The sequence below is a fragment of the Bos mutus genome, chromosome X, assembly GCF_027580195.1.
Source record: "Bos mutus isolate GX-2022 chromosome X, NWIPB_WYAK_1.1, whole genome shotgun sequence".
NCBI classification, from domain to species: domain Eukaryota; kingdom Metazoa; phylum Chordata; class Mammalia; order Artiodactyla; family Bovidae; genus Bos; species Bos mutus.
In genome coordinates, this window is record NC_091646.1 from 54,057,625 (window position 1) to 54,201,803 (window position 144,179).

Genomic DNA, 144,179 nt, shown 5'->3' on the forward strand with positions numbered 1-144,179 from the left:
TCCAATACTCTGGCCACGTCACATGAAGAGTTGATTCATTGGAAAAGACCCTGATGCTGGGAGGGACTGGGGGCAGGAGGAGAAGGGGACGACAGAGGATGAGATGGCTGGATGGCATCACCGACTCGATGCACATGAGTTTGAGTGAACTCCGGGAGTTGGTGATGGACAGGGAGGCCTGGCGTGCTGTGATTCATGGGGTCACAAGGAGTCGGACACGACTGAGCAACGGAACTGAACTGCCACTACTACTATCAATAAAAGTCCTAAAAGAAAAAATTCTTATAGAGACTGTTGTCAGGGCAGTAGGCAATCCAATACCTGATGATAGAGAAGAAAAGGGGTAGCAAACCTCCATTGCCTCCTCATACCTTCTTTTCTGCGCCTAAGGAAATCATATCAATCTTGGAGCCAACTGCCCTGACTGATAAGGGATTCAGAATTGGGATGGGGCAGCACTAGAGGGAGGGTCACTGAAGAAATGGGAAATATGTTCTGGTCTTCTCATGTTGGAACTGGACTTTTTTTTCATTGACATGTGATACACACACTACTTTACTGCAAGCACATTATGGGTTAAATAGCCTTGGGTAAACTAGTTTGGGAATATGCCCATAATTTATAACATTGTTTATAAGGGTAAATTGTTTCTGAGTTTAAAAAAACAAACTTTTGGAACTTAACTTGGGGACTTCCTGAATTCTTTTTGGAAGTACAGTGAGTGTATCAATGGGAATCTAGACATGTATGAAAATGAAGAGTTTTAATCAGGGAGAGGGGAGTGATCATGGCTATACTTAACTGTAACATTATAGGTATTATATTATACCAATCCTGTTCTGTAGTTCTCAAATGACCCATTACTGCAACTAGTATTATATTCTATAACAAAGTAATTGAAATAAAGTTGAAAAATGCAAGTTTCCATTTTAATCTGGTCTCATAAAGTTCCTCCATCCTATAGAACCTATGTGTGTCATACACAATGCCTGAAATTTTGCTTCAGGACACAAGCAAGCCCGTAAAAGCAACGTACCCTCTCTCAAGCATTTTTACAGCAAAATGTCAGACCATGAAAATGACTCACTGACTTACAGTTTGTCATCCGGGTAAAATATCCCCTGAAATAAAACAGTCTTCTGTAGGGACACTCTGTGCATAAAAAGATGCATTTGAAAGCCAATATGACCTAAATGGTTATTTCTGTCCATTCCCCTGCCCACATCCAAATGTTTGTGATATATTACCAAGCAGTTGAAGGTTGCAAGGCAATATGCATGATTTGAGAGGAAACAGTTCATTTACTGACACTACACAGAAAAGTTGAAGAAAGAGGCTTTCTTCTTATTTAAAAAAAAAAAAAAAAAGAAGAAGCAGGAATCTAAAACTGCTTTTAAAAATCACCATTTTCCTGTTAGAAAAAACAATCATGGATATCTGTCAAATATTAATGACAGTCTGTCAATCACACCCCAAGACCGCCCCTCCCTGTTTTCAAGAACTTGTCTTCTTATTGTAAAACTAGCTTTTAACTCTTTCCAAAGCAATAGAATTATATTGCTGTTATGTGTGACTGAAATGTGTGACAGGTTGTTTGGATTGCAATTCCAAGGCCCCAGTTATGACCCTACCAGTGAACACACTTTCCTCATTCAATAGAGCCTTGTGTCTACATAATGTCAAACAAATGGTAGGGCACTAAACAAATAATGAGCTGATTCAGTAACCTGGGGAGCGTCTCAGGTCGTGCCTACACTGTAGGCAACTTGAAATTATTCTGAGAGGCACAGTCAAGCCTGCCCCAAGGCAACCCTGTGAAGTGGAGGAATTGTCTGGGCCACCCTCCCACATCTTGTCTTGATACACCATCCTGAACACGTAGAACACATTCATGCACTAAATACTTAACGAATGAACCTTAAGGAAAAATTCAGGTCGTTCTGAAATGGACTAAAGTTGCCCATGCAGTATTTTAAGTATTTCCCCGAGGGACATCTTAAGCTAAGGCAAATTAAGCAGACTGCTCTGGTTGTCTACTGACTCAGGACACAGTGGGATTGAGAGGAAGTGATATATTAAGGGTGGGGCCTATGGAGGATAGAAGATGTAGGCAATGGGCTGAAGTGTTCAGGTAAGGTGACAGAGAAGATATTGGGTCTTGGATCCTGCTTTTTAAGAGGTAAACTTCTCCTGTCTACCTTTACTTTTATGAATTCACCTTTTCATCCTTCCTGCCAATCTCATAAATCCCACTACTGGGCATATACCCCGAGAAAACCATAATTCAAAAAGACATACGCACCCCAGTGTACACTGTGGCACTATTTACAATAGCCACCACATGGAAGCAACCTGCGAAATGTCCATCGTCAGATGAATGGATAAAGAAGATGTGAGATATATATATATATATATATATATATATATATACACATATACACACACACACACACAATGGAATATTAGCCATAAAAAGGAACAAAATTGGGTCATTTATGGAAATGTGGGTGGACCTAGAGTCTGTCACACAGAGTGAAGTAAGTCGAAAGAGAAAAACACATCTTGTACATTAATGTATATATGTGGAATCTAGAAAAATGATATAGATGATCTTATTTGTTGGGCAGGAACACAGATGCAGATGGAGAGAAAGGATGTGTGGACATGAGGAGGGAAAGGGAGGGTGGGATGAATTGGGAGACTGGGATTGACATATACATACTACATTTGTAAAATAGGTAGCTAGTGGGAATTCTGTATAGCACAGGGAGCTCAGCTCGGTGCTCTGTGATGAGTTAGATGGGTGGAATGAGGGGTAGGGTGGGAGGAAGGTCCAAGAGGGAGGGCATATATGTATACAAAAAGCTGATTCACTTCGTTGTACAACAGAAACAAGCACATCATTGTAAAGCAAATATACCTCTCCCCCCAGAAAAAGATGTGCACCCAATCATTGTTCAAGCTCCATCTTCCTGCCTTTCCTGTGATCATTTCAATCACATTTGGTAAAGGCAGCTCTACTGACTATACAACCAGCACTATGGCTTGTCTGTACAACTAGATTATAATCTACCTGAAGACAGGGACCTTGACTTCTACTTCTCAGGATAGCTATAGAAAGCTGGGCATCTCTTCTCTCCCTACTCTAGTTAGATGTTTTAACTTGCTCTTCTCCACTTACTTACATGCATAGGACCTTCTAACTGGTAAAAGCAATAATAAAAACTTGATTCTGCCTTCCTTAAGCTTTTATAACCAAATTGTTTCTCTTCTTACTCGATTCTTTTCCCTAGGTGATATCATCTCTCAGGATTTCAACTATCACTTATGATGCTGGCTTCTAAGTGGTAGTATCCAGCTCTGATTTTGCCTCAGAATCCTAGGCCAACCTCTCAAAAGTGACTGATAACTCACTGCCATCTCATACTTGGCTAAGGAACAAAATCCCCTCCATCCTCCCAAACTGACTTTTTCCTCCCTGATTTTTGATAAGGGAGCACAACTCTCCAAATTCTTCTATTAAGTTCAGTTTATTTCAACAAAATAGTAATGGGATGGTTACCAGGAAGAAGACATTGAGCCCAGAAATCATGCTGGCATTTTTAAATCTTCTCTCTTATTCTGTCTTCAGTCTATCCCAAAGCTCATTAAGTTCTTCCTTTGAAATGTCAGCCATATCCAAACCTCCCTATCTAGTCTCTTTTTCAAGGATTCCAGCAGTCCCAGAACTCATGGTCTTAAGCTTGCATTTTGGGCTTCTCTGGTGGCTCAGCTGGTAAAGAATCCATCTGCAATGTGAGAGACCTGGGTTTGATCCCTGGGTTGGGAAGATCCCCTGGAGAGGGGAACAGATACCCACTCCAGTATTCTGGCCTGGAGAATTCCATGGACTGTATAGTCCATGGGGTCATGAAGAGTAGGACACAACTGAGCTACTTTCACATAATAGCCTTCTAACTGATGTCCATGCCCCTATCTCTCCTTCCTCCATTACTGTGCTCTCAAACTCTGTTGCCTATTAGGAATACCTGGTGATCTTTTTAAAATCCTAAGGCCCAGGCTACATCCCACACCATTAAATCAGAATCTTGGGGTTAGCAACAAGGACATACTATATAGGACATGGAACTCTGCTCAATGTTATGTGGCAGCCTGGATGGGAGGGGGGTTTGGGGGAGAATGGATACATGTATATGTATGGCTGAGTCCATTCGCTGTTCACCCGAAACTATCACAACATTGTTTGTTAACTGGCTATACCCCTATACAAAATAGAAAGTTTTTTAAAAAGGGTGTTAGTTAAAAAAAAACACACACACACAAAATCTTGGGGTTAGGATGGAGGCATCCAACACTGTGAACCAATGCTTATTCTATTCTACTCACTACTGCCAGGACTTCTACAAGCACTGCTCTCATTATGTAACTTTCTGGTTCAAAACCTTTAATAAGCCTCCATTGAGCAACTTTAAGGCTCCTTAAAATCTGATCAATTCTATCTCATGAAACCTAGGCCCTCTCAACCTCATGACTATATGCTGGAATGTGTTTCTTCTGTCTATCCAAATCTTTCTCATTCTTCAAAGTCCAGTTCATCTAAGAAGCATCCCCCTAAGGAATTCAGACCATAGTGATTATTTACCTTTGGGGCACCTGTAGAACTTTTGGCCTATGTAGTCATAACCCAAGCATTGGCTTGTAGTAATATTTTCTGTTTCCATGTCTCATTTTCCTACTTAGTTTAAGCCCTGGGGACCTAGTCTATGTCTACCATATATCCCCACTGTACTGAGTTCAGTGCTATAAATATTGAAGGCATTCAATAAATATGTTGATTGGTTTATGTCCCTCCCATCATCAAGTATCCTTGCCTGGAAAATCTCATGGACAGAGGAGCCTGGTGGGCTGCAGTCCATAGGGTCACAGAGAGTCGGGCATGACTGAGTGACTAACACTTACTTACTTACTTACTTACTTACTTACATCATCAAGCATGTTTCAATCAACCTGTAACTAACTATGTATGTTTGTGCTGTGTGTAATATTGAAAATTAAGCAGTGTGTTTAATCTCTACTCTTGTCAGTACACAGACTGACAGAAAACAGGACAGCATTACTTTCAGGTGGGAGTACTTGTCTTGAATACCTCCTGGGTATAGTTAAGGCATGTAGATATTATGTGTGTGTGTGTGTGTGTGTGTGTGTGTGTGTGTGTGTGTGTGTGTAATAAACCCAAGGGAGGCTATTAACAATTCAACATTTCCTGTTCGTGTGGGAATGCTAATTCCATTTATCAAACCAGGACAGAAACATTGTTCCTTTAGACTGAGCCTCCCTTTTTGGCTCCTGGGGCTCAAGGCTATAATCACTAGCAGCCAGAGAAGGGAGAAAACCCTCCCACTGACCTTCTGACCACTGGATCTGAAAGTCAGGCTGATAACAGTTAAAGATGTCTATGTTCAAAAAAGTTGAAATGGGCCATATGTAATTGGAGGTAGCTGTAGCATAGTGTAAAAAGACTTAGTTCTGGGGTCAAAGAAGCCGAATTCCCATCCCAGCTCTGTCACACAATTGTCCTGAACTTTAAGCAAATCACCAGACCTCTATTGATATTGAGAAATATTGATATTCTTCATCAGTAAAATAGGATTAGAAATAAATAGCATAGTGTTTGGGGGAAACATTAAATAATTTTTTAACTCTTTGTAGTACGTAGTAGGCACTCAATAAATATTAGCATCTTTGAATAATGTTAGTCCATCAGTCATGTCTGACTATTTGCGACTCCATGGACTGTAGCCTGCCAGGCTCCTTTGTCCATGGGATTCTCCAGGCAAGAATACTGTAGTGAGTACCATTCCCTTCTCCAGGAGATCTTCCTGACCAAGGGATCGAACCTGTGTCTCCTGCATTGCAGGCAGATTCTTTACTATTTGAGCCACCAGGGAATATGTTACTTGCTTATTTAGCATAAAATGCAAATATTTTAACAAAGGGGAGCCATCCAGTTCCCCTGTAAATGTTCTATAAATTTTAAAAATGTATTTGGAGATAATTTCAAACTTAGAAAAGTTGGCAGAATAAAATGGCACAGAGAATTCCCTGGCGGTCCAGTGGTTAGGACTCAGCACTTTCCCTGCCATGACCAAGGTCTGATCCTTGGCTAGGAAGCTAAGATCCAACAAACCGTGCAGCACAGCCAAAAAAAAAAAAAAAGAGAGAGAGAGAGAGAGAGATAAGGCACAAAGAATACCCACATACCCTTTATCCAGATGCACTTTTTGTTTGCATTTTACCCCATCTACTTATCTCTTTAACCTAAGGACATTCCTGAATCGTGTGAGAGTAAGTTGCATGCATCATGACCCTCTGCTCCCAAATGCTTTGGTGTATGTTTCTTACGTACAAGAATATTCTCTTATGCACCACAGTACAGGTAACAACTTCAGTGATATTAACATTGATACAACGTTTTATCCAATCTACCATCTGTTTTCTAGTTTTGTCAAGTGGCCCAATAATGTCCTCTCTAGCATACTGTCTCAATCCCAAATACAGGACCTAGTCTAAGATGGGATATTTAAACTAGAAGTAATGTTTTTTTAGCCTCATTTAACCTGGAGTATTTTCACTGCTGTTCTTTATTTTTTATGATGTTGGATGCTCCACTTAGAATAGCACTGAGTACATGGTAAGTGCTCAATAATGTCAGATATATCAGTATTTCTAAAATTCCAATGTCAAATCAAATGTACAAAATTTTACCGAATACTTCTTACAAGCAAGGTATTTTACTAAGGCCAAGTAACATTTACTTCACCAGTTATAGAACCACAGAATGCTGGGCTTCAAAAAGCTTTAAGCATCATTGGTTCTTAAGCTTACTCTATATCACAGATATTTGAGAATCTGGTAAGCTAAAAAAAAGGGAGAGAGGAAGAATCTGGTAAATTCTTTGGAACTGTCCCAAGAAACAACAACACTTCAGTGGGTTGATGGTGGCTCCCTAAAAGATATGTTCATGTTCTAATCTCTAGAACCTGTGAATGTGACCTTATTTTGAAAAAGTGTCTTTGTAGATACAATTAAGGATTTTGAGATGAAAAAATTGCCCTGGATTAAAGAGGTGAGCCCTAAACCCAACGACAAGTGTTCTTATAAGACAGGCACAGAGGGGACTGCCCTGGTGATCCAGCGGTTAAGAATCTGCCTGTCAACGAAGGGGACACGGGTTTGATATCTGGTCCGGGAAGATCCTATATGTCACAGAGCAACTAAGACCATGAGCTACAACTACCCAAGCCCATGCACTCAAGAGCCTGAGATCCTCAACAAGAGAAGCCACAGCAATGAGAAGTCGAAACTAGAGAAACTAGAGGAAAGCCCTCATGCAGCAGTAAAGACCCAGAACAGACAAAAATGAATAAATAATTTTTAAAAAACAGAAACCTACACAAGAGACAGAAGATGGGAAGTGATGTGAAGATGGAGGCAGAAATGTGGCCAAAAGTCAGGGAATACTGGAAATCAGCAGAAACTGAAAGAGGCAAGTCACGGAATCTTACCCAGAAACTCTGGAGGAAGCAATGCAAGAGCATAAGAGATGCTGGTTCAATACCTGGGTGGGGAAGATCCCCTGGTGGAGGGCATGGCAACTCACTCCAGTGTTCTCACCTGGAAAATCCCATGGACAGAGAAGCCTGGAGGGCTACAGTCTCTAGGGTTGCAAACAGTCAGACACAACTGAGCATGCACCCGCACACACACGCATGCACACACGTGTGGCTTTCCAGACACAGTTATTTTGGATTTCTGACCTTCAGAATTGAGAGAGAATAAACTTCTGTTGTTTTTAAGTCACCAAGTTTGCGGAAATTTGTTACATTAGCCATAGGAAACTAATAGAAACATACATCTTCACATGTTGTAGATTTCAGTTAGTCTATGAACCTTGAATTGAGAAACCCTGTTCTTATCCTATTTTCTCATTTACTGATCAGGAACCAGGGACTCAGGCAGGCCCCAAAGCTAAATATTCAAGTAGGAGGAGGGACGGCTGATTACAGAAACCCAAAGGTCACGATATGGGATACAGAATATGGGCTTCCCTGGTGGCTCAGTGGTAAAGAATCCACCTGCTAATGCAGGAGATGCGGGTTCCATCCCTGCATCTGGGCGATCCCCTGGAGGAGGGCATGGCAACCCCTTCCAGTATTCTTGCCTGGAGAATTCCATGAAGAGAGGAGCCTGGAGGGCTACAGTCCATGAGGTCACAAAAGAGTCTGACACGACTTAGTGACTAAACAACATTCTTGCTTTAAGGCAAACTTGTTTTCTGTGATGGATTAGGAAATTTCCAGGGCCCCACAGATGCCTTTCCCTACCCTGTGACCTGGCAAACATTTTTGATCTTATTTGCTCATATACAGAGAGTATGTAGGTACTCTAAAGATTAGATTTCTCCTGGCATTTCTGACATTTCCATTTATCCAACGACACATGCACATAGCTCTCTGTCCCTCTGAGGTGGCCATGGAAGGAGAGTGGGGAAGGGTAAAATGGAAGGTTCCAGGACAGCTTTACATTTGGTTTCCTGCCCATATCTTTCCCAATGAATCCATATTCCCAATGATACATCTCCTACTCGAAAATGATGAGTTCCTCACACATTTTATGAAACACTATGCAAGGACCACACTGTGGCACTGTTTCATTCCCCAAATTTAATAAAATATACAGTTCAGTTCATTTCATGTAATACTATAAACCTTCACCCCAATGGTTTATGGTGTGGCGGAGAGAAGGGTGCAAATCTAAGGCCAATTAGATGTCACCCTCAGTAACAGAGCCCAGGCCAGATCCTGCTGCCACTATGGCAAGGCTTTGTCAAATTCAAGTCGGCAGTGTTTGTGTTTATTTCAGTCCCATATTCAAAGACCCTCATTAAAAAAATATTGATTTATTTATTCTTCATTGCTGTGCAGGCTTTTCTTTAGTTGTGATGAGCAGGGGCTAATCCTTAGTTGTGGTGCATGGGCTTCTCACTGTGGTGGCTTCTCTTGTTGTGGAGCACGGCCTCTAGAATGTTCAGACTTCACTAGTTGTGGCATGCAGGTTCAGTAGTCTCAGCTTGAAGGCACTGGAGTGGAGGCTCAGTAGCTGAGGCTCACAGGCTTGGTTGCCCCATGGCACGTGGAATTTTTCCAAACCAGGGATCAAATCCATGTCTACTGCATTGGCAGGTGTATTCTGTACCACTAAGCTACCAGGGAAGCCCCCCTATTTTTGTCATGTTCCACCCTCTCCCTTCTGCCTACCCCCAGGAAGGTGCCCTTACTTGTGTCCTTATCACAGTTCATGCTTTGTCTGGCTGTGGTAATTTTGCCCATGAAGGTACTAACTGATAACAAGGTATAATGTTGAAGTATGACCCCTTCAGAGAAATATTTTGTGTTTAACCAGGTCTGTCTTGGAAATCAAAGAGCACTCAGAACCAAAAAGAATATAGCTCTAATAATGGACTGACATGTGGCGGATGAATCCTTTGGGGTAGGTCTGTAACCTCTCATATTCATGTATTCAGTTCTGGCTGACATGTATCAAACACCTGTTCTTTCCCTGATCAGACCAGGCATTTTCTTTCACTCAGCTCATTGTCTTCTTAACAACCACCTTATGAAGTAGATATTTTGTTGTTGTTGTTTAGTCACAAAGTCATGTCCAACTCTTTTGTGACCCCATGGACTGTAGCCCACCAGGCTCCTCTATCCATGGGATTTCCCAGGCAAGAATACTGGAGTGAGTTGTCAGTAGATAACAACATCTCAATTTTAAAGAAAAAGAAACTGAGGGACAGAGGATTGAAGTGACTTTCATGGTCAGATAGCAAGAATGTGTAAAAGTTAATACTTCCCAATGTCTGTCTGACTCCCAGTCCAATGCTCTTTCTGCTAATACCCCACTGCCTCATTAAACATAATTTGAAAGAATACCTCCTTAGGTTCAAGGCTCTGTCTTGAGCCTTATGGGATGACACAGAAATGAGCATGCCCATGCCCTCTAAGAACTTAAAATCTATTTCCTTCAAAGCATATTATGATGGACTTCTGCATTGGCAGGTGTCATCCCTTGAATATCTTTCCTGGATTGTCTTACACAGGTCTAAGGAACTCTCATTTCAGAGAGTCACTCAGGGGTTGGGGGAAAGGAGGAGGTAGTTGGTGATGCATTCATTCAGATGCTTTCTTGTAACTAAAAATCTGAAACTCTTCTTCCTTCTATAAGCACTATCTATTTCTGCCTCCATCAGTAGTAGTCTCCTGTTTACCTCCAGCATCCTGGTGACTGCCTACCTCCCAGGAAGTCAGCTGGCTCTGCTAACTAGGCTGCACTCTTTCTCTGTTGTCACATAAATTCCTAGATTGCCAAGGCTTGTCCTCTCCAATGATGGGCAGTTTCTATGGAACATTCAGTATGATTTTTTTCCTCTGCTCATAGCATCCCCTAATACTCCATATATCAACATTCCTCTTATATTTTCAATCATCATGATTTCCCTGCTCTGTACCTCTCAAACCTGTTCTCCAGAGGGATCAGGTATTGAACCTTTACATAGCACCATGAATACATTCAAATTCATTTGTTCATCCATTCCAGTAACAAATACTTTGAAGGGTGTACTATTCAAAGACATTACTGATAGAAAAAAAAAAAATTCATGGACATTTTCCAAGAAACTCAGTTTCTGGTGGCAAAGACAGACTACTACAATAGAGTCAAATGTCATTATTTTATATTCAAAGTAAAACCATAGTACTGCAGAGGCTGCACAGGAACATCTAACCTACACTAAGAATTGAGGGAGGGCTTCTCAAGGAGGTAAGAATTTCTGGAGAGAGAGAGATTTTTGAGGTCTTTGGTGATTCTGGCTTGGGTAATTAGACAATAAGGTAGAGGGTGGTGTATTCGTAGAGATGGTAATAAATAAAAATAAGTCACGTCAGTCGTGTCCAACTCTGTGCGATCCTATAGACGGCAGCCCACCAGGCTCCCCCGTCCCTGGGATTCTCCAGGCAAGAATAATGGAGTGGGTTGCCATTTCCTTCTCCAGTGCAGGAAAGTGAAAAGTGAAAGTGAAGTCGCTCAGTTGTGTCCAACTCTTAGCGACCCCATGGACTACAGCCTACCAGGCTCCTCCGTCCATGGGATTTTCCAGGCAAGAGTACTGGAGTGGGGTGCCATTGCCTTCGAGGCAAATGAGAATTATGGGTTAGGATGGAGGCAGATGATACATTTGGCTTTACACATGTTAACTTTGAGATGCCTATGAAACATTTGGGGGATTCCAGCATGCAGTTTGATACCTGGATCTTATAAGAAATATGACAGGTGTATTGATTTTGAAATCACTCAACATGTCCCCTTGCTGTTTTGTGAGATCATGAAGCTTTGGCTTCTGACTCGTGAATAGCAGGTGGAAGAGACATTGTTAAGGTGGGAGAAACTTCCAGGTATCTTTGAAATATCTTGGCCACTGGTCGGCCTTGTGTACCCCCCAGCCCCCAACTCAGTCCAGCTGCTCTTGACCCAGGATAGAAGGACAGGTTTGTGGACTTTAGCTGTGAAATGTGATTAGCACAGTAGTTAATGTATTCTGCAAGGGGTGCAAAATGACCCAAGAAAATAAAACGTGGTATCTGTTGGTCTTGGTCCTTCACTAAATAGCATTTATGCATCAAAGAGAATTGGACAGAATAAACAAGAGGTTGTATGCTCCTGATTTGGGGCTTTTTTGTTCTTAAGGCTTTGTAAAGTCTTCCTTACCCCTGCTTATAGACCTTCTAAACCATTCTGTACCACCACCAAATTACTCTTCATAAAACACCACTTGCATCAGTCTCCCAAACCTCCAAAAGAGCAAGGCCCAGTTGTCATTCAAGTTCCTGAAAAATCTAGTCCCATCTTACATATCTGAAGTTTTCTTAGCCTCTACCAAACTATCACTCACATGTACTGAAAACAAACCAGAGTTTTTCAGATTGTTAACTCTTGCTAATGCAAGAGTTGAAGAGTTGTTCCATGAGCTTGAAATGCCAGGTACTAACGTCTTTACCTACAGTCATTCAAGGAATCTTTATTGAACAGATACCTGAGCATTCACACACATTCAAGGAATCTTTATTGAACACATACTACGTACTTTCTTTGTCAAAGTTCGTACAGCTCTCACCCTTATCTTCCATATTATATTGCAATCATGGTTACACTAACCATATATTCAGGATAAAATGAGAATTTGATAAATATATATGTGTTATGGGACAATCAGGAGAGATTATTTTAAATTGAGGCTATTCATACTCATCTGGATTATATCAGAGAACTCCGTATAGACTTATTTAGCATTTTGTTTTTATAGCTACACTGGAGATTTTGGAGGCTCAGTCCAAGTTTAGACTTCTTTGTACCCCACATGGCACCAACTACATGCTAGGTATCTAGTAGTTATTCAGTAAGAATTTGTGTTTTGACTAACTACTAATGTTCTTTGTTTGAGTCTGGCAACATTCTTTAGGTGTGACGCACCCTCAATTACTAGGAAGGTAGTGCACAAGGAAGATCAATGAGAGGAAGATTAAATTTGGCAGAAAATACAGTTTAACAGAGATTAGCCCTTCTGCTGAGTAAGCTGAGCCTTGGTAAACTGAGCCTGTCTTCTTCCTAAGAGCAATGGAAATAAATCACCTTGTGGGTGAAACCGAGTTAGTCTCCATTTGCAGGGGGATTTTAAGTGTCTCCATGGTTTAGTCCGCTCAGAAATCTCCCCATATTTAACATCTGCTCTGTCTTCAAATTACCTTGGACATTTTTCTGAGACCCTGTGAAAATGAGCAAGGAGCTCTCACTTTCCAAAATGTCCACCAAAGCCAAAGGAATATTAATTAGAGGTAGGAGGGGAGGGTCCCATCACTTCATGGGAAATAGATGGGGAAACAGTGGAAACAGTGTCAGACTTTATTTTTGGGGGCTCCAAAATCACTGCAGATGGGGATTGCAGCCATGAAATTAAAAGACACATACTCCTTGGAAGGAAAGTTATGACCAACCTAGATAGCATTATTCAAAAGCAGAGACATTACGTTGCCAACAAAGGTCTGTCTAGTCAAGGCTATGGTTTTTCCAGTGGTCATGTATGGATGTGAGAGTTGGACGTGAAGAAAGCTGCGGGCTGAAGAATTGATGCTTTTGAACTGTGGTGTTGGAGAAGACTCTTGAAAGTCCCTTGGACTACAAGGAGATCCAACCAGTCCATCCTAAAGGAGATCAGTCCTGGGTGTTCTTTGGAAGGAATGATGCTAAAGCTGAAACTCCAGTACTTTGGCCACCTCATGTGAAGAGTTGACTCATTGGAAAAGACTCTGATGCTGGGAGGGATTGGGGGCAGGAGGAGAAGGGGACGACAGAGGATGAGGTGGCTGGATGGCATCACTGACTCGATGGACGTGAGTTTGACTGAACTCCGGGAGTTGGTGATGGACAGGGAGGCCTCAGTTCAGTTCAGTCACTCAGTCGTGTCCAACTCTTTGCGACCCTATGAATTGCAGCACGCCAGGCCTCCCTGTCCATCACCAACTCCCGGAGTTCACTCAGACCCACAGCCATCTGGCGTGCTGCAATTTATGGGGTCGCAAGGAGTCAGACATGACTGAGCGACTGAACTGAACTGAACTGAGGAGGGGAGGGAAGAGGGAGCTAGTCTCACCAAAGGAAGTTCATTTATTCCCTGGGAAAAAAATGAAATGTGAGTTCAGGAGATAGAGGAGAAACCCTTTAAACTTTGCAGGACCAGAGTAGAAGTTGAATGACAGAGAGAGATGAGATGGTAAAATGTGGCAAAAAATTAGTCAGAAATTTCCTGTAGCCTTGGAAGACAAGGTGATGGGGTCAAAACTGCTTCAAACTCTGTTTTTGGATATTGAGGAAAACTCTACCAGTCAGCAAGCCTTTTTTTAAAGAGTCAGCTAGTAAATACATTTTAGGCTCTGCAATTGTACATTCTTCTTTGTTTCTTTTAACAACTCTGTAAAGACTTTTTAAAAGAATTCTTAGTAGCAGTTTGTCTGCCCTTGCTCTGGAAGGTGGTGTGTATGTGTAAATTTCAAGTCCATTTCAACTTGAGAAACACTTAATGATGAAGGGGATTCTCAAGGAGGAAAAGACTAAACTCCAAGCTAAATAACCAGTGATTCTCAGCCTGAAAACAGGACAACACTCCCAGCACCAAGAATTAGCTGGAGGAGAGAGCCAGATTTCAGTGTCTAACAGTCTGTGCAAAAGCTACTCAAAGTGGAAAAAATTTGTGAGTATGATTTGAGCAGGACACTGAGCATCTGGCCAAATTAAAGCTGGGGAACTCTCCCAGAAGCTTTCAGAGCAGACCCAAACACAGTCTGGAAGCTGAGGTCAAGGAGAGGCAAATGCTCAGGGTGTTTTTTTGACCACAAAGGCAGGGGAAGTCCTGGGCTTTGTAATTACCAAGCAGCTGGGACTGCACTTTGGGAATAAGTAAAATCTCTGCATCTGGTCCCATCACTTCAAGGAAATAGATGGGGAAATAGTGGAAACAGTGTCAGACTTTATTTTTGGGGGCTCCAAAATCACTGCAGATGGGGATTGCAGCCATGAAATTAAAAGACACATACTCCTTGGAAGGAAAGTTATGACCAACCTAGATAGCATATTCAAAAGCAGAAACATTACTTTGCCAACAAAGGTTCGTCTAGTCAAGGCTATGGTTTTTCCAGTGGTCATGTATGGATGTGAGAGTTGGACTGTGAAGAAGGCTGAGGGCCGAAGAATTGATGCTTTTGAACTGTGGTGTTGGAGAAGACTCTTGAGAGTCCCTTGGACTACAAGGAGATCCAACCAGTCCATCCTAAAGGAGATCAGTCCTGGGTGTTCTTTGGAAGGAATGATGCTAAAGCTGAAACTCCAGTACTTTGGCCACCTCATGTGAAGAGTTGACTCATTGGAAAAGACTCTGATGCTGGGAGGGATTGGGGGTAGGAGGAGAAGGGGACGACAGAGGATGAGGTGGCTGGATGGCATCACTGACTCGATGGACGTGAGTTTGACTGAACTCTGGGAGTTGGTGATGGACAGGAAGGCCTGGCATGCTGCAATTCATGGGGTCACAAAGAGTCAGACACTATTGAGTGACTGAACTGAACTGAAAATCTCTGCAAAATGTAACTTACCTGCCTGGGATCAGTCTAAAATACCTTATAGGGTAGACCGTGATGAATGTAAAGAAATTAGGCCTGAAAAATTGCAGTCTGGGGACCCTGGGAGTTCAGGTGCAGGAGAGGGGGAGGTTAGAAATATTCCCTCCCCCTTCCCCTACTGGAACCACTTTTCACTAGGGAGGACAAAGGGGGCCTAAAGGTAGAAAGTACTTAGTCTCTAAAGAACACCTGACAAACAGCTTTTGAGAAACCAAGGGAGGGGCTCCCCCCCAGATGTTGACTAAAAAGACCTGAGGGCAACAAGTCTTAAGCTGAGATCAACTTGTCAAGAAGATAGGAAGAACAATGCTTCCCCCACCCAAATGTAGCCTGGGGCCGGAGCATTTAAGACTAAATAAATGCTTGGTGCCTAATTGGGAGGAGGAAGGGTTAGTGTGGATTGGTGTGGGTTAGTGTGGGTGGTAACCACACTAACCACAGATGTCCTGAAAATAACCATATATTTCAGCCTCCAAGGTGTTTTCACCACCCTTGTTTGATCTGAAGCTCACAACAAGCCAGTGTGGTCCTAAAACATGACAGAGATTATTCTCCCAATTTTTATAGATGAGGAAATTGAAGCTCAAAAGGGTTGAGCTACTTGCCCAAGTTCTCACAGCTTGTAAATAGCAGTTACACACTCAAATCTCTCAAGAGTTCATACCTAAAGCTACTTTTACACTACTGCTGGTGTTCTTAGTGACAAAACACCAAGGTGGGAAATGGTTGGCAAAGAAGTACATCCATGGGGAGAGGTGACCCACTGGGGAGCTGGACAGGTGAAAACAGAAATGAAAAATGAGAAATGAGGATGGTAAAGCTGTGGGAAAAAGTTCAGGCTAGGAATCGAAAAAAACTTTTACATTAAAATAGTTGGGAATCCAGAGTCTTTGTTCCAAGGAAATGGGGAGGTGAGTTTTGAAAGTATTGAGAGCATCCCGGGAAAGCCACCAAGATGGGGTTGGAATGGCTTCAGGGGGGTTTTACCGAGGGCAGAGGGGTACACTGGAGAAATGACTTTGCCTGCTCAGTTGTCACAGGTGCTGAGAAAAATAGTTTTGATTTTGGTTTTAAACACAAAGTAAGATGGGGAATTGTTATGAAATATGTTTCCTTCACCCAACAAGTATTTCATAGGTACCCACTATGGGCCAGATACAGCACGTGCTAGGTTTTGGGGATATAGCACTGAATAAGAGATTGTCCGTCACCACGGGTGAACCTAAAGTCTAGCTGGGCATCCAGAGTATAAATAGCTACATGACAATGTGAAAAGTAATCTAATAAAGAGAGGAACTAGGAAAAGACCCGGAGCCTAGAGAAAGAGGGAGGGATCTAGGGCGGAGGTGTTGCTCACCCACAGCATACCCTGACTGGATGCCTGCCCCACTCCCAAGGAGAGTGTTATTGAAATGCTGGAAGTGGGATAGTACATGAAACATGACACCATGTGAAATGAACTACATATATTGTAAACATAAGTTGCAGTTCTGTTGTTCTGTAATGAGGCAAAAAATGCAATTTCTTCTTTTCAAGCTAGAAACCATGAACCATGAAAAACTATGAACAGCCTTCCCTTCTTTCCCACTCTGACACTATGCTTCTAGAAAGGATACTATGGGATGAGAGGGATGAGACATCGATCTCTGTTAAAAAGTTCAGTTGGTTAACGTCACCTGAGGAGGAGCATGACCAGAGTGGTTGGAGGGGAATGTTATCATCCCAGATTTATGCTCTTTGATCTCCTGGAGATAATGAAAGTTTATCCAAATGGAGGTTAAACCTATGGCTTCGGGACACCCTGGGTGAAAATTTGCCACAGAGGGAACTGCTACTGAATAGTTCAGTCGCTAAGTCGTGTCTGACTCTTTGCAACCCCATGGACTGCAGCATGCCAGGCTTCCCTGTCCTTCATCATCTCCCAGAGTTTGCTCAAACTCATGTAGGAAACTCAAATAGGAAGAAAATATTGCCACTTAGCATAAACTCATACAAGTCTCCTTTTACTACAAATTGCATGGATCTTAAGTACTTTGTTCAAGCCATCTATAATCTCTTACGTAGAAATTACCTGACTTCACTTGAGTTTTCTTCTTTCTTTTTAACAACGCTTTGTACAGACATTTGAATTTGTATAGAAACTACCTGCCTTCACAGGTGTTGATTGCTTTGCTAAAAATATAATAATAACAATAATATAATAACTACTACTTACTATTATTATTTACTGATACTATCATGTTTCAGGACTATGCGGACAACATCATGAATTTTCACAGATCTTTAAATATCTACTTACCATTTCCACATCCCTCCAAAATGTAAGCTCCGTAAGGGCAAGGATGTTGCCTGTTTTTTTCACCAAATCATCCCAAGTGGTTAGAACAGTGCTGAACACATAGTCGATACTCAATACATATCTGTCCAACCAACAAGTTATAATTCAGACTTGTGAGTTTAAGTGATTTTTCCAAAGTCACATAACTACTTGAATGTAGAAATCTTAACCTAGTTGGGACTGAATGAAAAACTGCTTTGTTTCCTGCACTATACTAGGCTGCCTTTGGGTGAAACTCTTCCTGGTTTATAGTTCTCATGGGAATACAGGAAGCAACACCATTCATAAGCCCATCAGGAACCATCTTCTTGCCATCAAAAGCCTTCAGCCAGTCAGTCACACTCTAATGAATTGACTTCCTATCTCTCATACCTATACTGTCTTCCCTCTGATCTCATAGCACTTATTTACTAGCCACCAAATAAATAAACCACCTTGTGCTTAAACAGTTCACACCCACATTTCCTTGCCATACTTCAGAACTCCCCGTTATACACCAAGATCAAGAAACTGGGAGGCAGGAGGATATGGATGACACTTCTGACATAGCTTCCCATGCCAGCATTAGGCAAACTTGTCAGCATCTGACAACCATCAGCAGTCAAGAGTTGCAAGGAACCCTAAAGATCATCTAGTTCAATGCATCTGCCTAGCACAGGAAGCATTCTAAAACAATGACTAACTCAGGTCAGTCCATGGGTATTCCTAAGGAAGTAAGCAAAAGGGTTCCAGGCCATACACAAAGCTATCTGATAAGCTTGAAGCTTCTTCCTGAATCAATGATTTTCTAGATTGGAAGACAAAATTAAATAATTTACCTATGAAATAATTTAAATATTATTTGTATACTAAAACCACTCGTGATATAGTTTATCACATAGAATATGCAATTCTCATGAATGTGTAAAGAAAAACAGGAGACTAGGGTAGAGGTTACTACTGTTTAGGGAATTTTTCCATGAAGAAGTGACATTTAAGTTGAGGCCTGAGAAATAAGACTGAGTCCACAAGGTGAAGACTGGAGCGAAGGGAGGTGTGTGTTTGTGTTCTTGGCAGAAAGAGTAGTATGGGCAAGAAATCTAAGGCAGGGACATGTGGGATTCAAAGAGCTGGGGGCCTTAGTGTTCTCAGCTCACACTCCACAACGAGAATATTCTATTATCTCAGGATCTCCTGAAATACCTCCTAGGAATTCTTCCTCTTTTGCTCATATCCTGTGAAAACACTGTGAAAATCTTTGTGGGGGTGCAGGGGTGGGGAGAAGTTCCAGTTGCCTTGAACTGAGATATTTGCAGCTACTCCAAAAGCACCCAAATTCCTTAGCCAAAACCCAGAAGCCAGAACACACCACTGTCATTTCTTAAGGATTTTCAACACTCTTGCTAAAACTAGTTAGGAAATGCTGGGTATAAAAGTAAACTCTAATCAGCCCATGGCATAGAATATTGCAAATAACCATCTCAGCTGTTGTAATATCTGCATATGGCTGACATTTCATCCTCATCATCCTCCCCCTCTCCCAATGAAATAGGTGTTATTATTATTATTAGTTATTTATTAGTGAAGGACAGGGAAGCCTGGCGTGCTGCAGTTAATGAGGTCGCAAGGAGTCGGACATGACTTAACAACTGAACAACAATTGCTCTTTCTAAAAATGAGGAAGATCAGATCACATCAGTCACTCAGTCGTGTCGGACTCGTTGCAACCCCATGAATCCCAGCATGCCAGGCCTCCCTGTCCATCACCAACTCCCGGAGATCACTCAGACTCATGTCCATCGAGTCGGTGATCCCATCCAGCCATCTCATCCTCTGTCGTCCCCTTCTACTCCTGCCCCCAGTCCCTTCCAGCATCAGAGTCTTTTCCAATGAGTCAACTCTTCGCATGAGGTGGCCAAAGTACTGGAGTTTCAGCTTTAGCATCATTCCTTCCAAAGAAATCCCAGAGCTGATCTACTTCAGAATGGACTGGTTGCATCTCCTTGCAGTCCAAGGGACTGTCAAGAGTCTTCACCAGCACCACAGTTCAAAAGCATCAATTCTTGGGTGCTCAGCCTTCTTCACAGTCAAACTCTCACATCCATACATGACCACAGGAAAAACCATAGCCTTGACTAGACGAACCTTTGTTGGCAAAGTAATGTCTCTGCTTTTGAATATGCTATCTAGGTTGGTCATAATTTTCATTCCAAGGAGTAAGCGTTTTGTAATTTCATGGCTGCAATCACCATCTGTAGTGATTTTGGAGCCCAGAAAAAAAAAAGTCTGACACTGTTTCCACTGTTTCCCCATCAATTTCCCATGAAGTGGTGGGACCAGATGCCATGATCTTCGTTTTCTGAATGTTGAGCTTTAAGCCAACTTTTTCACTCTCCACTTTCACTTTCATCAAGAGGCTTTTTAGTTCCTCTTCACTTTCTGCCATAAGGGTGGTGTCATCTGCATATCTGAGGTTATTGATATTTCTCCCGGCAATCTTGATTCCAGCTTGTGCTTCTTCCAGCCCAGCTTTTCTCATGATGTACTCTGCATATAAGTTAAATAGACAGGGTGGCAATATACAGCCTTGATGAACTCCTTTTCCTATTTGGAACCAGTCTGTTGTTCCATGTCCACTTCTAACTGTTGCTTCCTGACCTGCATACAAATTTCTCAAGAGGCAGATCAGGTGGTCTGGTATTCCCATCTCTTTCAGAATTTTCCACAGTTTATTGTGATCCACAGAGTCAAAGGCTTTGGCATAGTCAATAAAGCAGAAATAGATGTTTTTCTGGAACTCTCTTGCTTTTTCTATGATCCAGCGGATGTTGGCAATTTGATCTCTGGTTCCTCTGCCTTTTCTAAAACTAGATTGAACATCAGGAAGTTCACGGTTCACATATTGCTGAAGCCTGGCTTGGAGAATTTTGAGCATTACTTTACTAGCATTTGAGATGAGTGCAATTGTACGGTAGTTTGAGCATTCCTTGGCATTGCCTTTCTTTGGGATTGGAATGAAAACTGACCTTTTCAAGTCCTGTGGCCACTGCTGAGTTTTCCAAATGTGCTGGCATATTGAGTGCAACACTTTCACAGCATCATCTTTCAGGATTTGAAATAGCTCAACTGGAATTCCATCACCTCCCCTAGCTTTGTTTGTAGTGATGCTTTCTAAGGCCCACTTGACTTCACATTCCAGGATGTCTGGCTCTAGGTCAGTGATCACACCATCGTGATTATCTGGGTCGTGAAGATCTTTTTTGTCTAGTTCTTCTGTGTATTCTTGCCACCTCTTCTTAATATCTTCTGCTTCTGTTAGGTCCATGCCATTTCTGTCCTTTATCGAGCCCATCTTTGCATGAAATGTTCCTTTGGTATCTCTGATTTTCTTGAAGAGATCCCTAGTTTTTCCCATTCTGTTGTTTTCCTCTATTTCTTTGCATTGATCGCTGAAGAAGGGTTTCTTATCTCTTCTTGCTATTCTTTGGAACTCTGCATTCAGATGCATATATCTTTCCTTTTCTCCTTTGCTTTTCGCTTCTCTTCTTTTCACAGCTATTTGTAAGGCCTTCCCAGACAGCCATTTTGCTTTTTTGCATTTCTTTTCCATGGGGATGATCTTGATCCCTGTCTCCTGTACAATGTCACGAACCTCATTCCATAGTTCATCAGGCACTCTATCTATCAGATCTAGGCCCTTAAATCTATTTCTCATTTCCACTGTATAATCATAAGGGATTTGATTTAGGTCATACCTGAACGGTCTAGTGGTTTTCCCTACTTTCTTCAATTTAAGTCTGAATTTGGCAATAAAGAGTTCATGATCTGAGGCACAGTCAGCTCCTGGTCTTGTTTTTGCTGACTGTATAGAGCTTCTCCATCTTTGGCTGCAAAGAATATAATCAATCTGATTTCGGTGTTGACCATCTGGTGATGTCCATGTATAGAGTCTTCTCTTGTGTTGTTGAAAGAGGGTATTTGTTATGACCTGTGCATTTTCTTGGCAAAACTCTATTAGTCTTTGCCCTGCTTCATTCCGTATTCCAAGGCCAAATTTGCCTGTTACTCCAGGTGTTTCTTGACTTCCTACTTTTGCATTCCAGTCCCCTATGATGAAAAGGACATCTTTTTTGGGTGTTAGTTCTAAAAGGTCTTGTAGGTCTTCATAGAACCATTCAACTTCAGCTTCTTCAGCGTTACTGGTTGGGACATAGACTTGGATCACTGTGATATTGAAGGGTTTGCCTTGGAAACGAACAGAGATCATTCTGTCATTTTTGAGATTGCATCCAAGTACTGCATTTTGGACTCTTTTGTTGACCATGATGGCCACTCCATTTCTTCTGAGGCATTCCTGCCTGCAGTAGTAGATATCATGGTCATCTGAGTTAAATTCACGCATTCCAGTCCATTTTAGTTTGTTGATTCCTAGAATGTCGACATTCACTCTTGCCATCTCTTGTTTGACCACTTCCAATTTGCCTTGATTCATGGACCTGACATTCCAGGTTCCTATGCAATATTGCTCTTTACAGCATCAGACCTTGCTTCTATCACCAGTCACATCCACAGCTGGGTATTGTTTTTGCTTTGGCTCCATCACTTCATTCTTTCTGGAGTTATTTCTCCACTGATCTCCAGTAGCATATTGGGCACCTACTGACCTGGGGAGTTTCTCTTTCAGTATCCTATCATTTTGCCTTTTCATACTGTTCATGGGGTTCTCAAGGCAAGAATACTGAAGTGGTTTGCCATTCCCTTCTCCAGTGGACCACATTCTGTCAAATCTCTCCACCATGACCCGCCTGTCTTGGGTTGCCCCAAGGGCATGGCTTAGTTTCATTGAGTTACACAAGGCTGTGGTCCTAGTGTGATTAGATTGACTAGTTTTCTGTGAGTATGGTTTCAGTGTTTGCCGTCTGATGCCCTCTTGCAACACCTACCATCTTACTTGGGTTTCTCTTACCTTGGGCGTGGGGTATCTCTTCACGGCTGCTCCAGCAAACTGCAGCCATTGCTCCTTACCTTGGACGAGGGGTATCTCCTCACTGCCACCCTTCCTGACCTTCAATGAGGGAAAAATGAGGAAAACAGGCTCCAAATGGGCCCAAAGTCACATAGCTAGTGAGTGACAGAACAAAGACTCTGATACTCGGTCCTTGGTGCTGAAGCCCATATGCTTAGTACCACACTGCCTGGCTGAGCAGGGTTAGGACGAAAGAGTGATAACTAGAGTCTTAATCCTAGCAGGCCCCTAAGCAAACCCATTGTGCTAACCCCTGGAATTCCCTAAGAACATTGAACAGAGAGGCATAAAGAAAGAAACAGTGTTAAGTGACTACTAAAAGCCAGGCATGATGACAAGCCCTCTTAATGAGTTATTTCATGGAATACTAACAGTAACCCCCTCATGGTGGAGAAATTATTACCATCCCCCTGCCTTTACAGATGAGGGAGCTGTGGCCCAGCATTGTTAAATAATTACCTCATTGGTAAGTATTTGAGCTGGGACCGAAATCTGGGCTTGAGTGACTCCAAAAGTCTACACCCTTTCCATCACAGTACACCAAAGATGGCTTAATGTTTAACCCTTCACAGGTTACATATTTGCACTTTAACAAGGGTCTTTCTTGTGTGAATCTCACAGGACCATGGCGAACGTGAAGAGAAGGCTAATTGGGGGCTGCAAGGTGAGCGTGCCTTAAATCACACTGGAATGGCATTGACCTGCCCTCTCCCTGTAGTTCCTGAGGTGGGGCAGCATGCCAACAAAGATAAATCTCTATTCCAGTCACAGCCTTCTTCTCCAACTGGGATAACAACTCTAAGAAACTCTAGCAACTACAGAAACAGAGAAAGCTCTGAATCAATCAAGAGTTTATTTGTAAAGTGTAATGTCAGAGGATGAACTTCCTTTAAATCCTGCTAACTTCATACAGTTCAACAGCTCACTGGCTCAGGAATGTTATTTCTCTCTGACTTGCTTTCAGCGATTTGTTCTTTATCATTGACTAAATCGTCTTCTTCCTCTCATCCCACCACCTTTCAGAAGTGCAGACTTTGATGTGTGCCTCTTGGTCTCCCTACCTCCCTCTTGCACCATCTAACACAGGACTTTGCAAACAAACCCTACTGAGAAGTATGGACAGTCTGGGCCTTTCCAGAAACTCAAGCTGCTGAGGGAGATATGATATTTAGTTAAGCTAAAGTGAAGCCCTGCATAAATCATAAAGAGGTGAACCCAGGTTACTCAAACAGGACCCTAGGAGGTACTTGGGGAATAGACTTGCAGTCAGCTTTATTTTTCTACAGTCGTTTGACTTCCAAAATGCTGGGGCCCACAAGTACCCCAGGAGTAACTTGGCTCCCAAATGCTAGAGCAGGTCTTGGCCTTGGAGCACAGTTCTTGTGTTGTTTCCTGAATTCCCACATAGCTGTTTTCCACGCATAGATCAGGCTTCAAACTTCCTGTGTCTGGACCGTGTGTGTGTGGTGTGTGTGTGCACGCATGCACGCTCATGTGTTTGTGTGTGTGTGTGTGTTTATATGCTTGGGAAGGGTGGATAGGGAGAAAGAGGGGAACCTAAAAGGAAGAGAATTTAGCTCAATGCTTGTATGGCATATATATTCCTTTGATCCTTTCCTGTTCAGATAAAGCAGCTATTATCTATTCAGCTGGCTTCTGTATATGCAAGGGATAGTATCCTTGGGAATAAATGAGAGACTGACTTTAAGAGATGTCCTGGGGAAGGCTGCTTCTCAGTGTTTGTCAAATATATCTGAAGAGTGTGTGTGTGTGTGTGTTTTTTCCTGGAGTTGGGGCAGGAGCGAGAGTCATGTGGAGCCATAAATCCTTAGGATTTATTTTCCCTGGTGTATGTGCTTGCCTCTACTTTTGTTTCTAAATACCTTTAAATGATTGAGTTGTTCACCAGGCAATTAGAGGAAGATGTGCTCATTTCACACTCCCAGTTGACTTGATGGGTGGGGAGAATGTCATTTAATACAAGACACTATGGTTTTGTGGTCTTTCCTTCTGGAAGAAGCTAGCAAGGGATTGAGGAATACACTATAAACCACTATAAACCATATTCTCCTTCCTACTTTTCCCATACATTGGGGAAAATATTGTGTGCAAAGGGCAGATTTTTTTTTTATTAAAATATTTGGTAGTTGCCAAAATTAAAAACCAGGAGGCTTTACACTTAAACCTTTGACTTCTACTTTCTCTTGAAAAATCAGAAGTCCTGGCCAAATTGGGCCTGCTTTTCCCCTGGTGATGACCTAGCTGCCCCCTTTAGAGGTGTCCTGCCTTCTTCTTGCAGAGAAGGCAATGGCACCCCACTCCAGTACTCTTGCCTGGAAAATCCCATGGGTGGAGGAGCCTGGTAGGCTGCAGTCCATGGGGTCGCACAGAGTCAGACACGACTGAAGCAACTTAGCAGCAGGCAGCCTCCATCATTGGCTTTGTCTCCTGACACTGAGCCTGAGGGTTGGTATCTTAATTGTTTTTATCTTGGTAAAATATATACAACATAAAATTTACCATGTTAACTATTTTTTAAGTAAGTAACGGGAAAAGGCAATGGCATCCCACTCCAGTACTGTTGCCAGGAAAATCCCATGGATGGAGGAGCCTGGTAGGCTGCAGTCCATGGGGTCGCTAAGAGTCAGACACGACTGAGCAACTTCACTTTCATTTTCCACTTTCATGCATTGGAGAAGGAAATGGCAACCCACTCCAGTGTTCTTGCCTGGAGAATCCCATGGATGGCGAATCCTGGTAGGCTGCAGTCCATGGGGTCGCACAGAGTCGGACACCACTGAAGCAACTTAGCAGCAGCAGCAGCAAGTAAGTAGCATTAAATACATGCACAATGTTGTACAACCATCACCACTATCTTGTTCCAGAATTTTTTTTATCAGTCCAAAGATAAACTGTGCTCATTAAGCAATAACTCTCCATTTCTTCCTCCCCTCAGTCCCTGATAGCCACTCTGCTATTTTCTGTGTCTGTGAACAGTGCCTATCCTAGGTACCTCAGAAGAGCAGAATCACACAATATTTGTCCTTTTGTATCTGGCTTCTTTGGCTTAGCGTAATATTTTAAAGGGAGACCTTGATTTTTTAATTGCTTTTTTCTTGCACATGTGGCTGTTGCTCAGTTGCCAAGTCATGTCTCGCTCTTTGCAACCCCATGGACTGCAGCATGCCAGGCTTCCCTGTCCTTCACTATCTCCCGGAGTTTGCTCAAAACTCATGTCCATTGAGTCAGTGATGCTATCTAACCATCTCATCCTCTGCTGCCCTCTTCTCCTTTTGCCTTCAATCTTTCCCAGGATCAGGGTCTTTTCTAATGAGTTGTCTCTTCACATCAGGTGGCCAAAGTAGCACGTTGACATTGATTTTTACTGTGTTTGGAGGGGGCACTGCACCCCATGTCTTCCAGGATCTTAGTTCCATGACCAGGGATTGAACCCAGGCCACGGTGAGTCATAATCTCTAGACCACCAGTAAACTCCTGATTTTTATTGCATTTTAAAGTAAGATTTGCATTTTATTGAAAAAAAAAGTGTCAAATAGGACAGGTAGTTTGGGATGGAGATTCTTGACTTCTAAGCTTCAAATGTTCGTTACATCTATTATCAATATGTGGAGATTGTTCATGTACTCAGGCAAGCCCGTGTCTTTACACAGGTGTTCTACAGTTAGTGGTTAATTCTTGTGGTATCCCCCAGAGGCTTCTCTATATAGTCAGGATATGAAGACACAGGGATGCTCCAGGGATTAGTTAAACGTGTGTGGCAAACTTGGCTGTATAAACTCGCTCTCTGGAACTAGTATTCACTCCCTGCTCTCAACTTCTACAGTTTTTACTGTCAATCCCACTCATTTAGCACTTATCATATGCTTGTTAGTTGTCTTTTTCTGTATATACCCTTGAAGGCAGGAGCCAATTCTTATCCCTCTTTGTTTTTTCAGTCTTGTCCATAATAGCGGCTCCATCAATGTTTGTTGATGTTTGCCCCCCTCCCCGCTTCCTTTTAAGTAGAGCAGGCAAAGCATAGCTTTACACTGAAACTCAGTTTAAACAAACTGAAGGGTTTTCAGGGTAAAAACAGAAGGAAGTCTTGCATGGCAGGACAGAAGAACACCTAAGATGCTTAGAAGACTTGGGCGAAGAGGAGGTAGTAAAAAACCTGTTATTAGCCACAGGCTAAGAAAGTGACTCACACAGGGCCTGATCCACCATGAGATTCAGAGCTGTGCTCTGTTTTACCACATCAAAATTCAAAATCAGAGGAGATCAGTAATGCCCAAGGTAGGATTTGAGATGGGGAGTGTTAAAGGAAATAAGTGTTTGAGGAGTTTCCACTGTATGAAGGCCCCAGTAGCTGTGAGGAAGGCAGGTTTGAAAAAATCTTTGAAGGACAACTTCAAGCCTGGGGTCAGGCATTCTGCAAACAGTCACCAGGCCTTTGCTACCAGGGTTTGTTTTCCAGTATTTTCCATAACGGCCTAAACCACCTCTCAAGAGAGGCATGAGTAAAAGAATTTTGGCACATCTATGCAATGGAACACTGAACAGTCATTAAAAAGAATGAGGTAAAGGAAGTTACCTTGATATGGAAGGATATTTAAGAGACATTACTGAGTAAAGAAATGTAAAATGTGTGTGTGTGCAAATAATATATTTTGAAGATTATACCTAGGTATGGAGAGAAAGAGACTAATGAGAACAGAGCTAGAGAGGAACCCTTTATGGTCCTGCTTTCAGCACTGTTTTCATTTTACCATGTGCATATTTTACTTTTCCCACTTTAACAGCATTGTTAATTTTAGCAAGTATCCCATTACCATTATGATCAGCAGTCATCTGCAGCATATACCCACCCTATCCAGCTCTGTTGTCCACCCCTCCAAGCAAGGCTGGAATAATCTTCCTTTGCTTCACAAACTAGGTGTCTCCACGTCTTGAACACTCAAAATCTCACCTTTCCCAGGAAAAAATCACCTAAATAACTTCACCACACACATAAACTGAATCACACCAAGAAACAATTGTTGCCCCTGGCTTGCTTCTGAATCTTTCAGCAGCTCTAGCAGAACTCTCTGCACATTGAGGATACCTCCCTACTTTTTCTGCAGCTGGTTACAGCCTGGGACCCTGTTCATGGTGAGATGGTATTTCCTTGGAGCACACTTTCTCTTGTATGTTGGTCCATGGCACCTCAGAAGGTTCCCATTAGGCAGGCTTGCATTGGGTGTCATTTTCTCATTGGCATGAGTTCTTTGTAATAGCTCTGCATTGTCAAGGCCTTACATTTAGACCAACTCCCTCCTTGTAGTATTTTCTAGGAAATATGGATCTGTAGAGAATGGTGGTTTCCATGGTAAATGTTCCCCCACATTTGTTTTCTTAAGTGCTCTTCAGAGATACACAGTATGATTTCCTCTTTTAGTACCAGCACCACAATAGACTTTAGGTCGTGGCGCCACTGCAGAACTGTTTAAAAAAGAAATCTCACCTACCCTGGTTAGATTAAGTAGTAGTTTGTTATGCTAACTGCAGGGAGTCACTTTCATATCCACCCTGAAAACTGTAGGAAAAGAGCTGACTTTCAAAAAAAATAAAGCCACAGGGAGGTGATATATGTATACTTATGGCTGATCTGCATTGTTGTATGGCAGAAACCAACAAAACATTGTAAAGCAATTTTACCATTAAAAATAAATTTAAAGGAAGAAAAAGAAAAAAAAATAAAGCCACAAAACCTACACACCTTGGCTATAAATGCTTAAAGCATTATGAGCTGAATATTTGATTCCCAAACACATGTGGAGAATCTCCACGTGTGACAGAAACAAGTAGGAACATATACACGTGTGGAGTGCCTTGTGATTTACAGTTTTCACACACAATTCGTTTTATATTTCATATACCAGTGCCATTAGGTTAACAGGACATGTCTCATAGCCTTTATTTACAGATAGGAAAATAAAGGCTCAGAGAAATTAAGGAATTTAACCGAAGTCGTCGCACAACTAGCTAATGAGTGCTTGAGTCTGAAGGAGTTCTTCCTTTAGTTCCGAATTCCATCTTTCCTGCTATTTCTTTGTGCTTTCGTTTCCCGGCTTAAAATGGTTGATTTTCAGTGTCCCAGGAAGCTGTTCTCAACCAGGCTGTATTTTTCAAGCAATACCAATTTTTTCGCAGCCGGGAAATGTGACCACCACATTGACACTTCTCATACTTTTTTTCCCCCTTTGGGCCTAATGAATTAAGGGGGAAGAAAAGTTACCTATTCCCGGAGGGCCGGGAAGGTGTACCGGATCCAGCCGACACCCTGTCGTACTCTCTTAGGAGACGGAAAAACCAAGCGTCTCATCTTTCTTTTCTCGGCAGTAGCTGTGAGAGAACCGAGAGCAGGACAATAGCCTCTTGTTTAGTTTTATTAATTTTGAGGGCGGGTGGGACCAAAGAATCCGAGCGACGACGCACGTGACCAATCATAAGAGAACCTTGGGCCAGGATTCGCCAACCGGTAGCCGTCAAAGACTCGTGGGCGGAATTTACTCCTCTAGGCCGGCCCCGCCCAGACCCGCCCTCTCAGCCCGCCCAAGAGGCGGAGACTCGGAAGAGCCCCGCCCACGCCACCCCTGTTGCCAGCGCGGCCTGCCGCCGGGAGAGGGGCGGGAACGCAGGGTGGCGCGGAGGAGGAAAGGGGTGGCTAGGGGGAGTGGAGGAAGAAAGGAGGGTGTCTCGCGGAGCTGTGACCTGGGTGGGGGCCTCCTGGTCATAGGAAGCAAGAGGGGAAGGAAAACTAAGGATCGCTGCTCCTTCCTGAATTATTTTAAGCAAGCTTCTCGAGAAGCTGCTTTTCAGCATTTCTGTTATTTGTTTTTCTTCCCCCCGCTATGGGGCGGGGAGTGGCACTAGCTCTCCCACGCGACTCCGCTCCGCTGTTGCCGCACACTATTTTTGGAGTCTTTGCACAAGTCTTTCCTTCCTCCCAGCCAGTCCTTGCGTAGACTCGGGGCTACTATAACCGAACCGTGCCACGTTCGTGGGCTTCCAGAGTGAGCGTCCCCGCTTTCGTCGGAGCTATCGGACCCGGGCCTTCAATTGTTTGAACTTCCCCGCCCCTAGCCCCGCCCCTAGCCCCGCCCCTCTTCCGCCCCCCGCCCCTCTTCCGCCCCCCTCCTCCCCCGCCCGGGGTCCTGGCCGACTCCCCCACTTCTTTCCCCGCCCTCTTCTCCGCCCCACTGCCTAGTCCACCCCGCTCCCCGCCCCACCCCCCGGCTCCTGGGCGGTCCTAGCCGCTCACCGCAAGAAGAAAAGCCACCCGTTCGTCCCCCTCCCTTAGCTCCCAGCTCCTTTGCCTAGGAGCTGCCTTCATCGCAGTCACGCCCCTTCCTTCCGAGGAGCTTTCTAGCTGCCTAAGCTGGTAGACCCCCTGATTTATTCCTCCATCTCCGCTCCCTTTCGCCTCATCTTCTCTTAGTTTTCAGCGCCCCCTCCACCCCCACCTCCAGTCTGTCTCGCCTCCGACCATCCGCTGCTCCACCCTCCGGCCCGGTATCCTGCCTGTCCACTGCCACCAAGGAGAGACCGGACGGAGCGGTGAGGAGGGGAGCAGCCGGGAGCTGGGGCTTCCCTCCTGCCTACCCCTGGCCTCTGGCCCGGGACCGAAGCCACTTGCGCCAGCAGAGTCGTCACCTTGTCTTCGTTTCCTTCAGGGGTAGGAGACGCGTGGTTACTTTTCGCGGGGAATTGGGGCAGGAATCCATGGTGGCATGAACTTGATCATAACCTCAGCGTGAGTGAGTCGATCTAGATTTGCGTGGGGATGCCTGTGTTCTACTTTCTTTGCAGCTGGCCACAAGTTTTCCGGGATGTGCAGTAAGTTAAATAGGTTAAAGAGTGTGCGCTCTTTTCCCCGTCCTACGGAGATGCGAATGGGTACCACTATTTGATGGCACTTTTACTTTCTTGCCTCCTGGGGTCCTTGTAGGTCTCTAGGTAATTAAGCACAAAAGGAACTAAAGAGCAGAGGGAACTTGAAGTCTACGTTTAGATCATCTGGAATGTCTGGGTTTATCTCAGATTGCTAGATACATTTTTCCTAAATGCTTGGGGTTGAGGTGGGAGCTCACACTCCTCTTCCCCGGGGCTGTAAATTCTTGAAATCTTAGCCTGGAGGAGTAATCTACAGTGCTATACTCTTTTAGGTATAGGTTCTTTTAGGTATAGGTGTGTGTGTGGTCATGAAGAAAGGGTTGCCCCTTATTTGCGTTATGGATGTTAGTAATTAGTTTTGCCTGATCATGCAGGTGTCTTGAGGGTCCCAAGGCTGGGTCGCTGTACACAGATGCTTCAGCAGCAGAATGGCTTTATCAGGGTAAGCCAATGAAGAGAAGAAAATTGAGAGACAAAGTGACAGTGTTTGTAGACTGAGCAATCCCTGGTTAATTGCTGCTAGTAATAATATAATAGTAATTTGCAGCAAAGGACTAAATACGATTAAATGAGAGAGGAAAGGACAGTTTGTGAGAAATGGCATTTCCAATCTCTGACATGTATTTTAGAAGGGATTTTCTGACACCTTGGAGTATCTGATTTAGTTTTACTTCCTCTTCCTTGTCCTCCCCCACCCCCATGAAGAGTGGAAGTTGGGAGGCAGATTAAAGCTTTAAAAAATATAACCCTCTTCTCCCATTCAGAGAGGAAGATAATTAGTCACCATAATCTTCCATAATGTGGGGCTAAGGGTATTTAAGTCTCCTTGAACTAGGCTTTGTGAAAAGTCCTTTCTCAGAACAGCCTTTGTGAAGCTTTCTGAGTTAGACCTTTCAGCACCCTCATTTAGTAGCTAAGAATAGTTTGAAATACCATTTTGGATGCTAGATAAATCTTCACCCATCTCCCACCTAACCTCCAATCTAGCAAGCATGGCAAACTTATAAGAATGGTGGTGTTCAAAGACCAATTACCAAGATGTCTGCAACATATTGCTTATTGGGGAACAAATTATTTTCTTATATTTTTACCTGATTTCATTAGTTGATTTCAGTGGGGGAAAAGAAAGCAGGAAGGAGAGAAGGAATGCTACAGGGTGACAATTTTAAAGGCTATCATATTTCAGATCAACTGAGAAGGAAAAGTTGGCCTGACGAAACTACATTTTATAACTGGCCTGGGACATTTTAATAGCCAGGTGGTTGTAGAGTAGTTGCATCTATTTACAGATGATAACTCAGGTTCCAGCTATTCTGTATGGGTTTATCCAGTGTCATTTACAGACACTTTCTGGCACTACATCATACTTCATTTTAAGATACTTCTTTCTTTGGAAAAGTCTGTGGCTCTGTAAAATTGAAAGCACTTTTTCTTACTTCATAGTCTAGATATGAAGTAAATCTCTAACCATGCTTATATGTAAAGTAACTTTTGCTTGAAAGTTGCGGATCTGTTTACCTATGTAAAAGATTTTAGGGAATTTAAAAATTCACATTCAATACTGTTTTGGATTTGGAAATTGAAATCTCATTTCTGGTTTATGAAGTAGGATTTATTAGACTAATGTATTACCAAGGCGTTTTGTGGAGTTGCTTTTTATGAAGTTTTGTAAAGACCGAATCAGTCTCTTTCTAGAATGCCTTAGGAACAGTCTATTCAGAAAGCAGAGGGATGGATGCTATGACCTTGAGGTTCCATTGAGTGCCAGAATTCTAAGTGGGTACATCTGCTTCTGTGCCTCTCCTAAGAGCCCTCTCCCAGGGCCTGTGCCTTCTTTAAAAGGGTGTCTTTGTAATTAAGCAGCCCTTCTCCCCCATCCCCCTTTTCTTCCTTTGATCAGCTTTTTTAAGGCCTTTTTTCCATTTTGGAGACAAGAGTTGTTTCTCACACTCTCCTACTCCCTTCTTAAGGTTTCTTTTCCTTTCTCCCCACCAAAGTGCCCCAAAGTTCTCAGGATGGCTAGAAATTGTTTTGTTTTGTTGGGCTGGGGGTGTTACCAATGAGGAGGTATTGACGATATAGTCCCTCTTGAGAAATGTTTGTGACCAGGTAGCCTCTTCCATGGAGACTGAGCATTTGGAATGCATGAGAACAGTTTATTCTTAGGGGCTGTCTGGAAGAAATTGTCCTTTGCACCCATTAAGCCCAGCTTAAACCCACTGAAAGGAGTGGAGAGAGGTGTGTGTGGTCGTAGCTGAGCCTTTTAGGATGGTAAATGGGTAAATGTTCCCAAATCTCCTATTACATCACCTCTTTCCCCCATGGATTCAGGGGGTTTGGAGATCTGCTTGACAAGTTAATTAGCTTGGGACTAAACCAATTTGTTTAGAATTGTGCTCCATTGATTTCCTGTCCCCAGGAATTTTTGTTGCTGGTTTGCTATGACGTGTTGTCTTTAGTCTTGCTTACTTCTTCGTTCTTTGCTTCCTTTTGTGGACTTTGGTCCAAAATCTAGGGTCCCACCCCTAAGTCAAAGGTTAGAATTTGGTCCCAGGAACTAAGGGGGGCATTAAACAAGCTGCCCATATGGCATTACTCTTCTCCATGGTGGGTTTCTGACCCCTTTTAAAACAGAGAAAGGAGTGCTGTCTTCCCTTCCATACACGAAATCTGAACTAGGAAAGAAAAAAGGATAAAGAAGGAAAATAGGAGGTCATTTGTTTTGTAAAAGAATCCACTACAGTTTTCTTTGAAAGAACTAGCTTTCCTAGTTAGTGCCTTTGAACTATGACTTGATATGTAAAAATTCACTCTAACTGAGACTGCTCAAAAACACATTTATTGTATAAAGGTTTTAGAATTTTGTTGTAATGATTATTGCTTGAATAAGTGAGGCCATTATTTGGTCTTGGAAATCTTTTTGTTACATGGGATGGAGTTAATTGTCTAAATCATCCTGGCTTGTAATAATGCTGGCCACGTTCAGCCTCACCGTACATCCACTCATAGAAGAAAGCTAGTATGACTTTCTGAAACAATATCAGATTTCATGGATTTTGAGAAGTCTAAATGGGCCTCTATTCCATATAGGTAGAAGATTTAAATTCCAGTTGTTGTATTTTCTGGTAGTCTGTTCATGTATCTAGTAAGGCTGACAAAAATAATAGCAACTGATGCCATCTTAAATAAAAAAATGCACAATAAGTTTTCCTTGTGAGCCTGTTGGTGAGTGGGGCTTGGTTCTGAGCCCAACTCTTAAGTTTGCCACCCTTAGCAAGTTTCCTTCTCTGTAAATTGTGGGGGATCAGACAGGATGATTTTGAGAACCAGTTATCAAAAGTTTAGGGTTCTCTACTTACGCCTCGATTTCTGATGTGAATGTGAATGATTCCTACTAAATGAGGTGCAGCAGTTGTTAGAAATACAATCATGTAGTCACATGGATATATTAAGAAAAACACTCTAAGGATATATCAATAATCAATATATTGATATAAATGCATTGTGTTTTGTATATTAGCAACATATCAAATTAAAAAGCTAAGACCCTACCCAAAACTTCATCAAGAATCCCATCATTCTAACAGATCACCTGCTTTAATTTTTTGTAGTTTCTTTCAAGTCCTTGTTTCTGTACTAATAGAGTTTTACAGAATGAGAGTCCTAGAAATGTACACTGTTGCTTTTAAATTTTGAAAAAGAGCCCACCTAAGACTTAGCTTCAGAGAAGGTGATGGCACCCCACTCCAGTACTCTTGCCTGGAAAATCCCATGGATGGAGGAGCCTAGTAGGCTGAAGTCCATGGGGTCCCTCAGAGTCAGACAGGACTGAGCGACTTCACTTTCACTTTTCACCTTCATGCATTGGAGAAGGAAATGGCAACCCACTCCAGTATTCTTGCCTGGAGAATCCCAGGGACAGGGGAGCCTGGTGGGCTGCTGCCTATGGGGTCGCACAGAGTCGGACACGACTGAAGCGACTTAGCAGCAGCAGCAGCAGCAAGACTTAGCTTTGTAAACCCATGTGGAGGAATGAAGTCAGAATCTGAGTATATGTGAGGAATCAAATGCCAGGAGAAACTAACAGATTTAATAAGTAATCCCTAATCCATTTCTGTAATTTAGGGTGTTCTTGTATCTAGTAAGGCTTTTAAGTGTACTCCCTTGACCTCCTAGTACCCTTCTCCCATTCTTTTTAAGCAAAAGGAAAACTAGAATTCACTGTTTACTTTGTCTAAATCATTAGCAATGATTCTTAAATCACTGTATCATGATATACCTTCAGGAGAGTACAAATATGGGTATACTATGAAATCTCCCAAACAAGAAAGAAAAAGCAAGAGAACACAAATTTTTTAATAGCTTTGAAAACAATATTAAACTAGAATAAATAATAGTAAGGAAACTAAGGGCTTTAGATAATTAAATAAAAGACATAGGTAGTAAGCAGAATGACCCACACATAAGAGGTTCTTCGTTTGAGGCTTTACTATACAGTGACAGTTCAGTTACATGGTCCTTCAATTTTCCTTTGATAGGCTCTTCATAAATTAGATTAAATTTCATTTAACCAGAATAGGAAAGTGAAGTATGGGTTTTTAGTACTCAGAAAGTACCAAGTCAAATATAGGAACTTTTTTAATGATATGTGTTCATGGGGAAAATGCAGATGGATATATCTGCTAACATCTCCTAAGGTGATTTTTGAAGATCTGCTTAAAAAAACAACTCTGTAGGCTGCCCTTGACATTTGTTAATTCACTTTCACTATTGCCCCAACTCATGAAATATCATTAGACTGCATGACTTGAAGCCAGGCTCTGGGTTTCTCTGCCCAACCCTTTGACTTGCCATGTGACCAAGGGTAAATGAATTAGCTGGTCTGAGCTTCAGTTACCCTTCTGGGAAGCAAGGATATTAATATTTCACAGAGGTGTTTAGGCATGCTTCATATTGGGCACATGCTTTGAGGTCATTGGATGAAAGGTGTCTGCATGATGGCCGAGCAGGCTTATTATAGGGTCCTGAGCAGGTGTTCACTTTTAATGAGCTTTTTCTCTTTCATAACATCCAGAGCCCTTTGGTGCCTCAATTGCCATACTGACTATAATTGATTGTCCCAACATTTGTATTATTGGTCCTCTTTTATAAAAAAAATTACAACACTGTCATTTATATGATAAGTTGATGTTCTAATCAGAGGACTCCAGCATCCGCCGGGGTGGTGAAAAATAGCTTCAAAAAGAGACATTAGTTGGAATGTGCCATGGAGATCATTGAGTTCTTCAAAGTTCTTACAAAAAATTAAAAAGAGTAAAGAAAATTTCTGCATGTATCTCTGTGTGTGGATGTGTGTGTGTGTGTTTTAAGGGAGAAAGTTTTGAGTAATATTTGCTTGTGACACATACTGATGATAGCCAGTAACTGAAACCCAGCCATTGTAGTGTTTTATACACAGCTGGTTTTTATTAATGATGGAATATTTATGCTTGCTGCACAATTCGTGGCTCATTTCCATGTGTATGTCAGAACTTAAATACCCCCCAAAGCAACATTAAGATAACATTAAATATAAATGTGGCCAAGTTAGAAAGGGTGGATTGGGGGAGTCCTCTTTATCCTTATTGATGTTGCTTCAGATCACAATAACTGCCTCCCAACCTTAGGCATTGATGCTGATCTTTATTTTTTCCCTTTATATATCCTGTAGCATGCTTCAAATTTTGATCCTTTTGATATGGACAAATGACTGCTCCCCCCCATAATGCAGATGAAACTGATGTATGTGTTTTTTAAGAGCATATTTTCCCTGCACATGCTTCTCATTATCCGAGAGGCCTGGACTCAATCAGTAAAGGAGCAGAGAAACCACATAATTGAAAGGAGAATGACGGTGGTGCATACTTGGAATATTTGTGGGAAGGAGATTGCTGACATCAGAAAATGTAGTGGCCTGAGTGTTAACAGCATTGAAGAGAAATAAGCTTTCTGTGTTTCTGTGCATTGAGAATTATTTTTAAGGGGATAAAAATATGGGCCAGGTTTGACATCCTTTTATGAAGTTGCCCTGGAAACTTTGATGAAGGTTGTTATAGAATGGTTCAATTAAAACCTTCCCCATTAGGAAGCTAATTAGTACATCACTTACTCATTTCGGTTGTTTTCAAGGGGCATGGATTTGCATTGAATTAATGACATTCTTTTCCATGTGATAGCAAAGTAAGATAAAAATCACAGATGGGGAAAATTATTTAGATTGCCTATTTTGAAGAAATCGAATTTCCTCTTTATTACATTTAGGTTTTCAGTTCAGATTTTTCTTTCACTCTGTTTATATACAGTGATCACATTTTAGTTTAGTAGCCAGTTTTACTTTGTGGATCATGGGCTGTAAACCAAAGCTTATTAGTTTGAGTTTCCCATATGAATTGGAGAAATACGACAAATGACAATAAACCATTTTATTAAGGTAACATTTGTGTTCTTTTCTCCTACAATTAGTTTCTCTTTGCCGTGTGTGTGTGTGTGTGTGTGTGTGTGTGTGTGTGTGTGTGTGTGTTTGGTGGAGGCAAATTGCTTTCTTAGGAAAAAAAAATGATGGAGCTAAGAAAATTTGATGACCGCCCCCCTTACTCCCTAGAACATTTTGTCTGCCTCAGGCTCTCAGCTTGGCTTCCATTAGGACACTGTGATGATTTTTCCGACCTAGTACTTTTTGTGAGTATGCTAACTGGTTCTCCCATGGCAGCCTGAAGTAGAGCGGTTATGATGGGAATTGGAGCGCAGAATTTCTAGTATGTTCTTTCTACTGTACTCCATCTTATTTAGGGAAATGAATCCTTGCTTCTGAGGGTTGAAGGCCATTTGCAATAGAATAAGTGTCCTGTAGTTAAATAAATATGTAATATGGATCTGCTGTGGTCCTCCTTTCCTTCGTAACTAGTAGGGGACAGTCATTCTGTACATATATTCCCTGATGCTGTATGCCTGTGACCTGTGCCTGCACCAGTTTCGGAGAGTAAGTGGGGACATTGGCTGGGTTATCTGATTTGTAGTTTAATTGATTCCACCTTAGCCCTTCCTGAGAAATCAGGGTCTAGATTTTGTTTTTCAGTAGCAACTCGGTGAAGACAGGTTCCTGGGGCTTGTAAATCAGAGGGAGAAGCGGCTGCCTTTGGGGAGTGACTCGGGCCCTTTGGTATGAAGATACGAAATGCTGGCTTCTGTCCATGCACCTGCTGGATGCCACACCTGTAGTCAGCACCTGAGCCCCACTCAGACAGAAAAAACAGACTGAAGGCAAATGGAGCTCCCTTCAAAAGGGGTTCAACAGAACGGAGAGCTCCTGATTATGTTAGCAGAGCACCACTGTGAATGATTGCATTGAGCCATTGCAGTGTTGGTATGGGGAAACGTCTTAGATATTTTCTTATAGGTGCAGTGCACTGGCTTGCTCAAGAGACTGTTGAAGTCCCAGAGGAATTTGCTTTCCTGATGAATTTTTCCTGGGAACTGTTGTCTTAATCAGAGAGTCAGTTCTGTAGAAGTTTGTGTCTAGTCACACAGCACGGGGCAGGAAGTCACAAGACCTGGGTTCTGATCCTGGCCCCACGAGTAAGTCAGAGTGGAACCTTGGTCAAATTAATTATCAAAAATTATCTGTCCTGGACTTAAGCTTCTCCTGTTAATAAAATGGAATTAATTACATCAGGCTTTATTTCCTCACAGAGCTGCAGAGAAGGACGAATAAGATAACAGAAGTGAAAGCTTCTGTCTCCTTAGAAGAAAGGCTGAGAAACTTAAGGTAAGAGTATTATTGTTATTGCTATTCTGTGTCTTTCATTCATTTTCTTCTCTTTCTGTTGCCTCTAGCAGAGTGTTTGGAAAGTTATTTACTCAATAGGCAGTTATTAAGCACCTAATGTTTTAGGTGTTGGGATGGGAAGTATACAGAGGAAATCATGCACTCAGCCCATGCCCTCTAAGATCACAATTTCCATTTCTGGCTTAGCCTATCATAATGATTTCTATTGGGGCTTCCCTGATGGCTCAGGTGATAAAGAATCTGCAGTGCAAGTGAACCGGGTTCCATCTCTGGGTTGGGAAGATCCGTGGAGTAGGGAATACCCACTCTAGTATTCTTGGCTGGAGAATTCCATGGACAGAGGAGCCTGGTGGGATACAGTCCATGGGGTCGCAAAGAGTCAGACATGACTGAGGGTAACATTTTCACTTCACTTCAACCTGGATACTTAGAAACATAAAAGAATAAAAATGAACTTTCTTCTCTCTGCATTGCAAGTGGGGACTTCTGACCCTGGAGCAGTGTACTACAAGGTCTCGATTAAAGGTATGTGGGGGAAAAGCCATTCAGTACATAAGGGAATTTCTCTCTCACTCCCACATTTGCAAAGCACCTGACTCTTTAATGATCACTTTTTTGAGGAGTCTATCGTTAGCTTCATCCTTGTTCTGTTCTGCTTCTATTCTGTATGATCCAGCCCACTCTTTGACCTTAGATTTTACCATATGCTAATGACTCTGAAAGATATATCTCAACCTATCTTTGACTCCTCCCTTTTCAACTTCCCCAACATTGGTTATCAGATTCCACCTCTCCTACTCAGCTCATGGGATTTTTCCCTGTAGGAAGTTTTGCTCAGGTGGCCCAGAGTTTTTATTTTTGCAGCATCCTCTGCATTGCCTGAGCTATTTGCTCATATCTCTGGTTTCCCGTTGAATTGAGCCCCCTCTGCTTGTCTGGGAACTCCTTGAGGACTAGACTCTGTATTACTTTTTTTTTTTTTTTTTTTTTTAATCCATTCTAGGGCCTGTTCTGGAGAAGGCAATGGCAACTCACTCCAGTACTCTTGCCTGGGAAATCCCATGGACGGAGGAGCCTTGTAGGCTGCAGTCCGTGGAGTCACAAAGAGTCGGACACAACTGAGCAACTTCACTTACACTTTTCACTTTCATGTACTGGAGAAGGAAATGGCAACCCACTCCATTATTCTTGCCTGGAGAATCCCAGGGACGGGAGCCTGGTGGGCTGCCTTCTATGGGGTTGCACAGAGTTGGAAACGACTGACGTGACTTAGCAGCAGCAGGGCCTATTCAGTGCCTGGCTATAGTAAAGTGAAAGAAAGTGAAGTTGCTCAGTCGTGTCCCACTCTTTGCGACTCCATGGACTATACAGTCCATGGAATTCCCCAGGCCGTAATACTGGAGTGGGTAACTCTTCCCTTCTCCAAGGGATCTTCCCAACCCAGGGATCAAACCCAGGTCTCCCGCATTGCAGGTAGATTCTTTACCAGCTGAGCCAGGAGGGAAACTGGCTATAGTAAGTGCTTAATAAATGTTTGTGGAAAATATGGTGCGATAAGTATTGTAATAGAGATGTGTCCAAAGTCCAGTGGGGAGACTGAGAAGAGAGAATTAATTTTCCGCATTTAGCAGAATTGGGGGGCAAGGGGAAGATGGAGATGGATTGGGAAAATTCTTCAAGGAGAAGATGGAAAGAGCAACTGCCATCTTCTGAAAGCTCTGACTGAGCAGCCCAGAAAGAAATGCTTGTTGTGTCTGCTTTTGCTAAGCCAGGGGCATCTCTGCCCTGCTGCCTCCTCTGTCTTAAGACTGGATGACTTTTATGGTTGAATCTGCAAATAAACCTCTGTCTATAACACATTGACCATGTAAGACAGGTGCCACTTAGTCATATAATATTAAACAAGACTGACCTTAAATGTGCCTCTTTAACTGTGGTTGAAAATAGAGGTACACACAGGCTCATTTGGTCATGTGCACTTATTTCTATATAGCAAAATAGCCTTTAAAATATATTGAAGATTGGTTCTGAAAATTACCAGATTTATTTCTCAGAATGTACCATGTTGGGTCACTGGAACTGAATGTTTTTGAGCTGTCAGATCTTTCCAAGGGCAAAAATGAAACATGATATAAGCCATTACAGGCCATGAACCTGTTCTCACCCACCTGATGCTTTTACTAATTAGCTTCTTGGCTGAGTGGCAATTTGGGGCAAGTGCGTGCAAGCTGGATTCACAGGGGAACCTACATTCCACTCTGCCATTTCGCAAGCCACTAGGATACTACACTGGCTTCTTTCCCTCCCAGGAGTCCTGCTCTGCCCTGGTGGAAAAATGGGAGCAGAAGAACTTTTCATTAAATAAAGGAGAGATTTCATGGGGCTTTGGTGTTTTGTTAGTTTTATTTATTTTTTTTAGTGAGTTGTCTGAAAACATTCATGTTCCTTGACCCATTAATTTTACTTCTGGGACTCTATTATTAGGGAACAATCCAAAATATTGAAAAAAGGCTAAATCACAAAGATGATCTTGTCACATTATTTAGATTAGCAGAAAGTGAAAAAGCAATTTAAATCTTTTAATAATTGGAGAATAGATTAGGGAATCTTGATGCATTCATTTAATGGACATAGAATTGTTTGTTAAGAAGTCTACGTCACAACATAGAAAAAGTGCTTATGATTAAGTGAAATGGAGGAGCCAAAATGATATGTATGTTAATATTTCATTGCTTTGTGAAAAATACAAAACCACATAGAAATAAACTACAGATAATATTTTATAATGCTAACAATGCTTGGGCTGAGGTGTTGGGATTATGAGTGGTTTTTTTTTTCTCTTTGTTATCAGTATTTGCATATTGTACTTACATTATTATACTTGTAAAATAAAAATGGGTAGTATGCCACTGAAAACAGAAGATTGGTAAAGCTGGCAAGTTTCAGGTATATTCTTAACCTTTTCTCAGTTTATGCTCAATCTGATTCCATGGACTGCTTATACTTTTTCTGAGGCAAGAAGAAATGGGATGTGATGGTGTGATCTATTCCTCCCTTGGAATGAGTGTTTGTGGAGGGGAGTGGAGGATGGTAGCATCAGGATTCTCCTTGTTAGTGTTTCACTGCTCATGTACTCTTTAGGGTTAATCACCTTTGTTGACTATTACCTTATTCAAGTTGATTGTTTTAGAATCCAGAAGAGTAAAACTGCTACCAAATTGACCATGCCTTGCGTTACCATTTGAGAAACAGATAACTGACACTGATCCTAAGATTTGGAAATGCCAAGGACCTGCTGTGATTCTTAAAATAATTTTCCAACCTAATCTAGATAGAAGTAGAGATAGGAGCAAAGAGGTGGGACCAACTCATAACCTGTTCTTAAACTAGTGCTAGACTTGAACCATAGTAAGTGCCAAGTTGGTATGATGTTGACAAGATCTGGAACAGAGGCCTGGAAATATTGATCAGTGGAGGTTCCTATTACTCTCCAACCTACCTGCATATCATGGCCTAAAGAGGAGAGGTTTTGCCGGGTCCTTCTGCCATACCTCTGGCTAAACATATCCCTCTTATGTCTTTGAATTTTCCCTCCTCCCATTAACATTTTACTTCCAGTGGAATTGGAAAATTGATGGTAGCATTAAGCCAGATTTATAATCTCTTAAAATCAGAGTCAATTCAATTTAATGAATATTTGTTAAGCATCTTCAATGTACAAGCTAATATACTACATAATATATTGTAGTGCGAATGTGCATGCTAAGTCGCTTCAGTCATGTCCAACTCTTTGTGACCCTATGGACTATAGCCCACCAGGCTCCTCTGTCCAAGGGATTCTCTGGGCAAGAATCCTGGAGTGGGTTGCCATTTCCTTCTCCAGGGGATCTTCCTGACCCAGGGATCAAACCTCTCTTATGTCTCCTACATTGGCAGGCGGGTTCTTTACCACTAGTGCCGCCTGGGAAGCCCATATATTGTAGTGGAAGTGCTGTTACCCTAGGAATAATAAAACCTGCATTCTGGCCCTGGCTCTGATCACTTTTAAGCTCTGACATCTTCATCTTTAGAAAGAGAGGGTTAGACTACCAGATGGTCTTCCAAGAGTCTTTCTAGTTCTGGCCTTCACTTATTTAAGGATGGGGGCATAGAAGATTTGAGTTGCAAATAAAAGGTTTAAAAAAAAAAACTTTCTTCATAAAATAACTGTACTATGCTAGAAAAAGACCACTTTGAAATAGTAGTAGTAATAGCTAACTTTTATTGAGCCTTTACAATGTACTGGGCTCTGAGCTTAGCACTTTACATAGACTACTTCCCTTAATCTTTATAACAACCATATGAGGTATGAACACCGTTAGCCCTATTTTGCAGATGATGAAATTGAGACTTGGGGAGACTGAGAGACATGGGTGAGGTCAGTTAGTAAACCATAGATCCAGGATTTGGATTTGGGCAGTGTGATTCTGGACCCAGGCTTGTAATCATGATATTTATACTGCCTGCCCATTACCCACTGAAAGTTTTAGGGATAACCTGCAAAGGGACCATTGTTTCTTACCTCCCAAAGGAAGCAAATTAGTAGCTTGCATTTCAAGACTCTTGGGAAAGGCGTTCTCTAGGACACTTCAGGCCACAATATGGACCAACGTGAGAGGACATGAGAGAATTCAATGGCCTGTTTGGCATCTTTATGTGGGAAGTTGTGTGTCTGTGCGTGTGTTATGCACAAATACATGCACACAGATATAGGGAAAACTTTGAACTGGCTTCCTTCCATTTAGCTGGAAGTAAAATGGTATGAAACAAGTTGACCAAGATTTAGCAGAGAAACAGGTTCCCTAGACTCAGATTCTTCATCCTGGTTGGTAGAGTGAGGGGTGAGGGCAGAATCGGAGGAGGAGGTAGAAGGGATAGAAAGAAGATCTTATAGGCAGATTTCAAAATTTACGTGAAGGGTTGGAATTTGGTGTGTCCCGGCCATGTTGATTCTCTGGGACTTAGCTTGGGAAACACCTTGGTTGTTTCATTTTGGCTCACCCTCTCAGGTACACTGGGAGTGGCCGATGACTGCAAATGCAGTGAGAACTTAGCTTGGCCTTGCTGCCCTGTTGTTGTCACAAAAGAGTTGAATATATAGATTCAAATTGCATTTTTAAAGAGAGAACCACAGAAATCCTTTCCTCCCCTATCAAATATCCTCAGGGACAGTCTGTTTGTACAGGAGAAACAGGTTATTTTATTGATTGAAGATGATGTCAGACCCCTGGAAGTGGCATGATTAAAGCTGTGGCCAGATAAAAGTTTGCAGAGTTCACACTATTTTAGTTCTTGTGCATGAGACAAGACTTGCATTTTATTTTTCTCTAATAAAAAAATGGAGTAGTGTTTTCCTTCTTATGTGACTCTGAACATGTAGATGAACGTAAGTATTGTAGGAGAAAAAAATCGGTAAACTGGAAAGGAATCAGTAAAGCTTTTTTCTTAGACTGATTTCTTTTCCTCTTTTAAACAGAAACAAAAAGGCCAGGGGGCGGTGTCCTGGGAAGGGACAGTCAGTCTGGTTGACACAAAGTGATTTGGGTTTTGAAAAGGATATGGAGGAGAGGGGACAAAATTGAAGGAAGAGAGCAAGATGTTGGATAAGTTTTCTTGGTGAGGAACTGGGTATTAGGAGCAAGCCAGTCAAAATCAGCATGAAGAATCTAAGTAGTCCTGGAAAAGAGTCATGGTGGTTTCTCACCAGGGGCTCAAGTTTAAAACCCTGTTTTCTGTGTGTTTCATTTTAAAAAAAAAGACAACCATTTTGTTCAAAATTGGGCAATAGAAACACAGCAGTTATTTACCATAGCTCTGTTAGCAGCCCAGCTTTGATTCCAATTAGAAGTTGTTCCTCTGCTTTTGAAATTAGGGGAGACAGCCTAAAACAATTATCTTGCATACTGGAGATGATTTTGCTTTTTGATTGTCATTGTATATTGGACCGAGACAAGATGGAAAGACAAATATCCGTGTTTGTTCACTCTGTATCTGTTCACTTTATTTTTGGCAACATTGCAAGGAAATAATGTTAAATTAATCACCGTGCAGTTTTGTAGATTTTTTTTGTAACTTGGATGTTTTGGACAAGCTCCCAAAGCACGGGGACGCGGGTGTGCTTCCTTTGCATTGCTTTGCTCCTCAAATGGCGTCCCTGGTGCAGATTAAAGGCTTTCCTTTAAGTGATATGAGTGAGTCATGGCTAGTCCAGGGCAGAAAATAGGAATGTAGATCATGTGCCTCTCACCTCAACCCCTCAGTTTCATAACCATTTTGGTTGGAACTGCAGGGCTTTTTGCTGAGGGTCAAAGGAGTCATTCAAAGTGAGGACTATCTCAAATCCATATCTGGTGGGCATTTGCATCTAGTCTCTATAATGTGAGTCTAGTAGTTTCCTTGCGTGGAGATACTGGGGCAGTGGAAGCACTGAGAAAACAAGTGGAGCCATCTTCTCAGAGAAGAGTTGCTGCTGTGTGGAGAAGGGCCATCACTTTTGCTACTCTAGTAAGAATGGATGGACTGTTGATCAGATTGTAAGCTCTGTGAGGGCAGGAACTATATATTGTGTGTCATTTCTATCCCTCATTGTGTCTAGCGTGAGGCTGGCAAATATCTGGAATAGCCAGGATGCAATAAATACTTAATGGCTTGGTTGACAAGAAGTTGGGATTTTCTTCTGGCCCTCTGAGGCTGTAGCCGTTAATCAGGAGCTTCACCAAGCGTTCTTTTTTTTTTACTAAAATCTACCTTCTGATGACTGCTTTCCCTTCTGGGATGTGGGCCAGTGAGCCTCACTCACTTACCCTGCTATTGATAGCAGTTTAAAGGTTGCACTCTCAAGGTGATGGTAGTTACAGCTTTTGTCATCACCTACCATTCCAACTCTGTGGTAGCTCAGCTGGTAAAGAATCTGCCTGCAATACAGGAGACCTGGGTTGGGAAGATCCCCTGGAGAAGGAAATGGCAACCCACTCCAGTATTCTTGCCTGGAAAATCTTATGGATAGAGAAGCCTGATGGGCTACAGTCCATGGTGTCGCAAGAGTCAGACATGACTTAGTGATTAAACTACCATTCCAACTCAGAATGGGAGCAACAGCTCCTGAGGGCTGTGAGGCTATGACAGAGCCATCTTGCACATTTCTATCTCCAGGAGACTGGCTGGCCTCCTGAATACAGCCACCAGAGTGAGATTGCCTTTTGTCCTTGTGGAAACGGACTCTGCCATTCACAAAAAAAAAAAAAAAAAAAAAACGGGAGGAGAAGTCATCCCCTTGGAAGAACTGGTTTGGTTAACTGTTGGCCATTGGTGGCAAAATAGAAACGACATTTTTGTTTCTCCCCCTCCCCCTCCTGACCATTTCAGAGTGACCAGTGGTTGGACTCTTGGCGACGCTTACCCTGAACCTGAGTGTTAGGGCAGAGGGAATCTACTGTTGCGGTTTCTGGAGCTGCTCATAAGCAAGAATTCCCTATCCTGAGCAAGGCTTTAAGCCTAAAAGAAAGCAGAAATAGGTATGGACCATCACTGTGCATGGGTGCCGGTGTGTGTGTGTGAACCTGTGTGTGTCCGGGGTCGGGTGGCTGTGGGGTGGGAGAGGGTGGTGTGCTCTTTAGAGTCTGGGGCAGCTCACTGTCTGGATCTCCCTGCCTTGCATTAGGGGTTTCTGAGTGGTGGTGTTTTAACCATACACACTCCCATTTCTATTTTTCTTTTGACAGAGGAGAAGTAATTTGGTAATCATCTTTCCAGTTTAAGGCACCAAGAGAGATTTGTTATACTTGTCAGCCTAATAGAAAATCTCAGTCTGACAGTTGAAATACAGGAATCCCTGAGGGTCATTGGCAGGGAGGGAAAGGGGACTTAAGGGCAGGTTTCTCAGCCCCTTGGTATATGCTTCCCCAAGAATCTGATGAATGGGATTTAAAGGGGGCCTCTGGAAGGTTAACTGTGGAGTCAAACTGCTCAATAGAACAATTAGAAACCAGGTAGCAGTAATCAGAAAAGTAGAAAAGGAAGGGTGACGACCTTTCTCCAGCTACCACACACATCTTCTGGGTCAGTCCCTGTAAGACTGAAGGCAAAGGGGATCATGTTTCCAGAGACACTGGAAACTATTTCATATCATAGAAATCAGGACCTGGAAGCCAGGAGTCCAAAGTTCTCCTCTAGGAACCTGAGGCTGATTGGGTTGACCTAACTGTGACTTGGTGTGACATCATGTCCATTCTCCAACACTACTTAAGATCCTTGAGGTGAAAATTTTCACTACTGAAGCTTAGTATCAAATTGCAGGACTTAACATGACAGACAGATTCTGTCCAAAGATTTAATGAGTTTCTAATGAATTTGTGGATACTATACTACTATCAGAGGCACACTTCAAATGAAAGAGGGCTTCCCCTTTAAACTCCTCGTACCCAACAACAACAACAAATGCTCAATGACTATTCCTGGATGGCTGAAAGAGAAACTTTGTCAATAACAGTTATCCCAAGCTCTTCTCTTATTAAGCCAAGGAGCATCCAAAATGGACAATACAAAAAGGATTAAAAAAAAAAAAAAAGATATGTTTCAGAGTTTTATGAGGTCAGAGAAAAAGATTTGCATCAAGCAGAGATCATTTCTATCTGGTACAACCAAGCTCTCTCATCACTTTTTATTTATCTTAGTTATCATTTGACATTTTGTAGCTCTCCCCACATGCTGAACTGTTTTACAGATCCTGCCTATGGGGTAATTTCCTGCCCCCACTGCCACAACCTTAAGAGTTGAATTTTTCATTTTGATAGAATACAGAGAGATGAACTTGATAAGTGCCTAGGAAAATTGCACTCTCTGACAACCTCACTTGACTGCTTCAGGTTTCCCCAGTCCTTTTAGGAGTTAAGAGTGAATACTTAACCCAGGCTAAAAGTAAAAGAGAAAACGGAGGGCTAGTATGCCTCCAAGTTCCTCCTCATGTCAATGCTAGAGCCAGAAGTGGTCAACAATTAACTGATTAAGTCTAGATTCAGTTCTCTACTTGATCTCTGCAGAGAAATCCTCACCCCGCCCCCAATACTCATTTTCTCCCCCTTTAGAGGACTGATTTATCCATCAACTGGGTGTTAAGCTTCCTGTTTCCCCTTCCCAGGTCAAGGGCAGCCCAGGTGCCCAATTTCTCTCTCTCTTCACAAGGCACCACCAGCAATAGAGATGAGAAATTCTGATGAACAGCCAAGTGGAGGAACCACGGTGTTGCAGCGTCTGCTACAAGAGCAGCTTCGCTATGGCAATCCCAATGAGAATCGCAACCTGCTTGCCATACACCAGCAAGCCACAGGGAACGGCCCTCCTTTCCCCAGTGGCAGTGGGAACCCAGGCCCTCAGAATGATGTGTTGAGTCCTCAAGACCACCACCAACAGCTTGTGGCTCATGCTGCCCGACAGGAACCTCAGGGGCAGGAAATCCAGTCAGAAAACATCATCATGGAGAAACAGCTGTCTCCTCGGATGCAGAATAATGAAGAACTCCCGACCTATGAGGAAGCCAAGGTCCAGTCCCAGTATTTTCGGGGCCAACAGCATGCCAGTGTCGGAGCTGCCTTCTATGTCACTGGCGTGACCAACCAGAAGATGAGGACTGAGGGACGCCCATCAGTTCAACGGCTCAATCCTGGAAAGATGCACCAGGATGAAGGACTCAGAGATCTTAAGCAAGGACATGTTCGCTCCCTGAGTGAACGACTCATGCAGATGTCACTGGCTACCAGCGGAGTTAAGGCCCATCCACCTGTTACCAGCGCTCCTCTCTCCCCACCACAACCCAGTGACCTGTACAAGAATCCCACAAGTTCCAGTGATTTCTACAAGGCCCAAGGGCCACCTCCCAGCCAGCATAGCCTGAAGGGCATGGAACATCGAGGCCCCCCACCAGAGTATCCCTTCAAGGGCATGCCACCCCAATCCGTAGTGTGCAAGCCCCAAGAGCCAGGGCACTACTATAGTGAGCATCGTCTGAACCAGCCAGGGAGAACAGAGGGGCAACTGATGAGGTATCAGCATCCCCCTGAGTATGGAGCAGCCAGGTAAGACAGTTCCCTTTCTGTCATTCCCTGACCTCATCCCCAACCAGCTTCTGCTGTGTGTCGGGAACCTTAAGGGAAGTAATGGGCAGGCATTTGGTGTAACAAACTCTGCAATGCATGGCTGGCCCTCGGCTTAGTAAATGTCCTGCCAACCTGAACTTGTACCCTTCTTCAGACATCATTAGTCCTGTAATTAACATATCCTTGACTTTATAGGTTGAGCATGGCCTCAACTGCTTAGTGGCTGAACGGGAGCACAAGTCTTGATTTCAGTAGCATTTCACTGTCCAGTCTCCTGGGAGATTGAAGGAAGAGTCAGTGTTCCTTTTCTTGTGTGTTATTAAGCCTTCCTTTGAGGGCAAGTAAATTATCTTGCACTTGAGTCTGGAATATCCTATCACTTTCATTTATTCTCTTCCAAAAAATTCTTTTCACTAATTTCTGCAAACAAATCTTTCTGCAGAATTACCATGATTCGCTCAGACACTAAACAAACATCTGGATATTATTGTTGGGAGAACTCTATATGTGCAGGTTCAGCATGTGACTAGCCTTGTACTTGCTTGCAGTTCACGAAGTCTGGGCTGCTTAATCTTTCTTATGTAGTGAGTTTAGTAGTTGCCCGTGACGTTTTTAAACATCTAAGTTAAATTCACCTCATATTGTATAGAAGTTTTGGTCAAATGCTAAAATGCAGAAGAAAAAAATATTCCCATGGCTTCTGTACAACTTGCCATTAGTTTAGGAGGACTGTTTTGAATATTCATTAATCCCTAAATATAGTTCTGAATTATTCAGAGGCCTGTTGACTTATTGCTGTATCAACTAGACCTTATGATTCCTTGATTCTGTTCATTGTTCCTATTGGGGCTATGTCTCCAGTCAGGAGTATTTCAGCGTATGGGACAGAGGGAAGGTTTCAGGGTTGGACAAAAACGATGAAAGTTATATGTGGTATTCCTGCCTGATTACCATGGGTAATTATGGGTGGCTTTTTTCCATAGGCAGCCCCCAGACCAGGCCTATGATCTCTTTTTTTGTCTAACTTTTTGTCTCCTGTCCCCTCTTACTCATTTGGGAAAGAGTCTCTTGGCTTGAAGTATAGTGGGTGACTCAGGAGAGAAAGAAGGCAGTCAAGGGGTGGAGTAGGGTGAAGGTAGGAGAATGCACCTGGCATTTCCTGGTATTTTACTTTTTTCACCTTCAGGTCCTGTTTTTTAGCCAGAGGCAATTCACTTTGGGCTCCACTCCTAACTTTGCTAGTTTAGGATTTTTTTTCCTTAACTCAGGTTGATTTCCTAACCCTTTTCAACCTCTGCTGTGCAGCTTTCAAAGGGCAGGAGCCTAACTTCTGATAAGTGGCTTGGAACAGGAAATGGGGTAAGGGACAGGGCCCTTCCGGTTTAAATGAGCAAGAATCCGATTCCCATCTGCCCAGTAAAAGACCCGGGGAGGGGTTGGTCCATTGGACTGCTTAGCTTAGTGCAGACCCATGCAAGCCAGCAACATGTCAGTGAAGCTGGGGGGGTTTGTTTTTCTCTTCTCATCAGCATGGAAGAGTCTGGGGGGACTCCCTCCTGTATGTGGATGGGATGTGTGTGTATTGCCTTGTGGGAGGGGAATGTGTTGGCTGGGGTGTGGAGCAGAATCCAAGCCCCGCTTAGCACATGGCCCGCCTTCCCAGGAAAGCTATTTTCAGAACTCATTCAGGAGTATTGTTTGCGATCTGAAATGACTCCCACAGTGTTTGAAGCTAGATGGAAAAGCCCTTTGATCTGCCTAAATAAATACTAAGGAGCCCAAAGAGGTTTTTTGTTTTTTTTTCTTTCCATACTGATTAAACCACCAGAGAAACTTAGTTGCATATATTTAACCATAAGAGATTTGAATTTTCTCCTCCCTCCTATGTTATCTATGGGTCTCTTGCTCTGCTTCCCAAAGCAGTAGAGCCCACACTGATTATCGTCTCTTGAGCAGTATTTTAACACACAGGTTTGTGGAAATAGCTTTGTTTTTTTTCTCTATGGGAGAGAAATGATGTTTTTTTTTCCCCCCTCTATGGGAGAGAAATAGGGTGCTTGATATGCTCAATGAATGTGCCTGCATGCTCAGTTGTGTCGAGCTCTTTGCAGTCCCATGGACTGTAGCCCGCCAGGCTCCTCTGTCCATGGAATTCTCCAGCCAAGAATACTGGGGGGTTGTCATTTCCTTCTCCAGAGGATCTCCCTTACCCAGGAATCGAACCTGTACCTCCTGCATTGCAGGCAGATTCCTTACCACTGAGCTACCTGGAAAGCCCATGCTCAATGAAAAGCCAAGCCTAAAACAATCCTAATCAGAAGATGCTCTTTGTGAGTTTTGGGTCTGCAGCAGACAAACTGGCAATAAAATTTTTGCAGAGCCTGGGGTGAGGGTGTGGCACATGTTGATGAATGCCTGCCAAAGGGAGGACCTTGAATGGCTTTCCATAAGTGTACCATTTTAGGTGGAGGCACGTTTTTCCTCCTTTATTTCTTTTAAACCAACTAGCTAGACAGTTTGTGAGTACCTTTCCAAGTAACTGCTGCTAGTACCAAACAATTAGAAGACAAAATACTTAGTTCTTAATCCACAAATTACAGATCAAGATTCAGAGCAAGCTCTTTGAGCAAATTGTTGTCCAAAAAAACCTTTGTTGACCTTCAGAAGTGAAGTGAAGACGTTCAGTTGTGTCCGACTCTTTGTGACCCCATGGACTGTAGCCCACCAGGCTCCTCCATCCATGGGATTTTTCCAGGCAAGAGTACTGGAGTGGGGTGCCATTTTCTTCTTCAGAGGTGCTGTGAAATGCTAGAGATTTGCTGTTAAGATGAACACAGTGTTATAAACAGTCTTTTTTATTACTTTATTTTCCCTATCCCCTCCTCCCCACTTAAAAAATAAATATCCTGAATGCCCTGAACTCCAGATGGGAAACAAGGCCAAGCCATCTGAAGAATTAAAAGTTTGTTGAATCTTTGTCTAAGTGCTGAGCCTTTTCTGCAGCCGGGGTTTATGCATTTATCAACTGCTTTTAAAAATCAAATCCTTTCTGTTTGTAAAGCAGCCACCTCCTTTCAGTTGTTGATATCGTGCCCAGATCTGAGGTTTCTTGAAATCCTTGTTTAGTGGAATCTAAGGGTGACCTAACTCTGTAGCTCAGAGCAGAGTTGGTTGTGCAAGAGAAACAATCAGGAATTTGCAGCCCTCTCCAGGCTTCAGAGAGTGACCATCACAGAGCCTGAGAAAGGCAGTTTCTGTGGGGAGAATAAATTGGGTTCCAGGCTGTTGGCACCTGATCTGGTGAGAGGGTGTATGGGGGAGCTTGCGTACGTGTAGGCTAGGACTGTCTTGCGTGCATTGGGGGGCTGGGATGGGGGGTTGGGGTGACATGTGTCTGGGAAGAGTGGGGGCTCTGGTCAGCGAGGGGGCAGGGTATAAGTTGCAGTGTCAGCTTGATTGCTTTCCATTTGTGTCCTCACAAGCTGTCTCTGAGTGGGGATCTTCCCTGGCTTCAGGGAGATGCTGATTTTGGTCCCTGGCCTCTGTCCCATGTGTCTGTCAGGTCTCCTTTTCCAAGAGAACCGGAGGCCCAGGTTGTCTTAGGAAGGAGAAGGACAAAGGGAGGGAAGGGGCAGGGAGGCAGGTCAGGGCTTCCATGGGATCATGTGATTCTGTTGTTTGCATGCGCCTTGTTGTTCTGGTTAATATGTCAGTGGAAGGAGCTGGGGAGAGTGTCACTCATCCAGCTGACACCCTTATTACCATTATTACAGTTACTCTATCTTGAGTGTAGGTTTGCTTCCTCTGACATTCCCCCAGCTCTCTCCCACACCCGTCATTCCTCAGTCCCCTTCTCTCAGGGGGAAATTCACACAAGCATTAGTACTGTCCTGCTTTTTCATGGTGGGCGGATGCTGAGATCCAGATGGAGTTCGTTGGCTGGAGGGCTTTCTCTTCTTTTACAACTGCCCAAACCTTGCTTCGTGTTTGCAAACCTGCCAGGGTCGGACTGCCTCAGTTTTCCCAACAGCACGGTGCATAGAAATCTGCTTCCTTTTCCAGTCTGGGAAATGTGAAAGGCAGCTGCCTCTTCTCCATTTATCTCTGGCAGAACCCACAGTCGTGCCCATGGTCACTGCCATCCTGGGCTTATCCAACTCTGGAGCCTCCTTCCAAGCACCTTGTGGTCACCCCTTCCATGAGGCCCCTGGGAGGCCATGTTCTGTCCAGGGCATGGGGAGGCCTTTTGGTCTACAGGTGGGAGAGAGGTCAGTGGCTATTCTGTTTGAGAGAGAGGTCTAGGTTGCTGGTAGGACCCAGGGAGCTGAGGGGAGGAAGCCCACTTCACAGCTGGGCGTTCAGTCTTTAAAAGAGAACACCTACCAGGCCTTGGGTTTACACATCCTGGCAATGAGGATGAACGTTAGTATGGTCATTTTCTCCTTAAAATTTGAGGACTGGATTAGAGAACATGAAATTTCAACCCCTCTTTTCTGCCTGAGACATAAGCCCTAACAGACCCCAGGCTGCCATATTTTAACTCGGGTTGGCCAAAAAGTTCATTCAGGCTTTTCTGTAAGATGTTTTGAAAAACTCAAATGAACTTTTTGGTCAACCCAATTTATAATAGCTCTTACTCAAAGTGGAAGGAGAGTACATAGACCATTTAACCTTTGAGGAAACTAAAGATCCACAGTATGAAAAATGGAGACAGACTCCCCCCACATAAGTTTATAAACAGCTCCCATGCTTCTGATTGCATGAGTGCTTTGAACTCTCAGACATAAGGGTTATGTAGGGTAGCAACTTTCCAGTTGTCATCATGAAAACCATGTAAATTATTCTGTCCACAAGTAGTAGTTTGCCCACTTTAGTATTCAGTAATTATTTATACTGACAGATATGTGAAATTGGAAGAATGTGGGTATACCAGAAGCACTGATGGGGCTGAGCAACAACCTTCAACTTGAATAGGTTTGAGGGCTCTGGTGAACATCTGGGTTATTGGGTATGTGTGAGCAAGTGTTTGGAATGGTTTTGTAGCGGTAAAAATCCGTCATAGTAAGGATCTCTTATAGCGACAGATAAATTAACAGTAATGATAATTGGAGTATGTGTGGGAGGGAATGTGCTTTAGCATCAGGAATGCCAGTTAAAAGTTAATTGCTCCTGGTGATTTGTCCCAGTTTCACCACAAATTTTATGCAATTTAGTGCAAAGATTAAGTGGATATCCCATAAGTAAAATCACTAACAGGGTCAACCATTCTCATTGGGAGGTAGATATGAGACTGTTTGTAATTCAACACTGAGAAGAGCCCAGTATTTTAGTAATTCATTTGTGACCTCGGAAACAAAATAGGCTCATGCAGATGAAGTAACTTGAGCAAGGTTACACAGCTAGTAAGCAGTAGGAAAGGTCTCCAAACTCTGTTGGGATCCAAATCCTGTGCTCTTAGCCATCTGTCTTCCCTGGATTGAGAAATACCAACTGTAGGACAGGCATCCAGTGGATGTGGGAGTATATTAGGTTAACTGGGTAGGGGCAGGGAGGTGAACATTATTTGTGTGTGTTTGGTGTATACTGACGGATATTCTTCCTGGTTGTGGCAATGGTGGAAATGATCCATTTGCATACACTGTTTCCATTAATGGCTCATAGTCCAGTATTAGGTACCAAAATGGAAAAGTCACATTAAACCATGTGCCAAAGTTCTCTATCTGGAACTTTCTGTAAGTAATAGGTTGGGAATCTGAACATCACTACAAATCAGTGCATTTTATTTAATAGTAGTAGAAAGAACCTGAAAATGGCTCTTAGGTTCTACCCTGGCACTGCTTCTAACTCACTCTGTAATATTTGGCAGAATACTTCCCCTCTCTGGACCTCAGTTTCCCCCTCTGTCCACTGACAGAGTTGGACTAAATGATTTATTTAAGGCCTTTCCAGTCCTTACATTTTGTGATTCAGTACATCACAAATTGTATGATAGTGTTACTTGTAATCCCTTCCAACTCTTGGAATTATTGCTGCTAAAAAGCATCATTCAGTTATTAACAACTGTCATCAACAATAATTATTTGGTGTCTCTAATGTAGTAAGTACCTGTATATCCTCAGGTAGTTTTTTCTGACTATATGAATTATCCAAGAGAGTTGCAGATAACAAGATGAGGGGCAGATTTGATGATGGTTTGCTCTTTCCTTCTGGGCAAGTGGAACAAACTTTCTGTGACCCTTTCTGTGTGCAGGGCCACATACAGTATGCCAGAAAAAGCTTAGTTTAAAATCATGAGGTGACAATTACGTTGTCAAAGACGCATTTGAAATGCTTAGACTTGAGAAACAAGTGTATAAGGATGCATTACTTTGATTTTCACAAAGCAACCTTTGAGATCATCTGATCTGTCCTCCATAGGATCACACCTCTGTGGGTCAGGTATTGAGAGGAGGCCAGGCGTGGAAGGGACTGGAGAGGTCTCAGCAGAGACCTTGTAGTCCAACCCTGCCTGCTCCTCATTTTGCACCTGTGTGGGGGAGCCTGGGAGACTCCACATCTCCCTTTCTTGTGCCTTCAAGTGGGAGCTTAACCTGAGTACACCCTCCATGTTTTCCAGGCCAACACAGGACATCTCATTGCCTTTGTCAGCCCGGAACTCTCAGCCTCACAGCCCTACTTCTTCCCTCACATCTGGGGGTTCCTTGCCCTTGCTGCAGTCTCCACCATCTACTAGATTGTCTCCTGCCCAACACCCCTTGGTCCCCAACCAAGGAGACCACTCGGCTCACCTGCCTAGGCCACAGCAGCATTTCCTTCCTAACCAGGCTCACCAGGGGGATCATTACCGTCTCCCCCAGCCTGGCCTGAGTCAACAGCAGCCACAGCAGCCACAGCCACACCATCACCACCATCACCAGCAGCAGCAGCAGCCAGGAGAAGGCTATTCCGCTATGCCACGAGCTCAGCAGTCGTCTGCTTCATATCAGCCAATGCCAGCCGACCCTTTTGCCATTGTTTCCAGAGCCCAGCAGATGGTTGAGATTCTCTCAGATGAGAACCGGAACTTGCGGCAGGAGTTGGAAGGATGCTATGAGAAGGTGGCGAGACTGCAGAAGGTGAGATCTCCGTATGGGGCTATTTGAGTCTTTTTGAAATCTTATTTGTTTAATATTGATATAAAAGTGTCCACTTGTGCGTCCCTGTATGACTTATGGGCGAGTCTTCAGGATTCTTATATCTGAAGGTTAGATGGAGCAAACTTTAAAAAAACCTTCTGCCTCTCTATCTAGAAGTAACATTTCACAGAAACCGTAGCCCCCAAGAAAGCTTAACTGAGTGTTTGAGAATTACGAAAGGCAGGGAAACTGCTTCAGAAGGTCAAGAACACTGGAGAGGGCTGTGTAGGAGAAGTACCTGCCAGCATAAAGACTTTTCCTTTTGATTATATTTTACCAAATACAAAATACTGAATTTGAATCTTAACTATAAATCCATAGTTCCCAGAAAAATCTCATCATTGAAGTTAGATCCTGACCTGCCTTGTTCTGGAAAGGGCCTAGAGTTTTCCAAGTGGTAGTTTTCATTGTAACTCTTTTTCAATCCCCTTTCCTTTCCCCCCTTCTTGCGTTGGTCCTTCCTTGCAGCTCAAATGAAACATCTGCTCTCCTCTGGTGTGTGTGGGGGGCAGGAGGGGTTTAGCACACCACAGATGGGTGACAGGTGACAGCCCGAGGCTAAGGAAGTAGCAAAAGGAGTGTATGTCCCAAGTTCACATTCTTCCCTGGGCCCCTCCTGAGTCTTTTGCAGCTGGGACTTTAGGTCTTGAATGCCCTAAGCTAGGAACCTTAGCTCTTGGCTTCCTGTGGCTGGTGGTGAATAGGGTTCTGCCTTTGACAGCCTCTTTGCAACTTCTGTCATTGTGGAGCTCCTTTGGTTTGATCTCCCAGACAATGCAGACTGCTCAGGGATGTGAGGATGAAGGTGGAGGAGGGAAGGGAGGTTGCCTGATATTGTTCAGTAACTCTATCCTCAGGAGACACCCAACAGTGGAAATTTCAGGGGCCTGAATTAAGCTGCTGCTGCTGCTAAGTCGCTTCAGTCGTGTCCGACTCTGTACGACCCCATAGACGGCAGCCCACCAGGCTCTCCCATCTGGGATTCTCCAGGCAAGAACACTGGAGTGGGTTGCCATTTCCTTCTCCAATGCATGAAAGTGAAAAGTAAAAGTGAAGTCGCTCAGTCATGTCCGACTCTTAGCGACACCGTGGACTGCAACCTAACAGGCTCCTCCGTCCATGGGATTTTCCAGGCAAGAGTACTGGAGGGGTGCCATTGCCTATGTAAACACCAGATCTGAGTCCTAAAGGAGAGGAGGGCTTATTATCAGCTAAGTATTTTTACGGAACAAAAAAATGCCTTTACTGCACCTAATGTTTCCAAGTCTGGATGGATGCGGGTTGTTGAGTGAGAAATGTTTCTTCCTGGCTTTGCCCCCAATTTAAAATTTTCCCTCTTCTCTCATACCTGCCCCTGTTCCATCCCATTGGTACTCACACACTATAAGCAGACGGGTCCAGTTTGGCTGATTAGGTTTAACAGTAGATACTGCTCCCTAAACTCTTATTTGTGGTGGCCCTGGCCCCATCTTTGATGTAGTAAATGAAGGGTGAACCCAGATCTTCTACAGACTCTCTTTTCTAGAGGATAGTGAATTTTTTTTTTTTTTGAGGGGGAAGATGGGTGGCAGGGAAGTGCAGCAGAACAGAGTCTGGGTTGTTGTTTTGTTCTCCATTATGGGGAAAGATGCCTCAACCAAGTGCAATTGGGACAGCTTGAGTGCTGGGAGAAGTGAAACCTGACCCGATGCTGCAGTGGGTTAGAGGCACAGGTGGGTTAGAAGAGGACAAATGAGGGGAATAAGGTAGATGTCAGCTTGTGCTGGAAAAAATAAGAAGGCCTGAGGCTCATGAGGGGAATAAGTAGATAGAATCAACCTGGAAACCCACTACCATCCTCTCTCTCCCCTCACCTCCCACCACAGACCAAACGGATGGATATGCCCTTCTGACTCCTTTTCCTGTTGACAGATGTACAACTTGCCCTTTTATTGGGGGCAGTATCTACAAACGGTATAGGGAAAGGATTGGTACAATGTCTTGAAATAGTACTCTGAACAACTTGAGTAAAGGGACTGCCTTCCATGAGGATGCGGAATAAAAGGAACCCTTATACACTGCCAGTAGGAAGGTAAATTGATGTAGCCACTATGGAAAAGAGTATGGAGGTTTCCCAAAAAACTAAAAATAGAACTATCATATGACTCAGCAGTTCCACTGCTGGATGTACATCTGAAAAAAACAAACAAACAAACAAACAAACACTAATTCAAGAAGATGCATGCACCCCAGTGTTCATAGCAGCATTGTGTACGATAGCCAAGATATGGAAGCAACCTAAGTGTCCATCAACAGATGAATGAATAAAGAATAATGAATAATGAATAATGAATATATACACACACACACACACAATGGAATACTGCTCAGGCATAAAGAGAATGAAATTCTGCCATTTGCAACAACATGGATGGACCTGGAGGGTATTATGATAAGTGAAATAAGTCAGAAAAAAAATACTGTATGATATCACTTATATGAAGAGTCTAAAAAATACATCAAACTAGTGAATATAACAAAAAAGAAGCAGACTCAGAGATACAGAGAACAAACTAGTGATACCCAGTGGGGAGAGGGAAGGAGGGAGGAGCAACATAAGGGGAGGGGAATAAGAGGCACAAACTATTAGGTATAAAATAGGCTACAAGAATATATTACACAACGCCAGCTTCCCTGGTAGCTCACCTGGTAAATAATCCACCTGCAATGCAGGAGACCCTTGGGTTCAATTCCTGGGTTGGGAAGATCCACTGGAGAAGGGTTAGGCTACCCACTCTAGTATTCTTGGGCTTCCCTGATGGCTCAGATGGTTAATAATCCACCTTCAATGTGGGAGATCTGGGTTCGATCCCTGGGTTGGGAAGATTCCCTGGAGGAGGGAATGTCTACCCACTCCGGTATTCTGGCCTGGAGAATTCCATGGACTGTATAGTCCAGGGGGTCGCAAAGAATCAGACACGACTGAGCAACTTTCACTGCATGAGTAATATAGCCCAAATTTTATATAACTATAAATAGAGTACAACCTTTAAAAATAGGGACTCACTATATTGTACACCTATAACTTCTACAATATTGTACGTCAAATATACTTCCATAAAAACATAAACAAAGGGGACTGCCTTCCAGGTGTGGCATTCTATGGGGCACTAGAAAACCTTGTACTCTGAAGACAGCCCAGAACAGACCAGCACCAAGCCTGCTCTTTCAAATAGAAATGTTTATTTTCTCTACCAAGCACTTGAATTTCATGCAAAAGCTTTATTGGGCTCAGGCCTTGCAGATCTTGTCTCTAAATGCCATTCACCAGTTTTCACCTTCTGTGCTGCTATCTTGGTACCATCTGCAAGGAAAAAAACACTCTCAAGTCTGCTCTTTTCTGTGGTGTAAGCTTCATTTGTTTGCAGGCAGTCCCGCCTCAGGCATCATGCTGGAGCTGGGGCAGGTGCAGTCAGAGTTGTTTGGTAACCCCACCTTTCCCTGAGTCTCCCATGGGGTGGGGGTGGTGCTAATATTTCTCCCCCTAAAGTAGCCTGAGCTTTGTTAAGGAGGATAGTGAAAAGCTGAGAAGGAATGCAGAATGGTTGCAGGAGTCAGATTTAACTTGAAAATTACTTAATAGGCAATGGGGTTTACTTGTCTTATACAAATCATATGCAAATATCTCTGTGGTTGTGATATGTACAGTGAAGCTCTACTGGTTCCAGAGAGACTCTGGAGTCAGATTTCTTATTTTCTTCCCAATTCGGGCTGATTCAGGGCGGGATCCTTTCTCTTTGAGGTTGTGTGTGTGTTTACCTTTTACAAGATTTGCTGGAGTGTCATAAAACACAATTCTAATCATGAATTTCTGTTAAAAAATCTGTTACGGTGTCCCACTAACTATGGGATAAAGTCCAAATGCCTGGCATTAAAGCCCTTTTATGATCTGACTCCAATCTATCTTTGCAGCCAGATCTTACCAGCTTCTCCCTGTGTACCCCACAGTGTCCAGCCAAATGAGACTACTGGTCATTCTGGGAATGCATTCGCTCACTTAGAATAGAATACCCTTCCCCTCACCTCTGATCGTTGAAATTTAACCCAGCTTTCAGGATCTGACTGTAAATGCCACCTCCTCCCTGAAATTCTCCTCTCCCTTCACCCCCAAACAGGAACAACCTCTTTCTCCCCTACAATTTATAACACTACTCCAGCCTTTCTTAATAACATATCTTTCCCGGTATTCTTTTACTTGATTAGATTGAAAGCTTCTTGAGGGCAGTTGTAATGTCCTTATTCATATTTACACACCCCACAGTGCTTTAAAGAGTTCCTCTAATATTTGGCCCCTGGTAAATGTTTGTTAAATTGAACTGAACTAACTAATGAGGCTGAGTCTTAGGGTTTTTAGTTTTGATCTCTGCCTCTGCCTTCTAGTAAAAGGCCATCTCAGTCTTCTCTTTCCTAAAATGGGGGAGAGGTACTCTTGTGTAGGCCAATATCAGCCCAGATCAAAATAAACATATAAAAACCCTTTAAATGCTTTGCAGTAACTATATACATTATTATTATTTTCTAAATTAAGAAAGGAAAGGAAAATCATTTGTAACTATACTTATGAAATTTATCCTCTCCTACAACCTTCTCTGAAGACAGATAAACATATTTGTTTTTAACCTAAGGAAATCTTGGGGACTGGTAAGTTAATTACTGAGCTTGAGGTTGAACTTAGAAATTTATCCTGAAAACTTTTCTTTTTTTTTTTATTTTATTTTTAAACTTTACAATATTTTATTAGTTTTGCCAAATATCGAAATGAATCCGCCACAGGTATACCTGTGTTCCCCATCCTGAACCCTCCTCCCTGCTCCCTCTGACTGTGTTATGATTGCCTCCTGGCTATCCATGAATCCCTGGGAGAAGTTATCATTAAGGATTTGCATATATGTTTTCAGATCTTCTTCCCCCATCCACTTCCTACCATCATCACTGTCTTTCATTTTTGTTGTTGTTCAGGTGGAGACAGAAATCCAGCGAGTCTCAGAGGCATATGAGAACCTTGTCAAGTCATCCTCCAAAAGAGAGGCCCTGGAGAAAGCAATGAGAAACAAGCTTGAGGGCGAGATTCGGAGAATGCATGACTTCAACAGGGATCTGAGAGGTGAGAGAATCACTGAAAGGCATCAGTCAAGACATTAAAGGGAACGAGGTCCTACTGTAAACAACAAGGTCCTACTGTAAACAACAAGGTCCTACTGTATAGCACAGAGAACTATATTCAATATTCTATGATAGAAAGGGAGGTCAGAGCCTACCAGTACCTCTAGCAGTCAATAAAAAAAAAAAATCCCTTTGATAAACTTCAGTGAAAAGAATATAAAAAAGAATGTGTATATAGATATATCTCAGAATCACTTTGCTGTATAGCAGAAATTAACACAATTAAATCAACTATACTTCAATTTTAAAAAAGGGTGGTAAAGGGAAGGGCTAAGCTAAGGAACACATGGTAAGGCTTCTAGGTCTTGTCCAGCGCACTGGGATAGTCAGCAAATTGCAGAGCATAGACGGGCTAGGTTTTTGTGACTATAGTCATGTCTATTCCTAAGCTTTCTTAATCAAAGGGGGATGAACTGATGTGTAAATCAGACGGTATTCCTCTCAGGTCTCTTGGACTCAGTTGGCCTGCCCCCATAGTCTATGCTACTTGTCTTCCTTTCCAGCTTTAAAGATTTTATAAACATTTAAATTTAAACATTTTATAGTAACTCTGGTGCTCTTTTTTCCCAGTGAATGAAAAATATCATATATTCAGGGACAGATTTCTTGGATGGAATCTAGGAATTTGGACTTAGGTTTTGTCAGTGAGGAGTGAAAGTGTTAAAGTACTTGCCTCCTACTTTCCCTTCATGGTCTAGTGTTGTTTTGGGATCCACGTTTGCAAACCTTTGTCTCTGTCACCCCTTCTTGTGTAATAAGAAGAGACAGGCTTGTTTTGCTCAAGATCAGTATTTAGAGGGCAAATAGCTTGTGCTTGGAAGTTTGTCCTCAGGGCCCTGTTGATTGTCTCCAAATTCCACAGAGCGTCTGGAGACGGCCAACAAGCAGCTTGCAGAGAAGGAATATGAGGGGTCAGAAGATACCAGAAAAACCATCTCTCAGCTCTTTGCAAAAAGTAAGTCTGAAAGCTTCAGCAGCAGGTATTCATGTACGAGTGGGAGTGAGGTGTATGAAAAGGTTATGCAGTTCTATATAGCCCCCTAAAACAGCCAGGGAAGAGTGAATGTCATTTAAGGATTCTTTTTCCTGTTCAGGCATCAAGTTGGGAGATTGTGTTTTTTTCCTTCTGGTCACGAAGGCTGCTTGCCACAACATCAAGTCACATCAACATAACTCCTTCTGTATTAAAACAGAGAAGCCCCTTGGAATTCTGGCTTTTTGTCATAGCTAGCTGAAAAGGACTTCGGTAAACTTGGGATCCCTTCATATTGAAGGCACTTATCATTGAAGGCTGCATCTGCTGGTTCTGGAAGACATGAGATTACCACGTAGGACTGAGACTAGTGCTTAGAATACCTAACCTGTACCTGGGGCTCCAGTCAACACCCTTTTTATATCATATGATTCCATATTGGAGGATTGCAAGGGGAACTAGAGGGAGACCACGGCTAAGGCCTCAACTAGTGACTCTAGTGTGGAGTTGGAGGTTGTGCGGGAGGGCAGAGCTATGTCTTCCTCCTAATAGTGTTTCCTTTGTCTGGAAATACTCCTAGGACCAGGACAATGAATTAATCTTTTTCTTTATCGGGTCCCTAATGGACTCCACCCAGCTAGACAATGCTTCATTCTTTCCAACTGCCGCAGTAAAAGCAGCAGTAAAAAACTACACAGTGGATTGAGTCCATAGGGAGAGACAAGTCCGGAGGAAATAGATTATCTCCTCTGACTTCTGCAGATGCCCAAGGCCTGGTGGCTGCTACCCTCGGCCTCCACCAGTGTGGTTCTCAGCTGGAGAAGTACTTCGTGGGGATCCATCAGGCCGCATCTTTGTTGGGCCTCCACGTGACCCTTTCAAGTCATTCCATGCAGCTTCCAGTCAGCTTTTACAAGTTTGTTTGATCTTCACTTACAATATCCCCCTCCCTTCCTGGGTTGCTCTCTTGTGCTTTGGCTTCAGAACTGGGGCTTTTTTTTTTTTTCCTTCCTCATTTCCCTGAGCTTCCTGTTCTTTTGTCAGTTTGCCTTAGAGGAAGGAATGTTGCTTTTCTGGTGTCATCAGTGCTTAGTGTAAGTTGTTGTGAAGTTGCTTTTGTGGTGTCCTTTGGAAGCTACTTTGCTGGTGGAGATGGTGGTGGCTTCCCAGTTTAAAACACAGAGAATGTATGGGTTCTTGGCCCTGGATCTCTGACTTCACACTTCTCCCTGTGTGGAGATGGTATTTCAGGTGTCCTGAGAGTTCTGCTGCTGGTTTCTCATGTGGTCATTTAGTAGATCAAACTGTATTAGCAGCAGGGTCCAAGACTGTCAAATGGTCCTGGAAGGAGCCTAGTAGGTAGGGAAGAGGGCATGACTTGTGTGCCTCTGTCATTTCTTTTGCCTTTGGGCATCCGCAGGGTGCTACATGGTTGAAAGTGTGGCAGGAGCCAAGAAAACACTCTTGAAAAGCCCCCCTAGACAGGCCAGACCAACCTAATCCTAGGAGAAGGCAGTCTGGTACAGTACAAAGAGCTCAGAACAACTTGGCCTTAAGGGTGTGGGACATGGTACAAATTACTCAAGCTCTCAGAGATTCTGTTTTCTCATATGCACAATGGAGAAGAGAATAATACAACACCTGCTGTGTATGGTTGTTCTGAGGATTAAGTTAGTACAATACTTGGTATGCAATAAGTATTCAACAAATATTTATTTCTTCCCAAGGTACATCTGAATAGGTATGTAAAGTCAAGATGAGAAGGAAGGTAGGTTGCCCAGTTAAAGTCTCTCCTACAGGGACTTTCCTGGCAGTCCAGTGGTTAAGACTCTGAGCTTCCAAGGCAGGGAACGCAGGTTTGATCCCTGGTCAGGGAACTAAGAGCCCACATGCCATGCCTGTGGTGTAGCCAAATAAAGTCTCTCCTAAAGACTTAAGTATCCATGTCTTGAGAGGAAGGGCACTCTTCCTGCCACTGAGAATCAAAACTGCTCATTTGAGTTTTTGTGTGAGGTCTGTCAGAGTTAAAAGCGGAGGGACCTAGAAAGGCATGGGACATAACTCCGTGTGTCATGGTCATGTGTACCTACAGTGTGATCTCAGATTGACCTCAGTTTGAAAATTATGTTAGTGAATAAAGGGTGACATTGCCAGTTTTATGCATTTTTATGAAATACCATTTTTTCTGATCGATTTAATATCGATTTTTAAATTGATTTAATAGACTATCTATTGAGGAAATGATGGGGAAAATTTGTGGAGGCTCAATGGCTCATTGGCCAATACAAGACTGTTTGAAAAAATAAAATGGAGGAGACAAGCCTACCTGTTCTTCTGATATATGTGTGTCTGTATGTGTTTTTGTGTTCACCTTTGTATAATATTTTTCACAATACTTTTGACATCTGTTTCCTCATTGCTTCTGCACAAACCACCACCATTGTTAAGTGACTTCTAAATTGACACAGCAATTTAGTGGTAGAACCAGTGGTAAGAGTCCAGATCTCCGTGTCCTGCTTCTTGTCGCTGGGTGTTAGAACACTAAAATGTCCAGGAATGGGTGTGACTATCAGTTTTGCTCAGGTAAGGTTTTGAGCCAGCTCTGGAATGGCAGTATTAATATTTCATGTCCTGATAGATAAGGAGAGCCAGCGTGAGAAGGAGAAACTGGAAGCGGAGCTGGCCACTGCCCGTTCTACCAATGAGGACCAAAGGCGACACATCGAAATCCGAGACCAGGCCCTGAGCAATGCCCAAGCCAAGGTGGTAAAGCTGGAAGAAGAGGTATGTGTAGTTTCCTCAGGTGGCATGTGAGCCTGAGGGTAGAAGAGCTAGAAACTGATGGCACTGGGTTGGGGGGGTCTTCCATTTTGGCAAAGTGGCAGCTGCATCATCCCCTGACAGGAAGGTGCTGTCTGCTACTTCTAGTTACAACTGATGTGACTGGACTTGGAGTTTTTGTCTCTTCTCTTCAAGTTCCTTCCTTTTGCTTCAGAATTGAAAGTTACCAAGGTCAAGGAGTGATTTTCATTTGCTCATTTATATAATAAGCTAACTACCCTCCCTCTCCAAATTCTATGTATTGATAGCTAATCTTGCCTTAAATTAAGCTAATGACAGATTTTGTGTATATATTTGTATCTATAGATATAGATAGATATACATATATATCTATATGTGTGTGTATATGTTTACATATTTGTATTTTGTGTATATATACACACACATATATGTGTATGTGTGTGTATATATACACAAAATACATACACAAATATATGTATGTATATATATATATATCTCACTGATTGTCTATTCTGAAATTGGAATTAGTAGGAAAAAAATAGCCTCCGTTATAAGAAGTTGGGATCTTTACAAACTTGAGATTAAAAAAGAAAGTGTTCAGTTACAAAGCCTTACCCATTCTGGCTATTATAGGTGAGATGCCTCTCCTACTTTCATTCATTGACTGCTTCCTCTCCCTCAGTAAGAATGTTCTAGTTCTTAAAGATCTTCTGACTTATAAATACCCTTTGAATTCTTTTATGGGTATTAACATGCTTGTTCGAGCTGCATTGTGGGCTCGTAACTTTTCTAATAGATGGTGCCATCTAACCTATGATGTCCTTTAACCTGAATTGTTTAATCGTTAAACTTCAAGTTGCATCAAGTCAGGCTAATATTCTGCTTCATCAGTTGTCTAGATCAGAAATACTGCCAAGTTTCTTTATTGAAAATGAAGGATACTTGTACGTGCCTGGTGTCCAGGTCTTAGGAGCTTAGCACTCCCTCTAGCTAGCCCTTCACCACACTCATATATTCCCTTCCATTCCCTTTTTGCAAGGAGATCACAGAGTAAATTACAGGACAGGGTTAAGACTGTGTTCTTTTAGAGAAGGGAAAACTGAGAGACCCACTGAGAAGTAGCTTGCTGGTAGTCACATGGCAACTCTTAACAGAGCCAGGAATAAAACTGGAATCTCATGACTCTTCATTCCCTAGACCCTGCTGCCTGTCTCCCCATCTGAATCATCCCTTGGTTCCACTCCCAAAAAGAAAATGTGGGCGCTTGTTCAGATTTAGTAAACCTCTGCATCTTTTAATTAAAAAAAATAATTGCTTTACTCATTGGGCCACTCTTTTTCAACAGACTATGGGAAGCTTGTCCAGACTGCTTTGAGATTAGGGTATATATACAGCCCACTGCCTCTCCAGGAAGGATGCCCATCTAGTTGGAGATAAACTGGTGATAAAGACTCTGCAGCCATCTTGGTTTTCAGTGTCTGAGGGCTCAGTGGTAACTGGCTTTTAATCATGGAAATAACATACATGTATGGAGACGATGTTAATCTGTAGTTCCCACTGGGAAGCCCTCACTGAAACAGTTGCCTGAAATATATTTCTGGCTTCAGACTTCTGAGGCTTTTCTGGGCATTTGTTCCAGAGATTTTTTGTCATTTTCCAGGGCCCCACTCCAAAATATGTGGATTTACAATTTAAAGAAGAAGCTCTGAATATTGGGCTAGAATTGAATGATGGCATCTAGTAGTCAGAGATATCTCACATAAGCTCATCAATTATAGTTAATTTTTTAGTCTTCATCCAACTGGTTGTCTCACACACAGTCTAGTTATTGGGAAATTCTGAGTTGCTGTGGCTAAAGGAGGCAGGACGTGTGACAGCAAGCATAACCTGGGAGCCTTGTACCTGGCAGAATTGCAGAGGTAGAGGCCATGTAATGTCTTCCAGAATCTCAGGCTAGATCACCTCTAGCACATGTCAGGGCTTAAAACCACATCTCAGGGAAAAAAATCCATGGATTCCTGTTTACCTTTTCATTTAAGTACCCCATAAGGGCTAAGTTTGCTCCTGGGTGATGTTTGACGTATCTCCTCCACTGTATTCAAAGGAAAACATTCCTTTTCCTTATCTTCAAAGACAGGAATTGATAACTGAAGTTTCGCTTGTTTTTGCTGTGACTCAGCCCCCACGAGGTCTCATTTTTCCTGGGGTAAAAATTTTAAGTAGAACATTAGGGAGGTATTTAAGATGTAAGTAGCCTTGGAACTAATCTAGTAAGGGTTCTTGATTGTGATTCTTCACAAAAATAGTGGACATTTCTAAATGAAGAAGAGTATTCCCAAACAGAAAATATATATCTATCTGTTGGAGGTGGCTGAAGTCAGGTCATGTTGTAAGGCAGAGGGATATGGCAGATGCCTGTCTATGGCTCATAGAAACAGATAATTTAGTCATGGCTTAAAAATGGCACCATGAATTTTCCTTAGAAGTTCTTTCAGAGAAAACCTCTCTAGTCTACTTTGTAAATGAGAATTAGGGAAATTTTCCCAAATTAAGCTTTTTTTTTTTTTTTCCCTAGGGAATATTTTCTTAGCCTACTAAGTGCAAGTTCACTCAAGTTTACCTATTCAGCATTGCATCAAGATGGTCAGGTTGACACATATTATATATTGAATCATAATGTTGTACACCTGAAATACATGTAATGTTACAAATCAATTATATCTCAATGGTATCACCTGCTTTACAGATGTGAAAATAGAAGTGTAGATAAGTTAAGTGACAGGAAGCCCTGTGAGCCCACTGACAGATGGCTCAGTGGTAAAGAACCCGCCTGCCAGTACAGGAGACATGGGTTTGATCCATGTTCCAGGAAGACCCCGTGGAGAAGGAAATGGCAACCCACTCCAGTATTCTTGCCTGGAGAACCCCAAGGCGAGAGGAGCCTGGCAGGGTCGCAAAGAATCGGACATGACTTATCACCTCAACAACAACAAATAAAAATAAAGATGGTTAGGGAACAATGATGACTACTTTGATGGTCTGAAGACCCTTGCATCTATTTATGTCTTTCTCTTTTACAACATCCTCATTTAGGTATTTTCCCTGAAATCCTTTCCATCTTTCTAATCCTATTAAGTCTCTTGCCCATGACACTCAGCATTCACTGTGCTCTAAGCTCTATACAGAAAGGGTGCCTTGGCCTTACAGGGAACTTTCTTGTGCAATCACAGTCTCCTTCCTCTTCCAAGTTCAGCACAGATTTTCTCACGAACCCTGCTCTGCTGACATCGAGGGATATGGTATCTTGCTAGGAAGGGGATATCATTCTAAAGAGCAGACCTGTTTTTTGGTGATTGACTATAATCCTGCTTGCTTACGCAGCATGCAGCTGGCTGAGGTAAATGGGGTCTTTCCATCCCTGCCCTTATCTTTCACGACACATAGGTCCTATTGAAGTGGAGTCTTATTAAGCTCCAAGTCAAAAGAACTCTGTGTCCTACAGCAACCATGGTATTCTCACATTCAAAGAGACTTCCCTCTGCCCACCACTAATTTGACCTCACTGGAGAGTCGACAGATGCTTGGCATATCCACTCACAAGGCTCAAGGCAGCCCAGGCTTCTGGCTGGCTACTGTCTTATGATGATCCACAGCGGAGCTACTGCTTGGGTAATTGTTTCAGGGATGGTGGGGAAAAGGCCCTGGCAAGATCAAAGAGGGAAGATGCTGCGGGTGGGCTGCTTACTGAGCAGAATGCACAGGAAGGGATAGAGTAGAATGTGGGAGGGCTGGCAGAAAGAGCCAGTGAGCCTTGTTCTTTGGCTTTAGGCTAGATTGACAGCCACAGAGATTCAGGGGCAAAAAGGGCCCAAGTGTTAACCTTTTCTCAGCTGCAATGTCTGGTACAGATATTTAGACACTGCAGTGAAAACCCTTAGCGGTGGTGTATTTTCCAGAGTCCTTGTGCCACTCCTCTCAGTTCTCCAGCACTAAATCCATATTGTTTCATTTCATTTCCACCACCATTCTTCGTGGCTCATATTTTCTCATTTCTCGATCCCCTGCCACTTATTTGACTTGTCTTTGACTTTAGAGAGACATAATTTTCGCTATCACACATATCCACAGGGCATCTTAATTGTCTCCTTCTTGCCCAATATTAGAGGAAGATGTCCTAGGGATAGACATTTATATGTCTCATCCAAAATAATCCTCAAACAATAGGATTTTGCTGTGATAGGTAAAATTCATACGGTGGTTATAATGGATTATAAATCTGAGGTGTGCATTGAGAGTATAGATAGGAATTCAGATAAAATATGTATATAGCAAGAAATCTTCTTGAGTGCTCTGCTGATGAATTGTTGACTCATTTGAAGGGTGTTTCATTTAAAGAGGACTTTTTTCCATATTTATGGGCAGCATGTTTTCTTTAAAGTAGGTATAGCTGCACTCAATATGAGAAATTATGTCCCTGCTCCCAACATAGGTAAAGTTACTTCTCAGAGTTTGATATTCTGTTTTTCTCCTGATTTTGGCATTTGAAATTCCCAAACTAATAGCCTTGTGTATTTTTCTTTAGTCTCCTTAACAGAATGAACTCCATTCCCTTGGTAGCAAGTTTCTAGACGTGGTTTTATTTTTTACTCCGCAGTTCTTTTAATATCTACCAGTGGACCACAGCTTCTTGGCAATGGACACAGGCAACTTGCTAATACCAGGGTAATGTTACCAAATTGCTTCAGAGGGAACTCTTACTTGGAGCCATGTGCTCCTGTGTAAGACTAAATCAGATCAAATCACTGGAGGCTCATGGAGCAACATGCAACATATAACTTAGTTGTATGAAGGAGAGGAACAAAGAAAGTACATTTCAGTTGTGACATTTGTGGTACTGTGAGTGTTCGGAGTTCTGGGAGGTAGAAGGGAAGATGAAAATCAAGACATAACGAAGGATGACCTCTGTGACACTGGACTTAGTGCTGTATTATTATGTCTGAATGTTCTTTAGTCATTGGGTGTGTGTATATGTTGGTGTTCATCTAGCTCATAATAGTCTACCCCCTCTACTTATCCATATTATATATTTTTTATTATTTATTAAGACTTTACTTTTTTTAGGGCAGTTTTATGTTCACAGAAAAATAGAAGGACAGGTACAGAGATTTCATCATATACTCACTGGTTACACACATGCACAGCCCGCGCCTCCCCCACCCCATTATCAACGTTCCCCACCAGAGTGGTACATTTGTCACAACTCATGAACCTACATTGACACATCATAATCACCCGAAGTACATAGTTTACATTAGGGTTCACTCTTGGTAGTATATATTCTGTGGGTTTGGTAAACATATGTAATTACACATATCCATCATTATGGTATCATATAGAATATTTTCACTGCCCTAAAAATCCTGTGTTCTGCCTGTTCACCCCTACCCCCATGTATTTTTTTTAACCTTTTTTAAGTATTTCCAAATACTTAGTATATCCCCACTGTGAACCTTGAAAGTTTCAATAGATTAGGAAATTAAAGTGCAGACAGATTATATAGTTGGTAATACATCTAGAAGAAAACTCAGATCTCTTAACTCCAAAATATCCCATATTATGCCTTGTCTACCAGTGAATAAATGGAGAAGGTTGATGATGAAATCAGTTTCTTACAAATGACTGAGACAAATGGGTAGCTTTTGGGGCCCTAGATGTAATTTTGTAAAATTAGCCATCCTTGAAAAAATAAATTTGAAAGACATCTGCAGTTGTTGGAAAGAGGGAATAGATGCCATCACGTGGTATTCATTTGCAGGGATCAGATTTTCCTGAGTCAGAAGGGGGTTAAGAGATCTGCCAAATGCTTGGGAATGGGTTCAAATTATTGTAGAAGTGCGATGAAAAAACATGATTGATTGAGCTCAAGAGTATTTGCCCTATTCTTCAGTAGGTTGCCTTCCTGCAATTCTTCCCCCCAGTTTTATGATTCCCCTCTAAAAACTTAACTCTTAATAGAAATGATTTGAAGCCCTTATCTTGACTTTCCAAGCAAAGTAAATACATCTATGAATGTGTTTATTGTTTTTATATCCCAGCATTATAGCTAAGCTATGCTATGCTCATTTTTGTTCCTGTATTTGACAGTTATTTAATATTAACTGGTCACCAACAGTATAGTAAAAAATGAACTATAATTAGAACCTAAGAGAGATATGAAGGAAATCTCCAGTAGTGCTGAAGTGGAGAGCAAGGTTTCTCAACTTCAGCATTATTGACATTTGGGGCCAGATCATTCTTTGGTGATTGTGATGGGGGAGGCTGTCCTGTGCACTGTGAGGTGTTGAGCAGTATCCCTGGATTCCACTAACAAGTTGCCAATAGCAACCTACCTCCAGATCTAACAATCAAAAATGTCTCCACACTTAATGTTCCCTGGGGACAAAACCACCCCCAGTTAAGAATCATTAGTATAGAGGTAAAAGAGTAAACTACCATAGATTGGACCTTTGAGGTACAGCAGGAAGTAACAAATTGGAAGAGAAGGTGGGTCTAAAAGATCAAGGCAGAAAGTAAGAATGATTTAAGGAACCCCATGAGGAGATCATAGGATTAGGGAAAGAAAGGGAAGACCCAGCACAGCCAAAAATAAATAAAAGACGAGCCACTTGCTACAACTCACCAATTGCAGGTGGCTTCTGAAGCACTCCTTAGAATGCTAGGACTCTGGAACAGTTTGAAAATCACTCTGGGGGTAGGCACCTTATCTGTAAAGGGCCAGAGAGTACATATTTTCAGTTTTGTGAACCATATAGTTTCTTTTGCAACTGCAGCTGCTCAACTGTGCCATTACAGCAGGAAGACGGCCCTAGCCAATATGTAAATGAGTGAGCATGGCTGAATTTGGCCCACTGCTGACCATTTTGGTTTGCTGGCTCCCAAAACCTCTGGAGAAATATCAATAACCTCAGATATGCAGATGACACCACCCTTATGGCAGAAAGTGAAGAAGAACTAAAGAGCCTGTTGATGAAAGTGAAAGAAGAGAGTGAAAAAGTTGGCTTAAAGCTCAACATTCAGAAAACTAAGATCATGGCATCAGGTCTCATCACTTCATGGCAAATAGATGGGAAAACAGTGGAAACAGTGGCTGACTTTATTTTTGGGGGCTTCAGAATCACTGCAGATGGTGATTGCAGCCATGAAATTAAAAGACAATTACTCCTTGGAAGGAAAGTTATGACCAAGCTAGTCAGCATATTAAAAAGCAGAGACACTACTTTGCCAACAAAGGTCCATCTAGTCAAGGCTATGGTTTTTCCAGTGGTCATGTATGGATGTGAGAGTTAGACTATAAAGAAAGCTGAGCACCAAAGAATTGATGCTTTTGAACTGTGGTGTTGGAGAAGACTCTTGAGAGTCCCTTGGACTGCAAGGAGATCCAACCAGTCCATCCTAAAGGAGACCAGTCCTGGGTGTTCACTGGAAGGACTGATGTTGAAGCTGAAACTCCAATACTTTGGCCACCTGATGCGAAGAGCTGACTCATTGGAAAAGACCCTGATGCTGGGAAAGATTGAAGGTGGGAGGAGAAGGGGACAACAGAGGATGAGATGGTTGGATGGCAACACTGACTCAATGGACATGGGTTTGGGTAGACTCCGGGAGTTGGTGATGGACAGGGAGGCCTGGCGTGCTGTGGTTCATGGGGTCGCAAAGAGTCAGACACGACTGAGCAATTGAACTGAACTGAACTGAAAACCTCTTTCATTTTTTACAAATGGGAGAACAGGGAAGGAAATTACCATTAAGAGTGGAGGTGGGACTAGAACCCAAGTCTCCTGATTGCCACCTTTACCTTTCAATTTACTGTCAAATGGAAATTTCTGATGTGTGTGTACAAATGTGTGTGGTGGGGCAGGGAATGATGTCTGCCTAAGTGTCTTTATTTAAACAGTACCTTTGACTATAGGTAAAGTATTTCTCAGACTTTCCTGGTGACACAGTGGTAAAGAATCTGCCTGCCAATGCAGGAAACTCAGGTTCAATCCCTGGATTGGGAAGATCCCCTGGAGAAGGAAATGGCAACCCACTCCAGTATTCTTGTCTGGAAAATCCCATGGACAGAGGAGCCTGGTGGGCTATAGTCCATAGGGTCACAAAGAGTCAGACACGATTTAGTGACTAAGCAACAACAAAAATATTTCTCATAAAGCAGAAGTGCCCTCCAAATTGTATCATTTTGAGAGAATACAGCTTCTAATTGTATCTCCAATGAAAGGCCTTGCCCTCTAAAGATATGTGAAGCTCTGTTGCACAAGGGGTTTGAGGCCTCTTTGTTATATGCCTTCCTGGGGCAAAATGGCTATGTTTTTAATGCCTTAATTGATGTGATAATTAGACTTATTGAAATAATGAGAACTATGTCAAGGCTATCTGGAGTGAATGTTCCAAGTTGAGAGGACTAGAGGATGTGCGATTTGGCATTAACTTTTTCTTTAAAACAGAAAAACAACTCTGAGTACTTTTTGTACCAGACACTCTACTAAGCACTTCATTTTTATCTCATTTGTTCCTTCTAGAGGTATATCAAATTATCATCATCTCTATGCTACTGATGAATGAGTAAATGGAAGTTTAGGGACATTAAGTAGCTTTCTTCAGATTTCATACAATTAGTAAGCGGGAGAGCCAAGATTTGGACTTGGGTAGCCTGAGGCCAGAGCCCATGACCTTAACCACTTTCCTCTATGGGCTCTTTCTTTACCTGGAAGGAACCACTGACATTTCTCATGGCATTGAAACGTGAAGTTGAGGACTCAGGATGTCCTAATTACCAAGCTAACATTTGAGGAGCTTAGCATATGAGATAGTTTTACAGAAGAGAGGCAGAAAATAAAAGGGGGTTTACCATGATGAAGGTAAAAATGAAGCATATAAAGTCTAGGATAATAGAGGAGTTAATAAGCCTAATAGACCTGTGGTATTTTCTGTGTATAGATGAGACCTAGAAAACATAGAATATATAACCTTGAAGATTGCTGACTTCATTGAGTGCATCTTTATAGGGTCTTACACTGGTAGTATCCACTGGTAGTATGTAACAGTTGTCCTTTTGTATCCTAAATTATCTAGGGGTTAAGCATTTACTAGGTGATCTTGGTATTTAATAGGGCTTCCCTGATGGCTCAGATGGTAAAGAATCTGCCCGAAATGCAGGAGACATGGGTTCAATCCCCCGGTCAGGAAGATCCTCTGGAGAAGGGAATGGCAACCCACTCCAGTATTCTTGCCTGGAGAATTCCATGGATAGAGGAGCCTGATGGGCTACAGTCCATAGGGTTACAAAGAGTTGGACACGACTGAGCAACTAACACTTTCACTTTCTTGGTGTTTATGTTTGAGCTGCACTGTTTCTTCTTTAAAGAAAGTAGAAGAGTTATGCCAACCACAGAGGTCCTGGTACCTTGTGGAAAACCATCCCAGTGGCAAAGCATAATGGGATTTTTCTTAGCCTGCTTGTGGAAGTTGTCTGACTTGTGTAACTGTCTTCAGCCAACTCAGAAAACTCTAGGCCTTTATTGCTTTTCCCTTCCAGATGGTTAGCTCAGTGACTTCTACTGCTGGGGATTCCTTAGCTAAGACATTGAGGGTACCTTTCTGAAGAAAGACAGGGCATGGAGAAAGACACCTAGCCCTGGACTGATTGTTTTTCAGTTCTCTGACCTTACATTGCAGTACTTTACCATCAAGGCAAGAACTGCATGCTATCTAACTTTAATTGCCTTTAAGTATAACTGCTGTAAGCCTCAGTAATTATAGTTGACATTCTCTGCATTAACATTGCATGGCTCCCCTAGGGTTTTCAGAGTGATTCACAAATAAATGCATTCAGCTTTAAATAGCTCATCAGGACTATGGAACCCAAAAGGTGAAGGATAGAGGATATTTTCTGCTCTCCAATTATTCAAAGCTTAGCAAATAAGAAGGCAGGGGTGTCCATGGCTTAAAGGTCTCGATTGCCCTAGTCCATGTTATTACAAATAGTCACATATCCCAGGAAAGAAAGGTTTAAGCTTATTAAGAGAAAGAGAATGGCAATTTTTGTTTCTTTTATTTCCTAGGTGAAGGTCTAATGGATAGAAGCATTTAGACTTATAACTTGCCTCAGCTGGTTTACAAGGCTAGATTGAACTAGGCCTTGGAATGAAAGGAAATGTCAAGACATGTAGTGCAAATTTTTTAGGTTTTCCCAGTCACCTAGGCAAAGCATAACACAAATCTGGTAGGAAAATAGAAGTTTTCTTCTACCTAGAGAAAGTTCAGCGACTCTAATTTGGAGAGAGAGCAGGTAAAAGACAAGGAGAGGTTCCCAGTTGGCATGTACCATCGTTGTCTAACTGGACATTCTAGAGAGCAGTTGATTTGGACACATTTCCTTGAATCTGTTTCCTGGTTTCTGCGATGAGGGAGTCAGGTTGGTTCTGCTGGCTTTGCTCCAGCTAAATGGATGGGGGCAATGCTGGTAAAGTGGGTAACCTCTTACATTGCAACTGTCTACCTAGGTATCTCAAGGGCTTGGGAATTTGTTGGAAAGTTAGAGTTGAGCTGAATTCTTGAATTTCCTTTGGACCATGTTATCAATAATATCTTCACATTTAAGTCTTTGCAGTGAGATTTCAGGAAAATAATAATAACAGATGTGACCAGCTGGGAAGAATTTCTGCTATAGAAAGAGTCCATGAGTTGATTTATTAGCAAGAGAGGCACTCCCACAATCATTTTAAGTATTAAGGAGCATCATCTGCTCATTCCTAACAATTTGGGAAAGTTGTACTTTCCCCTGTCTTCTTAGATGTTGAGAGTAAATATGTTGTTGTTGTTGGTAGTGTGGTCACTAATTTGTGTCTGACTCTTCTGCAACCCCATGGACTGTAACCCACCAGGCTCCTCTGTCCATGGGATTTTCCAGGCAAGAATACTGGAGTAGGTAGCCATTCCCTTCTCCAGAGGATCTCCCTGACCCAGGGATCAAACCCGCATCTCCTGCATTGGCAGGCAGATTCTTTACCATTGAGCCCCCCAGGGTGTGTATGCCTTCTTTTAAAAGCTCTGGAATTCTCTTCATTCCTTCCTTCCAATGGAATCAGGGATTTGCCATGGTGGAATTTGCCTTGGAAGTTACAAGGGTACAAAGAACTCAAACTCTTAGTCCCAGCCTGCTTCAGCTTTTGTTTTTGGTTATGGTTCATAGACTTGCAAAGAGAAAGAATTATTATATGTGATCTCATTTAGTCTTAGATTTGATTCATTATTTGGCATCTTTAGATACCCTAAAGGTCCCAGAGTGAAAGTTAAGAGATTACAGTCCAATGTTATCAACTCAGGCTCAAGAGTGAGGCAGAAGTCGCAAATGACCTGTGTTCTTTTAATATAGAACTGGTGGAGAAATGTCTATTTAGTTCTTTGGCCCATTTTTTGATTGGGTCATTTATTTTTCTGGAGTTGAGCTGTAGGAGTTGCTTGTATATTTTTGAGATTAGTTGTTTGTCAGTTGCTTCATTTGCTATTATTTTCTCCCATTCTGAAGGCTGTCTTTTCACCTTGCTTATAGTTTCCTTTGATGTGAAGAAGCTTTTAAGGTTAATTAGGTCCCATTTGTTTATTTTTGCTTTTATTTCCAATATTCTGGGAGGTGGGTCATAGAGGATCCTGCTGTGATGTATGTCAGAGAGTGTTTTGCCTATGTTCTCCTCTAGGAGTTTTATAGTTTCTGGTCTTACGTTTAGATCTTTAATCCATTTTGAGTTTATTTTTGTGTATGGTGTTAGAAAGTGTTCTAGTTTCATTCTTTTACAAGTGGTTGACCAGATTTCCCAGCACCACTTGTATAAGAGATTGTCTTTAATCCATTGTATATTCTTGCCTCCTTTGTCAAAGATAAGGTGTCCATATGTGTGTGGATTTATCTCTGGGCTGTCTATTTTGTTCCATTGATCTATATTTCTGTCTTTGTGCCAGTACCATACTGTCTTGATAACTGTGGCTTTGTAGTAGAGCCTGAAGTCAGGTAGGTTGATTCCTCCAGTTCCATTCTTCTTTCTCAAGATCGCTTTGGCTATTCGAGGTTTTTTGTATTTCCATACAAATTGTGAAATTATTTGTTCTAGTTCTGTGAAGAATACTGTTGGTAGCTTGATAGGGATTGCATTGAATCTATAAATTGCTTTGGGTAGTATACTCATTTTCACTATATTGATTCTTCCAATCCATGAACATGGTATATTTTTCCATCTATTAGTGTCCTCTTTGATTTCTTTCACCAGTGTTTTATAGTTTTCAAGAAGACATACAGATGGCTAACAAACACATGAAAAGATGCTCAACATCACTCATTATCAGAGAAATGCAAATCAAAACCACTGTGAGGTACCATTTCACACCAGTCAGAATGGCTGCGATCCAAAAGTCTACAAATAATAAATTCTGGAGAGGGTGTGGAGAAAAGGGAACCCTCTTACACTGTTGGTGGGAATGCAAACTAGTACAGCCACTATGGAGAACAGTGTGGAGATTCCTTAAAAAACTGGAAATAGAACTGCCTTATGATCCAGCAATCCCACTGCTGGGCATACACACTGAGGAAACCAGAAGGGAAAGAGACACGTGTACCCCAATGTTCATCGCAGCACTGTTTATAATAGCCAGGACATGGAAGCAACCTAGATGCCCATCAGCAGATGAATGGATAAGAAAGCTGTGGTACATATACACAATGGAGTATTACTCAGCTATTAAAAAGAATACATTTGAATCAGTTCTAATGAGGTGGATGAAACTGGAGCCTATTATACAGAGTGAAGTAAGCCAGAAGGAAAAACACCAATACAGTATACTAATGCATATATATGGAATTTAGAAAGATGGTAACAATAACCCTGTGTACAAGACAGCAAAAGAGACAGTGATGTATAGAATGGTCTTATGGACTCTGTGGGAGAGGGAGAGGGTGGGAAGATTTAGGAGAATGGCATTGAAACATGTAAAATATCATGTATGGAATGAGATGCCAGTCCAGGTTTGATGCACGATACTGGATGCTTGGGGCTAGTGCACTGGGATGACCCAGAGAGATGGTATGGGGAGGGAGGAGGGAGGAGGGTTCAGGATGGGGAACACATATATACCTGTGGCGGATTCATTTTGATATTTGGCAAAACTAATACAATTATGTAAAGTTTACAAATAAAATAAAATTAAAAAAAAAAAAAAAGAACTGGTGGGACAGTGCTGGTCAATGAAGAGACTAAAGACTTTTGAACCATTGCATGGCACCTTCACTTTTGAGGGGCAGAAATGTTCCAGGAGCACAGCAGTGATGACACTGAGTAATTACTAGGACTGTAGAGTTCAGAAAGACAATTCTGGCCTCCTTGTTGACCACCCTTTTTCTCTTACTTAAAGGGGAGACTGCTATATAAAGGGACTTCCTTTCCATTCCAAATTAAACTCTTCTCCCTGGGGATCCCCCTTTCATTCTTTAGCATTCCCCCCAATATAAGGACCAAAATAAGATATTCCTCCCCCAGAATATTGCAGTTTAAAGAAGGGAAGAGGTGAGGACATCTATAGATGGGAATCTTAGGAGCTTGCTAGCAAAGACTCTCTTGATAGAAATAGACTTGGGGGGAAACATAGATAGAGGGAGAGATAAAAAAGGAGTTCCTAATTCCTAACTGCTGAGACATTCTGTGTACGGTCAACACAAGGCAGCCTGCTACTCATGAAGGATCTTCTTGCTATTCATTCTTTCCTGGAACTGGACAGGAAGAGATGTAAACACAGGGCTGGATTTGGGGGGCTCTATATAACTGACCCTGTTGTTCTCTTTCCTTCCATCTTGCAATTCACCCAACCTGGATTTTCAGCTAAAGAAGAAGCAAGTGTATGTAGATAAGGTGGAAAAGATGCAGCAGGCTCTTGTACAGCTCCAGGCAGCATGTGAAAAGCGAGAGCAGCTGGAGCACCGTCTCCGGACACGACTGGAAAGAGAACTGGAATCCCTCCGAATCCAGCAGGTATGGACAATTTCCAGAAAGTGGGATGGCTCCTGATCGCCCATTTGTCAGATAGTGTCTGACATGAGAACGAAAAATACACTCTTGCCCTACCTGGTCTTACTCCAGAGCGGCTCCCAGTTGTAAAGACATAGTCGGCTTCCTTAGCTTCCTAGCGCAGCACAATCCTTAATGCCTTATAAGAGGTAAAAATGCTATACAAACAGACTTTGGGACATTTTAGGATTGGAAATGGTCGTAAGAGTCATTTAGCCATACATCTCACTTTTTTTTTTTTTGGCCCCATGGTTGGCATCTTAGAACTTAGTTTCCTGACCAGGGATTGAACCCATACCTCCTGTAGTGGAAAGCATGGAGTTTTAACCACTGGACTGCCAGAGAAGTGCCCCAGTCTCCTCAATTTCAGATGAGAGAAAATCAAGACCCAGGAAAGGTTGCATGATTCATTTAAGATCACACAAGTTTAGAGGAAAGGTAGAGATGAAATCCCAGATTTTTAATTTCTGTTTCTATGATCCACTTTCTGAGCAGCATGACAATTTGATATGGCAGGCTCCTTTTGTGGTTCAGAGTCACATACTCAAGCCTAAGGTAGAAAGTCCTAGGAATTTCCCTAGCTTCTGAATTGGAGTCCAAACTGAAGTGGCTTGGGCAGTAATCCTGTCCAAAATTAAGGACTCTTCAAATGGGACTCGGCCCACCATGGTCCTAACTCACTAACGTCAGAGGTCTTGGCATCTCCCCCAACAGCGCCAGGGCAACTCTCAGCCCACCAACGTTTCAGAATACAATGCCGCTGCACTGATGGAAATCCTTCGTGAGAAGGAAGAAAGGATCCTGGCCCTGGAAGCTGACATGACTAAGTGGGAGCAGAAGTACTTGGAGGAGAATGTGATGAGACATTTTGCTCTGGATGCTGCGGCCACTGTAGCTGCTCAGAGGTAAGTAGTTGGCTGGTAAAATCTCGGCATGAAGGGCAGGGGTGGTGGGGAGAACAGAAAAGTGACTGAGTGATAGTTTTTCCAGTGTTTCCTCCCCCCATCATGTTGTGTTTCTTTTTTCTCGGTTTCTGCTTAAGTGTGGTTTTTAGTTTTCTTTAATCTGGTTAATGCAGAGACTGGGCCTTCCCTGGTACCTCAGCTGGTAAAGAATCCACCTACAATGCAGGATACCCTGGTTTGATTCCTGGGTTGGGAAGATCCCCTGGAGAAGGGATGGACTACCCACTCCAGTATTCTGGGGCTTCCCTGGTGGCTCAGATGGTAAAGAATCCACCTGCAATGTGGGAGATCTGGGTTCGATCCCTGGTTTGGGAAGATCCCCTGGAGGAGGGCATGGCCACTCACTCCAGTACTCTTGTCTGGAGAATCCCCATGGACAAAGGATTCTGGTGGGCTACAGTTCATGGGGTCACAAAGAGTCAGACACGACTGGGCAACTAGCACTGCACAGCACATGCAGAGACTGAATGACTGTAGGGGCTGAGGGTACGGGATTGGAAAATTCAAGTTACTGATGAACTTTCTAGACTCATAGTTCAGCTTTCCTCAGGAGCCTAAACAATTGCAGACCGGATCAAGTTGTGTACATCTCTTTCCCCAGGGCCTCAGGTTTTTTGAGCCACATGTGTAGGTTTCTTTGTTTAGCCCCAGGACTAGAATAAAAGCTTCTCCAGAGAAATGCCACTCCAAAACTAAATGTCACTCAGGAGTGGCTACTGCCATTTGATAGCTCTGGCTCCTCCAAGGTATGCCGAAGGTTGTACTGAACCCGAATCTGTCTGTGCCCTTTGAGAAGGTCTATATTTGAAGCCCGCATTCTCAGTGTCCCTGAGTTCATCACATGTAAGCAGTCACATTCCATTTGGTAAAGGAGAGAAAGTGGCAGGAGGCTTTTTCTTTTTTCTTTTTTTGCCTTTTATGTGTTTCCCCTCTTCTCGTTATAAACATTTATTATTGGTCTTTGGAGGACACTGTGCTCTTATCCAGTTTGTCTGTCTTGCTGCTGTTTGTAATCATCCATTGGGAAAGAAACAAAAACTAAATTTGAATCAGGAGATGGTGCATGTTGGAGATAGAAACAGAGCCATGGTCTGGAGTTGGGTAGCTAAGGCAGGCTATAGCATATTGCACCCAGATAGGTCTCTACACAGAAAGTTATTAAAAATCCTGGTGTTGTTTTAGCATTCTTCTAAATGTGGTAAGCCAGCAGAGTCTGGCAGTGGTTGCCAGACTTGGGCTGGAATATGTGTAGAGGGGGCGGTGGATACATTTATTTTTGAGTCCTTCTCTTGCCAAATCAGAGGGAGGTCAGTGCTTAAAAGCTGGACTGGTGGTTTGTAAATCTATTCCCAGTGCTTCAGGAAGATGGCTTACATTTCTCTAATGTGATCTGTCTGTTTTCACATACCCCCTATAAACCTTAAACAAATTGCCTGTGTCTTGATTTTGAGGTCTTCATGGGCTTAAGCTTACCTGTCTTTTTTCTTTCTTCTTCTGAGAACAGTATGCTCAGTACCTGCCAGTGTAGTAATAGAGTGCATAGAAGCCCCAGCTATGCTGGAAGATGGTCACGAGGTTTGTAGGTAGCTTTGAAGCAGAATGAAGTATAATTTTAGCTGCTGGTTCCCAAGAAAACACCTGTGCTCACTCTTTGTTCAGAGGTTGTTCAGGAAACCCTAACGATGAGAGGGAGATGAGGGCATTTTTGTCATCTTTGGGCAGAAACTTAGAAAGCTAGAGCTCATGAAGGTGTGCTGTGTGAGAAAATGTTGGTGCTGGGAAGTTTGCTATTGAAACTGACTTCAGAATAGACTCCAGGTCAAAATTCAGGAATGGTAGGAGGTTGTCATTTGGGGCCTTATATAAAGAAACTACCCCTTTCCTGCCTCCCTGGAAAGTTTAGAATATGGGGAGAATCCCCTTTCAGATGGATTTCTTTCCAGAGTCTGTTGGCTCCCGTAAAAGAGATTTAATTTAAATTGAATTCCTTTAAATTACCAGGTAGAAAGTTTCCATGTAATCACTATTTTCAGTAAAATGGGCATGCTTATCATTTAATGATAAAAAGCAGCCAGTTCCCACCTAGTAGGAACACTTTGTAATAGTTCCCTGGATAAACATTCCATATCTGGACTGTGTACCTTTTGCATGCCTATTAATACAACCCACATGAGAGATTGAGAGATTATATTTGAATTCCTGTAAAATGAGAGAATTGGACTAGGTGATTCCTCCAGACCCTTCTATTGCTAAGATTATACTATTTTCCAAATATTTGCATCTTATGCTCTGCCATGGAGATTGGTCTCCTTTTCCTCCTTTCTTTCTTTATGAGATTTCAGATTTGGAAACTGGCATTCAGAAAACTTTATTTCAGAACCTGTGTGCTTTTCTGCCTTCCCTTTCAACTTCTCTTGCCATTTATTTTCTCTCCAATGATTTCACTTTCCCTCCTCCCAATCCTTAATGTATTGACCAAGGTTCTGCTCTTTGCCCCTTTCTGTAGTAAAGCCTTTATATATTATTTTCTTTCAGAATAATTTTTAAGTGCCTAGGCTATTGGCTGCAGATAGAAAGTGCTCAACATACGTTTGAGTGATAAAGGAAAGAAAGAAAGGACAAAAAATGAAAGAAGGAGAAAAGAAATGAAAGAAGGACAAATTATTTATCACTACAATTTAAATCCTTAAATCTAGTGTCACGTTGTAATGGCCTACTTGGTTTCTTCTGTGTATTCTGCTAGTATCCCAAACTTAATATATTCCTAAAATAATAGCTCATAGGTAAATAACAGGTTTCATGATTAGGAAATGTTGCTTTGGTGGTGTCAATGGTAGTTGCAGAATTTTTTTCAATTGAAGTATAAGCTACATATTTAAAAACTACTCATTTTAAGTGTCTGGTTTGGTGAATGTTGGTAATAATATACAATAATGTAAGATATTATTGTATATGTATCCACTATCAAAATAGAGGACACATTCTAAAGTGTCCTTATGCCCCTTTAACTCGAACCCCTCCTCCTATGCCTGACCCCAGACAACATCTGTTCTTTGTCATTGTAAGTTTGCCTTTTCCGTTGGCAAACTTGCAACATTGCCCAACATTGGGTTGGCCAAAAAGTTTGTTTGTTTTTGCAAAAAAATCCTAAATGTCATATTTTTTAAAAGGCCATATAGTATGTACTCTTTTTTTAAATTTCTTTCACTCAGCATGATTACTCTGAGCTTCCTCTAAATTAATGTGTATATTAATAGTCTGCTCCTTTTTTATTGCTGAGTAGTGTTCCATCACATGGATGTACCACACTTTATGCATTCATTTGATTATGGATTTTGAGATTGTTTCCAGTGTTTGGCCACTGTGAATAATAAAATACAGATTTTTAATACAAAAATAGACATCTATCTTTTCTCAGGTGAGAAGACATTAGGTTTTCTGTTTATACTCATTGTGGCACTTTGATTCTATGAAACATCTCTTGTCAAAGGGAAAGCTGTCAATGCAAGAAATTACATGTAGTGTTTACTATAAGATGCTCTTCTAAGTGCTTTACAATTATTGCTTATCTTAATGATAATCCTTTGAGCAAAGTACTAGTTTTCATTCTATAGACAAGGAAATTGAAGCACAGACAGATGAAATACTTCCCCCAAGATGATACAACTATTAAAAAACAGAAGAACCAGGACTTAAATCTGCATTTTTGACAACTTAACTGCTATATTCTGCTGTGCCCCATATAGGATGATTTCAAAGGTGATGAAATAGGGATTATCCCCATTTGAGAGTTGGTATTTGAGGTTTATTTAATTTCTTAGACTATTATAAATAATCTCAATAACATAGCCTATATTATAACTTCATATTATTGTGTTCCTAAAGATTCCCCTCTAGATGCCTAATGTAGATGAGGGAAATTACTAGCAAGTAGGAGTTCATCTAAGAAGAACAAATTTGGCAATGCAGATTTTTAGTTTCAGCTCACAAATGGTGATCTATTTCTAAATAGCAGCAAAAAGACAAAAAGATAACACACCTGACCAACCATGTAACTTATTTCTTTGCACTTACTAAATCAGGTTGTTACTGTTCTCCAAATGTGCAGTGTTTCACTTTTATTTGGGACCAAGTACATCTGGGAAAGAGGGAAGTAAAGAAATAGATAGCAGAGGGTAGAAGCTGGTCACACTTCTTATGCATGTCTATCTAATCTTGCACTGTGGAGACCTTTCTCCAGTTCCTTTCTCAGTTTTTCCTCTCATTCTACCTTCTGTCTTAGTTATCTTGCTCTCTACTCTAGCTTCACAACTGGGTATTGCTTTTGCTTTGGCTCCATCCCTTCATTCTTTCTGGAGTTATTTCTCCACTGATCTCCAGTAGCATATTGGGCACCTACTGACCTGGGGAGTTCCTCTTTCAGTATCCTATCATTTTGCCTTTTCATACTGTTCATGGGGTTCTCAAGGCAAGAATACTGAAGTGGTTTGCCATTCCCTTCTCCAGTGGACCACATTCTGTCAGACCTCTCCACCATGACCCTCCTGTCTTGGGTGGCCCCACATGGCTTAGTTTCATTGAGGTAGACAAGGCTGTGGTCCATGTGATTAGATTGACTAGATTTCTGTGATTATGGTTTGTGTGTCTGCCCTCTGATGCCTTTCACGACACCTACTGTCTTGCTTGGTTTTCTCTTACCTTGGACGTGGGATATCTCTTCACAGCTGCTCCAGCAAAGTGCAGCTGCTGCTCCTTACCTTAGACGAGGGGTATCCCCTCACAGCCGCCCCTCCTGGCCTTGAATGTGGAATAGCTCCTCTCCACCCTCCTGTACCCACGCAGCCACTGCCCCTTGGACATTGGGTTGCTCCTCTTGGCCGCTGCCCTTGACGTCGGGCATGGGGTAGCTCCTCCTGGCTGCCACCCCTGACCTGGTGATAGAAGCAAGGTCTGATGCTGTAAAGAGCAATGTTGCATAGGAACCTGGAAAGTTACGTCCATGAATCAAGGCAAATTGGAAGTAGTCAAATAGGAAATGGCAAGAGTGAATGTAGACATCCTAGGAATCAGCAAACTAAAATGATCTGGAATGGGTGAATTTAACTCATATAACCATGATATCTACTACTGCGGGCAGGAATCCCTTAGAAGAAATGGAGTAGCCATCATGGTCAACAAAAGACTCCGAAATGCAGTACTTGGATGCAATCTCAAAAATGCCAGAATGATCTCTGTTCGTTTCCAAGGTAAACCATTCAATATCACAATAATCCAAGTCTATGCCCTAACCAGTAATGCTGAAGAAGCTGAAGTTGAATGGTTCTATGAAGACCTACAAGACCTTTTAGAACTAACACACAAAGAAGATGTCCTTTTAATTATAGGGAACTGGAATGCAAAAGTAGGAAGTTAAGAAACACCTGGAATAACAGGCAAATTTGGCCTTGGAATATGGAATGAAGCAGGGCAAAGGCTAATAGAGTTTTGCCAAGAGAACGCACTGGTCATAGCAAACACCCTCTTCCAACAACACAAGAGAAGACTCTATACATGGACATCACCAGATGGTCAACACCAAAATCAGATTGATTATATTCTTTGCAGCCAAAGATGGAGAAGCTCTATACAGTCAGCAAAAACAAGACCAGGAGCTGACTGTGCCTCAGATCATGAACTCTTTATTGCCAAATTCAAACTTAAATTGAAGAAAGTAGGGAAAACCACTAGACCATTCAGGTAGGACCTAAATCAAATTCCTTATGATTATACAGTGGAAGTGAGAACTAGATTTAAGGGACTAGATCTGATACATAGAGTGCCTGATGAACTATGGACGGAGCTTCATGACATTGTACAGGAGATGGGGATCAAGACCATCCCCGTGGAAAAGAAATGCAAAAAAGCAAAATGGTTGTCTGAGGAGGCCTTACAAATAGCTGTGAAAAGAAGAGAAGTGAAAAGCAAAGGAGAAAAGGAAAGATATAAGCATCTGAATGCAGAGTTCCAAAGAATAGCAAGGAGAGATAAGAAAGCCTTCTTCAGCAATGAGTACAAAGAAATAGAGGAAAACAACAGAATGGGAAAGACTAGGGAGCTCTTCAAGAAAATTAGAGATACCAAGGGAACATTTCATGCAAAGATGTACTTGATAAAGGACAGAAATGGTATGGAACTAACAGAAGCAGAAGATATTAAGAAGAGGTGGCAAGAATACACAGAAGAACTATACAAAAAGGATCTTCATGACGAATATAATCACAGTAGTGTGATCACTCACCTAGAGCCAGAGATCCTGGAATGTGAAGTCAAGTGGGCCTTAGAAAGCATCACTACGAACAAAGCTAGTAGAGGTGATGGAATTCCAGTTGAGCTATTTCAAATCCTGAAAGATGATGCTGTGAAAGTGCTACACTCAATATGCCAGCAAATTGGGAAAACTCGGCAGTGGCCACAGGACTGGAAAAGGTCAGTTTTCATTCCAATCCCAAAGAAAGGCAATGCCAAAGAATACTCAAACTACCGCCCAGTTGCACTCATCTCACACGCTAGTAAAGTAATGCTCAAAATTCTCCAAGCCAGGCTTCAGCAATATGTGAACCATGAACTTTCAGACATTCAAGATGGTTTTAGAAAAGGCAGAGGAACCAGAGATCAAATTGCCGACATCTGCTGGATCATTGAAAAAGCAAGAGAGTTCCAGAAAAAACATCTATTTCTGCTTTATTGACTATGCCAAAGCCCTTGACTGTGTGGATCACAATCAACTGGAAAATTCTGAAAGAGATGGGAATACCAGACCACCTGACCTGCACCTTGAGAAATTTGTATGCAGGTCGGCAAGCAACAGTTAGAACTGGACATGGAACAACAGAATGGTTCCAAATAGGGAAAGGAGTACGTCAAGGCTGCATACTGTCACCCTGCTTATTTAACTTATATGCAGAGTACATCATGAGAAACGCTGGGCTGGAAGAAGCACAAGCTGGAATCAAGATTGCCGGGAGAAATATCAATAACCTCAGATATGCAGATGACACCACCCTTATGGCAGAAAGTGAAGAGGAACTAAAAAGCCTCTTGATGAAAGTGAAAGAGGAGAGTGAAAAAGTTGGCTTAAAGCTCAACATTCAGAAAACGAAGATCATGGCATCTGGTCCCATCACTTCATGGGAAATAGATGGGGAAACAGTGTCAGACTTTATTTTGGGGGGCTCCAAAATCACTGCAGATGGTGATTGTAGCCATGAAATTAAAAGACGCTTACTCCTTGGAAGGAAAGTTATGACCAACCTAGATAGCATTTTTAAAAGCAGAGATATTACTTTGTCAACAAAGGTCCGTCTAGTCAAGGCTATGGTTTTTCCTGTGGTCATGTATGGATGTGAGAGTTGGACTGTGAAGAAAGCTGAGCACCGAAGAATTGATGCTTTTGAACTGTGGTGTTGGAGAAGACTCTTGAGAGTCCCTTGGACTGCAAGGAGATCCAACCAGTCCATTGTAAAGGAGATTAGCCCTTGGATTTCTTTGGAAGGACTGATGCTAAAGCTGAAATTCCAGTACTTTGGCCACCTCATGCGAAGAGTTGACTCATTGGAAAAGACTCTGATGCTGGAAGGGATTGGGGGCAGGAGGAGAAGGGTATGATGGAGGATGAGATGGCTGGATGGCATCACCAACTGGATTGACATGAGTTTGGGTGAACTCTGGGAGTTGGTGATGGACAGGGAGGCCTGGCGTGCTGCAGTTCATGGGGTTACAAAGAATTAGACACGACTGAGCCACTGAACTGAACTGACTACTCTAGCTTCAAATCTGACATCTCTAAGATTAAAGTTAGAATTTTCAACAACTTGTTGTGTATTGTCATGGCTATTCAATAAGATACTTTAACTCCACTGTAACTAAAATCAAAACTCATAGCGTTTTCCAAGAAAGAAAGAGAGAGAAAAGTTCTTGGTTTCCTATCACAGAAATAGAGCAGTATGCCATCTTTTCTAGTCATTTGAATTAGAAACAACAAAGTCCTCATTCATTCTTCCATCTCCCTAACACCCACATTTAAATAGTCTCCAAGTTCTAGCAATTCTGCCTCCTGTAGCCTGTTTCTATTTCCTGTGCCACTTCACTGGGTCCCATTTTCAAAATCTGTTGCTGGGATTATAACCTTTCTGACTGGCCTGCCTGATTCTAGTGTTATGGTTCCTTTCATCTCTCCATCACATTTCGGCAGAGATAAAGCTGTCTTCCTAAAACACAGCCTGGATTATTTCATTCCCTTGAAAAGCTCTAATAATCTTCAGTGCCTATTGGAATTAAGTCCAAACTCATTTCTGTAGTAGGTAATTCTTTACTTTTTTCCCCCTCCCCTTGCATGTTCCCTGCACTCAGGGACTAGTCTTATCCATGTCCAGTCACTCTCCAGCCTCCCAGGAACTTCAAACACAGTGCTCCACTCATGGTTGAGTTCCCATGTTAAATAAACAAAAGGCTGCTACTGATAGGAAAAGATGGCCTGGAAGTTTAAAAGGCCGCTAGATGTTTTAATTAGGAGGTCATGGGTGATATTCTAGAAAGCAATGTAAGTAATGTGACAGGGATAACTTTGTCAGACAGAGGAAGGAGAGAGAAGATGATTGGAACGATAGTTGCCAGAAACAGTTTACTTAAGAATTTGAGATGCAGGATAGTAAATTCAGGTATCTGGGTTTGGGGTCTGTAGGTTGTCATTTCAAGTCCAGTATCTCTCTGCTGGGTATGGTCAGAGTATTGGAAGTTAGCAGGTCAAGTTGCTCCCTCCAGCACTGTGCCCACTTGCTTTGGCTTAAGCCACTGGCCTGGTAGCCCTGGTCTAGAAGGAAGATTGATGTTGAAGGCCATCCTGGCAGCTCTGTAGGAATTCACTAAGTGCCCCACATTTTCAGGCTCCATTCCTGAGGAGTTCACAGTGTCCATATCAATTAGCTGGCAGGGCTGTGTGTCCCCAAAATGGTCTTTTATGCAATGAAAGTGGCAGGAAGCCAGCACTGGCTCCCCCAGTGACAGAGCCAGGCCATCACATGGGAACTCTGCACTGCGGGGAACTCTGCACTGCGGGGAACTCCTCCAGGGTCATACCTAGAGCTGGAATTCATTCAACTCATACTCTCTTGTAGGCAATTCTCTTTCTACCTATACTTTTCTCTCTTAATAATGGATAGTTTTATTGAGGGATTTTCCTGTGCCTGGCACTGCATGTCTTACATGCATACTTTCATTTTATCCCTCCCCTCCCCATCCCATGAGATATGGGTATAATTATTATCTCAGTTTTGCATACAGAGAGACTGAGGCTTAGGGCAGTTAACCAGTTCCTGAGCTCTTAGAGTTTGTTAGTGGCAGAGGACTTGGGAAAGTGGAACTTGACCCTCACCGGGTCTACAGTCAGGGTCTGTGCTCTCAACACTACACAACGCTGGTTTCTTTTGCATACTTTGGGACACAGAAGCCATTCAAAGTAGGATTACAAGCAAGTGAACTGCAGTAGGGCAAATGTAGAATTCTGCTGCTACTGCTGCTAAGTCGTGTCAGTCGTGTCCAACTCTGTGCGACTCCATAGACGGCAGCCCAACAGGCTCCTCTGTCCCTGGGATTCTCCAGTCAAGAATACTGGAGTGGGTTGCCATTTCCTTCTCCAATGCATGAAAGTAAGAAGTGAAACTGAAGTTGCTCAGTCGTGTCCGACTCTTAGTGACCCCATGGACTGTAGCCTACCAGGCTCCTCTGTCCATGGGATTCTTCAGGCAAGAATACTGGAGTGGGTTGCCATTGCCTTCTCCGAATTCTGAGATGCTAAAATATTTTTAATTTAGCAAATGATGAAAGCCACTGTGGTCCTTTCCCTTCTTGTTCTCCTATTACTTCACAATTCAGGTACATTGTTTCCCACCTCATGTATAAGGGGCAAGCATTTGGGGGAACTGTTAATTTTGCAGAAGCTCTCCAAAGTATCCCAACTTTAATATCTACTTTCTGCCTCTTCCTTCCCGTGCCCCTTCACTGCCATCTGCACTGGTCACAGTCTCTAAGCTCACAGGACGTAACTAGCTGCCAGCACAAAAGCTGCCTGGAGTTCTCCTGCAGATTCTCATTCTCAGAGGAAGTATCGCACAGCAGTGCCGGTCACTGTTTTCTCAGCCCATTGTCTGGTTTTCTTTAAAACCAATGTTATTATAACATTCTTCCTAATCCCTTTTTCTTTCCCTCCAAGTTACTCAAGTAAGATCCAGTTTTCTTTCTTCTCTTCTCTACCACTAGTTCTAAATGAACTAAAGAAAGATGCATGATATCACTTATCAGGAGGATATAGGATTCCCATGTGTCTTTGACTTGTGCTGTTTAAACATCAGCCTTGTCTATGGGTTACATCCTTTCCCTTCCTCTCCATGTCTCTCCCCCACCCCTCACCTCTCTCACATACACATACACACACATACTTTTCTCCTTGTTAGTTACTCTTTGAGTTAATGGCCTGAGACACTTTCAGATGGAACATGATGGTCCCTCAGGCAGTTGGGACGCTGGCAGGAGACTAGTCAGTTGAGGGGGACTCACTGATTTGGCACGAGAATGTTTCATATGTAGCTTCAGTAGGAATCAAGTGGCACTGACTCAAAGACTCTGCTTCTCACTCAGTTCCCATGCCCTACCTGAACTGGTCTGTTGACATGTCTAGAGTTCATTTTTAGCAAACACTCAGGTAGAGTTACTGCTGTTGAATGTAGCAACAGCAATTTGGTACATTCTCTGACTTCCTTCAAAGTCTAGTTTTTTCCTCTCCATGACTGTCATGAGAATAAAATGGGCATTTCGCATATGTAATATAAATACTATAAAGTTAAAAAATAAATGTCTTCCTATTGCCTGGCCATGATCTAAAAACTTGAAGGTACTTTCTGCCAGAGGTTTTGGCAGAACTATGTAGTTCTGAAGGCAAGCCTCTGCACCTCTCATAGAATCCATCACTGATTCTTACCAGTAAGTCACCCAGAAAGCCACCATTCCTGATAAGTTTGATTTTAGTTTAGGACTTTCTGACAATACGTTTGACTTAGGAGGGAGATAGGGTTCATCAGTTTTGTTGCCCTCCCATCATCATCACTGCCATTTTCCTTCCCAGGGACACAACAGTCATCAGTCACTCTCCTAATACCAGCTATGACACGGCTCTAGAAGCTCGCATCCAGAAGGAGGAAGAAGAAATCTTGATGGCTAACAAGCGTTGCCTTGACATGGAGGGCAGGTAAAATGCTGATCTGGACTCTGGTGGATCTGAGAGTTGGTGCAGAGACACCAGATAGGTCAGTAGGGAAGAGCAAGCATCTTCATTCACCGCAGGGACACCTGATAAGGCAACCTCCTCCACCCCTTTCCCCGCTCCCAGCCTGTTATTTAGGATTTGAGATGGAATGACCTTTACCTTGATTATTCTAACTCTGGAATTCCAAGTAATACTGCTTTCCTCATTGTCCTTGGTAATTGCTTTCCATAGGCCCTCTGCCAGAACTGAATTGTTAGTATTTGCACTCTGGGGTATTCTTTCTAGGATTGCACCTCAACTCTGTGGTACAGTAAAGTGCTTGGCAAAAGAGCATCCACTCAAACTGGGAGATAGGGTATCTGATGTCTCTCATAAGCTCATGGTCACTTACTTATTAGCCCAAGTTGTAGCCCATTCGTAGAAGTTCTCATTGACTGACTCATCATTTCCATTGACTCAGATTCTTATCTGTGGTACCCACTGCATCAGTTTACTCTCTGACATACAGCCTTTCTTTTCACAGATACTTTTTCTTTGGCTTCCTAAGGTTTAAGCAATAACTCCTGGATGATCTGCTGTGCCCATTTGGGTGTGCATTAAAAATTGTTGCAAGACACTGTCTCTTGTCTTACAACTCAGAAATAAGTAGACCACCCCTTAGTTGAAAAGATAATGGGGAACCTCCCTGGCTGTCCAGTGGTTAGAACTGCGCTTCCACTGCAGGGGCCACAGATTCAATCCCTGGTTGGGGAACTAAGATCCCCAAACCATGGCAGCATGGCCTGCCAAAAAGATTTTTTAGAAAAAGAAAACAGAAGCTCAAGTCCACGCATGTAGTGAGATCAGAACCTAGAGGTGGCAGCAATGTTTTATACATTTTTTGTCTTTGGCTCTTAGGATTAAGACCCTCCATGCCCAGATTATTGAGAAGGATGCCATGATCAAAGTACTCCAGCAGCGTTCCCGGAAGGAGCCGAGTAAGACAGAGCAGCTGTCATCCATGCGGCCAGCAAAGTCGCTGATGTCCATTTCCAATGCTGGATCAGGCTTGCTCTCCCATTCTTCAACCCTGACTGGCACCCCCATCATGGAAGAGAAGCGGGATGACAAGAGCTGGAAGGGGAGCCTAGGTAATGACAGTAAACACAGCAGATTAAAGTGACATGTTTAGAGAGAACCCTGACTGGGATACATGCCCACATGGCAATGAGAAGGAGTGATGGTCCTGATTTTAGAGAGGAAGATACACCAGGTTCAGTTTTGTCATCCTGAGAGGCTGACTACATATTTAGCGGAAAGTGTGAAGTCTCACTGAGAGAACACTGGTTGAAGCCACAGGCTGATAAGAATCCCAAGTTCTCTTTGGGAAGGAAGATAACGTCAATTTCCTCTTAAAAATCCTCAGCTTTGGCTTTTGCCACGTGGAACCTTTTGTCTTTGTCCAAAGCCCATGTGGCTTTCGTATCATTCACCATTTCAAAATTCCAGCTTTTTCTGTGTTCTTTTCTCCCATATAATAGGAGGACGCAGAGTTCTAGTTAACCTAAGTGGAGCTGGGTGGCAGGTTTTTGTTACCAGAATGTTCTGAGAACAGAATGTACTTTTTCATTCCATTCCTGTCCATTCCTTCCCCTCTAATCAAAACCCCAGAACTTTTGTGGATACCACGAGGCACATTTTTTAGAGCCTGAGGAAACAAGCTCGCTCTTTATATTTTTTTATTTTAGCTCTTTTTGTTGATTCTAATACCTCTCTTGGTCCTCTGACACTTGCACTGTCCTTTGGTTAGAGTAGGTATTTGGGGGACCATGGTCAGGATGAGAGCCTTAGATCACACAATTACCATCACACCCATCTGCGACCACAGAATCCTTGCTTCAGTCCTTTTCAGCTGTCTGCTAATAGCTAGTGTTGGTTACAAGTGGAACCAAGCAGAAGCATTCTGACAGCTTGTTGGAAATCAATCACCATTGAAAAAATAAATCAAAACAGATACCCAGGACACTTAAAGGTTTAATATGGTGTGCTGGGGGTTAGAGAATGAGAACCAGAAGGGATCTGCCCCGTCTGAAAGAAACTTTGAGCCAGCCCTGGTGGGGGGTGCCTGACAAACTAATCCCTGGGTTCCCTGGAGGCACAAGGAAAGAATTTGAAACTGTTCCTATTTCCTCCTGAACCTCCTGCAAGGAAGAAGAGGTCATCAGGTGTCTGTTGGAATAGCCTGTAGTTTTCTAAGTTCTCTCCTTCTTTCTTTGGTAGGTATCCTCCTGGGTGGAGACTACCGTGCTGAGTCAGTTCCTTCCACCCCTTCACCTGTGCCGCCCTCAACTCCCCTGCTGTCAGCTCACTCCAAGACAGGCAGCCGGGACTGCAGCACCCAAACGGAACGGGGAGTAGAATCCAACAAAACCAACGTTGTAGCTCCCATCTCTGTTCCTGCTCCAGTTGCTGCTGCCACTGCTGCTGCCACCATCACTGCCGCCGCTGCCACCAACACCACCACCATGGTAGCTGCTGCTCCAGTGGCTGTTGCTGCTGCCACTGCTCCGGCCACTGCTGCCGCCACCACCCCGTCTCCAGCAACTGCTGCTGCTACTCTGGCTGCTGCTGTTTCTCCAGCTGCCACCGCAGCTCCAGTTCCAGCTACTGCCTCTGCTGTCACTGCCACTGTTGTTGCTCCTGTTGCTGCCACCGCCATTCAGGTTGCTCCAGCTGTTCCGGCTCCAGTTCCAGCTCCAGCTCCGACTCCAGTTCCAGCTCCAGTAGCGGCTCAGGCTTCTGCTCCGGCTCAGACTCAGGCACCAACTCCAGCTCCGGCTGCGGCTGCTCCTCCAGCTCCAACTCCAGCTCCAGCTTTGGCTCAGTCTGAGGCTCCTGCAAGTCCAGCCACCGGTTCTGGACCACGTCGTTTGTCTACACCAAGCCTGAGCTGCAATCCGGATAAGCCAGGTAAGGATTCTCTGGGTCAGGTAGCTCGGGGTTTTGCCCTCAATTATGGATTGGTGGGTTGGCCTGATGTGTAGGCACAGTTGGTCATGTGGGCCGGACTTTTCAAGTGCTAAAGCAGATTCATCAGAAGAGATGAGGGCAGAGAGTCTGTCGAGGACTTCTCCAGGACAGGAATGGGGATGAGGCAAGGTCATTTTCCAAGTAACAGTAAATGCTTGGGTGAGCAAGATGCAGAGGGTAGTGGGCCAGTCTTACTTTGCCATAGGCTTAAATATGGGCTCTAAAGCCATTTCTCAAATTTTGAATGTTTCTGAGCTGCCAATGCAGGGGGTGTGAGTTTGATCCCTGGTAGAGGAACTAAGATCCCACATGCTGCACAGTGTGGCCAAAACCTTTTTTTTTTTTTTTTTTTAAAGAAATGAGGATATATATCTATGGCTGATGCATGTTGATGGATGGCCGAAACCAACACAATATTGTGAAGCAACTACCCTTCAATTAAAAATAAATAAAATAATTTTTTAAATGAGAATAAAATGTGAGTTTTCACCTTGTCACTAAGTGTTTTCTAAACCTTTATTTCCATTTAGATGGCTCTGTTTTCCACTCCAACACTCTGGAAAGAAAAACTCCCATTCAGATCCTGGGACAAGAGCCTGATACAGAGATGGTGGAATATCTCATCTAAACGGTCGAATCAAGAACTGCAGTGTATCAGCAAGAATGCTTTTAATCATTCTTCCCTTTTGTTTGTTCTTATTTTGAGGGTGAGGACAAGGGTTGGGGGAGGGGATTTTTTTAAAGGAACTTTTTATTGAATCAACATAGTACTTAGGTAATACCATACGAACTCCAGTCTGTTCTGGTACCCTTAGGGAGTACCTCTAAAGCCAGATCCATTTGAATGTGCTCTAAAGTTTATTGTTTGGATTTATACAACTACTAGGACTGTTAATAGCTGGATATACATCAGTGTTCTCAACGTGCTGAAATTTGTTTCGCATTTCCATATTCCAGATCATTCTTTTATAGAAGAGCACAGTATGTTTGGAAGACCGTGTGTAACATGTAGTTCAGAAGTGGGAAGCCAGAGAGGATTGAGGTGTGTGCTGTTTTGTATGGTTACCACCTAGGCAGCATCCAGAGAGACCTCTTGCTTTGGGCTCATGAAAGGGAATAGTTTTAGAAGCTGTGTAAACTGGAGAAAAGGTAGGGAGTATTGGGGTGCGGAAGGGTGCTGGAGTTAATTTCCCCCTCCCAATTTCCCAGCTACCCTGGGCCAGGAGATTGTGTTTATCTTTATTTCAGTGGTGCTTTGGAAGTGGGTTCTTTTGATTCCCCTCGTGGAGGTTCATACATTCATATATATACTCTGGAGTAATTTATGCATTTGGATAATTAATATATTGCTTTCAGATGCTAGGAGAGTAAATTAGCTGAGTGATGCACAACTTCTCTCTTAGGGAGTTAGACCACCTGAGGCCTTGACGGGCAGTTGCATGAGGTGCTGTATACAGACTTGTGTAGTCTGTGTGGAGCCAGGAACACAGCTTGCTTGCCTTTCCTGAGACCAAGCTGCTCAGTGTTTATTTCTTCTCCAGCACAAATTCACTGGCTGTGTCACCAGTCTCAAACTGCTAATCATTAGCAAAATGACGAAGCATTTTTGTTGACAGGTTGAAGGCTTTGAATTTCTGGTGACTGCGTTGAAATGACTCGTGTTGTTTTCCCAAATTCTTCACATACGTCTTAAAAGACAAATTTGGCTATCACCTCCGATGGAATAGCATCAGAAGCCCAAAGTACTATGCTGCAGTCGGGGAGAGGGTGCTGCAGCACTATTCTCAGCTACCTCTTCACACTGCCAGTGACTTCATCTTGGAACACCTTTGGAGAGCAGCAGGAAGCACACGTGTGGGCAGGGACCAATGAGGCCATAGCCCCAAGCTTTGCCTTTGGGCTGCCTCTAGGGACACAGAAGGGCTGTCTGTTGCCACAGGTCTCTGCTCTGTCACCTCTCTGCCCTTCATTAAGGTGACAGATCCACAGACAATGTCATTAAGATCAGTTTTCAGGGGTATCGGGTGGGGGGTGAGGGAAGAAAGGGAGGTGTTAGATAAGGGTGGGGGGCATAGGGGTTTGGGGATGTGTTAGATAGAAACCAGATTAATAGAAGAGTAGGCCTGATATATCACATTGTGAGGCATAGTGGCTGGAAGAACTTTAGCTATATAGCCCTACCCCCTCATTTTAGTAATGAGGAATCTGAGACCTGGAGAGGTTAAGTGACTTTTTCAAGACCACACTACAGCTTTCCACTCTGCCAGTTACCATGCTGATTTTGGGAAACATTTTTTCTATACAAAATGCTCCCGTTTAAGAAGAGACACCAACATAGTCCAGGGCACATGCGTTTTGGACAGTGTCCCTGGTTTGAGTAATTTGTCCAACGTTTTGAATTCCTTGTTTCTCATGCAGTGCCTTTTGCAAGGTTTTTGCTTTCCTGATCCTTATTTCAAAAGAGTCACGTGAAACATCCCCCTAAGAAATCAACCTCACTTCTTCTCTTGCTATGGGTTTGGGTATCAGATCATTTTACAGGATTCCTCTGCTAATGTAGGAATGGCATATTTAACAATATTTTTGTATTGTTCCTGAAAGGAATTGTTTTGTCTGTGGTGAGGGGGAGACAGGAGGGAAGGTGATGTAACTTTTAAGCCAGTCATGACTGAAATTTTCAAAAATGAATGATCATCCTACACAAGTCCTCAGTCATCAACTGAATCCCAAATAGAAATTAAAAGTGCAGTTGTGTTAATACTCACTTATACTACCCTTTAGTCATGGGGGGAAACCCTCACATAATAGAACCAACAAGTAGCAAACCTCAGGACTGCTACTTTCTATTCAGATAAATAGAAAAGAAAAAGAAGAAACCAACATTTCATCTACTCCTTTCATGATTATGACACATTGCCAAGTTTTTGCTAGCTCTGGGAGCCATCCTTTTAATCACATTTTGTAAGGTGACAAATGTCATACATTCCACACTGTGTGGCAGCCATCTCTTTAGACTCCTATTTTTGAGGAAAAGAAGAAGTTCTTGGCCAACTACTATTTTAAACTTTTCACAACTTCTCTGCCCCCTCACACCAGAGGGAGTCCCTTTTGGCTCAGTTTTTAATCCCAGGTAATTTGCTAAAGTAATACGGAACATCTAAGAGATGGAAGAAGTCCATGTCAGTGTTTTCTGTTTACTGGGAGGATAGATCCAGCCTTTTCAGAAAATCTCAATAGGTGTCATTTTAAAAATTCAGGTTTATGAGAGAAATCTCAAGTTAGCCACCTTTTCATGATTGTGTCGAAGTAATAACATTTTGGGGATTTTTCTGGACTCCCACTTATCTATGCATTTTACTGGCACCTCAGGACAGGAGGGTGACCTTGTTGTCTTAACTTGTACTGCCTGGTGGTCTCTGGGGACCTTCTGAGTCAGTTGTATACCAGTGTCCCATGTACAGAAAAACTTCATTAAAATAAACATTACTTGATATAAAACTCCTATCAACAATTTTTTATTAAATAAAACTAGCTTGAGCTGTATTTTAAGACCATGTATCTGATTATTATTTTAATGAAGGATTTATTCTCAGTGCTGCTTTTGAGCTTCAGGACGACAGGATAGTGGGAACCTAAAATATCTGATGTCATCTGCCATGGGAAACACACCAAGAGCCCAGTCGTGCATTCTTTTTCTTGTTACAGAGTGGGTGGGGACACCAGTTGAGAAATGAACAAACTGATTGTGCAGACTACTTTTTTATCAAGAGCCTAACCACTCATAATCCGGCAGCTTCAAGTGTATACATATGCACTAACTTTTATAAATGATATTCTCTTGTCTGTTAGCCATGCAATCTCATTATCTCAATTGCTCATTCACATTTGGAATGTGTTACTTAAAATGTGTGCAGTCTTGTTGAACATGTTTTCAAAGGAAGGCATCAGCTATGGGCTAATTGCCACCAATTTCAGCCCGCCATGATCCTTGGAAATATATCTTCCAAGTACCATCCATCATCAGTTAGACAACTGTTGGGAGTTTGTTTATTTTTCTCTGGTAGCAACTATGGGTTACATGGAGCCATCAGAACTCCTTCTGGCCTCCCTTGTGATTGATGGCATGTGTTTGTAGAATGGATAGCTGAGGTTGGCAGATGGCTGGACAGAAATCACCTTTGATTTAAAATGTATGTGGCCCCATAATGATGGAGACCCTGTTCTGTAATCAACTGAGCTAGTTCCAATAAAGTTAAGCAGGTTTGAATCCACTTTGTGCCTATCTTTTCACTGATAATAAAGTTAGCTATTTTAAAATGTAATACTGTGTGGAAAATGCTTTGGTGTTTACCCAGAAGAGGCTTTATTTATGCTGTATCAGTGATTACTTTCAATTCGGTATCCAGTGAAATTGCCTTTGAAGGGCAGCATGTGGCAGACTTTGCATTTGTTTAAAGTATGGAATGTGATTATAAAGTAGTAAGACAACATCACCATGGGCCACATGGTCTAACTGGTTCCTTTATATATTCAGGCAGCATATATTAAAAGCTTTGCATCTTTTTATCTCCTGGTTCCAAGGGATAAAGTGATGGCCACCCAAAGCAGAGAATTCATCCTTGGGTTAGCATTTTGGAAGGCCCCTTGATGTTCCTTTTGTACCCTTGTTCTTATGCCAATTCATCAGTTTTGGTTGAGGGAGCTTGTTATTAAAAGCAAATCAAACCCACAAACAAGTTGGCTCTTTTCACTGAAGATGTTAAAGCTGCCTTTACACTTCCCTCTCTGTGCCTCCTGTTTACCGTCGAGTCCCAGCCTGACCTGGGAGGATAAGATCCCCACAGGCTTTGAAATGGCAGTTTTCACAGTGACATTGGGCATCTTGAGTGGTGCAGAATGGATAGGGAGAAGGTATAGAATTAATTCCAATTCTAAATTTTATTTTTTTATTAAATTGGGCTGAATTCCCTCTATATTTATGATGAGTACTTTATTTTTTTAAATATAAATTTATTTACTTAATTGGAGGTTAATTACTTTACAATATTGTATTGGTTTTGCCATAGATCAACATGAATCCGCCACAGGTATACACGTGTTCCCCATCCTGAACCCCACTCCCTCCTCCCTCCCCATACCATCCCTCTGGGTCTTCCCAGTGCACCAGCTCCAAGCATCCAGTATCATGCATCGAACCTGGACTGGCGATTCGTTTCATATATGATATTATACAAGTTTCAATGCCATTCTCCCAAATCATCCCACCCTCTCCCTCTCCCACAGAGTCCAAAAGACTGTTCTATACATCTGTGTCTCTTTTGCTGTCTCACATACAGGGTTATCATTAACTGTATGTGTGAAAACCCACTCCTCTTTTTCAGGAAAAAGAAGATAGTATTAAAGTTAACCACACCTTCTTACAAAGCTTTGTGAAGCATTCCTTTCAGAAATATATTACATCTAGTTCTTAATGAGCAATCATTTGTGGACAGAAAAAGCAGGTGTTCCTTCAAAAGTGACTAAGATCACATTGTAGGAGCATGTATACATATCAGTATTTTTTTAATTGGAGAATAATTGATTTACAATGTTGTGTTAGTTTCTGCTGTACAAAAATGTGAAGCAGCTATAAGTATACATATATCCCCTCCCTCTTGAGCCTCCCTCCTAACCCTCGCATCCCACCCATTTAGGTCATCACAGAGCACCAAGCGGAGTTCCCTGTGCTACACAGCAGCTTTATTATCCAGTATTATAAAGTCCTCTTATCTGTGTGGTATTGCACCTTCCATCCTGTGGGCCGCCTCCACCACGATAAGCAATCCGCTCTATCTATATTAGTTACACACTGCAGGAAGAAAACACCTGCTTCTCACCTTGACCACCTCCATCTGATCCTACAGGTCGGCTTTTATTGGAGAAAAAAAAGTGTAAGTGACTGGATCTTGGAACAGTTTCTACATGGATTGGCAATCACTCTGATATTTAAATGAAGATCCCTGAATAACAGGACTTGGTTTCTAAAGAGAAAAATGCTCCCCACAGCACCACCATTTCATACCACATCCAAGTACTCACCCCTCAGATGCACAAACTGGCCAAGCCCAGGATATTTATTTTGGCTCCCATGTATCGTTCATTTGCCTATCGCCTCTACCACTGGTTTTAGGCATGTGGGAATTGCTAAATAACTACATATTCAGTTCAGTTCAGTCACTCAGTTGTGTCCAACTCTTTGTGACCCCATGGACCGCAGCACGCCAGGCCTCCCTGTCCATCACCAACTCCCAGAGTACACCCAAACCCATGTCCATTGAGTCGGTGATGCCATCCAACCATCTCATCCTCTGTTGTCCCCTTCTCCTCCTGCCTTCAGTCTTTCCCAGCATCAGAGTCTTTTCAAATGAGTCAGCTCTTCGCATCAGGTGGCCAAAGTATTGGAGTTTCAGCTTCAGCATCAGTCCTTCCAATGAACACCCAGGACTGATCTCCTTTAGGATGGACTGGTTGGATTTCCTTGCAGTCCAAGGGACTCTCAAGAGTCTTCTCCAACACCACAGTTCAAAAGCATCAATTCTTTGGTGCTCAGCTTTCTTTATAGACCAACTCTCACATCCATACATGACTACTGGAAAGACCATAGCCTTAACCAGACGGACCTTTGTTGGCAAAGTAATGTCTCTGCTTTTTAATATGCTATCTAGCTTGATCATAACTTTCCTTCCAAGGAGTAAGCGTCTTTTAACTTCATGGCTGCAATCACCATCTGCAGTGATTTTGAACCCCCCAAAATAAAGTTTCTCACTCTTTCCATTGTTTCCCCATCTATTTGCCATGAAGTGATGGGACCAGATGCCATGATCTTAGTTTTCTGAATGTTGAGCTTTAAGCCAAGTTTTTCACTCTCCTCTTTCACTTTCATCAAGAGGCTCTTTAGTTCTTTACTTTCTGCCATAAGGGTGGTGTCATCTGCATATCTGAGGTTATTGATATTTCTCCTGGAAATCTTGATTCCAGCTTGTGCTTCCTTCAGCCCAGCATTTCTCATGATGTACTCTACATATAAGTTAAAGCAGGGTGACAATATACAGCATTGACATACTCCTTTTCCTATTTGGAACCAGTCTGTTTTTCCATGTCCCATTCTAACTGTTGCTTCCTGAGCTGCATACAGATTTCTCAAGAGGCAGGTAAGGTGGTCTGGTATTCCTATCTCTTTCAGAATTTTCCAGTTTATGGTGATCCACACAGTCAAAGGCTTTGTTATAGTTAATAAAGCAAAAGTAGATGTTTTTCTGGAAGTCTTGCTTTTTCGATGATCCAGCAGATGTTGGCAATTTGATCTCTGGTCCCTCTGCCTTTTCTAAAACCAGCTTGAAGATCTGCAAGTTCATGGTTCACATATTCCTGAAGCCTGGCTTGGAGAATTTTGAGCATTACTTTACTAGTGTGTGAGATGAGTTAGATGTTGCCATTATGTACAAGGCCCTAAAGTTTCATAAAACACTGCCTGATTCTAGTTTATTAGAGAAAACCACACACACACACATTTACAATTCATTGTGATACATGAAATACAAAAACTGAACAAGATGCAAAATTGGTGCAAAGGAGGGAATGATTGTTGTAATGGAACAAAGAGTATATGTGTGGGGGAAGAAGTTGAGCTTTGAAGGATGTGCAGGTGTTAACCTGGTGAGCTAGAGGGTGGGAACAAACATTAAGCGCAAAAGAAATAGCATGTACAAAGGCAATCTCACTTTGTCAGACCTGCAACCAAGTGAAGACTATGTTTCCAAGATCCAAGTCCCTAGAGAACTCCTCTGAATTTTAACAATCTCTTAATGGAAATTTAAAAACTCACTTAATTAGGTGGTAGAACATACTAGTTCAGAAGTCAAAAGAACATGGAGTTCTAGTCCTAAATCTGCTGCTAAACAGATGTTTACCTTTGGATAAATCCCTTAACAGGATCAGAGAAGTTAAATGCAATAATTTATCAGTAAAATGCAGATCAATACTTGTCCCTGTGGGTCTCCTAGAGAGGGGATAAAAGCTTCACAAAGTGAGACTATAGGGAAAAGGTAAGGCAAAAGGATAGGCTGAATCTATAAAGATGAGGCAGCTTATTTAACTTTTATCAAAGACAAATTCAAACTCACACAAAAACAGAATAGTGGAAAGCACTTCCACATCACCATTACTGGGTTTCAGCAATTATCAACATGTGGCAAATCTTGCTTAATTTTTAACTCCCACCCATCCACCCTATATTATTTTGAAGCACATCCCAGACATCATAGCACTTTATCCCAAAATATTTTCATATGCATAAGATGAAATTTTTAATAATGAAAAATTTAAAGTTCTACTCCTGGAACCAAAGTGTATAACCCACCAAACAAACAAAGTGATACCACATTTCTTGTCTGTTTGATCCCATAATTCCTGCTTCAAACTGACACTTAAAAGTCTCAAAAGTAAGGGGTTCATTCTCCCACAACTCACATATCGCATGGGGGAGGGGTTTTTTGTACTTCTTAAACTTTTTATTTTGTATTGGGGTATAGCTGATTAACAATGTTGTGATAGTTTCAAGTGCACAGGGAAGATATTTTCTTTAAAGGCTCCCCAGTGCAGGTTCTAAGCTATTATTCCTCCTTCACTCATATAAAAATCTCCAGTTCTTTAAAGTCCTTGTCATCCAGCTATTCCTTGTTTACTCTCATCTACCAATTTGGTCACTATCCTAAGTGCGATGATGACTTTAGTCCCTGGATCACAGTTGTCCTTTCCAGCTCCACAGATCCCCACATCCATCCACTTGAGTCCACTGTGCCTACCGCTAACCCAGACCTCTTCCACTGTGGAAATCACATACACCAGGACCCCGCTCTCTGGCTACAGTCTCCCATCCTCCCAGTTCCCCTACTCCCACTCTATCTGCCCTTTGACTTCCAAGGGACCATAAAGTCTTTAGATGTCCCTATTTCCTCCTAGGCTTTTAGCCTTGACCTACTTTGACCTATCTGAACCTCATGCTCAATCACCTGAACCCTCAAATCATTCATATCCCCTTAAAATATCAATCATTCATCACAAGCTTGGAACTCACAAGTCATCCATGAGCCTCTCTCTCCTTCATAGTGCTAAGTCACTTCAGTCGTGTCCGACTCTGTGACCCCATGGACCGTAGCCCTCCAGGCTCCTCTGTACATGGGATTCTCCAGGCAAGAATACTGGAGTGGGTTGCCATGCCCTCCTCCAAGGGATCTTCCTGACCCAGGAGTTGAACCCACTTTCTTTAAGTCTCCTACATTGGCAGTGGGTTCTTTACCACTAGTGCCACGTGGGAAGCCTCTCTCCCTCAGAGCTGATAGCCAGTTCATCACTGATCCTCACAAATAACAAAACTCATTCACTATGCTCCAACTCTATTGTTAGCAACCTATTTCAAGCTATCATAATCCTTCATTATCATGCTATTTCAATAGCATAATTTATATATTTATTTTTAAATTATGAAAGTATGATAACACATTTACAGGAGACTTGGAAAATACAGAACAAAGTTAAATATAGTTCCTCTATATATTATGATTATTTTTTTAAAAGTTAAATATAGTTCCTCTATATATTATGATTATTTTTTTAAAGTAAAGTAAGATTTTTAGTTAGGGTTTCAATATCAAACTCTCAAAAATTAATAGAATGAATGGACAGAAAAGTAGGATATAGTAAACCCAAAAAGCACTATGAATCAATTCAGCATAATTAAGATTTATACAATTTTCACACAACAGCAGGATACAAATTCTACTAAAGTTCCCATAGACTATAAACCAGGAGACACTGGAATATATCAAAGAACATAAAACAAGGTACAAAAAATTTCATGGTCTAAAGGTTCAATAGCATACTTTTTGTGTGTGTTTTTAAAAAGTTTAGTTTTCATGCTTATTTTAGGGAATTACTTAAATTTCTTAATGAGATCTGTTGTTATTTTTATAGAGTGCAAATATCTCCTTAAAGTATATACTTCATTTTATTTTTTTATTAATTTTTGTTGGAGTATACTTGCCTTATAATGTTAACTGATCTGTCATGCTCATTCTTGTTTTACCCCTTTATTATATCTATTTAACATGAATATTTATATTTATTCAGCAACAAATATAACTTATATCATGTCATTCCCCTGCTAAAAATCTTTCAAAAACTTCCCTTTGCAAAGTGAATAAAATGAGATGGTAAGAATTAAACAACTAACCCCAAATTTTATTGTTGATAGATGTGAAACTAAAACTCAGATATCTTGGACATTTATTCCAGTAGAATCATTATCATGCCTTATTCTGAGTGTTTTCTTTTTCTTATAGGACACTACTGCTATCACATCATTATTTACTTTGATATTAATCTATTAATCTAGAAGAGTACTTCTTGAAGTCCTATCCAAACCATCTGTATCAGAATCAGTTCAGGCAGGCGTTTATTCAATGCACTCTCCCTGGCTTTGCCCCAGAGAACTTCTCTTGTAGTTTTAGGATAAGACCCAGGAATTTGCAATTTAACAAGCTTCCCAGGAGACTTTGATGTAGTTTGTTCTGAGACTACATACTTTGAGAAACATTGGCTGAGGATTTCCTGGCATTTATCTTACTTCCCTTCGCCTCTTCAGTTCCTCTGCTACATAATAGACTCTCAACTGCACACAGTTAAATAAGTCCAATTTGAACATGAGCTATCACACACACCCCTACTTCAGTAGGCAGTCATTTTCTTTTCCTAAACTTTTTATTTTGTATTGGAGTATAGCCAATTCACAATGTTGGGATAGTTTCAGGTGCACAGCAAAGGGACTCAGCCATACATATACATGTATCCATTCTCCCTCAAACTCCCCTCCTGTCCAAGCAGCCACATAACATTGAACAGAGTTCCATGTACTATACAGTAGGTCTTTATTGGTTATCCATTTTAAATATAGCAGACTGTACATGTCCATCCCAAACTCCCTAAATATTCCTTCCCCTCATCCTTCCCCCTGACAACCATAAGTTCTTTCTCTAAGTCTGTGAGTCTGTTTCTGTTTTGTAAGTAAGTTCATTTGTATCATTTCTTATTTTCTGCATGTAAGGGATGTCATACGATTTTTCTCCTCTGACTTACTTTACTCAGCATGGCAATCTCTAGGTCCTTCCATGTTACTGATAATAACATTATTTTGTTCTTTTTAAAGGCATTTTACTTTCTTCATTCACGTTTAGCACCTATGGTGAAATAGCTGCCCATTCTCCCCAGATAAAACTCTTAAGTGGTTGGAGTCATTGCTCTGATCAAACGAGACACGTTGGTTACTGTTGTTATTGGTTTACATGGTTTATGGTCCTTGAGGCCACTACCACCATATTTATGATCTTGGTCAGCTCTTTTAGCCTCAATGACTTCTATACTATGAAGTCACTGAATTTTGATCTCTGATGTCCCTTTTGATTCTTCTATCCCTTGATTCCATGAGATTAAATACTACCTTCCAGATGGTAAATTCTTTCACATGGATCCAAAATTGGCTATGTGGCATAGATAAAAGATTTTAAATATATTGAAAATATACTACAGGCCTAAGAATCTATTCATCAGACTTCAATAATCCCCTCTCGTTCTGCCTACACTTGACATTTTATTCCCCCATTTTGCCTATACCTACTTCATTCTCTTACTACACATATTATTTTCCAAAGAAGACATATCCAGAAAAATAAATTTCCTAGAAAAACCTGAGATCAAAACAGAGGGAAAGTAGGATTGTTTATATTACTTTCAAGCTATGCATCTAGGTAATTTGCATTTATCCAGTTGTTGGGGCTAAGTTGCACAAACAAGGGAGAGTAAAAGAAGAAGTAATCAAGGCACATGTCATGTTGTAGAAGATGGCCAAGAGAAGGATGGTATTAGCTAAGCCACCATGATACACCCATGGGACAAACTAGAGCTAGGAAAAGAAGAAAGAGAAATAAATTTCTTGTAACTTGTTGTTGTTTAGTTGCTAAGTTGTGTCTGACTCTTTGTGACCACGTGGACTGTAGACCTTTAGGCTCCTCTGTCTATGGGATTCTCCAGACAAGAATATTGGAGTGTGTTGCCATTTCCTTCTCCAGGGGATCTTCCTGACCCAGGGATACAACTTGTGTCTCCTGCCTGGCAGGCAGGTTCTTTACCGCTGAGCCACCAGGGCTTGGTGTTAAAAACTAGTTGTGTGACAAATACGTAACATATGTATTCTTCCCAACAACCAAAGCTAAAAGATCCAAGAAACAAAAAGTAATGTATCTTTTAGAACTTCCCTGGTGGTCCAGTGGTTGAGAGTCTGCCTACCAATGCAGGAAACATGGGTTCGATCCCCGGTCAGGGAAGATTCCACATGCTGCAGAGAAACTCTGCCTGTGTGCCCACCACCACTGAGCCCTGTGCACTCTAGAGCCTGTGCTCTGCAATAAGAAAAGCCTTTGCAACAAGAACCCCCCACACCACAACTAGAGAAAGTCCGTGGGCAGCACAGTCAATAAATAAATAAATTATATACAAAAAGAAGTTTAAATTAAAAAAAAAAGAACCTATCTTTTAGAACTCTTTTCTTTCACACCCAGAGGCAAATCCACATCATGTGCATTTTGAAACTTTAATTGGTGGAATAATTATAATATTGTGATGGTTTTTGCCATACATCAATATGAATTGGCCATGGGCATACATGTGTCCCCTCGATCCTGAACCCCCCTCCCACCTCTCTCCCCACCCCATCCCTGCAGGTTGTCACAGAGCACCGGCTTTGGGTGCACGCCTGCATCATACATCAAACTCGCACTGGCTATCTATTTTATATATGGTAATGTATGTGTTTCAATGCTATTCTTCATTGGCAGATAAATGGATGAGGAAGTTGTGCTACATATGCACAATGGAACGTTACTCAGCTATAAAAGGGAGCTCATTTGAGTCAGTTCTAATGAGGTGGGTGAACCGAGAGCCTATTATGCAGAGTGAAGTAAGTCAGAAAGAGAAAGGTCCTCTTTATGAAAAAGAATTTTTTTAATTATAAATGTACCAGCAGATATGAATATACTTATTTAGAATGAGAAATCACAACTACTAAGTTTTATAAGCTGACAAATACCATATACATAACAATAGAAAAGAAAAATAATACAGTGTATTATTTTTATGAATTAACTGTCTGACATGTCTATAATATTTTTTTCCCTACACTCTTGGCTTCATATTTTTGTTGGTTTCTTCATATGACAGTGGTTTTGTAATAACATTTCTTATCTAGAAAATAGGAAGATAATTTACTCTTTCCACTAGCATGGTTGATCAATATGTATCATTATGATTGATAGTTGGAATGCTAAAGCACACAACTTCACACGCTTGAAGCAGAACTGATGCTTGTAGAACTGATTCAGGTTTGTGTGCTATACACATGAGAATTCTGATAATTGGATTTTATGCAAATCCCATCACAGAATAAATAAAAGTAGTGTGCATACTTGTATACACTGTATTACTAAGTACATTTTTAACAGAACAAAACTTCCTCTGCTCTCAGGCATTAGTGAGAACTGAATGCCCTGCTAACTTTTTTGCACATCAGGGGACTGAAGAAAATTTCCTGATTAGCTTGTGAATCCTTACATGCAAACCTTACCTCAGTACTCACACACTTTCAGTGCCAAGTATCATAAGACACTTTCATACAGTGATAAGACCTCTGGCTTTGCCCCTTTGTATTACCATGCTGGATAGCTCAGCAGAAGGAACAGTGGAGGTATTTCTGGAAGTCATTCCTTTACCACAATGGTTTATCAGTGATTTATCTGTACACAGGACTGACTGCAAACCACATAAATATGTCACTGAACACAAACTAAGTATATCTGCCACCGAACTTCCCTTTGCTGGATCTCAAACATGAGAGAAAGTGTTAGGGAGGGAAATGAGAGTGTAATCAAGTTAGCAGTTATACTAGTTTGGGTTCTCCAGAAAAGCAAAATATAAGAGAGGGAGGAGAGGGAGGAAAGGAGACACAGAGAGAAAGATAGATACTAAGAAGTTATCAATTTTGAAATATTTGGACAGAACTGCTTTTACTCTGCAAAACCTCAGTCTTTGCTCTTAAGGCCTTCAACTGATTGATAAGAACTACCCATATTATGAAGGGTAATCTGTTGAAACAAAGTCTACTTATTTCAATGTTAATCACATCTAAAAATATCTTCACAGCAACTTCTAGATTGGTGTTTGACCAAACAACTGGCCACATTAGCCAAGTTGGCACATAAAGTTAATGATCATAGAAGTCTTTAACCAATGTTAACTAATAGGTTAAGCTCTCCTATTATATATTTGTTTCCTATTTGTCTCCTACAAATATAGAAACACACTACTATATGAACACATTGCTAGAAACTTTCTGAGGTCATTGGAATGGGCTCATGCAATTCATGTTCCCCATCTAACCCATCAGTGAATCCCATCAGTTCCATCTTCAAAATATATCCATAATCTGATCACTTCTCCTGAGTTCTGTTAGTTTCACTTTCTTATTATATCACTATCTCTTCTGGAATTTGTTAATCTCTGCTTTGTATTCTTCATTCACAGAGTTGGTTACCTCATTATTTTTTTAAGTAGTTGGAGGAATTTGGGGCAAAATTTTTCATCTACTAAGTGGTAAAACTATTTATGGCATTTTGTCTCTGTCGCACATTTCCACCTTTTAAAAGATAGTATACTTTTATCAATACTGTGTCAGTTCCTTTTTTATTAGCCATCCTTGAATGATTTGGATTATTCAGTCTCAGTTATTTGCAGGAGATTTCAGTGTTGGAAAGTGGACCAGGGTAGCCCTCCACATTTTACTCTCCCAGAGCTCTATCCCTTGCAGGTAAACAGATGGGTATCTTACAGCAGGTTCCTGGCCATGGATTGGCACTGATCCGTGACCTGTTAAGAACTAGGCTGCACAGCAAGAGGTGAACAGTGGGCAAGTGAGAAAGCTTCATCTGTGTTTACAGCCACTCCCCATTGTTCTGTCATCCCTAGATGGGACTGTCTTGCAGGAAACAAGCTCAGGGCTCCCACAGATTCTGCATTATGGTACCAAGTTGTTTCAGTCACGTCCAACTCTTTGTGACCCCATGGACAGTAGCCCACCAGGCTCCTCTCATGCGTCTGTGTGCGTGTTCAGTCACTAAGTTATGTCAGACTCTTTGTGACCCCATGGGCCATAGCTCACCAAGCTCCTCTGTTCATGGGATTATCCAGGCAAGAAATACTGGAGTGGGTTGCCATGCCCTCCTCTAGGGGATCTTCCCAACCCAGAGATGGAATCCAAATCTCTTACATTTCCTGCATTGGCAGGCGGGTTCTTTACCACTAGCACCACTGGGACTGTATTATGGTGAGTCGTATAATTATTTCATTATATATCACAGTATAATAATAATAGAAATAAAGCACACAACAAATGTAATGCACTTGAATCATCCTGAAACAATCCCTCCCCGCCCCCTCCCTGGTCTGTGGAAATTGTCTTCCAGGAAACTGGTCCCTGGTGCTGAAAAGGTTGGGGACCACTGTCTTACAGCAAATATAGCTCCTCTGTGAGGTTCTTTGTCCGGTCCCATTTTGTTGGCTTCTCTGAATCAAACCTAGTCTATGTGGTTATCTGCCCCTGCTCTACTCATCCCAGTTCTTGGGTCTGTTGCTGTAAACCATGGAATTAGCTTTCATACTTCAGAATGTACCAGTCAACTTCAGGAAGTATATTTTTTCTTAAGCTTCCTAAGATCTATGTGTTCTTTCTACACTCTCAATGCTTCTTCATTTCCCATGCCTTCTTTCCATTTGGCTCCTATCTCAAATACTTTTAGCAGCTGCAATGTGGAATCTGGAGATTATATCTGTCTTAGTAGATAAGTGGAGTTTGGAGGGCATTTTTCCATTCTTCTCATTGTTCTTGCATAATCTAGCAAGTGAAAGGGAAAATGCTGACATATTCAGACATATTGATACTGTAAGTGATCCTATTTTTGTTCATTATTATATCCTCAGAGCCTAGAATAGTACCTGACATAAAGTAGGTACTTACTAAATGTTTTTTTGATAAATGAATGAAAACAGCTGCATTTTCCATTCATGTATCTGAGCTGTTGTGACTGCTGAAGAAAGATAAGAAAATTGATGCCACTATACACCTAGAGGCTCAAATTCCAGCTGAGAACTTCTGTTTTTGCCCTCAGCCACTTTCCTATTCACCTCAGCAAGTATTCTGCCTATGGCTCTCTTCTCCCACAGCGTATAATTACCTGCCTCCCTCCCTCACAGCCTTAAGTCCTACTTCAGTGTGAAATATGAGTTTTCAACTGGGAACCCAAGGGTATTATTAAAAATACATAGCAATAGGTATAGGGATGTGTCCTGCAGCATGATAAACATAATGTTGTATCTATATGAAACAATGGATGTTCACTAAACCTATTGTAGTAATCATTTCATGATGTGTATAAGTCTTAAACTTATACAGTTGCTGCTAAGTTGCTTCAGTCGTGTCTGATTCTGTGCGACCCCATAGACAGCAGCCCACCAGGCTCCCCCGTCCCTGGGATTCTCCAGGCAAGACCACTGGAGTGAGTTGCCATTTCCTTCTCCAATGCATGAAAGTGAAAAGTGAAAGTGACGTCGCTCAGTCATATCTGACTCTTAGCAACCCCATGGACTGCAGCCCACCAGGCTCCTCCATCCATGGGATTTTCCAGGCAAGAGTACTGGAGTGGGGTGCCATTGCCTTCTCCAAAGTGCTGTGTGTCAATTATATCTTGGCAAAACTGGAAGAAAATATATAACAATAGGTAGAGCACTACCCTTTCTCACTCAAAAAGCACTTCAGCTTTAACAAGGAATATCGTCATGTTGGAGCTGTGTGTGTGCATGTGTGTGTAGTCGCTAAGTTATGTCTGACTCTTTGAGACTGCGTAGACTGTAGCCCTCCAGGCTACCTTGTCCATGAGATTGTCCCAGCAAGTATACTGGAGTGGGTTGCCCTTTCCTTCTCCAGGGGATCTTTCTGACCTAGGGATGGAACCCTCATCTCCTTCATTGCAGATGATTCTTTACCACTGAGGCACCTGGGAAGCCCTCATGTTGGTGTCAGCCAGCTCAAAATCAGCCTCAGGAACAATTTCAACTTCCAGCCCTCTCCAACAGCAAGTTTACCAACAGCTCCATTCAACTCACTAGTTTCCTTAAGTCTTTGAAGATAGGGCATCCTTCTTACAGATTAAGACCTATCCCATCATCTCCTTGGACTTCCCAGGTGGAGCTAGTGGTAAAGAACCTGCCTGGCAATGCAGGAGACCTGGGTTCGATCCCTGGGTCAGGAAGATCCCCTGGAGAAGGAAATGGCAACTCACTCTAGTATTCTTGCCTGGAGAATCCCATGGACAGAGGAGCCTGGAGGGCTACAGTGCACGGGTTTACAAAGAGTCGGACACAATTGAGCACACATGCACACATCGTCTCCACCTTTGTTCTGGACTTTACCCTTATCTCCTTGAGGACTTTGTTCTACCCATGAAATCCCCTATTTTATCTGCAACCTTTCCTCTCCTCCTTAGTTTCTCCTATCCTCTAACATGCTGGAGTTGCAGGCTCATCTCTTGCTTTACAAACAAGGGTACAGGTGGGAAAGAGGCTGGGGTTCAGAAACTAACAAAACAAGGAGTGTGCCCTAATGCAGAGCCTCAAGGATTGGAATTTGGAATGGAGGAGGCTCAGGCTGGCCACCTGAGTGCTTCTGACCTCAAGCCTCCCTTGCTCTGGACACGAGGGAAGGGCTGAGTCCTTTGGGGTAAATTGTGGGCCCAGCTCTGGGGGACCCAGGGTAGGCAGAGCCAGAGATAGGGAAGCTTAGGAGAGGGTGACTGAAGATAACAGTTGCCTTCAAATATTTGAAGGGATGTCAAGTGAAAAGAAATTTTATATTATGTAGCCCCAGGACTACGACTAAGAGCAAGGAGTGGAAGCAAAGAATATACTAGGTGACGAAGAGCTCTCTATCACAACTATCTGGAAAACAGAATGAGATAAGTTGCTTTGGGGGACAATGGATACATGTATATGTATGGCTGAGACCCTTTGCTTTTCACCTGAGATTATCTCTACATTGTTATAAACTTCATCATTTATTTATTCACAAGACTGCTTTAGGGTGGGGACACACAAGATTTACTTTTTGTATTCTCAGCATTTTAGGCTCAGTGCCTGGTTCAATGCCTGCTACACAGTAGGTATTCAATTAGTGTTAGTTATTCACGATAAAATAATGATAAGTTCTCAGTGAATATTTCCCAAAACAAAAGCATTAAAATAAGCATCATGAGAATGAAAAGACAAAATGACCTTTCCTAAAATGATATTCTGGTAGTTGTCATAAAGATGATTTAAAATAATCTATGCAAGAGCCCTTGGCAAACTGTAAAGTGCTATACCAACATTTAAGTATTTTCAGTGAGTTCACCCTCTTGGCCTAGTCCTAGGAAAAGCCTTACAGGCAATTCAATAATATACAAACCTAGGTCTCTGATTTTGTGAAATTAATAATTCAAGAAGACCAGATGAATGAAATATGAAACAAAAGGAAAGAAATTGAGTGCTAAATTGTGTGGTGTTGTCTATATAACAGCACTTCTTGTGCCCAGGGGGCTAGTGTGGCCCTGTTAATTTATCAATGACTGCTTACATTCTTTTAGCCTACAGTATTGATTTCAACAGTAACTTGGTTTGTGATCTTGGCACTGTCATAGCTCATTTGTATTTGTTTCCTCATCTGTCAAATAGGAATAACAACTCCTGACTTACTTTGATCCAATGAGGTAATGTACTAGAATGTGCTTAGTCTGAATGCAATTATGATTATCATTTTGCAAGCATTTCATGTCTCTGCACTTGTGATACCTAATCAATATTCATTTCTCTTATCATGCTGATAAGTGGTACCAAATTTATCCAATTTCTTCTCCTTAGAGCAGGGGTCCCCAACCTGTGGGATCTAATGCCTGATGGTCTGAGGTGGAGCTGATGTAATAATAAAAGAAATAAACTGCACAATAAATGTAATACACTTGAATCACCCTGAAACCATCACATCCCTCTCCTGGTCCATGGAAAGATTGTCTTCCATGCAACCAGTCCCTGCTGCCAAAAAAGGTTGGGGACTGCTGCTTAGAGGGAAGAAAATTGAGCCTCAGAGGTATAAGTGGTGTACCTGTTGAAAACTGAGTTAAAGCAGATACTCCTTCACAGAGTGTATACAGCTGGCTATTAGAGATAGCAACAGGGTGGTGTAGGGGTGGAGGGTGGAATTTGGGGAATGCAGACTGACTCAGTGGCCGTTGAGTATGGGCTCTTTCCCTCATCTGATATGTGCTTTTCTTTCCTGGTAGACCTTTCCAGAAGCTGCTTGCAGGGAGGTCAAAGTGTCTGTTTTCAGTTTTCTTATGCTGCCTTCTTGCTATGGACTGAATCGTGTCCCCCATTCCATCCCCAAATTTCTATGTTAAAACTCTCACCCCCAATATTTGGTGATAGGGCTTTTAGGATGTAATTCTAGTTGAATGAGGTCATAAGAATGGGATCCTAATCTAATAAAGTGTTTGGCTTTATAAAAAGAGAAAGAGAGGCAGAAATGTCTTTTACCCATGGGCGAGCACTGAGGAAAAGGCCATATGAGCACCCAGTGAGAAGAGGGCTGTCTGCAGGCCAGGAAGAGAGCTCTCACCAGAAACTAAACCCTGCTGAACCTTAATCTTGAACTCCCCAGCCTCCAGAACTGTGGGAAAATAAACGTCTGTTGCCAAGGCCATGCAGTCTATGGTATTCATTATGGCAGCCCATGCAGACTAAGACACTTGCCAACACACTACAGGCACATGCAGATGTGCACATGATGGCTGTGAAGGAAAGGACTACAAAACAAGAGGAAACCCCACCCTGATCTGAGGCCCTGAAACTTAGGAAGCGAGCAGTAGTGCGTGGTGTGTGAATGAGTGGTGCCTGCCTTCCCAGACAAGGAGCTCTACAACTGTTTTCCAGCAGGGGGTCATTTGTGTTTTAAACTAAAGCCACATTTCTGAGCAAATCCCTGCATCCTTCTGTGGTACGACTGGCTCGACTGAACCATGAGAGGCTGAGTTGTTGAAGCCAGCCACGGTCTGTTTCTTTTTTTAGTGCTCAAGTTCTGTAGAGGCCTTCTGTAGCAGATGGGGTTGTTTCTGCACCTTCTTTTGCTGCACTTCCCCATCCCTCTGCCCAGTTTCTTCAGAACTAGAAAAATTAAAAATTGAAGTGGGTTTAGGAATTACATGTTTTCTTTTTCTTCCATTTGAAAAGAAAATGAAGTCGCTGCTTCTGATTCTGTGCTGTGTTACAGGGATCTATTTTTTCCCAGGCATTCAAAGGAACAGTGGCTCCTTCAGACTATATCACTTTAGCCATCAATGCATCAAGATGGAATGAAAAACCACAAGCTTAGAGACGGCTTCCTGTATAGGCTTCACCAGGCTTGCTTCACCAAGCTGACCAGGAAAACATTTGGTTTCCAGATGCTGTATATGACAGGGCCCTCGTTCTCGCTTATGGTCCATGTGACCTCAGCTATGGATGCTTTTGGGGTATGGTCTCAGCTACTTGCTATAGACAGTTTTCCAAGTAAGTTTGTAAAGGTTAAGACAACAAGACAGGTGGGTGACAGAGCCTAGGAAGGATTCAGTGACATCTACTGGCCAAACTCAACTATCTCCAAAGCACTACATCTGTTCCCAGAGGATATGATTAAGTAGTTCTTTTAGGGTACCTGGGCAGCCACACATTTAATCAATTCTGAAGTTACCCTGATGCACAGTCAGGATTGAAAATCCTTGCCTTAGAGGGCCTTCAAAATTAAGAGGTGGACATAACCACAAAAGGCAACTCAGCTTTTCTCAGCTAGATCAGTTGCAGACCCTCAGGCTGCCATGATTTGAAAAAAGGCAGCTATTTCATGCTGATGCGGGCTGAGTAAAGTGAAATGAATGATATGTCGTGTTTGCTTTCAGATGAAGGACTATGAAGGAGTACACTGAGTTAAATGAAATGGAATATGCCATTTGCATATTGCTATTTAAGTGCCATTTATTAAATATTTAATAAGTCCCCAGAGTGGGCAGGAAGGAATTTTCCATTCTACTGTTTGGTCAGAAAAATTGGTCATACCTGCTGATATCAGCCCCAGAACTTCAACCCTATTTTTCATTCTTATGTTTATTTATTCATGTTTTGATTCAGATCCATTCATCAGACCATGCTCCAGAAACTATGTTGGCTTTGGGGATATATTAAAGAAGTTAAGCCTCTTCCTTTAAGGACACTAATGATTAAAAAAAAAAAAAAAAAAAAAAGCAGCAGCCGTCTGGCACAGATGTTACCAAAACAAAGTTGCATATTTGGTGGTCCGTATACATGGGAAGAAGAGGCAAGGGCCTCAAGGAAACATATTTGTTATCATAACCCAACAGTCATGTAGGCAATGTTCCAAAAGTTTTATATCTATTAACTCATTTCATCCTCAAAATAATCTTAAGAAATAGAGACTATTATTACCCCATCTAATAGATGAAAAAACTGAGACACAGAAAGACTTTGTAACTTGCTTAAGATCACTCAGTTCTCAAGAGGGAGAGCTAGAATTCAAAGGTCTTTTCTTAACTACTTTTCTATATACGCTTCCCTTTGCTGTCTGAAATCTCCACCACTGGAGTCATTGTTTTTATTCACTAGAACAATCAACAATGGTAGTATTTATTAAAGACTTAGTATGGATCAGGTTCTGTACTACTATACACTAGCACCTATTAATTACCTCATTTAATCTTTACAAGAATTATTATTTTACAAACAGGAAGCTGAGAATCAGGTTAATTCACTTGTTCAAGGTCAAATAGCTAGTAAGTGGCAGAGCTTCGACAAGCTCTGACTGAAGAGCCCACGCAGCCTTCCCAAATGCTGTGACATAATTAAGGTGATGATAACAAGAGAGCTGTGGTTAAGAGTACACACTCTGGAGCCAGAAGACCTGGGTTTGTATCTCTACCACCTACGACCTGTTGTAACTGTTGATTTAGACGCATCTAGAAAATGACGACAGTAGTACCTATCTCATAAAGCCATCATGAAGATTATCTGTGCTAACACAAGAAAACCCTTTGAAGAATCCCTGTCACATGGTAAGCACAAGTATTATTTTTTGACAAGAAGTCACCACCAGCCATCTCAGTATGAATGTCTATCAGATGTTAACTAGCTTGTCACCTAGCAAAGCTCTGACAAGCTGTGCTGTAGGATTTGTTGAGGTGGGGAGTATGGAATAGGACATTCTAGGCAAAGGCATGAAGGTCAGAAATATTGGGTTGGCCAAAAAAGTTCATCTGAGCTTTTCTGTAAGTTTGTTCAGGCTTTTCCATAACATCTCACAGAAAAACTTGAATGAACTTTTTGGCCAATCCAATAGCATGATGTATTTGGAATTGAGGAATGAAAGGTGCTCAAAACAACTAAGGCAGGACATAATGTTTTTCAACGTTTTATTTAGTTAGTTAGTTATGGCTGCACTGAGTCTTTGCTGCTTTGCACAGGCTTTCTCCAGTTGTGGCAAGTGGGGACTACTCTCTAGTTGTGGTGAGCGGGCTTCTCATTGGGGTGGCTTCTCTGGTTGTAGAGCATGGGCTCTAGGCATGTGAGCTTCAGTAGTTGCAGTGCGTGGGCTCAGCAGTTGTGGCACAGGGGATTAGTTGCTCTGCAGCATGTGGAATCCTCCAGACCACGGACTGAACTCATATTCCCTGCATTGGCACATGGATTCTTAACCACTGGACCATCAGGGAGGTCCCAGGGCAGGGCATATTTGAAGAATAGTGTCCAAAGCAGAGGGCTTCACAGGTGGCCCAGTGGTAAAGAATTTGCCTCCAATGCAGTAGATGCCGGTTCGATCCCTGGGTTGGGAAGATCCCCTGGAGTAGGAAAAGGCAACCCAATCCACTACTCTTGCCTGGGAAATTCCATGGACAGAAGAGCCTGGTGGACTACAGTACATGAGGTTGCAAAAAGTCAGACACAACTGAGCACACACACAGGTCCAAAGCAGAAGTCACTTACAGGGAGTCTTACATGCCACACATAGGGATTTAGACTTGACTTTCTACACAGTTAGAGGTTTTAAAGCAGGAAAGGGACAGGATCTGCTCTGCAATTTAGAAAAATAACTGTGGTAGCAGCCTGGTGGATGGATTGAAAGGGTTAGACTTGAAGCAGATTATTCCCATAGTTAATTTTTTTTTCTTTTTTGATGAGTAATAAGTGCCAGAACTAGGGCAAATACTAGAAATATGAATGGAGAGGAGGGGTGGGTTTCAGAGATAATTAGAAAGTGACATTCACAGGACATGAGGGAGTGATTGAATATGTGAGAGAGGTATAGAGGAAGGAATCTGATATGAGCCCCAGGTTTTTGGTTTGAGTGTCTTGGGGAACAAGGGTGCCAAGCAGTAAGACACCCTTATTCTTCTACCTTCTTCTCTATAGGAAGAGAAGAAGATTTGAAGGGAAGGAGTAGAGATAATAGGTCTAACTTGGGACATGTTGATTTGAGGTACCTTTGGGGTATCCTTGCTAAGGTGATGATGCATATATGAGTCTGAAGATGAATATATGAGTCTGAAGCTCAGGAGAGAAATCTAGACTAAAGATAAAGATTTTTGGATTCATCAGCCTGGATGCTGTATTTAAGGCCACAGGAGTGGTTGAGATTGTGTAGGAAGAAACCACAGAATGTGAATGGAAAAGGAGCAAGAAAGAATTTGAGGTCACAGCAGCATGTCAAGGGTGGGCATAAGAAAAAGTGTTCATCATGGAGCCTGGGATAAAACAGACTAAGAGAAAGAAAGAGAATGAAGAGAGAAGGTTTCTGTTAGGAATTGGGGTGAAATTTTGTTCATATTTAAATGATATATGTCTATAGTACCTGCAAATGTTGAAATTTCTTTGTTGCCAATCAGCCTTTATCCTCATGAGATTTCCCAGGGAAAGATCTGAAAGAACAGTAGGCAAATGGGGAACAAAACATCACTTTAATAAAAAGGCTTAAAATTCACTGCTTGGTTCTCTAGGAAAGTTGGGTTGAATGACATAGCTTAGGTCAGAGGTTTAACTAGGGCTTCCAACTCCTTCTGGGATCTCCAGGTGGCTTAATGGTCAAGAATCTGCCTGCCAATATAGGAGACATAAGAGATGCAGGTTCAATCCATGGGTCAGGAAGATCCCCTGGAGGAGGAAATGACAACCCACTTCAGTGTTCTTGCCTGAAGAATCCCATGGACAGAGGAGCCTGGTGGGCTACCATCCATGGGGCCGCAAATAGTCAGACATGACTGAGCAAATGCAAGAAAAAGAAGAAAGAAAGAAATTCAACCCCTTCTAGAACTTATCCCTCTCTTGGTAGAACTTGAAGGATGCTGTAAGAACAACACAGCCAAGGGCAGATTCTGTGAGCCAGATGCCTAAAAGAGTGGCGATAGGAGAGAGAGGACCCTGGTTTAATGGGAGAGAGAAAGTGGACGAGAGAAGAGGAGCCAGATAAAGAAATTGTAAAACAGGCCAGCGATGGAGGAGGAAGTGTGGAGAGTTCCAAGCAGAGAATGGTCGTCGATGTTTAAGGCCACCAGAGAAGTCACATAAATAAGGCAGTAGAGGGACATGCTGGACTTCTCTCCTTGTTTTCATTTCTAGTCCTCACCCTCAAGTCCTGCAGTGTGTGCAGTGGAGCAGCATGTGCAGTGGAGGCTATCACCATGAGCTCACTTGTCCCTTGCCTGCATCCTTGGTTTGCAAGGATGGTGGGATGTGGGGCTCTGACTTTTACAACCTGAACTTGCATGTTAGAAGTCCTATAAGGAGTCATAGTAAACTGGTAGCTGGCAGATAGGATATATTTGACCTGAGCAGTGTTTGCCAACATAAACCAGGAGAGTTCACATAAAAATCTGGATTTTCTGTCTTCTCTTGAAAACTTAAAATCTTTGGCAAAGCTGAGTCTGCACAATAAATGATTGCAAGCTTGGTTGTCATCTTGACATAGACATTGTGCTCTCAACCTTCTCTATCACTTGATGTCCAGGCAAGTTTATTATTTTATCTCAATAGCCTGGCACTTTCCAGGTATACAATTTGGGGATAACACTAGCAATTAATAGATGGGAATGCACTACAGGAAGGGGTAGCAAATGTTTCTCTACAGGGACAGATAGTAAATATTTTAGGCTTTGCAAGTCATGCAGTCTCTGTATCAATTACCCAACTCTGCCACCATAGTGCAAAAGCATTCATGTAAACTAATGGGTATGATTGTGTTCCAATAAAATTTTATATATGGACTCTAAAATTGGAATATCATATACTTTTTATGGTTATGAAATATTATTCTTTTTATTTTTAAAACATTAGGAAATATTTTTTAAAATTTGCAGTTCACAGGCCACACAAAAACAGGCTACTTTAGCAGATTAGACTTAAATGCTGTAGTCTGCCAGCCCTAAGGAATCAATGTTTAACATGATGGGAGCATGTGGATCAGAGGTCCCCTTCCACCAGTCAGAATATGTAATCATGCAAATCAGCTGGGAAAATATGGTTATGGCCATAAGAAAGACAAGACTGGCTTGGGAACATAATTTTGGATGGATAGAGGTGGGATATTACTTGGACCTGGCTTTATAAATAGCCTCCACTCTATGAAGTCCCCAAAATAAGGCAAGCATTAAGAACCCAGAAAGAGATATCCATCTGAAACCACTCAGGAAGAAAAAAGCTGGTGGCAGACAACGACTCAAATTGGGCAGATTCTCTTGTTAACATCTTTGGCTTTCCTCCTCCTGATTAATGGCATGACTCTTCCCCAGGTCTTGTGTGCGTGCATGCTAAGTCGCTTCAGTCACATCCAACTTTTTTGCGACTCCATGGACTGTGGCCCACCAGGTTCCTCTGTCCATGGGATCCTCCAGGCAAGAATACTGGAGTGAGTTGCCATGCCCTCCTCCAGGGGATCTTCGCAACCTAGGGATTGAACTTGCATCTCTTATGTCTCCTGCATTGCAGGCAGGTTCTTCATCATTCATGCCACCTGGAAAGCCCTTCCCTAGGTCTTAGGGGACTTCAAGTGGGCAAGCATCTGAGAGAGAGAGAGAGAGAGAGAGAGAGATGCCAGCCAACCCTTCTGAAAAATATACAAAGAATGAAAAAGCTGTTAAAAATGATTAAGTAGTCAACCTGACTAATGTAAACTAGAATGAGTTTGAAGGGTAGGTATGTGTGGAGCCAGGGATGGGGAGAAAAAGGCTTTCTGAGGAAGGCATGATTCAACCTGGGCTGGAGCTTATAAAACAGTTACATGACAGAGCATACTATATGGCTAGCAATGCATCCTGGGGACCTTGAGAGAATTCTCTAGGATATCAAGTGGAGGAAAGTATGAGCAAGTACCAAGAAATGTCCCTATACTTCCATTGGGAGATGAAAATGACAATCCTTCCCAATTTAGAGTAAATGTGTGCATACCTTCAAAATTCATATGTTGGGACTTCCATAGTGGTCCATCAGCTAAAACTCGGTGCACCTAATGCAAGGACCCCAGGTTCAATCCCTGTTCAAGGAACTAGACCCCAGATGCCACAACTAAAGAACCTGAGTGCCACAACTAATACCTGATACAGCCAAATAATTTTTTTTTTAATTCATATGTTGAAATCCTACCCCACCCCATGTGATGGTATTAGGAAGTGAAGCCCTTGGGAAGTGATAAAGTCATGAGGGCAGATCACTCATGAATAGGATTAATGCCTTATAAAAGAGACCTCAGAGAGAGCCCTGGTCCCTTCTACCATGTGGTGGAAGACACGAGAGAAGGCACTATCTATTGAACTAGAAAGTAGGCCCTTACCAGACACTGAATCTGCCAGCACCTTAATCTTGGACTTCCCAGCCTCCAGAACTGTGAGAAATACATTTCTGTTATTTACAAGCTACCCAGTCCATGGTATGTTGTTATAACAGCCCAAATAGATGAAGATATTTTCCTTCTAGCTAATTTTAGGGCAAAGGTCTTGGTCCTAATTATCAAAGCAATATAAATTCCCTATAGAGATATAATAAGCATAATATAGAAAAGTGTTTCAAAGCAGAAAAAAAAAACATTTCTGATTATCCCTTCATCTAGATGTAGACATTGTTCATGCTTTAGTCCAATGCCTTTAAAATACCTCTAGATAACTGGGAATTGTATATGCAACTTTTACCTTGATTTTTTCTTCACTTGATCTTAAAATTTTCTCTATATCATTTTGCAAACTTCAGCAGGGTTCAGTGTTTAGACATTCTGTTTCAACTGATATTTTTATTCATAAAAATCTACATTTAAAATACTTTCCTTAGGGGGAAAAAACAGCTAAGAGGTAGCACTATAGGGTTGAATGGTATGCTATTTTCAAGTTCTTGCTACATATTTTTGTCTTATTTTTAAGATCTATGCGAGGACCTTCATGTCCATGGTCATTATCTCATCTTTTTTCATTATCTTTATTATTAAAAAAAATATTTACTAGCACTATATGTCAGAGCTCTGAGGTGGATAACAAAGAACTTAAAGAAACAAACTCTGTTCTTTGGAGCTTGCAGTTTATTCAAAAACCCAAGATCCAAACACATAAAAGGGTACTGAATTCTATTGGTAAGGATCTCCCCTACAGATAGACTGCAAAAAGTTCATTAAAAAATATGAAGAAGGATATTCCCTGCAACTTTGTAATTGCAATAAATGCCCCCCAAACACCAACAAAAATCAATCAAAATCAAAATCCCAAAGCAGAATATTACCAAGATGTCCACCGGCAGGGGACTTGATAAGTAAATATTTGTGCAACCATACCTTGGAATATTGAGGGATAACAAAAATAATAAGTTAGATCTGTATCGGCTGAAATTTAAAATCCTCTAATATAAGTTATTCAGGAGAAAAGGAGGCAAGGGCAGAATAGTATGTATATAGTACCGTGTGTGTGTGTTTGTGTGTTATGAGAGAGAGGCAGAGACAGAGAATGAGTATGAATATAAAGACAATCCCCAAGACTTCCCTGGTGGTCCATTGGCTAAGACTCTGTGCTCCCAATGCAGGGCACTGGGTTCAATCCCTGGTCAGGGAACTAGATCCCACATGCTGCAACTAAGACCCTGCATGCCACAAGTAAAATCTGGAAAAGAAAGTGAAATTGAAAGTCGTTCAGTCATGTCCGACTCTTTGCGACCCCTTGGACTATACAGTCCATGGCATTCTCTAGGCCAGAATACTGGAGTAGGTAGCCTTTCACTTCTCCAGGGGATCTTCCCAACCCAGGGATCGAACCCAGGTGTCCCACATTGCAGACAGATTCTTTACCAGCTGAGTCACAAGGGAAGCCCAAGAATACTGGAGTGGGTAGCCTATCACTTCTCCAGAGGATCTTCCTGACCCAGGAATTGAACTGGGGTCTCCTGCATTGCAGGTGGATTCTTTACCAGCTGAGCTATGAGGGAAGCCCTAAGCTATGAGGGAAGACCTAGTGCCACCAAATTAAAAAAAAAAAAAAAAAAGACAATCCCTTATCTGCTTTTCGTTAAGCCTAAAACCTCTGAAAACAGAACATTCCCCACCATACCCCAAAACTTGGCATAAATTCATTTGGGATAGAACCTGATATTAACTGACATGTGGCTATTTGTGATCTTCATTTATCTCAAAATAGTGTGTGACAAGCTTTAATGTGTTTAATATTGAACACGTCTAATCTAGGTCTTTGAGCTCCCCAACCCCACTGTGGAAGTGATGTGCTAAATGTCACAAGCACTATCTTACTATGTGAAAAATCTTAAAATTTTTGAATTCCAACATACTTCTAGCCTCCAGGGTTTAGGATAAAGGATTATGCTCTGTAATATAGATATACATATGTATGCTGTATGGGAAGCCTAGTGTACTGCAGTTCATGGGGTTGCAAAGAGTCAGACATGACTTAGCAACTGAACAACAACAAATGTTGGTTTTCTTATGGACAATATCATTTGGAGTATTTTATAGTGATCTTGGGGAAAGAGACCAGGGCAGCTTGGGAAAGAATTTTGCTTTTCATTTGGTAAAACCTTTCCATAGTTTGAATTTTCTAACCTTTATATGGGTACTACTTTTACCAAAAAAAAATTAACACAGATTACAGCTCATTCCTGTTTTCTTCTTTGCATCTCTCCATATTTAAAATCAATATGAAAGTAATGAAATTTTAAAAGAGTGTATTTAAAATTATAAAAGTAAGGATGGCTAAAATGAAGGAGCAGTCTATGATAAGAAATAAGAGGTGACATATCAGGAGCTTAAGACTTTGCATTGATGTAGGATTTGGTTGGGCTTCCATGGTGGCCCAGACGGTAAAGAATCTCCCTAAAATGTGGGGGACCTGGGTTCAATTCCTGAGTTGGGCAGATGCCCTGGAGAAGGGAATGGTTACCCACTCCTGTAATCTGAGGAATCCCCATGGACAGAGGAGCCTGGAAGGCTACAGTCCATGGGTTTGCAAAAAGTCAGATATGACTGAGTGACTAACACACACACGCACACACACAGAGGATTTGGTTGGCAGAGATGGTGGGGAATTCAGGTGGGAAAGTGAACTACATAAAGGCAAGAAAGTTTGTGAGATCTAGAAAGTTTATGAGACTGAGTTCGTGCAATCTAGAAATTTGGGAGTTTAAGTTAAGTGATAGATACCACCTACCCAGAAGGTAAAAAGGACAAGGGAGTGAAGGGCTGGCTCCATTTCCCACTTGTATTTGACTCTGAGTGTTCTTCCACCAAACTGGAGGGTAAAAAGTTATAATCTGTCTCCTACTCTCAGTTGTCCTCAACCCACCACTTACTTCCCTTCTCCCACTCCTTTCACAGACCTTTCATTAAATAACCTCTTTTTAAAATTCTCAGGATGCCAGCTGATGTTCTAGAAACAGTTACCACTGACATTTCTGTGCATACTAAAAGATATGCACAGAATCATTTGTGGGGAGAGAAAAACCTTTGGATATCAGCTAGCCCACTCCCCTACCTTGTATACTAGGAAGGGACAATGAGGGGATCATGAAAGCTGAAACATCTTGCTAAGTTACATAGCTCGCTAATGCAGAGTTTCACATAAGGTCTTCTACCTTACAGACCAATTTCAGCTTACTTTTCTTCCCTTTGTGTTTGCTGGTGGTACATATGTTTCCCAGACTAGCCTGTGATCTGCTAAGACTCCAACATGTTATTTATATCTAGAGAAGGTGAAACCAAAATAAAAGCTAGGGAACTGGTGGTCACTAGAGAAGCATCATGCTTGTGTAGATGGGAGCCTGAGTACCAGCAAGTTACCATAGCAACATCTGGGTATGCATTTCAGGCTCAAGGGAGAAGATAGAATTCTCACACACTGCCTGTCCTCATCAAGATGAGATCCAACACTCCAAGAAAATGGGCCTCCAACTGTCAAGTGTTGGGGGTGGGGGAGGGCAGGCTTGGGGGGCGATAAGAAGTTGGACACACTCTTTTCTTCCAGTTTGCAATGTCCTCCGTTTTAAAGGTGAAGGAAGGGAAGGAAGGAAGAATGGAAGGGAGGGAAGGAAGGAGGGGAGAAGCTTCTCTTTTCATTGGCATTTTGTTTGCAATATAAAACACTGTGCTGCCATTAACCCTTCCTGGACTGGAAAAATTTTTTCTGGCTGTATCTCCTTTCTTAGAAATCCAACTCTCCTTCCTGTCTCCTGATTCTACCAACAGTCTGACATGAATGATTCACAAGGTTTTGTAACAAAAGCAACTATTATTTTTCTTAAAGGTTCTCCCTACCATGGTCAGCAGTGAAGCAAGAAATTTAAATGATGGCAGAAATAGGGGTGGGGTAACGTTCTGGCATGGATTTGAATTGCTTTGGGATCCTAAAGTAGGGAATAGATCCACTTTAGCTCTGACTTCCCAAGGCTGAATCTCCTGACCTGGCTTACACATCTTGCTAAATCTCAGGCGAGCTGCTGAGAAGGAGAGATTTTGGCCTTGGACACCCATGTGGCCATGGATCCCATGGCAGGGGAAGCCCAGAGGGATGACTTAGAAAGTCTGATCATCTAAAGTGGACAGATGAGGTCAGAAAAGCAAAAGATTGCTGCTTCTGGATTGCGGTGGCTGTTCCAGGACCAAGGCTCAGGTACTCAATCTGTGAGGTGGGAAGGCTAATGCTATCAGCCTGAGTTCGTATCTTTGTCCATCACTGGCTTCTGGACCAGTCAGAACAGTCTTTTCCCTTTATACATGCCAGGGTCATGTCCACCTTCCATTTCATTGATCTCCTCTACTTGGATTTCTCCCTCCTCTTCCCCTTGCTTATCTGAATGATCTAGGGATCTGTGATCCAAAATCAGAGTTCTGTATCCTCCATAGAGCATTCCTTTGTTGCCCCAGCCTGTGACAATCACCCCTTGCACAAATCTCACTTATATTTTATATTACATAGTTATTTCATCTCTCTGTGCTTGGATGGGGTAGGTGAGGACAACAACAGCATCCAGATAACGTTATGTAAAGTGTTTAGGGCAGGGCCTGAGATGTAGTAAGTGCTCAGGAAGTCGTATCTGTTTTTACTAATGTGGAGGTGCAATGCACAGACCCAAGTTAAGGCCATCACACATTGCACTATATCAGTGGTTCCCAAACTTTTTGACACTTGTTTTGGGACTGGTTTTGTGAAAGACACTTCTTCCATGGATGGGGGATGGAGGATGGTATCGGGATGATTCTCATAAGGAGCACTCAACCTAGATCCCTCGCATGTGCAGTTCATGGTAGGGTTCACACTCCTATGAGAATCTAATGCTGCCACTGATCCTGACAGGAAGCCGAGCTCAGGTGGTAATGCGAGTGATGGAGAATAGCTGTAAATATAGTTGAAGCTTCACTTGTTCTCTTGCTTCTCACCTCCTGCTGTGTGGCCTAGGTGGGAACGGGGGTTGTTGGGGACCCCTGCTCTATACGATGCATAGCAATGGCCTTGAAAGCAGCAGGTAAGGTATCTATTCATGCTATGGATACACAAGAGGATTCTTTGCCTCCCAGAATAGATAGAGAATAATAGCTGACATTTTGATGAGTGCTAACTATGAGCCAGGCAATGTTCTAAGTGCTTTACTTGTGTTAACTCATTGAATCCTTTTAACACCAAGAGTTCAGGGCGATAGTTACTATCTCCATAGTAACTCTACTATACTTTCTACTGAGGAGGAAGAGGCCCAGAAACATTGGGTAACTGGCATCAGGCCACACTATTCAGTTAGCAAGCAGTAGTAGAGCTGGATATGAAGCTAGACAGCATGGCTCCAGAGCCTGAATTCTTCACCATCATATTCTCCCCTTCCAAACTGGAAACTGAAACCTTAGGGAAGGTTATGGGGGTCAAGAAGGTCATTTAGAAGAGCAAAGGCAATTTAGCCGGAACATGTCCAGACTCTTAAAGAGAACACAGGCTTTGTGGGTGGTCCCTCTCTGTGGAGAACAAGCAAGCTTTGTATGTGAAATGGGTGTTCTGATGCTCTCCTTGCTGCCTGCTCCAGAGTACTTTCAGTTGCCCTCAGAAAGCCCAGCCTGAGAGTCTGGGGCCTTCATGACTCACCATGAGGAAGGGGACAGGAGGTAGGGAAAGGGAGAGTGGCGTTCCAAGGTTGTGGGCACCAGAAGAGCCCTGGAAGACCCTAGGATGGTGGCAGTGAAGCTAGAAGACAGAAGTCTGCCGGCTGCTGACTGATCACTGCGGGGTATGAGTAGCCTTCAGAAACTCAACATCATCAGTCAAACCTCACGGTCTTATCTTACCTCTTTTGGGGCTCCTTGTTGGCCACTATCTTGTTGTTTATCTGGAAGGAATTTCAAGTGTTGCACAAAGTTGAGATGAAATGTCAATACTTGGTTTCGATGAAATAGTGCTCACAGGGGGATTGGAAATCTCCTCAGAGCCAGGGCTGGGTGGGGGATTTTGGAGAAAGGGAAGCTGTCACAGCTCCCAGACTTTGAACCATAGGAGCTGGCTGGTTAGAAATCCTGCCCTCCCTCAAAATTCACAACTCTGTGGTGAGCTTTCAAAATCCTAGCTTTGCTTCAGGCTATTTTCAAATCTCTGGTGACTTCACAAGTACTTGAAATATAAGGTTACACCTGAGGAACTGCTATAGTCCTACAGGTCTTGCAGTAGGACACATGATTTTCAGTCCCTAAATTCCTGGCTGCCTCCATGTCTGTCATCTTACTATTGGCATTTAATGTTTTTGAGTCTTAAAGTTTTTTCCCATCTTCAGGAACACTCATCTAAAAACTAGAAGGGCATCTGAAGTTCATCTGATCAAAGCCAGCTAACCTCTGTTTCTTTTTTCCATTTCGTAAGTGCTTAGTTCTTCATCTTGAAGATAAAGTAACTTCAAGCCTCAATGTCTTACATTCTTAATTATTTGTTCAGCCAATGTGAATTTATTGTTTTTTTATTTGTATTTTATTTTATTTAAGTGTGATGACGGTTTGAAGCAGGTAGCACATAAATTAACCTGAGGTTTATGACTTCTTTGAATTCCCTGAAATTGTAGACAAAGCTGCCTGTGCATGTGCATATTTTTCTTTTTCCCCTTGCAAAGGTCTTATCAGGCCTAAGTGTCAGTTGTGCTGATGCTTGGGGTAAGTGTGGCACAGTAGAAGAAGACACGGGCTTGAGAGTCAGCAAGACCTGGCTTTGAATCCTGGCTCTACCATTTACTAGCTGGAAGATCTTGAACAATGTACATACCCACTCTGAGCATCACCTATCCATAAAATGGGGAAAATACTAGTGCCTAATTTGAGTTGCCAAAATAGGTGCTCGATAAATATTCAATCATTCAACAAATATTTATTGAATGTTTACTCTGTGTCAGTTGCTCTTGTGCGTTCCAGACCTACAGCAGTGAACAAAACTCCCTATTCTCATGGTTGTTGCTGTTATTATTGTTTTGTCATGTCCGACTATTTTGTGACTCCATGGACTATAAGCCTGCCAGGTTCCTCTGTTCATGGGATTTCCCAGGCAATAATATTAGAGTGGGTTGCCACTTCCTTCTCCAGGGGATCTTCCCAACCCAGGGACTGAACCCACGTCTCCTGCATTGGCCGGCAGATTCCTCACCAACGAGCCACCAGGGAAGCTATTCTCATGGTGCTCATGTTAAAACATCAAAGGAGTGCAATAGGGAAAACTATGATAAGGGCCATGCAGGAAGCAAACAATAAGGACTGAGAGGGAGAAAAATGGGCAAGCAGAGAAGAGATTAATTTTTAGTAGGATGGTCGTGCTTTGAATATGCTGACATTTAAGCTGAGATCCAAAAGATGGGAAAGAGATAAGCATGAAAGGGGAAGGATGATGTATTAGTCTTCTATCACTGTTGTAACACATCACCACAAACTTAGTGAATGAAAACAACCCTGATTTATTGTCTCACAATTTCCAGAGGTCAGTAGCTCAGGCAGGTGGCTCAGCTAGGTTCTCTGCCCAGGGTCTCCAAGATCAAAATCAAGGTGTAGGCTGAACTGCATTCCTTAGTGGAGACTCTGGAGAAGAATCCACTTCCATGCTCATTTCCCTTTCATGTTTCCCACATGCCCTCCCACCATCTTCAAGTCAGTAAATGTGGCTTGAGTCCAATTTCAATCTTCATGCGTCCAATCTCTCTGACTTTCTTTTCTGCATATGTCTGCTTTTAAGGGCTCATGTGATCACATTAGGCCTATTTGGATAATTAATCCAGGATAATCTTTCCATCTTAAGGTCAGCTTATTAGTAACCATAATTATATTTGAATAATTCCTCTTGTTATGTAATATTACATAACCACAGATGTGACACCAGGGGCTGAAGGGTCTAGGGGCCCAAATTCTACCTACCACAGATAGAAAGGATATTACAGGCAGAGGAAATAGTATGCATAAGTTCAATGAGCTTGGCATTGAGCGTGGCATATTTGAGGAGCTAAAAATCATATGTAGCTGGAATAATGTGACCAAAGAGGACAGTGGAGCAAGATAATAGTGGACAGGTGGGCAGGGGCCAGCTCAGAGTGGGGCTGTGGTCAGGAGGCTGTATTTTAGTCTAAGGGCAATAAGAAGCCATTAAAAAAGTTAAAGCTGGGAAATAACATGATCTGGTTGACATGTTAGGAACATCATTCTCACTACTTCATGAAGAATGAATTGGAAGGGAGCAAACATGAAAGGGAAAACACTATTATGCAAAATAAAGACAACAATCTCAACCTTTAATTCAAGAGCCTCTAAAGCTGTTTTAGTAACATAGCACTGAAAATTATAGAGCTCTTTGTGGAAAATCCAAAATACTTGTATCTAAATCATAAAATATCTACCAATATAATCCCATGCTACCTTTTATGTTATGGTATAGGCACCAAGGATGTCAGCAAAATTTATGGGAACATACTATATCCATCAGCTTATTACTCTTTCTTAAAAAATTTGGGGGAAAGACTATCATTTTGTTTCATCTTCAGTGACACAATACTCTGGTTTTGTCCATAGATAGATTGAAAAACACTGTTGAGAGAAGAGCAATTTATTGGGGCCTAGGCAGACGCTGATGCAGGTTAGACTCAAAATCAGGGCTGTTCCTATGTCCTTTGAGTCTCCTGGGGTTCTCATTGCCAGGATTTTTAGCTAGCTCTGTGAAATGCATTATTACAGTGGGAAGAAATGCAAGGTTCAAATGTTAGACATAGCAAAAGCCTAGGTTCACATTTCAGCTTAACTCATTAATGGGAAGCCAGATCCTTTCAGCCTGATTCCTATGTGAGTGCTAGGTCCCAGGCTGAAACTGTTTAGAATCTACCTGACAGCCTGATCAGCCAGGCTCCCATGGCCTCCTGTCCTGAAGCTCTTTGAGCACACAAAGCCCCCAGCTTTGAGCAGTTCCCCACCCAGGCTCCTCTCCTGCTCTCTGGTTTTCAATAATTCTCTGAACTATGCTCCTTGCAGGCACTCAGACTTCTTTCCCGACTTTCTCATGCTGTCTGTCCATTGACACACCTCTCACTGGGTCCTTCAAATGTCCTATTTTTTCTAAATAGCCCTTATGTTTCCTTTCATCATTTCTTGGCCCCCTCCTCCCAACATCACACATCTGGGGCTCTGAGACTTGTCCATCCTGACTTTGTTCAGCTCATCCCTGCTAGGAACATACATTTGCATGTCTAAAAGCCCCATTAACATTATGATTATGCCTTCCCCATTCATCCTGCAGTTCTCTCAACATCACATACATTGAGAAGAGGGAAGGAGTTTCTATAGGAGCCAGGATGCAGGTGTCAGAATTGTGAGTGAGGCCTTAAAGGTGGCACTGTTGGATTCCTGAGAGCCAGGGCTCAAGTAGCTAGGAGTGGGCTGAAGAGGGGCTGGAATGTCCACTTCAGGATTTCTGGGAAATTCTAGGGTCTGAGAAACAAAAGCAACATTGTCATCCTTTTTGGACAAGTCTCCCCAGCTTCAAATGAGACAAGGCCTGTGCACTGTCACATCTTTATATCTCTTTGGAGCACTGGGGACTTCTTTGGTGATGATGGGGGAGGGGGTGAGCATCAGAGAGCGTGAGAGAGCCCGAGAGGGCACTAGGGCGTGCGAGAGAGGAACTGATAAAAGAAAAACCTTTTTAGTATTTTGAGAAAGCATTTGAAAAAATGTGGAGGTTATGGGCTAGTCCAGTTCTGGCAACCACTCTGCATGAGACAAGACATGTCTGCGAAATATATGGCCCAGGTGGCAGCTCTTTCTTGTTCCGAATTATGAGAGTCATGCTGAACATTTATGGAGTGCCTGCGACTATGTGCCAGGCCCCACGCCAGGCCTCTGATGTGTTCTTATCCATTTAATCCTCACAATAACATAAGGAGATGGAAGTGATTTTTATGTTTACAAGACATGGGAGAAAATTGAGGCACAGAGAGGAAGCAAAGAGTTCAAGGACACATATCTGGTAAGTGGCAGAAGCAAACTTCCAGCCCAGCTTTGGCCAACTTCGGCGCCAATACTTGTCACAACTACACTATACTGGCTTTGTTGGCCAGTCAGGGAACCACTGCAGAGGCCAGAAAGTCCCTTCTTATCCAGCTCACCTCAATTTTGAATCTCTCTCCCTTTCTCTGCCCCCAGCCCCCGGATTTTCAATACCTTCTAAGACCACCCCCCACCACACACACACACACACACACACACAAAGCCCCACTGGGAATGGGAAAACCTTGGAGCAGGAGTCGAGTCATTTCATGGCAGACAAACATCCTTTGGTGTCTGTACTCAGGCAAACACTGATGACAAAAGAAAGCACAAGCTATCTTCCTGGGAACCAAAGGCCTATTTTGTATTCTTCACAGAGGAAATTAAAAATTTGTACACCCTTCCACGTCTGCTCCAGGTCAAGCATCTGCAGGATGTGTTAAAGCCCAAGACTCCATCTGGATTTCTTCAACTCCTTGTCCTTCACCCTGCCTTATGCCTCTCTGTTCCTTTATCTGTTTCTGTCTCCCACTTCTTTCACTCCCTTTTCATATTTACTTGCTAAGCCCGTAGCCAGAAGAGAGAGTTGTATTTTTACTCTCCAGGGTGATTTCTGGCTAGTCACATTCTCCTCTACTGAGGCTCTGATCATCATATTCTCTCAGCAACCACCCAGACATATGTTTAAAATTTAGGAAGTGAAGGGGGCCCATTTCTGTTCAGCTGAAAATTAATCTCTTCATCGAAAAATGGTGTGACATGCCAATTAAAAATAATGGTGTCACTTTGGTAAAATACTGCTTTCAATTTCTCACAGTCTTTCCTCAGTCTTTAATATCACAAGGCAGAGTCAAGACTGTGGCCTACAGCACCAACTCTAGAACTTTCTGTTTCTACCACTCTCTCTCTTTTGGGCTATGACTCTATGAGTGACAAGTATGATTAACCCCATATACCTCCAGGCAGGTGATATGCCTATAGTCATACTGCTAGAGAAAGGCAAAGATAGGACTCAGAGATCTCATCCTCAACTTTAGAGATATTTCCACTCTTCCATACCCACTGGGCATATTCCTTCTCCCATGCATCCTGGATTTTGGGAGAGTGTAGTTGGAAGCAGCCAGTAGATGGTACTCTTGAGTGCCAGGAGACAATAATACAGCACTAACATTGTCTAGAAGTTTCCTGAACTTTACATGCTTTTTTTTCCCATTTAATTCCTCCCAAAACAGATGTAGTAAGTACTACTATTGTTCTATTTCATAGACGAGAAAACTGGATTACAGAGAGGTTGAGAACAGGGGTACTTAGCAAAAGTACTCCTTGACTAGCTGATACTCCAGAGTCCAGGATGCCTTATGGGAGGTGTCAATTCCCACTTTACAGACAGAAGTACCCCAGCCCCTCACCGCTCAAAAATTAGATAAGAAAATTTTACTCAGATTGCACATTTCCTCCAGACAAGTTGCAGAAACCATGAAGTGTACAGTTTAGTAACAATACCAACAGTTTTACCTTATATAAGGTAGGAGCTAAAAGCTCTGGAATCAGTACAGCTGAGTTCAAATCCCTCCACTTATTGGTTGTTTGACCTTAACAAGTCAATTTGTTTATTATCCAGTTTCCCCATCTATAACATTAAACAACAACAATAATGAAGATAATCACTTTGAATTTTGCAGGGATTAATGAGAAAACATGGGTAAAGCTTCTAGAAAAATGTTAAGGCTAGTGTTATGATATCTGTCAGTATATTTTCTCCTGTTATTTCTCTTAAAAGTCTCACTGTCCATTTTGTGAGGCAGAAGCTGGGACACAGAGTGAAATGACTTACTCAGGACCACTCCTGCATGCATGCTAAATCGCTTCGGCCGTGTCCAACTCTTTGTAAAACTAAGGACTGTGGCCCGCCAGGCTCCTCTGTCCATGGGATTCTCCAGGCAAGAGTACTGGAGTGGGCTGCCATTTTGTTCTCCAGGGGATCTTCCTGACCCAGGCATGGAACCTGCCTCTCTTTTGCCTCCTGCATTGGCAGGCAAGTTCTTTACAACTCAGAGTCCTGTATATCCTCCTGACTGGCTGGCATTGGCTCTGGGGGCAACAAGAGCTCCACCTCAGGGCTTGTGCTCCCAGCTGCCTGTGTATGTTTTAAAGGGCTCCATTGAAAACATATGTGCTATGTTCCCGCTGCCCCTCCCCCCCCACTCCTTTTTCTTTCCTTTCCTTTTCTTTTATTCCTTCAGGGAGGAGAAATGAAACCAGATGCTATAAGGCCAGGGGGAAAATCCCAGGAAAGTCTTGTTTGCAGCTAATTTTGTATATTTTATTGGCACAGTTTCTGTCTCTCTTCTTCCCCCTTTGCATCTCCATTGCCTTCATCCGCACTTTAAATGGCCCAGACCAACAGTGCAGTCAAAAGGCAGTGGGGGCGGGGAGGCCTCCTCTGGGATTCCATGTCCGGACTGGGATAGATTCTGTGTCCGTGGAGAGCTGCTTTATTTTCTGCGAGGCTTGAAAATCTCTCAGTCTCCTGGGCTTCACACAGTCTCAGGTTCCTTCCTTCAGATGCTCTGGGACTCCTCTGGGGGCAAGGAACCTGGCCAGCCGCCCTACTCCGGTCCCCTCTTCCCCTCCCCCAAACACCCATTTCCTTTATAGCAGCTGCAGCTGCTTGGGGTCAGCCTGGGCGCTCCAACCCCTCCCCCACACCCCTTTCCCCCAGGTAAAAATAAATAAAATGTCAGTGAACTGATGGCTTTTTGGATTGCACCTCACCTCTTTCTTCCTGTTTTGAGTTTTCTGATTTCTTTGTGGGAACTACAAACCTTGCCTGGACTCTGGTGTGGGTGTGATTTCCTCCTTTCAGGCTCTGGTCCCACTCTTCCCCCGACTCCCTCCTTTCCTGGCTTGACTCTCTTATCTTTCTAATTGGGGTTTCTCACCAGCAAAGGTTTCCATCTTCTCCAAAATTAGTAAGTGTCTGGAAGGGAGGATGGAACTAAGTTTTCTGTAACCCAGCAATTGGAGCTGAGAAGTGGAAATTTCTAATTTATCTTTTACCCAAGACTCACTAGTGACGATGAGCTGTTCTCAGTGACAGTGCCATTTGGCTTGGTGAAGGGGATATTAGCCACCGTCGTTACCCCAAATCAGTTTGTTGTAGGAAGGCGGACCCCTTCCAGGGCCTGAAACTGGGCTCTTGTCTAACACTTGGAAATGAATTGTCCGAGGAGACACATGTGCTGACAAAGCAAGAGATTATATTGGGAAAGGGCACCCGGGTGGAAAGCAGTAGGGTAAGGGAACCCAGGAGAACTGCTCTGCCCCATGGCTCACAGTCTTGGGTTTTATGGTGATGGGATTAGTTTCCAGGTGGTCTTTGGCCAATCATTCTAATTCAGTGATGTGGTGCACACATCACTCAGCCAAGATGGATGCTAGTGAGAGGGATTCTGGGAAGTGGACGGACACGCGGTGTCTCCTTTCGACATTTCCCAAACTTTTCCGGTTGGTGGTGGCTTATTAGTTCCGTATTCCTCATCAGGATCTCCTGTCATAAAACAACTCATGCAAATAGTTACTGTGGTGCCTGGCCAGGGTGGGTGGTTTCAATCATTGTGCTTCCCCTAACAAGTTTACAGAAAGTGTTCTTGCTTGCTCAACAAATACACCTTCAAGGCAAATCCCTTAATCTTCACCAGCCCCAGCAAGCCCCTTCATAGAACAGTGAACAGAACAGTGTGTATACACACACACACACATATATAGGATGATTCCTAGGTGTCTCAGTGGTAAAAAATTTGCCTGCCAATCTGATCCGTGGGTTAGGATGATCCCCTGGAAAAGAAAATGGCAAGCCACTCCAGTATTCCTGCCTGGGGAATCCCCTGGACAGAGGACCCTGGCAGGCTACAGTACATGGGGTTGCAAGAGAGTCATGACTTAGCAACTAACCAACAACTATACATACATACATATATATAATATATATGTATGTGTATATATATATGGGGGTAGGGGGGCATCTTCCCTGTGTAGAAATTCTGGAGCCATCACTGGCCATCTGCTATATAAGCTGCTCTCCTTTTCAAGACTGCAAAACTATATCAACATTTAGCATCTTTGGAATGGACTGTGATGTTTGTAGAATTTAGCTAGTGTGTATAGGTCCCGGATTGTGGCCCGGACCTATCAATCAGGATAACAACCTCTGTGGTGCACTTGCAGTTCTGTTTGTAATAATTGTAAAACTATACGCCATAAAACAGTTAACAACCATTGACTGAAATCGTTATTCAGTGTAGAACCCCATTCTATTCACCTGAAGTGCACACAGGGCTTCTCAGGTGGATCTGGAATGCATTTAAGGCTTGGAGGCAACCTGAAGGGGCAAAAAGGCAGCTGGAGACAGGCTTAGAAATGTAAAGCACGTTGTTGTTTAAGGTCAACGTGGTGGCTGAATAGCAGGCGGCTGCTGATGGAGGCAAGGTAAACTGCTGGTTGCTTAAGCAGAGTTGAGGGCCTGAAACTGTGTCCCTCTCTCTCTGGAGTAGAACTAAGAAAGTTAGAAATTGTGAGTCTGTTTTTAGTTCCTGTCTTAAAGAATTTATGTTTAGGGATGGGAAAAGTGTGCACAGGTGTATTGGGTTGGCCAAAACCTTCCTTCAGATTTTTCCATAACCTGTTACAGAAAAACCTAATAACTTTTTGGCCAACCCAACATAATGGTGAAGAGGGGCTTCCCTGGTCGCTCAGTGGTAAAGAACCCGTCTGTCAGTGCTGGAGATGCAAGTGACTCTGGTTCGATCCCTGGGTCAGGAAGATCTCCTGGAGGAAGAAATGGCAACCTCCTCCAGTATTCTTGTCTGGAGAATCCCATGGACAAAGGAAACTGGAGGGCCACAGTCCATGGGATCACAAAGGGTTGGACATGACTTAGTGACTAAACAACAACAATATAATGATTAAGAACATGGCTCTGGTGCCAGGTCATGTGAATTCAACAAGATCTTCCACTAATCACCTTGAGCCAGTCATTGTCTCCTCTGACTATTGTATCCTCATTTAGAATGTGGAGGCAATAGTTGTTATCTACCTCATGAGGACAGTGAGATGAGCCCATGCCTGTAAAGTACCTAGCACACAGTGAGAACTCTACTGATGGCATGTGTGTGCTCAGTCATGTCTGACTCTTTGCAACCCTATGGATTGTACCCCACCAGGCTTCTCTGTTCATGGGATTCTCCAGGCAAGAATAATGGAATGTGTTGTCATCTTCCACTCTAGGGGATCTTCCTGACCCAGGGATTGACCAGCATCTCTTGCATTTACTACCTTGACAGGTGGATGCTTTACCACTGCGCCACCTGATGGCAGCTACTATTTATTCAGTGCTTACTAAGTGCTACACTCTGCACTACATGCTTTCCTTGCATTGTCTCCTTTTAATTCTTATAACTATCCTATAATGCAGAAGTCATTATTATTCCCCAATGCCCAGATGAGGAAACTGAGGCTGAGAGAAGAGGATGATGGTAATTGAGTGTAGCAGGTGCTATAATATGCTATGCTCAGTTGCTCAGTTGTGTCCAACACTTTGCAACCCACCAGAGTGTAATCTGCCAGGCTCCTCTGTCCTTAGGATTTCCCAGGCAAGAATACTGGAGTGGGTTGCCATTTCCCTCTCCAAGGGATCTTCCCAACCCAGGGATTGAAATTGTGTTTCCTGCATTGGCAGGCAAATTCTTTCCCACTAAGCCACCTGGGAAGCAATAGGTAAGTGCGATAGGAATACAAAAATGGACCTGTCTAATCCCTCCTGGGCAAATCTGGGGAAAGCGTCACAGAAGAGTGCTTACATAAGATGGGCTCTGAAGACTAAACAAGGATTCACCCAGAGGCGCAGAGAGTATGCAAAGGCAAATGCACAGTAATTGAGCATAGTAGAAGTGCAGATGTGGGCAAGGTGGGTATCATCAGGAAACAGTCCTGAAGGTTGACTGAGGACCTTTTATGTCTGCCATGCTGAGGAATTTAGACCTCATCCTTGAGAGAATCATCAAAGACGTGGAAAGGCTGCATACAGGGAAGGAGTCCAAGTTAGCGATAATGAGGGTCTGTACTGACATAGTAGCAGTACAAACAGAGATAAACCCAAGTGCTATGAAGCCTCTATTTTCATCTCAAGGGCCTCACAATATAGTGCAGAAGACAGTTCTCAAATCAAAAGCAAATCAACCATTCCAATACAATGCAGTATGCTCAGCGGGAGCACCCCGCACGCAGGGCGCTGGGGAAGCACAGAGAAAGAACATTCTTCAGGTGTGGGGGGAGGTCAGAAAAAGCTACTCATAAAAGGAACCTCTGGAACTAAGTTTTGAAGGGTAGAAAGAATTATCCAAGCAAAGAAAAGACAAGAGGATTGTCATTCCAGTCATAGGAATAACACAGCAAAGGCACAGAGGGTTGTCATTCCAATCATAGGAATAACACAATAAAAGTACAAAGGATCATCATTCCAGTCATAGAAACAACACAGCAAAGGTGCAACAGCATGGAATGTGAGGGCCTGCATGAATTTCAGTATAGATGGAGCAGAAAGTGCATGAAGGCTAAGGGGCAAGAGGGGTAGGATATGGGATTAGGAAGACAGCAGAGGCCAAGTTTAGAAGACTTTATCTGTGCCATGTCAAGAAGTTTCAACTTAATCTAGTAGGTGAATGGGGAGTCATTAAAGTAATTGAAGTAATTTATTTTATTTATTCTTTTAAAATTTATTTTATTTAAGTATAGCTGATTTACAATGTTGTGTTAATTTCTGCTGAACAGCAAAGTGATTCAGTTATATATATATATATATATTATTTTTCATATCTCTTTCCATTATGGTTTATTATAGGATATTGAATATAGTTCCCTGTGCTATACAGTAGGAGTTTGTTGTTTATCCATTGTATATATAATAGTGTGCATCTGCTAACCCCAAACTCTCAGTTCATATCTCTTCCTCCCCTCTTCCTCTTGGCAACAAGTCTGTTCTCTATGTCTGTTAGTCTGTTTCTCTTTCACAGATAAGTTCGTTTGTGTCATATTTTAGATTTCACATGTAAGTGATATCATATTGTTGAGGTCCTTTAATGGACTGGAACTTGGTGGTCTGGAGTCAATGATAAGAAAGTAAAGGAGAGGAAGAGGCTGATATTCCTTGGTTTACACAGAAAGCCAATAAAGTCCCTGCATGGGGCTTGCTCTGTTCACGAAGGCCTCAGGTGCCCTCTTGATGGGGTGAAGGCGCAGAGTACCTACTTGAGAGGGTCTTAGAAGCCCGGGCAAGAAAGTGAACTCAGAGAGCCTCTGCGCTCCAGGGGATCAGCCTGAAAAAGAGAGGGAGGGAGGGAGCGAGTGAGCAAGCAAGCAAGAGAGAGAGAGAGAGAGAGAGAGAAAGAAAGAAAGACACGGGGACCAGAGCTCTGATGGAGCAAAGGTGTTTTAATCAACATGGTGTGAGCATATATACTGTCTTACAAGGTAGTTATTCTTAGCAAAGATAAAGATTAAAATTCCAGACTTACAAAACATAGGGGATCCATATTAAAGAGAGAGAGAGTTGTAAACAATCACTTTTACTGTATGGTTCACAAGAAGGAAGAGTGTACTTATCACCATATAGAAACACTAATGAAGTATTGATATGCCTGGATTCCTCAGCCCCCGGGAAAGACTTGCCTCTCCTCTTAATTCCAGAATATTCAGGAATTAATAAGGAACAGAGAATTCCGGACAGATCCAAAACAGCACACAGGAAGCCAGCCTCCTGTTAAATGCTTCCTGACATCATATGGTATTTGTCTTTCTGACTTGTTCCACTTAAGTATGATAATCTCTAGGTCCATCCATGGTGCTGTAAATGACATTATTTCTTCCTTTATTATGACTGAGTAATATTTCATTGCACATTTATACTACATATTTATCCATTCATTTGTTGATGGATATTTAGGTTGTTTCCATGTCTTGGCTATTGTAAATAGTGCTGCTATGAACATAGGGATGCATATATCTTTTCAAAGTTAAGAGTTTTGACCAGACATATACCTAGGAATGGGATTGCTGGATCATATGGTAGTTCTATTTTTAGTTTTTAAAGGACCATCCATACTGTTCTCCATAGTGGCTGTACCAATTTACATTCCCATCAACCGTATAGGAGTGTTCCATTTCACTGAATTCATTTAATTAAGGGCCAACCAGATGTACCGATACACCTATTAGACTAGTAGTAGTGTAGAGCGTGGGATTTGAGGTGGTGAAATTAGAAGAGGCAAGACCAGAAGCAGGAAAACCTGGTAGGAAATTACTGTAACAGTTCATGCTAGAGATGATGAATGGCTTAACAAAACCGAGGTAGGTGTGATAGGAGGGGAGTGATGGGGGAATTAAAAGTGGCAGGACTTGGTGACTGATTTGATATGGTTGTTGATAGAAAAGGAATTAAGGAGGACTCGGGTTTGGGACCTTAATGATGAATAAATTTTGGTTTTACCAACCAAGAAGAATAGAGAACAGAATCTGGAAAAAAATGATGAGTTCAGTTTTGGACATATTGAGTTCCAGATGGTTGTAGGGTATCCAAGTGGAGAGGAGATGTCCACTGGAAATGTTTTGATATATGAGTATAGAGCTCCAGGGACATGTCCCTGACAGAGATTTAGATTTGGAAAAACATCAGAATATGGATGATGGTAAAAATCATCGGAGGAGATGAGATCCCTAGAGAGAGGATGTATAGTGAGTATAGAGGAGGGCCAAAGAAAAAAACCTTTTGGACTATCAATATTCAGTAGGCAGACAGAGCAGAGGGTTCAGGAAGGTTGGTGCTTAGCCTGTACTCTATATTTTAGGAATTGTGGGGTTGAATGAGAAACCCTGACACAGTAACCCCAATCTTTCCTTCTTAGAACTTCTAAAACTTTTTGTGGCCTATATAATTGAGGATTTTAAATTTTAGGGCAGCATATTTTTCAATGTCTAATTTAGTAACTTTTTCTGAATATTGTTGAAAATTGCTTTGCAAAAAAACTTTCATTACAAAGTTTTCCAAGTTAACTAAAAATATCTCTAGGCAGAAAAATTGCATTTATTTTCTTTGTCTCATTTACCTAAAAGCTTTGAAGTATCACATCCCTTTGCCTCAGGAAGAGTTGCTTCCTCTCAGTTTTAACCTAGGTCAAGCACCAAGCATTGTGCTTAGGAAAATTGTAGGTGGCCAAAACGGTTCAAGTGGCATTATCTGTTATTTTTACCTAAATATGCCTACACTATCCTGTAACTATACACAGACACACACACATAAGTTAGGTCTTTGTGAAATAGTGGTGGTTCAATTTCAATCTTGCCTTTCAGGTTTTTGTTTTAATTTTTTTTTTTTTGTACTGAAGGGCAAATCAGAAAAAAAAAAGAAGTATGTGGCTTCCAGGGGCTGTTTCCCTTTAGATTACTACAGCATGTTAAAAACTGATCACAGTTGATATACATCAGCTTGCCTGAGTTTCTGCAACATGCCTCAAATGCAAAAATCCTTCGTGATGGACGATTGTGGGTAAAAACATACATGAATCAGATTTCTCCTCTGATAGCTTCCAGACCTCATTTTAGTGGGTTTGGCTCTTAAGGCAAACTCCACTGGACAGCACAGGAGTAGCACTCAGTCATTTCTCCCACACTTGGCCTCCATTCAGTGGGCGGACCTGACTAGCTGCTTACATCCTCTCCCTCCTAAGGGAGAAGGGAAGTTAGAGATCTCCCTGGTGAGTGCTGAGTTGCCATCTGCGCATAAGGTTTTACAGTGGAGAAACAAACACTCTGCTTTCTCTCAACTTCATTGTAATAAATCTTGGCAGAGACTCTCTCAGAGAGAGAAGAGGAAAGAGGGAGTAGAGAGATAAAGAGACAGAAGAAAAAGAAAACAGAGGAAAAGGAAGAGAGGAAGAGAAAGGGAAGAGAAGGGATACATTGCCATTGCTATGCACTACTTTCCCCTGTGTGCTTTGTACTTGTAATACATGGATCCTAAATGCCACAAAGCTATTTCCTTCCCAGTGACTAGTAGTAACAATTTAATCCAAATGCAACCCTTGGTTTGTTTATGAGGGGAGAATAGGGTCTTTTGTTTCCTACCTACCTGGTTATATTTTTAAGTGAATTCTTGAGTTAAAAAAAAAAAAAAACAGCAACCAAACTCTAGTCAATGTTCCAATAACCTACTCCTTTTTGCCACCCCCTGCCTTTTGCTGCTCCACAGGTAAGCTGTGCTCTCATCCACAGCAGGGGCTTCCCAAGGCAGGGTCTTCCCTGATGGCTCCAAGGTAAAGAATCCGTCTGCAATGCAGGAAACATGAATTCGACCCTTGGGTTGGGAAGATCCCCTGGACAAGTGAATGGCTACCCACTCCAGTATTCTTTCTGGAAAATTCCAAGGACAGAGGAGCCTCACAGGCTAAGTCCAAGGGATCGCATAGAGTCAGACACTACCGAGCACACACACGTACATGCACACATCCAAGGCAGAGCCTTCGTCATCATCTGAGGGTTGTTGTGCCCTAGCCAGGCTATAGCGACCACACAAACACGTCAGCCTTCACCACCAAGTCTCTCTTGCTATTGCCACTTTCTTGACCTCTGTCTCCAGCAGATGAAGGTAAGGGAATTTTTGTTTTTCAGCCTTTGGTACAGAAAAGGAAATATAAGTTAAAGAAAGAAAAGAACAGGAAAAGAGAAAAGGAATATGAAAGAAAAAATAAGAAAACCCCTGTAACAGTTGTCCCCAGGCTCCATTCCTAGCTCATGTGACCTTCTCTGCTTCTCTGCTCAGAAATTCATTAAACAAATGATGTTCTGGAGGGAAGATGGGGGTTGACATGTATATACTGCATCACTAAATGTGCACTAAGTCATTACAGACTTGTCCAACTCTGTGCAACCCTATGAACTGTAACCTGCCAGGCTCCTCTGTCCATGGCATTCTCCAGGCAAGAATACTGGAGTGGGTTGCCGTGCCCTCCTTCAGGGGATCTTCCCCACCCAAGGATCGAACCCACATCTCTTACATCTCCTGCATTGGCAGGCAGGTTCTTTACCACTAGCGCTACATGGGAAGCTCATGTATACACTACTATGTATAAAATTGATAACTAGTAAGAACCTGCTGTATACCACAGAGAACTTTCCTCAGTACTCTGGTGACCTAAATGGTAAGGAAATCCAAAAACGAGGAGATATATGGGCTTCCCAAGTGGTGCCAGTGGTAAAGAATCTGCCCGCAATGCAGGAGATGCAAGAGACACAGGTTTGTTCCCTGGGTTGGGAACATCCCCTAGGAGGAAGGCATGGCAACCCATTCCAGTATTCTTGCCTGGAGAATCCCATGGACAGAGGAGCCTGGTGGGCTACAGTCCATGCAGTCACAAAGAGTCTGACACAACTGAGCATGAATGCATGTACATATATATGCATATAACTGATTCACTTTGTTGTAGAGGAGAAACTAACAGAACATTGTAAAGCAACTGTACTTCAATTTTATATTATTATTTGTTCAGATGGTAATACTCTGGATACATTTGATTAAATATTAAATTTCAAAAAAATTAACTTTAAAAATGATGATTTTTGTTTTGAGGCATAGCCTTTTCATTCCCTACTGCGGGGTCAGGAAAGTATTAATATATGATATGATGTAGATTAGACAGGCAGTGGAATTCTCTGCCTGGGTTCTCATTCCAGGACCTAGCCCAGTGCCTGGCCCATAGTGCCAAATCACCTCCCTTTCTTAAAAAGCTTGAGTACCCTGTAGCAATGCCACCATTCCTGGACTGTTCAGAGTGTTCTAGCACTATGTGATATGCCAATAACATCTCATTGGGAATCCACTTTTCTCAAAGGTGTTTGGTTACGAGGGAAATAGATTCCTATTAACAGGCAAAGTATGTTGCTTCACACACACATATGGACACACTTGTACACATTCATTGGGGTAAACAATCCACACCTAACGAAAGGTATTCTACTCCCTATTCTACAAGAAGCCTCAGTTCCTTGTCCAAAGGTAACTGCAGAGCCACTGTTAAGTGATCCTTGTCTCACAGGCAAGCTTTAGTGTGGAAAGGAGGTGGGCTTAAGTTGCTCCTGGTTTGCACAGGGTGCTGAGGTAGAGGGTCCCCAGTACTTCAGGGTGGGAGGCATCAGGCCTTGGGCTCTCATGGGGATGATAGTTCTGAAAACAGGTACGAGGAGAAGATGGGAAGCATCACCTGCTTTATTATAGTCTTAACTCCTTTGGGGTGTGACTCGGATCCTGGAATGGAATTGTCCAATGAAAGGAAAATTTGAGGTCCAGAAAGGAAGGGCTTTGTCTGAGGTCACACCCACCCCCCCCCACAACCACAGCACACACACACACACACACACACATATATCTTTAGAGGCAGAGCTGGAATGCTAGCCCCTAGGTCTCCAGCTTCCCAGGACAGTGTTCTGAATTCCCTAGCATCTCCACCAGTCAAATGAGCCAGGCTAGGACCTCTGCTCTTGGTACCTTCCACTACTACTCTATTCCCTGTGTCTGGACTATGAGCCTTATAAATGTCAAGGGTCCCTCAAAGAGAGGATTTTTCCTCTCCGTTTAGTCAAAAGATGATAGAGTTTGGGGGCCTGGAGAGAGAGTTTTCAAACTGTCAACTGCTCTGAAACACCTGAGGTGATAATCACATCAGTCTTTCCCAGCTGTTTGTTATTGACAAAGTCTACCCTTTTGTGAAAGGTCTACAACTCAGCAGAATTTTTTGTGTTTACATGATGGCTT

The 144,179-nt window shown here is 42.3% G+C and overlaps 1 protein-coding gene across 8 annotated transcripts; it reads left to right on the forward strand.

Annotated features, from left to right (window-relative positions):
- The first annotated feature begins 29,914 nt into the window (after positions 1-29,914).
- Positions 29,915-98,321, forward strand: AMOT (angiomotin). 8 transcript variants are annotated; one of them, XM_070366308.1, is made up of 15 exons: positions 29,915-30,344; positions 38,291-38,366; positions 38,865-38,912; positions 45,792-45,940; positions 47,563-48,496; positions 55,134-55,632; positions 60,691-60,835; positions 61,757-61,849; positions 64,506-64,651; positions 78,595-78,744; positions 79,495-79,685; positions 90,901-91,023; positions 91,939-92,171; positions 93,301-93,990; positions 94,581-98,321. In XM_070366308.1, exons 5-15 carry the CDS (start codon positions 47,625-47,627, stop codon positions 94,676-94,678), a joined length of 3,240 nt encoding a protein of 1,079 aa, XP_070222409.1. In that variant the 5' UTR covers positions 29,915-30,344; positions 38,291-38,366; positions 38,865-38,912; positions 45,792-45,940; positions 47,563-47,624; the 3' UTR covers positions 94,679-98,321. The 8 variants fall into 8 exon arrangements, with proteins under 8 accessions (XP_070222409.1, XP_070222412.1, XP_070222408.1 ...); XM_070366311.1 differs by having other exon boundaries at positions 29,915-30,226; XM_070366307.1 differs by lacking the exon at positions 38,865-38,912.
- Positions 98,322-144,179: the final 45,858 nt, after the last annotated feature.

Excerpts from the sequence above, each read along its gene's own strand:
- AMOT (XM_070366308.1), top strand. The coding sequence starts at position 47,625 with ATGAGAAATTCTGATGAACAGCCAAGTGGAGGAACCACGGTGTTGCAG. Across the intron at positions 48,497-55,133 it reads CCTGAGTATGGAGCAGCCAG|GCCAACACAGGACATCTCAT; the intron begins GTAAGACAGTTC and ends CATGTTTTCCAG. Across the intron at positions 64,652-78,594 it reads TGGTAAAGCTGGAAGAAGAG|CTAAAGAAGAAGCAAGTGTA; the intron begins GTATGTGTAGTT and ends CTGGATTTTCAG.